Source organism: Rhopalosiphum padi, chromosome 3 (genome assembly GCF_020882245.1).
Source record: "Rhopalosiphum padi isolate XX-2018 chromosome 3, ASM2088224v1, whole genome shotgun sequence".
Classification (NCBI taxonomy): domain Eukaryota; kingdom Metazoa; phylum Arthropoda; class Insecta; order Hemiptera; family Aphididae; genus Rhopalosiphum; species Rhopalosiphum padi.
In genome coordinates, this window is record NC_083599.1 from 78,356,652 (window position 1) to 78,485,396 (window position 128,745).

The 128,745-nt window shown below is 29.5% G+C and overlaps 14 protein-coding genes, 1 long non-coding RNA gene and 3 pseudogenes across 15 annotated transcripts; 9 read left to right on the top strand and 9 right to left on the bottom strand.

Moving 5' to 3' along the window:
- Positions 1–5,816: 5,816 nt before the first annotated feature.
- Positions 5,817–9,243, top strand: LOC132925870 (zinc finger MYM-type protein 1-like). The gene is made up of 5 exons (XM_060990230.1): positions 5,817–5,961; positions 6,154–6,708; positions 6,829–7,970; positions 8,529–8,948; positions 9,010–9,243. The coding sequence occupies exons 1-5, from the start codon at positions 5,817–5,819 to the stop codon at positions 9,241–9,243; spliced, it is 2,496 nt and encodes an 831-aa protein (XP_060846213.1).
- Positions 9,244–10,473: 1,230 nt separating this feature from the next.
- On the bottom strand, positions 10,474–11,184 carry LOC132925871 (uncharacterized). The gene is made up of 2 exons (XM_060990232.1): positions 10,560–11,184; positions 10,474–10,496 (listed from the first exon to the last, which is right to left on the bottom strand). The coding sequence occupies exons 1-2, from the start codon at positions 11,182–11,184 to the stop codon at positions 10,474–10,476; spliced, it is 648 nt and encodes a 215-aa protein (XP_060846215.1).
- Positions 11,185–12,016: 832 nt separating this feature from the next.
- On the top strand, positions 12,017–13,477 carry LOC132925872 (uncharacterized; annotated as a pseudogene).
- Positions 13,478–15,857: 2,380 nt separating this feature from the next.
- Positions 15,858–16,976, bottom strand: LOC132925873 (metacaspase-2-like). The gene is made up of 2 exons (XM_060990233.1): positions 16,807–16,976; positions 15,858–16,728 (listed from the first exon to the last, which is right to left on the bottom strand). The coding sequence occupies exons 1-2, from the start codon at positions 16,974–16,976 to the stop codon at positions 15,858–15,860; spliced, it is 1,041 nt and encodes a 346-aa protein (XP_060846216.1).
- A 2,640-nt stretch (positions 16,977–19,616) lies between these two features.
- LOC132924021 (uncharacterized) lies at positions 19,617–20,207 on the bottom strand. Its single transcript, XM_060988076.1, has 2 exons — positions 19,885–20,207; positions 19,617–19,800 (listed from the first exon to the last, which is right to left on the bottom strand). Exons 1-2 carry the CDS (start codon positions 20,205–20,207, stop codon positions 19,617–19,619), a joined length of 507 nt encoding a protein of 168 aa, XP_060844059.1.
- A 5,629-nt stretch (positions 20,208–25,836) lies between these two features.
- LOC132925874 (zinc finger MYM-type protein 1-like) lies at positions 25,837–27,338 on the bottom strand. Its single transcript, XM_060990234.1, has 3 exons — positions 26,860–27,338; positions 26,324–26,506; positions 25,837–26,088 (listed from the first exon to the last, which is right to left on the bottom strand). Exons 1-3 carry the CDS (start codon positions 27,046–27,048, stop codon positions 25,837–25,839), a joined length of 624 nt encoding a protein of 207 aa, XP_060846217.1. The 5' UTR covers positions 27,049–27,338.
- A 408-nt stretch (positions 27,339–27,746) lies between these two features.
- LOC132925875 (piggyBac transposable element-derived protein 3-like) lies at positions 27,747–29,242 on the bottom strand. The gene is made up of 2 exons (XM_060990235.1): positions 28,105–29,242; positions 27,747–27,760 (listed from the first exon to the last, which is right to left on the bottom strand). Exons 1-2 carry the CDS (start codon positions 29,240–29,242, stop codon positions 27,747–27,749), a joined length of 1,152 nt encoding a protein of 383 aa, XP_060846218.1.
- Positions 29,243–35,840: 6,598 nt separating this feature from the next.
- On the bottom strand, positions 35,841–38,644 carry LOC132927277 (uncharacterized). Its single transcript, XM_060991779.1, has one exon. The coding sequence runs from the start codon at positions 38,012–38,014 to the stop codon at positions 36,236–36,238; it is 1,779 nt and encodes a 592-aa protein (XP_060847762.1). The 5' UTR covers positions 38,015–38,644; the 3' UTR covers positions 35,841–36,235.
- A 5,933-nt stretch (positions 38,645–44,577) lies between these two features.
- LOC132924097 (E3 SUMO-protein ligase ZBED1-like) lies at positions 44,578–45,015 on the top strand. The gene has a single exon (XM_060988199.1). It carries the CDS (start codon positions 44,578–44,580, stop codon positions 45,013–45,015), a length of 438 nt encoding a protein of 145 aa, XP_060844182.1.
- A 1,043-nt stretch (positions 45,016–46,058) lies between these two features.
- On the top strand, positions 46,059–47,921 carry LOC132925876 (zinc finger BED domain-containing protein 5-like). The gene has a single exon (XM_060990236.1). The coding sequence runs from the start codon at positions 46,059–46,061 to the stop codon at positions 47,919–47,921; it is 1,863 nt and encodes a 620-aa protein (XP_060846219.1).
- Positions 47,922–66,254: 18,333 nt separating this feature from the next.
- Positions 66,255–68,638, top strand: LOC132925877 (piggyBac transposable element-derived protein 3-like). Its single transcript, XM_060990237.1, has 4 exons — positions 66,255–66,351; positions 66,427–66,549; positions 66,632–68,076; positions 68,624–68,638. Exons 1-4 carry the CDS (start codon positions 66,255–66,257, stop codon positions 68,636–68,638), a joined length of 1,680 nt encoding a protein of 559 aa, XP_060846220.1.
- A 212-nt stretch (positions 68,639–68,850) lies between these two features.
- Positions 68,851–71,879, bottom strand: LOC132925879 (uncharacterized). The gene is made up of 3 exons (XM_060990238.1): positions 71,839–71,879; positions 69,827–69,896; positions 68,851–69,639 (listed from the first exon to the last, which is right to left on the bottom strand). The coding sequence occupies exons 1-3, from the start codon at positions 71,877–71,879 to the stop codon at positions 68,851–68,853; spliced, it is 900 nt and encodes a 299-aa protein (XP_060846221.1).
- Positions 71,880–77,536: 5,657 nt separating this feature from the next.
- LOC132926492 (uncharacterized) lies at positions 77,537–78,441 on the top strand. The gene is made up of 3 exons (XR_009661453.1): positions 77,537–77,742; positions 78,121–78,192; positions 78,291–78,441. It is a non-coding gene; the product is annotated as an uncharacterized LOC132926492 (long non-coding RNA).
- A 7,867-nt stretch (positions 78,442–86,308) lies between these two features.
- On the bottom strand, positions 86,309–86,873 carry LOC132925880 (uncharacterized; annotated as a pseudogene).
- A 6-nt stretch (positions 86,874–86,879) lies between these two features.
- LOC132925881 (uncharacterized) lies at positions 86,880–87,741 on the top strand (annotated as a pseudogene).
- Positions 87,742–89,671: 1,930 nt separating this feature from the next.
- On the top strand, positions 89,672–97,069 carry LOC132925882 (zinc finger MYM-type protein 1-like). The gene is made up of 6 exons (XM_060990240.1): positions 89,672–89,962; positions 90,717–90,929; positions 94,523–94,681; positions 94,736–96,174; positions 96,218–96,394; positions 96,559–97,069. Exons 1-6 carry the CDS (start codon positions 89,672–89,674, stop codon positions 97,067–97,069), a joined length of 2,790 nt encoding a protein of 929 aa, XP_060846223.1.
- Positions 97,070–97,090: 21 nt separating this feature from the next.
- LOC132925883 (uncharacterized) lies at positions 97,091–99,781 on the bottom strand. Its single transcript, XM_060990241.1, has one exon. The coding sequence runs from the start codon at positions 99,779–99,781 to the stop codon at positions 97,091–97,093; it is 2,691 nt and encodes an 896-aa protein (XP_060846224.1).
- A 6,252-nt stretch (positions 99,782–106,033) lies between these two features.
- LOC132925884 (uncharacterized) lies at positions 106,034–107,170 on the top strand. The gene has a single exon (XM_060990242.1). The coding sequence runs from the start codon at positions 106,034–106,036 to the stop codon at positions 107,168–107,170; it is 1,137 nt and encodes a 378-aa protein (XP_060846225.1).
- Positions 107,171–128,745: the final 21,575 nt, after the last annotated feature.

Sequence of the window (128,745 nt, forward strand, 5' to 3'; positions counted from 1 at the left end):
GGCCGAGTGAGTTCGTTAGGCCGTTTCAAGACTACTATAATTATAGATAAAGTGAGCGCATACGTCACAGTGAATGTTGTTCCGGATGATGTACAAGAAATTTCGCTTTTAGTTGGTCATCCTTTCACAGAACAGCCTCATGTCGTTATTGTAAGCGCGCCGAACGAATTACGCGTGGAAGAAGTCGCGCCTGTAGAAGCGTCGGAACACGCCGACAAAACGCCTATTTGGGCTAAGGAAGCACTTGTTATTCCTAAAAATCATGTTGGACATATCACTGTCGTCACAAGATTTCCGGATCGTGACTTATGTGTCGAAGGAGGGATACGTGCTACCAGGCAGATGGTGCCGCGTTGTTTGATTTCAACTGACGGAGAGGGACGCGCGGTAGTGCCGATGGTAAATTTATCCGACGAAGCTTTTACAATTAAAAAGGGTGATATAGTGACGAAAGGGGTACTGTTCAACGAAGTGGTATCAAAAAATAAAGGACATAATCGTGAAATAAACCAGGAACCCGTATTGGCCGAAGAAATTGTGAGCGACCTCGCGGCCGATCAAGTTGACGAAGTACTAACATTATTAAACGAGTATAAAGACTTGATAGCACGAAATTTGCGACAAGTAGGGTGTACTCATTTAACCGAAATGAAGTTAGTACTCAAGGACGAACGACCAGTGGTGTACAGATCCTATCGGATTTCATACAAAGAACGAGAGCAAGTACGCGATATCATAGACGAGCTAAAAGAAGCGGACATAGTCGAGGACAGTGAATCGCCGTACGCCAGCCCTATACTGCTGGTAAAGAAGAAGACCGGTGATGTCCGTATGTGTGTGGATTATCGTGAATTAAATAAGAAGACGGTGCCCGACAAATATCCGCTACCGAGGATTGATGATCAACTGGACAGACTGCACGGTAATACTTATTTTACTAGTTTAGACCTTTTTAGCGGTTATTATCAGGTACCGATTAACGACGTAAATATGCGCGCGCAAACTTCTTTTGTAACGCCCGACGGTCACTTCCAATTTAAACGAATGTCATTTGGTCCAACTAATTGTCCCGCAATTTTTTCGCGAATGATAACTGCCGCCTTGGGCAAACTATTATATATGGTCGCCCTGGCCTATTTAGACGACATTATCATTCCGAGTAAAAGTGTAGGGGATGGTCTCGAAAAATTAAAATTAGTATTACAATCATTGCGTGAAGATGGTTTAACAATAAAATTAGAAAAATGTAGATTTTTTATGCAAAAGCTCGAATATTTGGGTTTCGAAATTAGTAAAAATGGTATAGAACCGGGGCACCGAAAAATATTAGCAGTAGAAAATTTTCCCGTGCCAAATAATGTAAGAGCGGTACGTGGGTTTATAGGACTAGCGAGCTATTTTCGTAGATTTGTGAAAGGATTTGCCGTGATTGCCCGACCGTTAACCGACCTGTTGTGTAAAAATACACGTTTCGAGTGGACAAAAGAGCGAGATGAAGCGTTTAAACTGTTAAAAAAGGCACTTACGAGTCGACCTATTTTATCGATGTACGAACCGAATGCTTATACGGAGGTACACACCGACGCGAGTCAACATGGTGTTGCAGCAGTATTAATGCAACGACAAACTGAGGACGCAAAAATGCACCCTATTAGTTATTTTAGTCGAAAAACAACGAAAGACGAGGCGAAGTACCATTCATACGAATTAGAGGCTCTGGCGATAGTAAGTGCGTTGGAACGGTTTCGTGTATATTTGATAGGTATTTGTTTCGTAATTAAAACAGATTGTAACAGTTTAAAACTTTTAGCTGATAAGCGAGATTTAAATCCTAGGATAGGCAGGTGGTTTATGAAGTTATCGGAATACCAATATAAAATAGAACATTTGAAAGGTGATCGAAATTTAATTGCTGACGCCCTAAGTAGGAGCCCTGTAGAATCGGAACAATCAATAGAGGTGGCTAGTTTAAACGTATTCGGGATAAAAATAACAACCGACTGGGTGGCGGCATTACAAAAAGAAGACGAGGAGGTAGCGGGAACGATTGCAAAAGTGGAGGCTAATGACCCTACCGTGAAAGATAAATACGTGATAGAAAATAGTAGATTATACCGAATAACGGGGGGAAGGTGGAGATTGTATTTACCGATCGATCTCAGGTACGATGTTGTTAGTACTACTCATCGAGAGTTAGTACATCTCGGGATAGATAAGACATTATCTAAAATAAAAGAAAATTTTTATTTTCCCAAAATGAGAGAAGTTGTAACAAAGTATGTCAATAGATGCGTAAACTGTATGTTTTATAAAATACCAAAAAAAGGAGAATTGTACTGGCATCCTTTAGATAAAGGCAGTGAACCGTTTCAAGTGATACATCTCGATCACGTAGGACCTTTCGTTATGACAGAAAGAGATAATAAATATATCCTTACAATAGTAGACGGGTTTAGCAAGTATGTCGTATTGCGCGCCGTAAAAGATGTGACGGCTATTGAAACTGTGTACTATATGCGCGAGTTTGTGTGTACGTATGGCAGGCCTGAACGAATAATTACAGACAGAGGTACCGCGTTTACGGCAGCGATATTCGAAAAATTCTGTCACGAGCTAAATATAAATCACGTAAAGATATCGTCAAAAAGTCCGCGTAGTAATGGTCAGGCCGAAATAATGAACGGGATAGCTGTAAGATGTTTGGCAATGACGACCGAAAATCCCGATAACGCCGATTGGGACCTAAGGTCGATGGAAGTACAGTGGGGAATTAATAACAGTAAGCATAGAGTGACCGGTTACACGCCGTCCGACGTGGTATACCGTTTCAAAATCACTAGTCGCGTCGATAATCCGTTGGTGAGCGAGATATCGAAAATAAATAAAGATAAAGGTACAACAAACAGAGAAGTCGACCCAACCGAGGTACTACGAAAAAATAGAGAAAAAGAATTACGTAAGATAACACAAAGAGAAAAGAGACCTGAAAAGTTTCGGAAAGGAGACTTGGTGTTAATTAAGTGGGAGGCACCGGCATCGGGACAAAGTCGAAAACTAGAACCTAAATATAAGGGGCCGTACCAGATAGCGTGAGAGTTAAGGTATGACCGATACGTCGTCACGGACGTAGAAGGGGAACAGTTGGGACAAAGACCATTTAGCGGGATAATAGGATTTGACCGTTTGAAGCGAGTATGCAAATAATGTAAATCTATAAATATTATATAATTATTAAATGTCAAATTTGTAAAAAAAAAAAAAAATTGTATTTAGTGTAATAAGTCATATTTCACAAAAAAAAAGTATTATATTGTAAAAAAAAAAAAAAAAAAATAGGTTATTACTACTGTTATAGTGATTTATTATTATAATTAACTAATTGTTTTGAAAAAAAAAAAAAAAAATCTGTTTTATTGTATTATTTAAATGTACATGTATGTGTATATTGTGTATGTTTGACGGGACGCCAAAAGTTTGTCAGGAAGGCCGACTGTGGTAATTTGATATTTGTAATTAATATTGTGCCATATTATTATTATTATTATTAATTTTGTAGATTCGTCGCGTATACCTGGCCGCCGTCCGCCCGATTGGATAATGATGTGTTGATATGACCATCGATAAAGCACGGGTCCGGGCGATCGGCGTGGTATCGCGCGAATCTTATAATTAGTGTAGTCGCGGATACAGACCGTGCTGTATGTGTGATAGTGTCCACGGCTGATTAATTTATATTTCTGTTACCCGTGAGGAATAAAGTAATTAGTTTAAAAATATTAACAATCTTTTTATTACGCTCCGGTACATACGACGACGTATCTATCACAACCTCCTTCACTTTTTAGTCGTATACAACAGATCTATTTTTAAAATGTAAATCGGGTCATAGGAAGTAACTAAAAAAATCTTTCTCTTTTAGCTATTTTGTACCGATTTTAAAAACGGAAAAATCTTAAAATCTTAAATTGGTGACCTGTGCATGCGCGTGCTTGAGTGAGACTGTTTTTAGAATCGTAGACGATCTAATATCATGGTCATTAGCCATTCGATAAGGAACGGATATAGTAATGTTCTTGGAATAATAGTATTATTACGAAAATCGTCGCTTATTCAATTATTAATTTTGTATATTGGTGTTCATTCATCAATCTTCAGTCTTCATTTCTTCAATCGTTCTGTGTCATATTTTTTCAAAAATGAGTAAAGATTGGCATTATGGTCAAAAATCTCGCCGAAAATTATTTGTCCCGAAGAAAAAACCAAAACATAATTTAGCCAACTTAGCTCAAAAAAATGTGTAACCGTTTCAGACAACTACCAACAAGTAATATGCGATTTATTATTATATCTGTTTTCGATTTTTTATTTTCATTTATGATAATTTATTCATATTATAAGGATTTATTAAAAATATAAGTTATTCTTTTAGAACGTAGCAACTAGTACAGATATAACAACGCCAAAAAAAAATTATGTCGATACAAATATTGAAGTTCACCAAGTCTATAGTACACCAGGTCCATCTGGTTGTATTAGTGAAAAGTAAGTAACTGGTATTTAAATATTAAAATAGTAAGTATATTCGATTTTTGTACAAAACCTGTGTTAAAAATGTTTTAAATAACACAATATTTAAAAACTAATGTGATCTTCCGACAATTTTTATATGGATAGAACAATTTGTAACGAATCTTGTAAATATATATAAATTATATAATACAAATAGGATCAATTTTTTTTTTATAAGCAATTGAATTCAAATTTTGAAAAAAGTCGTCAAAATCACATTTTCTTACTATTTTATAGTGGGTACCTAACAAAGTAACAAAACTATAAAATGTGCAATATTTGTAACTAAGATTTAGTATACTGATATCGGAACAAATTTTTTTTATTATTATATTAACATTGTTTTTTTTTTATAGATATTTTAAATTTAAATGTAGACGAATTTACCATTGTACTAATAGTAAAATATATTAATAATTGTAATAAAAATATAAATTATCCTAGACCTACTGTACAGCACACCCATACCCACTTGCCCGTTATTTTTTCGTGCTTACATAAATTATATAAAAAAATGTATACATTTTCTATAATTCTACAAATTGTTTACACTAATTAAACGATAATATTTGTATAATTAGGACCTGTGAACTTAATGGCAGAAGACTTATAGATATACAGTTCTTCATTACGTCCATTCAAAATATTCGACATAAGGGTTTTGATTGTTCATTTCGCGATTTAAATTTAATAAATGAAACAAGAAAAGGTTTTATAAGTAAATTTATTTTTAAACAGTGGCGTAACTATGGGGTAGCGAGGGGTAGCGGTCGCGACCCCTAAAATTATTATGGGGTCGCAAGAGTATCATTTTGCTACCCCAAAAATATTTATATAATTTGATAAAAAAAAAATCGTCGTATTATAGATCGTAGCGTATCATGAAAAAAAAATTAGTTGTGAATTTTCATGTCACCGAGTAACTGATAAGTGATAAATGATAACAGTATAACTACAAAATATATCCCAGACAGTCGTGGTAGCACTGGTAGCACAGAACAATTGATAACATGAACATTTTTATGTTATCTCATTATCTGTATTCTATGATAATTCAAAAACATTACAATAACGACTAACGAGAAAATGGTTTATCCTTGTTAACATTTTAAATTGTTATTTGTTTTATCATTTTGAATTTTGATTTGTTATTATTATTTGTAGTACTGTTGTAGCGTGGACTGTGGTTTTACTTCAAAACTTTTTATCATTTTTATTGACTTGACAAATCTTAGTATTTCGTCAAAATGAGCTTATTAAAATGGCTTTCTGGCTCTAAAACAAAAGCCAACAGGGATCACAGTACTGAAAGTACAGGTAGTTCATACAATCCACGAACACGATTTAAATCGGAATTAACGCAATCATCACTACTACCAGATTCAGATCCAGGTAAATAGTTATAAAAATTGTCTTTTGTGTGATGTTATTTTTAAAATATAAACTGTGTTGTAGTTTTGATTAGATATAAACTATAAAATAATGTAAAAATTAAATTAACTTTATTAACTTACTAATTGAATAAAATGATAAAATGTTCTAGATTCTCAACAATAATTAATTTCAACACATTTTTTTTTTTAGAATGTGCTTCATATTCTGGATGTAGTGTCATACATGAAGACGATCCAGCATCAGACATTAAAGGAGCTTATGAAAAAGTACTACAAAATAAAGGACCATTTCAACCAAAGGATATCAAGTTTGAAGTGAACAAAAACCGATCATTTCTTATCTCTTGGTATGATTTATATCCATGGTTAGAGTACAGTCCTACTAGTCAGGCAGCTTACTGTTATTCATGTAGAGCGTTTCCAAGTCTAACTAACAAAGCATGTAGGGGTCAACATATTGAACCAGCATTTGTTAATGTTGGCTTTAAAAACTGGCCTAAAGCTATAAGAAGTTTTAATAAACATCAATCTAGTATTCCTCACAAAGAATCTACAGTAAAAATAGCTGGACTGAAATCAACTGTAATTGTTGGTGATGTGACCGTCCAAGTAAACAAACAATATAGTATAGAAGTTGAAAATAATAGATTATATTTTAATTGCCTGTTAGATAGCTTATTGTACTGTTGTCGACAAGGTATTGCCGTTAGGGGTCATCGGGAAGATGATAACTCTTTAAATAAAGGTAATTTCTTGGAACTTGTGGAATTAAGAGCTAAAGATAATACTATTATTAAACAATACTTTATTGAAAAAGAAAAAAATTTTAGATATGTAAATCCTTCATACTTAAATATGTTTATAGAGTACATGGGGAAAGATGTTTTACAATCAATAATTAGAGATATCCAGGATTCCAAATTTTTTAGTATTGTGGTTGATGAAACACAGGACTTGGCTAAGCATGAGCAAGTGGCCATATGTATTCGATATGTTTCAAAACTATTTATTACCCATGAAGTTTTCTTGGGCTTTTATCGCACCGATAAAACTGATGGTGAAACTTTAGTAAATCTTATAAAACAGTTTTTACAAACAAATAATTTAAGTATTCAAAACATCAGAGGACAGTATTACGATGGTGCTGCATCTATGCGAGGTTCATATACAGGTGTCCAAGCTAGAATCCGATCGGAAAATAAATTTGCTATTTATGTGCATTGTTATGCATATATTTTAAATTTATGTCTTGTAGACCTTTCGAAACAATCATCATTTGTAAGAAATACATTTGGAACTCTACAAACTTTATATTCATTTATGGGTGCATCATCAAAGAGAAATAGTGTTTTTGAAAAAATATTATCAACAAGTTCAATAAATGTGTCTCAAAAAACTAAATTAAAATCTTTAAGCGATACAAGGTGGAACTGTCGCATTGAAGCAATCAATTCAGTTATTAACACTTTGCCTGTTATTGTTCAAACACTACAAAATATTTCTGATAATGATGTGAATTATGGATCAGAAGCAAACAATTTGTTGAATTGCATACTTAATTTTGAATTTATATTTTGTTTGTTTTTATTAAAAACTGTGCTTGAACAAACAAACATACTCTCTAAATATTTACAGTCACCATCAATAAACTATGCACTTGTTAAGGAAATGTCAATCAAAACTTACGACTCATTGCAAGACTTACGTTCAGATGAAAGTTTCAATAAATGTTGGGAATCCTCGCAAGATTTGGTAAAAAATAATGGATTTCTACCACCAAAACTTCCTCGTAATAGAAAGATTTCCTATAAAAAACTTGGAGGTGGTCATGTTTTTCCAGAGTTTCATGATGAAAAGTCCTATTACCGGATCTCCATTTATTTTCCAGTTTTGGATATTGTCATGAAAGAAATCAAAGATAGATTCAACGAAAATGATCTTTCCATATTAAACTCACTGATGGAAACACTGACAAATGAAAGCCCTAGTCAATCTTCAATTCAAGAAGTGTGCAAATTCTATGGACCAAATGAAGATGACTTAACTGCTGAATTAAAAATATTTAACAAAATGTTTAAAGGCTATGAAAAGTAAATAACATTGAAAATAGAATATTATATTTGAAAAACAAAGATATTCAAAATGGTTTCCCAATTATAGTTGAATTGTTACAAATTTTTTTAACCATTCCCACTAGCAGCGTATCATGTGAAAGGTCATTTTCTTGTTTAAAAAAACTAAAAAACTACTTGAGAACTACTATCGGTCAAGAACGTCTTTCTAACATGGCTATATTATACATCGAAAGACAAAGAGAAGTAAACAACGAACAAATAATCAATCTTTTTAATAAGAACAAAAACCGAAAAATAGATTTAGAATAGTAATTATTTTTAGTAATTTTTGTATTGTAAGAGTTCCTATAATATTTATTTAAACTAGTCACTAAAACTGAAATGTGATATGATAATTACAATTTATAAATAAATTATAATGTAATTTTTTTTATTAGCCCACATAGCCCCCTATTTGTGCTAATGGAAAAAGGTTAAAAATGTATAAAAGTGTTCGCTACCCCAAAAATTTGCTGCTAGTTACGCCACTGTTTTTAAATGTAACAATTGTGGAATAAATGAAAATATTTATAACGAAGATCCAAAAACAAAAGACTTAAATATTAATATGGCAATGGTGACGGCGATGGTTAATGTTGGTCAAGGTTTTTCACAAATGGATGAAATTTGCGCTACCCTAAATATGCCGAATATGTGTAATCGTACATATCAAAATGTACATAATGATGTTTACCACCATATGTATGATTTGGCTTGGAATGAGATAGAAGCTGCTGGTAAAGAAGAGGCAAAGTTGGCTATCGAAATGGGAGAGGTAGATTTACAAGGCCGCCCTAAAATAGCTGTAATTACAGATGGGGTTTGGAGTAAAAGGTCTTATAAAAGAAACTACAACACGTCATCGGGAGTAGTAATTATAAATAAGATTTATAAAATTGTCGTAATTTTTAAATTAAAAAATATAATTTCAGGCTTGTATTGTTGGTCAAAGAACCAAAAAAATTTTATTTATAGGCATAAGAAACAAATACTGTTGTATTTGTCATAGATCATCAACATTAGGCATTGAAAGTAAAGACCATATTTGCTTTAAAAACTGGAATTCGCCTTCAACTGCAATGGAAGCAGACATTATAGTTGAAGGTTTTAAAAATAGCTTAGATATGCATAATTTAATATACAATCGAATGATTGGTATGTGCTAAGTTTAATATTATATTATATATTTAATATTGTATATACCTATTTTGTGTTTGATTAACATTGTACATATTATGTATAATAATATAGGAGATGGCGATAGCAATGTTATAAAACGTTTACGTTTGGCGCAACCCTATGGTCCTGATGTAATAATTAAAAAAATAGAATATTCCAACCATATTTTGAGGAACTATATTAATAAGCTTCACGAGCTTTCAAAAAAAAAAAAAAGCAGTAAAGGCGAAAGTGTGCCGGGTTGTATGCGCAATTTATTAGTTAGTCGAGTTGAACGACTTCGTGCTGCTGTTATAAAGGCGGTAAAATACAGAAAACAACAAAATAATATTTCATATGAGGATTCGGTTAAAATGCTGAAGAAAGATATTGTCAATAGCCCTAATCATGTATTCGGTGAACATGAGAATTGCAGTGATTATTTTTGCACGAGAAAAAATTTAGGTATAGTAATAATTATAATATTATGTTGAACATTCATAATTTAAAAATAATATATTCTCTTAAATAAAAATATACCTAATGAGTATATTAAATTATTTTATAAAAATTAAAATGTATCATGTATATAGGTATAAATATATCATATATTATATATATACAACTATATCAGCACAAAGTAAGTCTATAATAACTTAATGGATCCTATATAGTCAGAGAGGAAAAAAACAAAAATTTTAATAAAATATTTATCAATTTTATTTTACTACATATTTTGTTTTTATTTTAATGTACTTAAATATATATTACATATTACTTATTAGTGAATAAATAAAAAAAAGAGATTAAAAAATTAAAATTATATTATTATAAAAATGATTACATATTAATAAAAAATTATAAATTATGTATGTATATTATATGTTATTATATCCGTGATTGAGTCTTATAAGCAGCATTCGCTGTATATGGATACTTTTTATAATATATATATACTTATAAGTACATTTATAAATAATTTAAGGTATTAGTTATTACCAGGGCTCGGGACTTTATGTGCTTAAAATCTTAAAAATATGCGCATACATATGCACCAAAAAATATCAAAATATGCGCTTTAATATGCATTTATTTTTAATTAAAAAATACATTCTTATTCAAATTTAATTTAAAAAAAAAAACATATCTTGTATATATGACTAAAAATGTATATTTTATACATGCTATATTACTAAAATAAAATGTAAAAACTGTTGAATGGGAGGTCTTTGGATTTTTCAACACTCAGCATCTTCTATATCTAGCAATTATAATTTTTATGTATTAAAAAATAATCATTTTATAATTCTAATTATGTACTTACTTGCGTTACACTTGATTATCAAATGTTTTTTTATGTTCTCGACTTTGAAAGACCTTCTATTATTTGTAAGTAAAGTTTTATAGGCGGAAAATGATCTTTCTACGTTTACCGATGTGATGGGAGCATACTTAAAATATGTCAGATCATTAATATCTAAGTCTTCTGGTAAGTCTTTCATGTCAATTAATTCACCATTAAGAATGTTTTTAATTTTCTTTAGCATAGCAAGACCAACATTTTTCTTCAATACATTTTCCATCTTTGTACAGATATTTTTCCCAGTTGTCCCAGTAAGACATTTCATTGCAACACTTACATTGTCAATAATTTCAATTGAATCAGCTAAAGAAACACCTTCAGTTTGCAATTTTGTAATTGATGTAGTAAGAGAACTAAAATTTGATTTTATGTAGACTAAATCATTTTTAATGTGAGGTGTTGCCAAGTATTTTTTTGCATTTTTTATACTCAAAGCATCCTCTGAATCTAATTTATTTACAATATTGAAAATTATCTCAAAGTGTTCACAGTAATATATGGCTGCATTTATCCAGGTGCCCCATCGTGTTATTACTGGCTCTGGAGGTAAAGGTAAATCCGGTGCCTCAGTTTTAAAAAGAAGCATGCGAGATGGATTCTGTGCTGATGGCTTTTCGAAATTGAGTATTTTGTTTATATATGTCCCGTTTAATGAGTTCATGTAGAAAATCAAATTCTTTCATTGTCATGCGAAAATACATATGGAATCGTTTAGGATCTTTTTTTAATTCCTGTACAAGTCTATGAAATTCACCTAATGTTTCTCTTTTTCATTTATTTCATGTACCCAAGGTCTTGATGTCGTTGATTTATTTTCTTCATCGATAGCTACAAAAGCAGCTATAATCTCCAATTCTTCTTCACAATCTGAACATTTAGAGCTTTCACAATCCATTTTTTTAAAAACTACACTCGGGTAATATAAAATTTACGTTCACTGTACTTAGACGACGGACAACTGACGTCGTCATGTTATATGACAAAGCATAATATGACAGTAGTGTATTTCTAAACGTGACATCACGGTTTTCATGTATATACGTGACAGCACGTGACCTCACGTGACGTGACAATAGTCTGTTCGTAGCTTTATCGGTATTATTGCTGACAAAATCATGTAGATAAAATTGATTAATTTACTAAAAATATGATTTAAGAAAAAAATAATCAAAAATAATTTTAAAATATGTAATAAAAATCAATAAATATTAAAAATATGCATTTGTAGAAAAAAATTCCAAAATATACAAACATATGCACAATAAACTTTTAAACTTTAACTCCAAACACCACAACACAAATTTGTATCGGATCAGTTTTATTTTATTTACGACCCGAACAAATATGCAAATGCATAAAGTCCCGAGCCCTGGTTATTACTTTATTATTTTATAGGCGAAGAAAATTACGTTCCAGATATGAAACGAGTGGGCCTATGGGATGATATAGGTTCAATAAGAAGTTCTTTAACATACCATACAGAAAGCCTTATGTTTAATTTAAATAACAATGCAGCAGAAAGTTATAACTCTATATTGGCCAAATTTGTTGGAGGTAAAAGAGTTAATTTGTGTCTTCGGGGTTCATACGAATTACGATGTAATGCTGCAGTTACTGCTTATAACGTAGGAGCAAATCGTTTATCATTATTTCACAAGCAAGTTGTTAAAAAAAGTCCTGGTTTATTCACAAAAAGATCATGGTTATACGAGTATAACCATAAGTATTATTTATTTCCTAAACAGGTACATAAAAAAAAGTATGAAACTATCCGATTCAAGACGGAGACGCAAATTATTTGCCCCAGCAGCTCAACGGTTAAAACCAATAATACTAGCGGGTCCCGATGAGAATTATGGCGCAGTTGAACCTGACTTCGTTTCACATCCAGATTTTTCATTATCAGAATTAAATGATAAAAAAATACTCTATTTAAATACTCTGAAGCTTACAAAAGAAGAAATTATTGCTTTAAAGGAAAATACAAAGAGGCAACATGAGTGTGAAGATTGGCATAGAGAACGTAAAAAAAGGTTTGCCATTTATTATAAATTATAGATATTATAGACATATAGATACATATTACACAAAGGTTTCTTTGGAAAAATTAATACACTGTTTGCGTAAAGGCGATTTGTGTATTATATCCAAATTAATCAGTTATCTATAATTTTATAATTTTAAGTTGTTTTATAAACTGTTTTTTATTAGATTAACAGCATCCGTTTTTGGTAAAATCTGTAAGTTAAGAAAAACAACATCACGAGCCAAAACTATAGAAACATTATTATACGGAACGTTTCAAGGAAATCTATCAACAAAATATGGAGTTGAACACGAATAAGTGGCAAAAGAACAATTGGCAAATATTTTGAGTGTCAATATTGAGCCATCGGGATTATTTGTTGATAGCGAACAATTCTACTTGGCTGCCTCTCCAGATGGACTTATCGGAGATGATGGATTAGTGGAAATTAAATGTCCTTCTAGTGCAAAAAATGTATCTCCAGAAGAAGCCATAAATAACAAAATAATTAAATGGTGTGTTTTGAAAAATAATGAATTACAAATGACAATTATTATTATCAAATTCAAGGAGCATTACATATTTCACGAAGAGATTATTGTTATTTTTGTATTTGGACTCCAAAAGGTAAATAACATTTCTAGTTTATACAATTACAAACATCTTTTATTCATTAAATTAATAATTATTTTCTTAAATAATAGGTATTTTATTCGAAAAAATATTGAGAGATGATAATTTTTGGGCCAGTTCTATGGAGCCCCAATTATCATCATTCTATATGAATAATATGATTTTAGAACTAATTGATTCGAGATATGAGCGTGGATTGCCAATCAGGGATGGTTTGTAAGATAACTTTTTATATTATTTGTATAAAAAAATAATGTAATATAATAATGAATATGAAATAATAAAGTGATTGACGTATTATTTAGTATTGTGCATTTAAATACTTTTTTTCTGATGTGTTTTAATATTTAAATATATAATTAGTATCATATTATTCATATTGAAACATCATTATAGCCATTTATATGTGTACGGTGTACCGATCGAGTAAATTAAATACACAGAGATAAAATATGTAAATAATATATATATATCAACATTTATTTTGATTATTATCATCGTAGTTCTGAGAATACCCGCATATTACAGCTAATAGGTAGGCGCCGGTGGTACGACAATGCAGTAATTACACAAATAATAGATTACGCACACTAATGTTCATTAACTACTCACACAATGACACCGTTCAAAAATGCATGTAATAATAACTGCCTAAATATTACTCCTTAAAACATGTTATGATCCAACCCCCTTAAAGGAGATACGTGATATTGCTCTACCAGTAATTTAGATACGTGGTATTTCTGTTAAATATACGAGGTATTACTGTTTGTAAAATGATTAAATTTTAACCATACATTTTATAATAATTATTACTTAAACATAGGTAAGTAGTAGTGTGGATCATTATTATGCTCTTTTGATCAGTCTTTACCGAAAACATGATGTTATGAATATAAAAACAGGATTATTAAAAATAACAACACAAAAGTAAACTATTAAAATTTAAGAAATTAAAAAAACATTTTAGATTATAACAATAAAATATTATTAAATTAAGTAATGGAGATCTGTCTTATGATCAATATTATAACAAAAAAATATAATAAAAAGTAATTTTTTAAAATAATAAACAATTTTATGATGTTAGTCAAAATAAAACACAACATTTTAGATTATAACTATAAAATATTATTAGGTATATTAAGTAATGGAGATCAGTCTTATGATCAATATTATAACAAAAAAATATAAAATAAAACAACATTTTAGATTATAACAATAAAATATTAAATACAATGAATATGACTAGACTTTACCTTTTTTGGTTTTTAGTTCATTACAATGTAAAAGTGTATCTTAAAATGAATGAGTATCAATTGGTAAAACTTGTTTGAGTTTTTGTAGATCATTCCATTTAGATAATGATAAATTCAATGGTTTCTTGTACAATGGTTTATATTGAAATTGTTGATCTTCATCTATTCTTATGGTTTTCTTTCTAGGAAATACTTTTTTTTGGTATTGCACAGTATGGGTTATCAAATAAAAGTTTGAAATAAATGCATGATGTTGATGGGTCATATAATAGTTCACGAATGTCTTTAACTTCTGGTTCTCCCTTTCCAATACCAGGTCTTATAGAGGTGTAAGCATTTAAATGTTTAAAATCATAAAAATAACTGTGTGTCAATAGGATTGCTTCAAATGGTCTAGGATTATACATAATCAGAGGGCAAAAAAATATCTTTATTTTTAATGTTCCTTTCTATAAGAGAATGTGCACTATCACATTCCATTTGTGTATGTCCTTTAATTAAAATTTTTTGCTTAATAACAATATTTTGAGTCTTACAAAACTGAAGAAGAGCGTTTGAAAGAATAACATTTCTGTTCTGATACCCACATCCATCAGAGTAGATAATAATTGGTATTTGTTCAGTACATTTTGTTAATAAGTGCTTGATAATAATTGTAGCAAATACAGATGCCTCTAAATCTGCTTCGCCTTCATGCCACCAGTAATTACTGCATTCATTAGTTGCTAAGTAATATATTGTCAAGTTTTGAATTTTTAACTTCATAGAATAATATAATGCACTTGCTTGTACTGCAGGGCATAATTTGACCGCTTGCATGTCGATAGTTATAAAACAGTAACACTTATTTTCATCTGCATTTTTTTTGTCCTTTTGTTTCTCTTCCTTGCACTATTTTTAAGAGCAATATGCATGGCATATTCTTCTTCAGATACTTGGAAATTTTCGTATGCTGAACATAAATCACATTGGTCTTTACGTGGTTTAAATATTGACACTTTATTTTCTTTCATGTATTGAGTAAAAAAACATTTGCTTAATGGAATAAGCTGATCTTCAGAACATTTTTTTTATAACAAGTGAATACTTCTTGAAAGCTGTTAAAAGGCCCTTCAAGATACAATCTATTTGTTCTATCACGACAATAGTGAGATGGCATTTTTGCCAGGCTGTTCAACCAACTTTTAAATTGTTTTAAACGATCACAAAAAAATGCTCTCCTAGCCATACTCTGTGGTGATAATTTGATAATTTGACCTGAATTATCATATGATGTAATTTTGGATAACTTTGGAATACCATGGTTTGATTCATTTACCCAAGAATGTAGCATAAATTCATTCATTCCAAGAACATTTTCTTACATACTTGTAATGCAGGTAAATCTTTATATTTTAAATGATATGTGTATGTATTTAATCGTCTAGTACTATCATTACATCTGGTAGTATTACTTTTAGTTATCATTTTTGTTACCATATTACATGAAAATGTCTTTTTTGCTTCCCATGATGAATCCCAAAATGTAGAAAATATGTCCAACCTTTGATTTTCATTAAAAGATTGGCAAAAACGGTTTTTTGCTTTAATACAAAATTTAGATTTACAAATTGGCTGTATATTTCTTGTTGGTCGTTGTACATCTTGACTAACTACATTTCCTTTCCTCTGAAAGCCCGTGTATTCTTGGCCATTCATTCTACATCTTTGACTAATTTTTCTTTTCCATTTGTTTGGCTGAGGCTTAATACTACGCGTGTCATTAGCTTTAGATTGTACATTATTCACATTTATATTTTCTACATCTATTTGTTCATTTTCATTACTTATATCATTTGGTTTCAAAATATTCTCAGTTAATAATTCATAACATAAAGGTATATTATTTGCCAGTGGAATTTCTAACATATTATCATTATCCTCTTCAATATTTATATCAGAATTCACAGTATTCAATTCAAAATTTTCCTGTGGAATTTCTAACATTCTATTATAATCTTCAATATTTATATCAGAATTCACAGTATTCAATTCAAAATTTTCCAGTGGAATTTCTAACATTCTATTATAATCTTCAATATTTATATCAGAATTCACAGTATTCAATTCAAAATTTTCCAGTGGAATTTCTAACATTCTATTATAATCTTCAGTATTTATATCAGCATTCATAGTATTCATTTCATAATTTTCCAGTGGAATATCTAACATCCTATTATCATCTTCAATATTTATATTATCAGAATTCACTTAAAAATTATCTGTATAATGTTCCAATGGAAATGCTAACACCTCATTATTTATTTCTACAACTGAATTTATTTCTGGTTCATCGAAAACAATTGTAGCTGAAGATATAATATCTGCTAAATTATGAACATTATGTTCATTTTTCACATTATTGTTATTATTATTTATAACAGACAAGTCCATCATCATCTTTAATCTGCGTCTCGCCATTGTGCCTAAACATATTAATTTACTAATAATATAATATATTATAATAAATATAACAGTAGGTAAAGCTATTACAATACAATAAAACTAACTGTCTATAATATTATTAATACAAAATATTATATTAATTTAATAGTATTCATTATAACATACTAGGTAATATTATGTTATAATGTAATTTGCGCAATTTCACGTAAGTAGGATGCGACACAGAAAAAATGAATTATGTAAAATGAAAATATCACGTATCTAAGACGTTTATTTATAATTAATATATTATATCAAATATATCTATTACATACATAACAATAGCAATAATACTTAAATGTATTAATAATTAATCGATTTTAAACAAAATATTATAATTACCTGTTGTTAAATTGATGTAATGAAGACTTCAATCCGCAACTTTTTCAACCCATACGTTTGTGTTAAGTTACGTGATATTACATGTGATAAAGAGATACCTGATATTACTTTAATTGATTTTGGAGGGAAAATATCAGTCTTATCGTTACGGAGGTGATTAAAGAAAACAACCACAAAGAGATTACAAATATTTTGATACCAAAAAGTCATTATCGACAAAAATTGAGTTACGAGGTATTGTCATTAGTGTAACGATATACCTAATTATTTATCGAAGATTAACGAATATACGTTATACTTACACGATGATTAAAGGTAAATATTTTAAGAAAACAAAGTTGATGAAAAAGTTTAATAATAGGTCCATAATATAAGTAGTATGTATTTGTATGTTCACAGCTCTTTTGGGCAGGGAGATTTTAAAAGTTAAAGCGGAAATATCCTCCTTAACTCTTTCCGGCACGGTGGGATACCATGTCCCACCTAAAAATTTACATTTCCGTCACGGTGGTACAAAAAATAACCCACCTTTTATATTAATTGTTATCGATAGTTCAAAATTATTTTTCACCAATATGTATTATAAGTAGTTTTATTAGTATATTTTAAATGTTATTTTCTAAAATTAAAACAGAAATTAATTAATTTCATGTTATTTATATATTATTTGTACATAATATGTTAGAGACTATTGTATATTAGCATTCTGTGCAGACAAAACCATTTTACTGATAGCGGTTAGTTAGGAATAACGATTTACGTAAGAGTCCAAATTTTAACCCACCGTGCAGTAAGTGAGTAAATATTCGTATTCGTAATTTACTTTGTTATCAATAATGAGATATGATTGTCATGGTAGAAGGACAGTTAGTCTACATTGTGCGAACGACTCGGGTGGTCTATTGTTTGACACTGTGTCGCTGGTCATTTTTTTTATGAGTAATTAATGTGTTAATAAATATCTATCAAATTAAACTTATGAGTTACTTTTATTATAAAAATTCAGAAGTGGGATGAAACCGTGCCTTTTATGTTTGTGAATCTTGTGTCGAGTTTTGTTTTGGTGGTTTAATAGTGTGGTTTTTTTTTCTCTTTGAGACTTTATGTAACCGAACCTAACATATCGTTTTGCCGGTCAACTGTCGTTAGTGAGACAACTATCGTTAGTAAGATATACACTTTGTATACGGTTCAGCGAACACTCGTACCACAGCAAAGACATCGTTGTCACCGGTGGGCTGTTGTCACTGATTGTTGACAGTTGATATCGTACACTTATAACAATTTTACGAATGTAGTGTGCATAGTTAATTTTTATTTTTCTCTCTTCCTTTTGTGTATATTATTTATTTTGTTATCCTGGTGGATGCCCACCCGTACGTGAGTTGTCAAGATGGAACCGGAAAATAAAAATTCCGATTCCCCGAACTCTTTTGACATTAATGCACTCTTACGTGCGTTACTGGAGCAGAACCGGCTACGTGAGCAACAAATGGACGTAATTGTTAAAAAATTGTTGGGGGAAAAGAAAACCGAAGTATCAGTACCATCATTATCATCGTACCATATACATACCGTACCTATGTTCGATGGCGAGACTGGAGACACTGATCTAGCAGCGGAATGGTTAAATGCGCTGAAAACTGCGGCCATGTTGTTGAATAAATGGCCGGATATGAGCACGTTGGAGGCGGGTCGGTCACGTCTTGAGGGTGCAGCACGTAACTGGCACCTGAGCCATATGTTGGAACTGGATTCATTTGAAAAGTTTGGGACAGCCTTTGAAGCGACGTTCACAAGTCAAGAAAGTATCACGGAAACGTGGAAAAAAATGAGTGAACAACTACAGCAACCAGATGAAACTGTATTCGCGTAATTTCACGACGAAATTCGCATGTGTCGTCGACTGAAATTGTCAGCGTTGGAGACAAAAAAAATGTTATGTGTTGGGCTGTCTTCCCGTGAGACAGGGACGCCTGCAGCAATGTAGCTCAGGGGGGGCAAAAAATTGCAAGTACCTACCTAAATACTTATGGGAAGATTTATCGCTACATCTTTCATCTACTCATACTTTGTAATAGTATCGTTAATATTTTTTTAAAAATCAAAACTAATTTAAGTTAATATAAAATTACACTATTAGTTCTAATATTTACAAAAAACATAATAAAGTTTAAACAAAAAACAACTTTATTTGATTTGAATTTACATATTACATCATTACATGTTCCATGTTCCATATTACATCATAATATTTATACATAACATTACATTTTACTCAAAAAGCAATGATAATCTTCTTTTGTTAGAAGCAAATAAATTAATTGATTTATCAATTTGTTGATTAAAAAAATTTTCATCATCATACCTTTGGTGGTGTATATTAATTAACCCCAAGCTACTCAGTCTTTCATTTCCCATCCTATTTCTAACCCATGTCTTTAAACGGCGTAAAGTGCTGAAACATAATAAAAAAGTTATTGTTAAATATGAATTTACATACAGAATAAAATTTGTAAAAATATTTATTTAAAAACATTACCTAAACGATCTTTCTACTGAGCAGGAAGTTACAGGTAAAGTAATTGCAATTTGTATTGCTTGGCATACCGCTGGGTAATATGTGGCGTAATCGAGAATATCAATTAATTTCATGGTGGATTCGACTTCTTTCTTTTTCCATAGATCATACCATGACAGTGCTTGCTCTTTAAAATTGTCTAGAAGTGAACCATAAAGTGTACAAATAAATTCAACACTTTCTGCAAATTGTTGGTCGCTCATTAGTTTCATTTTTTTGGGGTGTAGGTTGTATAATGTAAATATTTTTAATTTTTCATCTGAAAATCTATCTTTGAGAGACATTATAACTGATTCCAAGTATGGTATAAATAAAGATTGTCTAAAATATACCTCCACATCGTTAGTTGGATAGTTTTCACGATGTACTTGTTTAACACTACGCCGTGGTAACTTTAACTTAAGATCTATTTTAGAAGCAACTAATTTTACTTCATTAAATATTGAATTAAATATATTCTCACAATTATTACGGTCTATTTCTAACATTGATAATAGGTCTTGAATATGTTTTGTAGCTTCTTGCAGGTCAACATCTATCCCTTGAAGAACTGTTGATACAGTTTCAAATTTTGCAGAATATTTTGCCATGATTGATAATATTACAACAAATGTTGGAGTAGTGATTGCAGTAAGCATTTCATAGCAACGCTGTCTAGTTTTGCTGTTAAAATTATTGGATTTTGATATTTCTTCCAAGCCTTCAACAATTGTAACATATTGGTCCTTAAATTTTCTGATACATTTATGTTTTTCAACAAACCTTGTTTCGCATAATTTTGGCAAATTATTTCCTACAATATTTCTACGAAGTGCACTATCTCTAACAAATGTAGTAACTTCTTTTATTTTCCCTACACAATTTCTAACTTCGGCAAGAGAATTCAAATCATTTATTACCAAATTCAAACGATGACTAGCGCAATGGAAAAAATTAGCCATGGGATACACATTATTAATTCTTTTTTGCACTCCAGATATATGGCCAGCCATCGTAGCACATCCGTCGTACCCCTGTCCAACACATTTATTCATATCAATATTTAGGTTAGTACATGCTTCTAATATTGTTTGAGTAATAAATGAGGCGTCAAACTCTTGTAAGGGGAAAAAACCTAAAAATTCTTCATGTAAATTTTTATTATACAGATACCTTACACAAATTGATAACTGCTCAGTACCATTGATGTCAGCCGTTTCATCAACAATTAATGAAAAACAAAATTAGTTAATTTGTAAATTGTAGGGCAATAACAGTCAACACTCAACAATACGTGGACTTGGAAAACACAATATTTCGTTAATCGTTTAATAATAATTTATAAAGAGTAATCGCACACTTCTACTCATGATAGCTTAACACATTACCCAGAATACCATAAATGTAATAATGTCTGTCAAAAGGTTTCTATTTCCGTCGACAACAGGCTGCTTTTATAATCGCGTATGCTTTCTAAGTATTTTCATTTTATTATTATGTTTTTCATACACGATTCATATATAATAGTATTCTATTATTAGTAATTTATTGCTATATATTATTCGGCAATAAATGAGATCGACTATTTATAATTACTTTGACTCGTTCGCGCTAACAGGCAATCTGTAGGAACTAGCCAAAAGTGACTTAGCGATTAATGATTATTAATAATCGTTTTGTTTTTTTTTTTCAATTAAATACCTCCTATATTATCATATATTATGACATGTTAGGTACAATGATTGTCGCATAGTCGCTAAATACCTAAATACCTAACACCAGCTTTATGTAAAAAAAACTTCCAATTTTGTAACTGACAAAAAATCTCAGGGGGGCAATGGCCCCCACTGGCCCCCCCTTCCGGGCGTCCCTGCCGTGAGATGTCAGTTGCATTGTTAAGCAACGGACTTACAGGTGAAGCGGAGATGTTGACAGATATTCGTATGTACTACGAAATTGAATCAAGTCGGAACGAACGGTTTATGACCGTAACTCAAAACAAAAGGAGTGATGTGACGGCTACAAAAAAAGGTTCGATATCTGAAAGTGCGCCAAGGTATGATGTCCTATGTACGTCCACTGAACCTCGGTGTTACAACTGCCAAAAGGTGGGACATACTCGCAAGTACTGCCAGACGAGTACCCCGGATGCTAGCTTAATCACTACACAAGTAAATAACAACCTTAAGTATTATGTTAAGAATGTACGAATAAATGATCACAAAGAGCCAATTATTGGGTTAATCGATACGGGAAGTGCATATACTATCATGCGAAGGTCTGTCGCGGAACATTTCAACTTGTGTGTACAACCCGCAAAGATTAAAATGTGGGTGTATGGTGTATAGGTGTATGGGTGTATATTATTATATATAAATTACTGATAATGTACGTATTTATATAATAATATTAATATATTAAATACATACAGTGGCGGATTTAGCGTCAGGCAAAGTAGGCAGTTGCCTAGGGCGGCAATTTTAGGCCAATATTTTATTGAAAATATACTCTAGGTTTCTTTTTGATTTTCTTATGTACGGTGATTACTTTGAAGGATGGAAAATGAAAATGTTTAATATTTGTATAACATAATATTCTTGTTAATATAATTTCTTCATTATTTTATAATACTAATACATAACAATAAACGTCCAAGTAAATAATCGAACGACTGCCGGAACGTATATTATCTATTATCTAATACTAACCATAGATTACATATATCGTTATTTTGTTTTTTTACTAAGTCGTAATGGGGCGTCAAAAAAAAATTTGTCTAGGGGCGGCAATTGTGTAAATCCGTCTCTGAATACATATTATTATAAATATTATTATTATTATTAATATTAGTAATAGGTATATATCTTTTTAACTTACCTTTCCCATAGGATTCTTTGTTGAAGGAGATACATCAGCCATGGTTCCTCGTGCCTATAATGTCGCGTGAAAATGAAACGAAATGAAAAAAAAAACAGCAAAAAAAAAAGCAAATGCGCGAAAAAAACCAAACGACGTGTTACCGCGTAATACCGTTAAAATGGTGTGACATTATACAACACTCTGTATACATGGTGCACCGTGCCGCCACCGCGACGCACCGTTGACGCGCGCTCTAGCATGCGCGAAAATCGACCAGTTTTCGTTCGCCGCCCGGTGCGCTCTTAAATGGAACAGAGTATAGTAGACTATGGAAAATTAAACGCTCAGACGATCCGAAAGGTGTTTCCAACACCAAATCTAGACGAACACCTGGAAAGTTTACATAAGGCAAAGCTGTTCACAACCTTGGACCTCGCGTCGGGTTATCTACAGGTCCCGCTGACTGAAGCGGCGAAAGAGAAAACTGCTTTCATAACCCTTGCGAATCTGGCCAGTTTGAACGCATGGTATTTGGGCTGATTAATGCACCATATGAATTCTCACGGCTTATGCAACGTGTCTTACATCCCCTTAAGAATAATGTAACGATGTGGTACCTAGATGACATACTTGTTCCAGCTGAGACTTTTGATGATATGATGAAACGATTACGTCAGGTATTTGAGGCATTGAGACTGCTAAACTGACATTAAAGTTAAGCAAGTGTTTCTTTGCTTTCACTGAAGTTGCGTACCTGGGTTTTATGTTGTCAGCGGACGGTGTACGACCTGGTGAACAAAAAATAATTGCTGTACAACAGTTTCCACAACCACAAAATAAACATGAGGTCAAAAGGTTTCTGGGACTATGTTGTTTCTTCCGAAGGTTTATTCCTCATTATGCCGAGATAGCTCTCCCTGTTAGTGAGCTACTAAAAGAGCAAACACCTTACGTATGGACCCAGGTACAAGAAGATGCGTTTCAAAATTTGAAGAAGATGTTAAGTGATAAACCAGTGTTACAATTGTTCAGCCTAGATGCACACACATAACTCCATTGTGATGCAAGCAGTATGAGACTTAGCGGGATGCTGCTACAAAAAGGGGAGGATAAGTTGCTACATCTTATACATGCAGTGTCTAAGAAAACTACTCCAGCTGAAAAGAATTATCATTCAAGTAAGCAGGAGTTGATGGCGGTGTTGTATATGCATGCCTGTGTGTATGTATATATGTATGTATGTATGTATGTATGTATGTACTGCGTATATATTTATGTATGTGTGTATGTATATATGTGCCGATGGGGCTTGCATATATATAACGCTCAAATGTGTTGTCTCAGGATAAAATAACTGTGTGACCGATTCGGTTCTCACGATGGTCTACGTGACCAAAAAGGCTAGGTCAGCACATACTGAAGGCCTCGGACGGACCGTTGCAACGCGCCCCGTCTGTTGGTAGTTAGTCGAGTCTGGTCTAAAGATTGAGTGACACCCGCGTTACTCAGCAGAGCATCTTATAATTGGTATAGCAGAACCTCGTATAGTTTTAATCAGATCCTCTCGTAATATTAGTATTTAATATTCATTTCTTTAGTGTGTAATTCATTTTAATATTCATTTCTTTAGTGTGTAATTCATTTAAATATTCATTTCTTTAGTGTTTAATTCATATCAATATTGATTTATTCAGTGTTAAGTTCATAAATCAGTAATTATAATATAATATATATACCTATAACCAACACCTGTGTTACTTCATTTGACACTAACAACTAAGATAAACCTCACACGACGGTACACCACACTTCAGCGGTAGTGTGGAATATGACCAAATTACGTCCATATTTGGTTGGCATCAAGTTCTTGGTGGTAACTGACTGCCAAGCAATTGTCCACTTGAACACACAGAAAACAGTACAACCACAGATAGTCAGGTGGGCTACACTGTTGAGTGAGTATGATTTTGAGATACAACACCGTGCGGGTATCAAAATGAGTCACGTTGATGCCCTAAGTAGAGGACCAACTGATGAGCCAGGTGATACAGAGGCTGAGGTACTTGATGGACATCTGGAGGTCCTCATTACACTTTCTGAGGAAGAACAGGTTATTGCTATGCAGCACACAGATGTCAAACTCCGGTCAATAATGAGGAACAGCCTTCAAATCCAGGACCTTTGAGGAATTTTGTGCACAACATGGGATACACCACACACTGAATTCGGTCCGCCACCCACAATCAAACGGGCAAGTAGAACGGGTTAATAGTACATAAGTACCTGTTATGCAAGCAAATATGAAATCGGATCGCACTTGGGACAAGTATATTATGAATTTTGAGTGTCAATTAAATAACACTTACAACAAAACATTAGGAGATACTCCATTCCATGTACTTTTTGGTTATCGGCCTAGCTTCAACGATGGCGTTTTGCGACATGCTGTTGTAACAGAGGAATGGGATGCAGTTGAACAATTACAAGATGAGGTGCGCAAACAGATTGCAAAGAAACATAAGAAGTGGAAGAGTAGGTACGATTCCAAGCACAGTTTACCTATACAATACAAAGTAGGAGAGATAGTGTTTATACGAAAGCCTCCTGAAGCAACTGGAGAGCCCACTAAGCTCCAAACAAAATATCGTGGACCACTGGTTGTGACAAAAGTATTACCAAATTATATATACGGTGTATCATCAACAAACAGTGAGGGAGGAAGGCGTTATGCGACAACAGTTCATGTGTCACATATAAAGGGCATAGGCGCAACTAGGGTTAAAATTATGGGGGGGCTACAGCCCTCCTAACAAACCTATGAACTTAAAATATCCCATGGGGTGCCATCCCCCCCTAGTCCATAAATACCATCATAAAAATGGTATACTCTACTCAACATTTTATAGCAACCACTAGTAATTAGTATCTTACTAGTTTCTTAAAAATGTAATATTAATTATTATTATAACTAAATTTGTTTACCTCTAATATGAGAGTAAGAAAAAAGAAAACAAGTCAACTTTTTATAGTAGGTAACATTTTAATAAATTAACGGTATTTTTCTATTGTTAGCATTCATTGTTCATCATGACCGCGGAAAGCTAGACCTTGTCTAGATAAATATAATACAATATCTATTAATATTTTCAAATATTCACGGTTTATAGAAATTTGTTCTCGGTTTGCAGTTTCTAAGCTAGTGTGAACAGAACCTGACTTTTTTGTTTGTTTAAGAGCAAACCATTTTGCTGAACATACCAAATGGTGATTAGAACTGCCATGAAGTTGTAATTTTGATTTTGATCCTTTCCCTTTAGAGCCACTAAGCTGTAAATAAAAATAATTAATGTCTATATTTACCTACTAATAACTGTTCACAAATGACTAGGCTATATACAAATATATAATACAGTATGAAAAAATGTACACTCTATTACACCACCTATGTAAAAATAAAAAGTTTAAAAGCATCAGATTTTTAGAAATATTCTCCTATGTAATCTTTTACACATTTCAAAATTAATACAATAATAAACTTAGTTAAAAACAGTTTAAAATTTACCTTTTTCCAATTGTTGAATCCTATTTTGACAAATGTATCCTCTGAAGTCTCATTACCAAATATACGGCACACATAACAATAAATTGCATTACTCTCGATACTGTACTCAATCCATGGAAAGTGATCATACCATGAAGCACTAAAACTTCTGTTTTGAGTTCCATGTTTGGTTTTTGGATACACCTAAACAAAATTTAAAATTTAAGTGTCAGGTAGCAACATAATTGAATAATAATGCATTTTATTACAAGTCTTAAGTTAACAAAGTACTTACCAAAATGGCAAAATACTATTATGATTTAAGCAAAAGGGAAGTAGGTTCATAGGTACTCATTTATTATAAAAAATATTTACATACCTACACCTAAAGGTTTTTGTTGCTATATACCTATTTTATATTAAAATAGTTAGGCTATTTATGATAAATGTTGTAGGTATTTATATATTAAGGCATTAATGACATGCAAAAATAACAAAAAAAAAATAGAAGTTAAATATACACAATTTTTAAAATTATTTAATAATGAATAACTTACCTGTAATATTGGTCGGTATGGCCCGGTGTGAATATCACCTAAATCATTAGGGCTATTCGGCTGTATTTTCTGTGCTATTACGGGCTCTTCAGCTTCTACTATGGAAGTTTCTTTGACCACTACGGGCACTACGCATTCATCATTTTTTTTTTTATTAATATTGAAAATATTAAAAACTTTATTGTTCATCTTAATATCGTATAGCAATAAATTCACAAAACTAATAAGAAATAAGTAATAACAATAACTGAAAAATACAGAGGCGTAACGTTTTATAATTGTAAATATTCTTCAATATTCCAACCTCAATTACAAGACAGATGACAGTACGACAAAGCTTATCAATGCAATCCTAAATATCACAAAATAATATAAAACCCACAGTCCCTGTCTAAAAATAGATATTTTTCACTCAATATATTTTATCAAACATAATCGTTATCTCTTATCTATTTTACTTGAAAACTTTTCGAGATTTAAAATATTCATTTCTTTTTTTCCAAGTGACAAAATACAATTTTACGTGTAATATTTAAAATTAATAAAGGATATTTTTGGGGGGGCTAAACCATAGCCAGGGGGGACTAAGCCCCCCCTAACCCCCCCCTAGTTGCGCCACTGATAAAGGGGTACCATTTACCTGAATCTGAGGAAGAAGGGGACTTGCAATCAGATGATGAGGAATCATTAAACCAAATCATAGAACAAACCCAAGAGACTGACAACGAAGTGGAACGAGAGACTGATAATGAACAGGAACCAGAGACTGACAAACGTTGTCTTATACATTTATATTTATAACAGGGTATACCTACTTTGGTATATATTCCTAATACCTATATATATATATATATAAACTTAAACTATTTTTCATTAGTAACTTTGTTTCATGTTTCAGTCTCTGATAATAACAAACGAATTACAAAATATGTAATAGTTACTCTGTTAAAGATATCACAATTTATTTTTATTATGATATTAAAATTAAAATAATTAAAATAAAAAAAACGTAACATAGGATATATACCTATTTATACATATAATATAAACTTAAAATAATAACTTTGGTTAATTTTTCAGTCTCTAATAAAAACAAATAACTATTTTGTACGTAATTCTTAGTATGATATGAAAATTAAAATGAAAACAAAATCTATATTTTATTGTGAAAGTTATAGAAACAGTCGTTTTTTGGCGTAAAGCATAAATGAATGTTACTCTTTCTGCATACTACATGAGTTTTACCTGTGCATTTGTTCTCTTTGCAACGGGTCGCCTCTTTCTTTCCATCATATTTTGGGTAGTGTGATGTCTGGTCTTGGCTGACAGCTAGCAAAGGTCTAAACTCCAAAGACTTGGCGCATTTGGGCGATATATCATATATGTCAACATTTGAAACACTAGGCGATACTGATGATGGTCGGCCGCGTTTTCTTGGTGGGGTAGGTCGGCCAACAAGAATAAGTTCTTCGGCAAGACTGCTTTTAAAATCCAATAAAGCTAGTTGTCTGTTTTTAGGAATCTTCAATGCATTTGAATCATTTATATATTCCAGCCAACAATTTGCCACCGCCATATCGAATGCATGAAAAATCATTCGAAGTGTCCACTTCTTTGATTTTATATGCATTCTGTAGTAGCTGACTAGTTGATCATGCTTGTCAATACCCCCCATTGATTTGTTATATAATTTTATTACTTCGGGTCTTTCTATATGCACAAATTCTTTATTTTTTTTATCCCACCGTTTGACGTATTCCGGTTCGCCTGATGTTATGAAGTTCGATCCCATATTTATTGGTTTATTGTCATACCATTTTAGCAAACTTATTCCTAATTTTGACGTGATTTCAAATGAGGTACCTCTTCCTAAATTTGAAATTTGTTTATCGGGCATCATAGGTGGTTTGAAAAATCGGTTCAATCTTACAGTACCGGCAGCATAAATTTTTTTTTGTAGTAACGCATAAAAAAGGTTATAATACGAAAAAAAGTTATCAAAATATAAATAGTGTCGATTTTCACTAATATTTTGAGTTAGGCAAACTACTATAGCTCCGTCCAAACCAAAATTTTTCTGGAGCTCTTCATTTATATTAGTTGACATGCCCTGATATAAAATCATGTTGTAAACGATTCCACTTTCTCCGCAAAGTAAAAATATTTTTATCCCCCAAGGATTTGGTTTTCCTTTCATGTATTGCTTTACTGAAAGTTTACCTTTAAATGGTACAATTTGTTCATCTACAATCAGGTTTCGTTCAACTGGTAATTGTTGAAAGCGAATATTTAAAGTGTCAAAAATAGAACGTACCTTAACAAATTTATCTTTATTGTTTCTAGGTATATCCAAATTGTTAATTAAATGAATATGTTGTCTCATGGAAAAAAAATCTGTTTTTAGTCATTGTGTCCGCAATAATGTTAACACGATATCTACGTGTCCAATACATTTCCTTTTTAGGATATTTCAAACAACCCATAATCATTTGTATAGCAATTAGTGATTTTATTTCTGTAGCACTTGTAGGTTTAAAATTATTACTGTTATTTTGCACTGCATATTTATTTTATTTATTTTTATTTTTATTTGAAATCAAAAAGATTACTGGGCCTCACTGAGAAAACTCGTGTGGAGGCCCAAACATACATTGGTATGAAAAGCAACATTTTCAAAAAACGTATTATTAAAATATTTCATGAAGTATTCAATTGGCGTTGGCATATCTATTGGAGGTTCGACAATAACTAAATCATTAAGTTCTAATATTGGTGCACTACAAGGTTTGTTTATCCACTCTATGTCTTTCTTTTGAACAAAATTAGGTCCTAATGTACCTGGTGTATGAATTGGCGCTGTAATTTCATGCGTTTCGTCAATATTTTCGTCTTCAACTTCATTTGTTTGTAGTTGAACTTCTTCTTCTTCACGAAGTGCCTCTAAAAACCCAAGCAAATCATCGTTTTCGAAATTATGTAAAAGAATTTCCAATTCATCGTCACGATCGTCGTTTTCATCCAGAACATCCAAATCACTGTTGTACCCATCATTTAATAAATCCAAAATTTGGTTTTCGTTTAAAGCCATCGTTAAAATGTTTAACTTTCCCCGGGTCACAAGTAGTCTGAGTTCATTATACGACCTCACCCTCGTTATTACATTCTTCAAAACCAGATTTCTTTTTTTTTTTACCTATTTAATACATTAATCAATAATAACCTTTTCTTATTTACAGATAAGCAGATTTCATAGTTTAATATATAATATGTAAATAACTCAAATTAATAATAGTTCTGAGAATTGCCAGTATTTTCGAAACGTGTTCGACTGTTTTTATTTAAAGTTCATTATACGACTACGACCTCGTCACTATATAATCTTTAAACCCAGGGTTTTTTTTTACCTATTTACTATATTTTGACATTTAACAATAATAACAGGTTCTTATTTGCAGATATACAGAATTCATTTTTTTTTTTTTAGTATATAATGTACAAATATTTCAAATTAATAATAGTTCTGAGAATTGACAGTATTTTCGAAACGTGTTGGTCAATGTTTTTATTTAAAGTTCATTATACGACTACGACCTCGTCACTATATAATCTTTAAACCTAGAGTTTTTTTACCTATTTAATATATTTAACAATAATAACCGGTTTTTTTTATAAAGTTTATTACACGACCACGACATCATTACTATAATCTTCAAACCCAGGATGTTTTTATCTATTTAATATATTTTGGCATTTAGCAATAATAACAGGTTCTTATTTACAGATATACAGATTTCATATTTTTTAGTATATAATGTGCAAATATCTCAAATTAATCATAGTTCTGAGAATTGACAGTATTTTTCGAAACGTGTTCGTTAATGTTTTTATTTAAAGTTCATTATACGACTACGACCTCGTCACTATCGTTATATGATATAATCTTTAAACCCAGTTTAAACTAAACCTAGTTTTTGATATGATCAAATAATGGATGTGCATAATCCATTTCTAAATCCATTTTTTTTATTGTTAAGTATAGATTAGAACTATTACTAGTAATAAAAAATGGTTAAAATGTTTAATTTATTTCATTAATAGACAATATTTAAATAAAATAGACAGATAGAAAAAAATTTAAAAAAATAAAAAAAACTTGTATTAGATCATTTTTAATATTCTTTTAATGGTTATAATATTATCGATATTTCTTTTATCCTTAATAATAATAATAAAAAAACCAAGTTCATATCACAGTTTAAGAACGAAAATATTGAATTTTATCATATTATTATCGTTTATTTTGTTTTAAATAAAATGTTACCTGACGTATAATATAGGCTACATTACTGTAGCGTTATTATGATAAAAGTTGGTATTATATTCAACTATTTATTTATTTTTTTAAAAAAAAATTTTAGATTCATTATAAATAATTTTATATAATAGAATAAAAACTGAAATAATAACAATAAGTACTTACATTTAAATTTCTGTAGATGTTTGAAAAAAAAATGTTGGTGTTCTGCGTACACTTGTGTTCACAATAAAACTGAATGTTTTTAAAAAAATGTTTCCTTATTATATAGTACTCAATTTTCCATCTCTTTAAAAATCTTATAATCAATTGTGTTAATAGGAAGTATACTATTTTTTTTATGATATTCATATTATGTTTACAGAGTCGGAGGTTATATTTTAATACGATATCCGCATTTCTGTAATTAAGAACCTGTTATTATTGCTAAATGCTAAAATATATTAAATAGGGAAAAATTGTCAGTTACATGACTATTATGTGTTACGGCCTGTGGGGTCGGTTTTGGATCTGGGGCACCAAATTTTGCGAAGACCCTGATTTTCTCCTTGAGAGCGCCCATGTCAGTTTGGAGCTCCCCGTTTAGGGCAAGCGCCTCCCTGAGATCATCTCGCCTTGCGGCCACTTGGCCGATCGCACACGCGCTTTCTACCGCGATCTTTCTGGCCGTTATCATCAGCTCATTCAGCTAAGTGTTAATCATATCGCTCCACTTGCGTCCGATTTTGGCCGTAGCTGTCATGTCATCAACAATTTTCCTCGTCGTGAGGACGGTGGTGTCTATGTCCGTAAAGAGGTTATTTAGATTCAAGGCCTCGGGACTAGATTCGGGCATTTTCCTTTTAACAACAAGTGGAGCGCCAGTTGGCGTATCGAAGGGCATATCCGAGTCACCTCCCCCTCTAAGCCCGAGGATCATTGGTTTTTCGTCAATTGTTTGTCTATGTAATGTCTTATTTTTCTTATTAGTCATATTTTTAGTCAATTTAGCATTTGTCAATTCATAGTCAATGTTATCGCCCCTGGGCACGTCAACCAGGCTGCACGGCTCTGGCCGGTGACGCAATACGAATGGGCCCCCCCAAACTCCGTAGGCCCGTGTCTCCGCAGAGGGTGAATTTACCGATAACGGCGTATCACTTGGGGTAATAATGTTTTGGTTCGTATGCATCATTGGTTTTTACCAGGTGTCCTTCCTCGCATTTTAGACCTACTGCCAGGTTTGAGCCCTGCTCCCTCCGGCTCGCGGCGGGCTCGACCGCGAGTTGCGCGCGATTATCTCCTGGTCGGGGACGGTCCAAATCGGTACCTGGCGCTTACGACCGGAGTTGCCAACCTCCGGAAGTCCTTCTCCACGCTGAACCGCAGTCAATTAAGCCCACGGTCAGCTGCCTGCCCGTCAACCAGTTAAGGTCACCGGGCAAGCGCCCCAGTTAAGGGTTGGCGCCGTATTCGCGAATGCGTCGACCCTCGGACCCTGAGGCCAGGTTACACCCACAGCTTCCACCAATCGAACGACACGGCAGGACGATTGGTTTCTTCCGTTGGCTGCTCCCAGCCCGAGGTATAGGCCGCCGCACGCAAAAGCACGACTTGGCGCCACGTACCAGCGCTCGCCGACGCCTGGGGCCCGTCACAACTGGTTTAAACGGACCAGAAGTGAAAGCCTCTTAGAGGACAGACCGTGAAGTCTGCCCGGGCGGAGTCGCCATGGCAAGGCGGACTTTCGTCGACCCCGAATAATATGAAACAGTCAACAGATAGATTACAACTTATGTCTGCAGAAGAAAGAGCAGGAAATAATAATTTTCATAACGAAAAACTTGGTATTCTTCGTTTATGTAAAAAAAGTCTGGAAAAAATTATTGATACTCCTAAAGGTATTGAATATTTATTACTATATGTAACAAACTTATCAAAATATGTTGTAAAAATATAAAAAGATTCCATAGTAAAAAAAAAAAATATATTTTATATCAAATGAGGTAAGAATAGGAAATAATATTTATCATGATGAATAATTTAATATTCTTAATATTTGTATTAGAGAAATGAAAACATAATTTATATTCCCTATAATGGTGCAGATTATTTGTTTTCATATGTTTCATGTTTACCAAAGACAATTATAAAAGGTTTAAGATTTATTAATGATTTTTTGAATTGCTCATTTTTACCTGAATTGCATTGGTCTGGTTATAATTATTTAGGACCAGGAACAAAATTAGAAAAAAATAAAAAACCTATAAACAAATTAGACGAAGCTTCAAGAGATCATGATTATTTTTATAAAGATCATAAAGATACTAAAACAAGACATGAAGCTGATAAAATTTTAGAACAAAAAGCAATGGAACGATTTAATGCTCCTAATAGTTCTATGAATGAAAAAATTCCAGCTCTTTTTACTACATATGCAATGAAAGGAAAAATACGTTTAGGAATGAATTTAGTATTTGAATAAAATTTTAATATTTTGTATAATAAAATGTATTTTAAATTAACTGAAAACCAGAAAAAAAAGTTGGCTGAAGCTTGTAAAAATAATACTAATGCAATAATTCAAATTGCTAGTAATAAAATATATAAAGGAGAAAATATTTTTTATTTAGATCAAAATCAAATAGATAAATTAAAAAACAGTAAGGAAAAAAAATCTGGAGTAAGGTTAGAGATAACACCAAAGCAGATTCAAAAAAAGAAGGGGATTTTTACCTTTAATTTTACCTTTTATAGAAGCTTCAGAAGTAGCCACTCCAGCTATAGTTGCATTGTATGATAGTTATAAAGATAGTAAATATAAGGAAAAAATGGAAAAAGAAAAAATTCGACACAACAAAGAAATTAAAAAAAATAAAGGTTCTAGATTGAAGAAAAATCAAAAAAAAAAAAAAAAAAAAAAATCGAAAGAATGAATAATTTTTATATAACAAATTTTAGAAAAAATATTAAAAAAATTTAAAGGAGTTTATACACTTTTTTGGAGTAAAGAAAAAAAAATATAAATATTGAACCGTTAAGTAATTTTGATATAAATCAATTTGGAAATAAAATAAAAAACTATAGAAGGTGTTTCATGAGAGATGAATTACCTATGAAATCATGGGTAAGTGAATGTGGAGTTCTTAATTTAAATGATTCTACTCAAAACGGTTCTCATTGGGTTGCATGGAAAAAAAAATTAACAATAAAAGAAAAAAAAAATATATTTTGATTCATTTGGAATAATTCAACCACCATAAGAAGTTGTAAGATATTTGGGTAAAGATAATCTTTATTGGAATAATAAATCATTTCAAAACTATAAAGATCCACCTATATGTGGACATTTGTGTTTAGAATTTATTGAAAATTATATAAAATGTATTTAAAAAAATAACATTAATATAAAAAGATTTTTAATAGAATAATTTCTATTAAAAAATTCTGTTTAAGAACTCGTGACCCGTTTAGTAAATTGTTTAGCCTCTTTCATTTTTGATTTTAATACAAGAGAATAAAGTCCTGATTCATTTATATATGTATATAATTTCTCCTTCATTCCCCTTTGATAACTGACTTCTTTTTAATATATTTAAATTTATTTTATCATCTTCATCTACATTTTTTCTTAATGCTTGATTTGTATCTTTATAACCTAATATAGTAGCTACATCTTTACCTTTGAACCAAGGATTGTTTTCCTGATCTATATATGATTTTATTTTATTAATGATATAAATGCTAGAATTTGAAAATAAACATTTTAAAAATGTTTTACAACAATATGGGATTCATAGGTATCACACACAAAACGAAGGAAAATCTTCTATAATTGAAAGGTTTTGTTTCGAATATGTAATAATGATTTTATATTTATAACGAAAATGATGAGTCATTAGCATTGGCGCTGTTTACAGTATAAAGTTATATTCGCGAGTTCGCGACTGACTGGAAAATACAAATTAAGAAAGGCACCGATAGACTCATCGCGGCGTGTATAATAATAAATATAAAAATAATAGATATGATACAAATGATACGCCACAAAGAACCGATAATGTGTTGCGATTAGAGCCTTAACATACCGGCCGCCTTGGAACGCTACGTTTCTAAATAAGTAATAATACAGTACGTATAAATGATATTATTATAGAAAATATGAATACAATATAATCTAAACGAATATATATGTTTTTAAATCGCTACTGTCACTGCAATACCACGTAAATAACATTTCACAAATTGTTCAGGAGAGACATAAAACTAATTAATTTGTGTGCAAGAAATAATTTTACAATTTTTTTTTTCTTATATTGATATTAGGAGCTTAGTATAGTTTAAAAACAATGAAAATTATATTTTGTAATATCATTTAATTTAATTAATAGTACTTACGTGGTTTTTCAGCAATATAATGAAGATACGAGGTATTGAAGGATTTAGATACGTGTTGTTTAAATACAAATGTTGTAGATACGTGTAATTTATATTTATTTAATTTTATATAATACCTTATTTAATAATATTATTATAATATTAATTAATACGTCTTTAAAATATATCAAAACTGTATTAAAGCAAGCACGTACTCAGGATCAATTTTTTTTTTGGAAGGGGGGTGAACCCCTAAAATCCCCCTGGATACCGGCTTGTATTATAGTATCAAATAATAACCAGCTATAAATACATTTTAAATTTTGAAATAAATGAACCTGTTTTATTTTACAAATCAATAAAAAACATAAACAATAAAATATATTAATTAAAATCAAAAACTTGAACTAGGTGTGTAGTATAAATAATAATAATATAAAATATACAACAGTTAACTAAAATAAAAATATCTTGTTAAAACATAATAATTATAAAAAAAAAAAACATAATATCTGATTTTTACCACATTATAAATTGTTATAATTCCTTATTTAATATTATCTTAATTAATACTGAACACCAATAAAACTGCATTATAGTATAAATAATAATATACAAAATATAACAATTCACTAAAATAAAATAATAAAAAATCTTGTTAAAACATAATAATAATAATTATAACAAAAAAAAAAAACATAATAACTAAATTTTATCACATTTTCTTTCTTTATAAGTCTTTAAGTGAGGTATATTGTCATAATAATCATGGACATCAGTTGGTAGAACAGTTTTTAATTTTTGGAGATCAATCCACTTGGACAGAGTAATAGGAATTCTGCTATTATACAAACAAGGTGTGTTGATGGACAGATCTATAGTTTTTTTTGTTCGATGGTACTGGGGTAATTCTGTATATTCATGTTCAAAATTTATTTTGTAATATATTTTTTTGGTTGTGGGATCATATTTAAGAGCTCTTATATTTCGAACTTCAGGGTCACCCTTTGATCGCCCAGGTCGGATAGACTTATAATAATTCAATTTTTTGTAGTCATAGAAATCTGAATAGTTAACAGAGTGGGATTCATAAGGTGATGGATTTTTCCTTGCTAGTTTTGTTAGTTTCATGTAGTCAGATGGCAAATAGATTTCTTTGTTTTTTATTGTACGTTCGATTGAACTATGTACACTGTCGCATGGCATTTGTGTATGTCCTTTGACAAGGAACTTTTGTTCTATAATAACATTATTTTCTATAGAAAATTTAAGTAACGCATTGGACAATACCGTGTTGCGGTTTTGATACCCACAACCGTCCGAGTATATAATAATGTCTTTTTTTTTATTTTGAGTCTCATCTATGCATTGTTGTTTAATATGATTCAATATAATTGATGTAAATACCGATGCTTCGAGTTCCCCTTGACTTTCATCCCACCAATAATTAGAACAAGGGTGGTTAGGTTCTAAATTATAAACTGTAAAATTGTGTACTTTAAGTTTCATGCTGTAATACAATGCACTAGCATTCAGTGCAGGGCATAGTTTCACAGCTTGTAAATCCATTGTCAATACTATTTTTTTGAAAGCAACTGCATCAAGCGTATCAACTTTAAGCTCTTCTCGGGCTTGATTTTTTTGAGCAATATGTAGCTCATAGTTTTCTTCATTTACTTGTTTGACTTTATAACTTGAGCAGGTATCGCATAAATCTTTTCTAGGTTGGTATATGGAAAATTTTTTTTGTGTCATAAATCTGGAGAAAAAACTTCTACTTAATGGTTTCATATTCTCTTCTTTACATTTCAATAAATATACATCATAAACTTCTTGTTTGCTATTAAACGGACCCTCAAGGTATAGTCTTTCAGACCTCTTTCGACAATAATGACTGGGCATTTTCGGTAAAGACCCAAACCAAGATATGAGATGATTATGTCGTACAGACACTGATACTCGTGGTATAGGTTCTTCAATTTCCTCTTCATTATCAAATTCCAAATTTAGATTGTTTTGTAAATTATTTTTCTTTATATTCTTTGTTGATTGAGGTAATCCATTAATTGAAGAGTTTATCCAATTCCTCACCATCCATTCATTCAAACAGAGCGTATTCAAAAACATTTTTTTACAGACTGGTAATGATATGTCTTCTTTTTTTAAGTGATAAGTGTAGGAATAATCTCTTCGACTTTTTTCATTTTCGGTCATTATACGTTTTGTTTCTGTCTTGGTAATCATATTTACACAAAAAGTTTTCTTTTCTGCCCAGGATGTACAATTATTCCAAAAATGGTTAAACAGCTCACTCCTCTCAGATTTAGAAAAATTGTCGCAGTATCTGTTTTTTGATTTATTGCAAAATGTTGAAGCACATGTTGGTTTCATTTTCCTTTCATCCTTATTTACATCTTGAGATACTTTCTTGCCTTGCCTCTGAAACCCTATGTATGCCTTTCCTAGCAATCTATTTTGTTGCATAACTTCCCTATTCCAATTTTTTTTTTGTGATATTATACCTCTTTTACGCACTCTTTTGTCAGTGATTGAATCTGAAGTTTCAATTTCAATTTCTTTTGAATAGTCATGATCATAATTAATAAATTCATCATTATCAGTTTCAAAATTAGTTATACAGTCAGTCTTGTCATAAATACTGTCATCAACTTGATTTTCAATGGTTGGTGAAGTATTATTAGGAACATTTAAATTATTTTCATTAGAAATATTACCTGGTACATCAATGGAAGTTACAACTTTTATATCCTCATAAGTTAATTCAATATTATCCTTTAAGCAATCTTCATAATTATTAAATTCATCATTATCAGTTTCAAAATTAGTTATACAGTCAGTCTTGTCATAAATACTGTCATCAACTTGATTTTCAGTGGTTGGTGAAGTATTATTAGGAACATTTAAATTATTTTCATTATAAATATTATCTGGTTCATTTATAGAAGTTACAACATTCTCATAAATGAATTCAATATCCTTTAAGGAATCTTTTGTTAAAACTTCATAATATTTTGTTTTTGAAATAGATGAATTGGCTATTAAATTAGTTTCATATTTTGGTTTCCTATTAGAGAAATTGGTAATATTTGTCTTACTTTTTTTTTTATAATATGTAATGTTGTTCATAGCGTCATCTTTATTATTAGCTTCATTAGCAAGATCCAATAGGTGTTTAATTCTTCTTTTTGATGTCATGATGTATAATGCTAAAAAAACATAAATAATAATAATCATACAGTGTACCTAATTATTATAACTATCATCATAAAACTGTAATTTTATTTGAGTAGATAATAATATAATTGAAACTAACTACTTTCATACAATGTTTTATTGAAATAAATTAACTATAACTTAATATTTATAATTACCTGTATAGTAAGACGTTCAATATTATAAGGTCTGAACCGTCTTAGACTAGCAGTCTAGCTCCACCAGCGTTTATGTTGAATAATATTATAATATTGTTCATTATGGTAGATACGTGTTATCAAAATCAAAATGTAATACGTGGTATCACAAAACCTTTAATTTGAGCGGGAAAAAACAATATAATGGACTCGTGGTACATAATAAAAGTGATAGAGAAAATTATAATCTATACAGTGATACCAATATGTCATTTTCAAAAAAAATGTTATTTACGTGGTATTGCAGTGACAGTATCGAAATGCTAAAAATAAACAATAAATAATATAAATGAATAATACAGTTTAAATAATTTAGTGTTAAACATATAGATAGAATATTTTACAAATAAATTAATTTTATAATATATTTTATTAATTATCGTCAAAGGGTAGTGGACATAATTTGCGTATACTTCTTTTACATTCCCAACTTTGACCTGCTACTGCGGCTACTCTGATTTCGCCATCACCTCCTTGATGTACTTCTTTAACTCTAGCCATCCGCCATTGAAGGGGGGTTAAGTTATCTTCGAATATCATCACTACGGTACCCACTTTGATTGACCTTCCTTTGTTCTACTTCCATTTCTTCGCCTCCTGAAGTTGATTCAATTATTGTTTTGACCAATGTGACCATATTTGCTGTCTCAAACGCGACATTTGTTGCCATCTACTTAAGCGGTTCGCAGGTGTACTATTATTTAAGTCAGGCTCAGGAATGGCGATAAGCGATTCACCGATTAAAAAATGTCCCGGTGTAAGATATGATAAATCTAACGGATCTGTCGAAAGCGGTGTTATTGGTCTAGAATTTAAACACGCTTCAATTCATATTAAAATTGTGTTTAATTCTTCATAAGTTAAGGACGCATTGCCTAACGTTCAATACATATGATATTTGATTGATTTAATAGCAGCCTCCCATAAGCCGCCGAAATTAGGGGAACGTGGTGGTATAAAATGCCATTTTATTCCGATATTGGCTGTGGCATTATTGAATATTGCTCGATTTTTCTCCGAATAAAATAAATCATAAATTTCACGTAAACGACGATTAGCGCCAACAAAATTCGTAGCATTATCGGAATAGATATCGGTGACAATTCCTCTTCGACTTATAAATCTACGCAATGCATTTAAGAATGACTGTTGTAAGATCGCCAACTAATTCAATGTGAATAGCCTTTGTTGCAAAACAAATAAAAACACATATGTAGCCTTTTACAAGTGGAGAATTACGCTGTAAACTAGTTTTAATCATTATGGGACCTGCGTAGTCTATACCACATTTTGAAAAAGGGCGACTCTGAGTTACGCGATCTTATGGCAAATCACCCATTATAGGATGAAATACGACGGGTTTTAATTTAAGACATGGTATGCATTTGTGTACAATGCTTCGAGCGATATGTCTGCCGTTTATAGGCCAATATGTTAAACGAACAGCGGCTAAAAGAGATTGAGGTCCGCCATGCATAATTATTAATTGTACGGTGTTCGTTTTCAAATATTAATTTGGTATATACTACGATGCGGTAATAATATCGGATTTCGTTGAAAAATATTTAATGCGATAGCATTTCTTAATCGACCGCCAACCCGTAGAATACCTGTTTCATCTATATATGGACGTAATTGACATAATTTACTTTTACGCGGTACCTATCGATGTTTTATTTGTTAAAGATTGTATTTCGTGCGACCAGCATTGTAATTGCACTATTTTAATTAAGACAATGCGAGCCTTCACATATTCCTCTGCTGTTATTACGCCAGTTAATTTTCTTTTGATAGCCGTATTTTTATCAAGTATGTGTAACTTCACATTATGAATAAATCGATAAATGATTGCAACGATTTTGATTAATTTCGATAACGAAGAAAATCGATTAATTATAAAATTGTCGTGATATGTTACTGACGGTAATGCCGTAATTGTTCGCTTTTGTTCAGGTATAGCTGTTGCAGCAAAATGCGCGCGGTCAAATATCGGCCACTCAATTGCTTGCGATTTCAGCCAGCTAGGACCACTCCACCATAAAATATCATCACATAATTGTTGCGGTGTGTATCCTCGCGATATTATATCAGCTGGATTAGATATAGTTGTTACATGTCCCCATTCTGATATATTTGTGAGGTCTTGAATTTCTCCGACACGATGAGCTACAAAGGTACTCCACTTAGTCAATGGTGATGATATCCAAGAAAGATCAATAGAAGAGTCCGTCCAATAATATTTTCTCTCGATGTCAATATTAAGTTTCGGAATAAATTTGTTTGCCAAACGAGCACATAATTCTAGCCTAGGCAATGATATTACCTTTAAAGGTGCTACTCTGGATTTAGCGCATAATAATTGAACATCGCATTCGCCCGTACTTGAAACTAGAGGTCTTAATGGAACACGTGTTTTTTTGCACCCGTGTATCCGTGACACGGATTCACGGATATATATTTCGAATAAACACGTATTGACACGTGAATTCCGTGATGACATTCACGTGAATTTACAAAATACGGGAATTCCGTGATTTATATTCACGTGATCCGTGATTCGTCTGATTTTTAAAGTTTTTATCGGTTTTAACAATAATGACTATAGTTAGATTAGATAGATATTACGTATAATCCCATCTTTTTCGATAGCCAGTACATAATACTGTTAGTAGGTACTCATTTATTTATAAACGTACCAAAACCCTACATTTTATAAGTTATCTCTCATTGTACCGCATAACGTTTATGCATGTCGCATGTGCTCTACATTTTCTATTTCTATTTCTTATTCAGTATTATACTATTATATCCTATTAAACCGTAATCGGAGTCTCATATATTTTTTAACTTGATTGAAAATTGAGACAAAAAAATAACTTCTTGTAATGGGCAATAAAAAATCAAGTTGGGTTTGGCAATATGCAAAAAAGAAAGGAAATATTGCATACTGTCTTTTGTGTGATGAGAATGAAAATAATGAGTTTGTTTGCAATGGAGGTACAACAGGATCCATTGGGCGACATCTGGTGGCGATTCATTCCATGAGTAATGGAGTAAAAGAAAAAAGGAGGTAAATTTACATTATTATTATACCTAACCAAATCTAGTACTGTGATTCATTGATTTTCGATTTCCGATTTATAATCGATATTGTCGTAAAAAAAAATTGTGTAGCTAAGAATTTAAAATGTAATACAAGGTAGTCCATAGTTTTGCTTACAATAATTGTAGAAAAAAATCTAATCAAACTAAACTGAACATTTTCACGATTTGTTTTTGAATTCCAACAAAATAAGGACATGAGAAATCGAGTGAATATCCAATATTGTAAAATTATGAAATTCAAACGATCGTTAAAGTATAACTTGACTTTTTTGTAGACATTTTTTTTTTGATGAAGGTAGAAAAACTGATAAAGAATCTTGTTTTACATTTTAAAATCTTAGATTTAAAAAGAAAATTTTTTATGAATTTCTAACTAATAATAATTTGCAAATTTTCGCGATTTTTACGTATTTTGTCAATATTTGAACTTTAAATGCTTATAAAAAAAAATAGCGACTAAGGATTTTTAATATTTTTCATCTGCAGTTGAAACAATACATTAGGAGCCTTCTATTACATTTTCAAGATTTTTTACGCAACAAATAAAATGTTATTGATATTTAAAAAAAAAACTTATAAAATTTAAAAACTTAAAATGTCCGGCATCAGTTCAAAAAAAGTCAAAACACTTTTAAAATGTAACCCTGTATAGACTATAGACAACGTTAATATAAACATTTGGTGAAAATTTCAAGTGTTTACATAGTAATTAATTTTTGAGTTACAGTAAAATTAAATTTTCGTTTTTGTCGAAAATCGCTTTTGCTTAAAAATTCCCGTTTTTCCGTTACTTTTTTAAGGTTTTTCCCACCGCTTTTGAAAAGTATTGGAAATTTTTCACTTTTGACCACCCAAAGTACCAACTAGATTCACTTTCCTTTCAGAAACGGTACTACTTTTGAAAATCGAAACATTATTACTGCTCCAAATGTTGTCGTTAAATACAAAAAAAAAAACTAAAAAACTAAAAAAACACATCATTGTAAAATCCATACATTCATCGCTCCGCTCAGAATCTAAAATAACAATTATAATCAAATATTTAATAATTGTAAGATATTCAATACCTATATCTAATAGGTATAAACTAAAATAATAGTGTAAATACTAATTAATATGATGGCTTTAAGAACAACTTATTAGAAACTTTGTATTAAACTTTGTATCTATTTAACAGACACATATCTGACTCAGAAAATGAGATGCTTGAGACTATAAATGACTTACAACCTATAACAGAAAATTTGAATAGCCAGTCTACAACCTCATTAAATGATTTTGACCAACCAAGTACTAGTTCTTCAAATATTAATTCTGATTCAACGTCAAATATCAATTTTATTTCAAATTCTCGAATTAGGCGAAAGCGCCAAAAACTTAATAAACAAAATACCACGTCAGATAAATTGCTTAGCCCTGAAAAAACTGAAGAAATTCATAAAGCACTTTCAAAAATGATAGCTATGAACCAGATGCCTCTTTCATTTTGTTCAAGTCCGGGTTTTAAATACTTCATGAACGTTGTTGATCCTAATTATAAACCCTGCTCTGCAGAAAGTGTAAAAAATCGTTTAAAATTATTAACAAGTGACATAAAACAATTAATCAAAAATGAATTAAATGAAGTAACAAGTGTGTCATGTACAACAGATTGCTGGACTTCAATATCTCAAGAGTCATATATGACAATTATCTGTCATACTATCGATCAACATTGGAAACCAAAATCATATACATTGACAACTCATTAAGTTAGTGAGCGACATACAGCCGTAAATTTAGCACACCATTTAAAAAAATCACTTATAGAGTGGGAAATCGAAAAAAAAATTAGTTCAATTGTAACAGATAATGCAGCAAATGTCATCAACGCTGTATCACAGTTAGAATTAAACGATAACATGGAAAAATCTGGATTAACGTGTGCAGCACATTCTTTGCAGTTGGCTGTTAATAAAACTCTTTTGGACGATGAAATTCAAAGTGTTTTAACAAAATCAAGCAAAATTGTGTGCCATTTTAAACATTCATCAATATCAATGAAGAGTTTGGAGAAAACACAGCAACAACTTAATTTACCAAAATTAACTCTTTTACAATATTGTAAAACGAGATGGAACTCTAGTTTTTTAATGCTAGAAAGACTGTATATTAATAGAGCACCTATCACAAATGTTCTCGCAGATCGTAATATAACAGCATCTAATATTGCCCAAAAATTAGAAATTACAGAGTCTGAATGGTTAATTATTGAAAAATTATTGGTACTTCTGAAACCATTGCAAGCTCTCACTACTTTATTTTGTGGAGAATTAGAATCTTCTGTTTCAATGGTACGACCTTTAATTCACAAAATTGTAACTTCCCATTATGAACATCGATGATGACAATATAACGGAACGATTTAAAAACAAAATTTCATATCAACTGACCACGCGTTTTGAATTGACATGGAATGAAATTGTTACTGCAAGACACGTTGCTTCTTTTCTAGATCCAAGATATAAAGATATGGATCATGAACCCGTAAGAGCTAGAGAGATAATCCGATCACATGTCTTGCAGCTCATTGAATCAGTTGCCCCAACTACTACAAATCTTAATGATACAGAAGAAAGCGATTTGAAAATGAGTAATGTGTTAGCATTTATTTACAAAGACCATGCTAATAGTACAAATGATGCATCTACACAGTTTACGGGATATCTTTCAGAACCTCAACTTCGATTTGACTTAAATCCCTTAGAGTGGTGGAGAACACGAGAAGAAAAATATCCAGCAATAGCAACTATTGCCAAAAAATATTTAGCAATCCCATCAACATCGGCAAGTTCAGAGAGGTGCTTCTCAACGGCAGGTAACATTGTGAATCCAAAAAGAAGTTGCCTTCTTCCTGAAAATGTGGATATGTTGGTATTCTTATACCAAAACAGAAAATTATATTTCTAGAAATTAGAATTATAGACTATAATTCTTGTTATGTTTAGTTTAAGTATTATTATTATTATTATTATTATTATTGGTTATATCCACCTGTGAATAAGGTTGATAATTTATATTAAACGTTTAATAAATTACGTTATTAAGGGGATTGCAAACGTCCGTTATTTCAATGAAAATATAACAATCTTTTGTCAATCATACCGATGAACCTAGTAATACGATTATACTTTTGAAAACTGATTTGAATTTTGTGTTATGTCTACTTGAGATCGATCAGTCCACTTTTTCAAATTTTATTCCCCAACTCCTATAAATTTGGCTTGAATATTTAAAAATATACAACATTTTAAATGATGATTATTTTGTATTGAGATTTAAAAACTTAAAATGTGGACTGATCGATCTCAAGTATATATATTAACTAATTCAAATCAGTTTTCAGAAGTTTAATCGCTTTTTTAGGTTCGTCACTAGGATTGACAAAAAGTACATACAAATTAGCATACATCATTTTCTAGTCAGCAGCGCGACGTCGCTCAGACGACTTGTACTGCGCATGCCGCGTGCGAAAGCGTTTCTCCACTACACCTCGTAACTAATTGGTTCTAGGAATCTACGGATAATGAACCCCTATGGCCATATACTATAATAATATATACTATTACAGAGGTTCCCAAACTGTGCGCCGCGGCGCCCTGGTGCGCCGCGGTGAATAGTCAAGGGAGCCGCGGCTGCGCCTCGCTGCCGACCATTTTCTAAAAATAAACAAGGATATTTTACGATAACGACACGGTCATTTTGATTATCTTCATTATTAAAAATGCTGCTTTCCTATAGTCAGTTATTATTACTATACTAACCAATTATTGTATTTGATAAAGATAAACGACTGTTCGTGTCTGGTTAAATTCGTTTTTGCGTTAGTATTGATTAACTATACACTCATATATCAGTCTCGGTGTGTTATTATTTGTTCAAGTTTCTTAAGAATATATATTTAGTGAGTTCTGTGATTTTTTTTAAGTTATAAATTTGTTCTGGGTTTAATTATGGATCGATTTTTATTAAACAATCGTAAACGTGCGAGTACTTTAGAAGACGAAGAAATTTTACCATCAACCAGTCGCGGTGAAACGGTAAAAAAGCGAAAATGTCGTAAGTATGACGATAGTTATTTGGATTTTGGTTTTACATCAACAGAAATTAATGGTGAAGAGAGACCACTATGTGTATTATGTATGAAAGTTTTGGCACCAGAATGCATGTTGCCGAGTAAATTGAAGCGCCATTTAGAAGCAAACCACAAGTATACGATTGGAAAACCTCGCGATTATTTTATTAGAAAGTTAAAAGAACTAAAACAGGAAAAAAGTACGTTTTTCAAGAATGCATCAATACCAACCAATGCTTTGATTGCATCTTATAAAGTTTCCTATAGAATTGCGAAATGTAAGAAGCCCCATACCATTGCAGAAGAGCTTATCTTACCAGCTGCTATAGATATGGTAAATATTATGGTTGGTGAATCTGCTGGGAAATTACTCTCAAAAGTGCCTTTATCCAATAATACGGTTAGCCGCAGAATTCACCATATGGCGGAGGACCTTAATGATCAATTGATAGAAAAAATCAAAGAAAAGGAATTCGGGTTGCAGCTGGACGAGGCTACGGATAATAATAAGGATGCTCATTTGATATGCTATGTTAGGTTTATAGATGGTGATGACATGGTAGAAGACCTACTCTTTTGTAAAAATATTACGGCAAGCGCTAAGGCCCAGGACTTATTTGATATTCTTAATAATTTTATGTCAGAAAATATGTTAGATTGGATAAAATGCGTCGGTGTTTGTACTGATGGCGCTCGTTCCATGTCTGGCAGTTATGGAGGATTACAGTCACTTATTAGAAGCAAAGCCCCTGATGCACTGTGGACCCATTGCATTATCCATAGAGAAGCACTTGCGGCAAAATATCTAAGTCCTGCGCTGAACCAAGTGTTAGAATGTGTAGTGAATGTAGTCAATTTTATAAAAACTCGTCCCCTGAAGGCAAGATTTTTCAAAAAATTATGTGATGATATGGGAGCTGAACACTCAAGTTTGTTGTATTACAGCAATGCACGATGGCTGTCTCGTGGTAATGTTTTATCACGTACGTTTGAACTACGGCAAGAAATTTACATATTTCTTAAAGAAGAAGGGCACAAATATGCCAATGATTTTTCTGACAAAAATTTTTTAATAAAATTGGCATACTTGTGTGACATTTTTGAAAAACTGAATGCATTGAACACCTCATTGCAGGGAAATAACACGCATATTTTGAAGTCGATGGATAAAATGACAGCTTTTATAAAAAAACTCAAACTATGGAGAAGACAAATGAATGAAGGCACGAGCAAAGATTCATTTTCCATATTGCAGCAGTTTCTGACCTCTAATACAGTTGAGATTTCTCAAGATATGAAATCCATTTTTGAAGATCACTTATCACAGCTAGTGGTATGGTTTGAGAAATATTTTAAAAATGAAGACATTGATAAATTTGCATGGATTCAAGATCCATTTAACTCCATTGTTCCATCAGAATTTAATTCTACTGAAGAAGAAAGTCTAATTGAGTTGTCTTGCGACAGTAGCTTGAAATCAAAATTTACCAATATGGAATTGACCAAATTTTGGATTTCAATAAAAAATGAATATCCACTTGTATGTGAAAAAGCTCTACGTGTTTTAATTCCGTTTTCTACTTCATATTTATGTGAAGCTGGGTTTTCGGCGGTCGCTGTGATCAAAAGCAAATATCGGTCAAAAATCAATGTGGAGAAGGAAATGAGAGTAGCAGTATCAAGTTTGATCCCAAGATTTGAAAAAATATGCAATGATGTCCAGGCTCATCCATCTCACTAATTCAATTATTTTCTACAAATAAACTAAGTCTAATTTATTTTACCTAATAAAATTAAAATTAAATATTTCAGTGTGTAATTATATAAAATAAATACTTCCATATTATCTATTGAAAATTAAACATGTTTCTTATTTTATCTATTTTATTTAAAAAAAAGTCGTAAATTTTATTAAGGGCGCCATGAGCAAACTTCAGTTCTAAAAGGGCGCCACGAGTATGAAAAGTTTGGGAACCTCTGTACTATTATATATAATTTGTCTACAACACCGGTTTATAATAGTCATTTCTATGAATAATATTATATTATGACGTCTAGTGTATACACGATAATTATATTGAATTTATAATATAAATTATATTATTGATAATAATTGTAAATACTAAAATATAATATTATATGTGTACAATTAGCAATTTTCTGCCGTATGCATTCAGTCATAAATTGTTCATTGAGCTTTACAGTGCTATTTTATGCATAATTTTTGCTTTCTTTTGTTAATCTGGTTCAGTTAATTTTTTTGCTTATCCAACAACATTTTTAAATACTTAGTGTGTGTTTTTTATTTTAAAAAATGCATAATAATGTTGATAAAATGAAGAAAAAAAAAACAAGATTATCTCGAATAAAAAAACATAAAGGACATGTTTTATCACTACAAAAATGGCAAAAAAATCGAATAAAAAACACGGTAAGTCAAATTATATAATTTTAAAAAGTGTTTAACTTCAAAAATTGACATTTACATAATTTTGAATTTATTAGGTATATATAATCCTAGTTTTGTAATTTTATTTCGTAGGAAAATTCTAGTTCTTTGTCATCTTCGAGTATACATCAAAACAACAATAACATACAGCATCAGAGAGTTATTGAATTGTTCGTAAATATATTTTATGATCTACAATTAACATTTTAAAATGCTATCATTATATTATACTTCCAAAAACTTAAATTAATTTTTGTATTGCAGACCTATTGTAAACAGTAATATTGAAAATACTACAAATACTACACAATTAGCTTATGGTTATAACACATCATCTTTAGCTTCTGAGTAATTATCAACTTTTTTTTTATCAATTTTTAATTTATTAATTATTAATAAATAATAAAAATAAAATAAGAGATATATATTTTACCGTTATTTATAGAGAATACACAATGGACGGCATTGATGGTAGACGAATAGTAGATATAAAATATATTTTTGAAACAATTTCTAACATAAAACATGAACCATTTGGATGTAATTTTTTGAACTTACGTTTCATAAAAGATCGACTCAGGCTTTTATAGTAAATTTATTTTTAAATGTAAAATGTGTAATAAACAAGAAGTTATATCATCTGAATGCCCAAATAACCCTCTACCAATAAATTTTGCGATGGTGACATCTACTATAAATACTGGTCAGGGGTTCTCAAGTTTAGAACAGTTTGCTGCAACATTAAATATGCCCTGTATATCTAATCCTACCTACCAAAAACTTCACGAAGAAGTAGGAAATCAGATAAAAGGTATTTCTTGGGAAGCCACCGAAGAAGCTGCCAAAGAAGAAGCACAATTAGCATACGATAACGGAGATATAAGTACTGATGGGATTCCTATGATAAGCGTTGTATGTGATGGAGCTTGGTCTAAAAGATCGTATAAATCTAACTATAATGCTTTATCTGGAGTAGTAAGTATCTACTTTATAATACTAGTGGAATATTTTATTTGAACTTCGATAATAAATAAAAAACTGTTTTTATACTTTTTAAATTATTTTTTCATTGTTTTATTTTATTTTATATATAAAAAAATGTATTGCGAATTAATTATTTATCAAATTATTTTAAATAGGCATGCGTAGTTGGTTATAGAACTAAAAAGGTTTTATTCATTGGGATTCGAAACAAATATTGTTCAATATGTCAAAAAGCAGAATCACAGAATAAACCAACCACTTCCCATTTATGCTATAAAAATTGGACAGGGACTTCTACAGCTATGGAGTCGGACATAATTGTAGAAGGATTCAGCCAGAGTATAAAAACGCACAACTTAATTTATAGAAATTTGATAGGAGACGGCGACAGCAGCGTTATTAAAAAATTAAGAATGATAAAACCATACGGAGCTGATCTTTTAGTAGAAAAAATTGAATGCACGAACCACATTTTGCGAAATTACTCGAATCGTCTTAGGGATTTTTCTACTAAAAGAAAAAGTTCATCTGGAAATATTGTACCCGGCTTTATCAGAACGAAACTAAAAGAAAACTTATTGAGATTACGGTAAGTAAATTATTTTGATACCTATTTGATATTTGAATATACATTTTAACTTTTTAACACGAAATATATATGTTTTACTAATTTGTAAAATAGACAATAATATTTATACCTATATATTGACATAATATTGTACTGTATAATATGTATTTTGCACAGTTTCGCTGTTTCAAAGGCGATAATGTATAGAAAACAAATGGATATACCACACGATGAAAAAGTCAAACTATTGAAGGCTGATATATTGAATGGACCTTTTCATGTATTTGGATCTCATGACAAATGCGACGGGTAATATAATTAATGTATATTTTTATTATATATTGCAACTTCAATTTGTATATCTAGATATTTTTGTACGGGTTGTAAATCTAACGAGATCAATTTAGTTACCGAATTACAAAATTGTGGTGTATTGAATGATTTGATATCAGCTGTAAATTTAGTGGCATATCATGCTAACAGTTTGATACATCATGTAAATAACAATTATGTCGAAAGTTACAATAGTATAGTTGCAAAATATGTCGGGGGTAAACGCATCAACTATTCGTTTAAAGGTAAATGTTTTATTTAATATACCTACATGTTATGTACCTAATAATTATAAGTTAGGTTTGAAATAACTATTTTGTATTATAAATTTGTTCTAAATATTATTCAGGTTCTTATAATGTTCGTTGTCATAATGCAGTTATAGCGTATAATTATGGACCTCAGCATTTTAGACGATTTCATAAAAAATTAACTAACTTTAGTCCTGGTAAATATACAAAAAAATATATCGCTAAAGAAACTAAATCAAAATGTCGAATTGCAAACAACGCGTTAGCTCAAACTAAGTAATACACCTGTTTATAATAGTATTTATTTACCTAATAAATTTATTTTGAATATTATTTATTTTTTAATTTATTTAAGACCAAAATCAAGAAAAAAAATTATTTATGGACCTGATGTCGATTATGGAGCAGTAAATGAAGAACTAGATTGTCATCCATTACCCATATCCCGTGAAGAGTTCGAAGAAAAAAAATTGAATTTATTAGCCAGTTTAAAATTAAGCAAACACGAGATTGAAAAATTACAATGTCGAACAGTTGAACAATCGAATTGTGAAGAATGGAAAAAGGAAAGAAATAAAAGATTGACTGCTTCAAATTTTGGTAAAATCTGCAAAATGCGCAAAACAACTCCTAAAGAAAACAGTATAATTTCAATTTTATATCAATCGGATTATTTTCATGGTACCTCTGCAACTGGGTAAATTTTAACTATTTTTTTTTTTAATTTTGAAAATATTTTTCGTAAATTAATTTAATAACTTGAATTTAGTTACGGAATACAATTTGAACCTATAGCCAGGCAAGAATTTGAGAAGCTTTATGTATGCACTGTGAAATTGGCAGGACTATTTGTTGACTTCGATCTACCATATTTAGCAGCTTCCCCAGATGGACTAGTTGGAGACGATTCAATTATAGAAATTAAATGTCCTTTTTCTATAAAAGATTTCACACCTAAGGAAGCATATAATGAAAAAAAATTAAAGTTTATGGAAATACAAACAAATAATTTAATTTTAAAAAAAACACATATATTACTACCAAGTCCAAGGCCAACTTCACATAACTAATAGACAATTCTGTTACTTTATTGTGTGGACACCAAAAGGTATAATAAATATATTATATATATTTTTTTCATATATTATATTATTTATAATGTACATTATTATATTATATAATATTATGTATTTGTACTATTATAGGGATATGTGTTGATAAAATAGAACGTGACGATGAGTTTTGGAAAAACAAAATGGAAGTTATTTTATCGGAGTTTTACCTAAATTACTTGTTACCAGAATTAATTAACCCTCAGTTAAATAAAGTTAAAATTTAATTGGAATTTATTTTTTATTAAATTTTTTAATTATAAATGTTTGGCAATATAATATAATATCTATGAATTATAAACAGATTTTTTATTATAAAAATATATATATTATATAGGTAGCGACATTGTGTTCATCAATGGGTATGTTATTCTTGCTAATAACCCATATAACAAAAATAATGTGTTCTCAGAATCTCCGCCCGCACCGTTCCCTACCTGTGAGACGGTGTCACTAACACTAATGATCATTTACTACGCACACACTTGTAAGCTTGCGCGCACGCTCTTATATTATTGCCTATACTAAACTCCTTAGAAACTGTACGTTTGCAATCCCTTTAATTATATTATTTAGTCTTCATTATTTCTGCAATTATAAATTTCTTTTATATAAACGTGTATTTCACGTGTAGGATTTATAAATACACGAAATTCACGTGTAGGATTTTTAAATACTCGAAATTCACGTGAATTACGTGAACTACGGATTACACGGTTTTCATCACGAAATTTTTAATTTCACGTGTACACGTGTAATCCGTGTACACGGGTAATAAGAGCTCTACTTGAAACTGATCTTATATAAATACATGCTCTGTAAGCTTTAATTGAGGCATCTGCAAAACCATGCACTTGGATACTAATAACGTCTTTGTATTTAATAACCTTACGAGGTATTTTTAATTGATTTACGTATTGCAAATTTGATTTAAAACTAATCCAATCATTTGCATATATTATTGGTAATGGTTCATCCCAATCTAAATGTAATACGCTTTATTAGTGATAACGTTTTATCAGGGAGTTTCTACATATGCCGGATCCAAACAGTATTGTCCCTATGCTAAATGCACGGAAACAATTTTTAGCTATTTATTTTTATTGAATGTACTTATATTTAACATGATTTTTTGGTATATTTAGATATATTATGATACAAATATTTGTAATAATACATTAAAATTTTAAATAAGGAGACAGAATTTAAATATATTTAAAAATTAATTTTGGCGCCAAAATCATTGTACAACAATAATTATGAAAATAATAATATTCATTTTTATTTTACTCTTTGTTCTTATTTGTCTGATTTATTGTTGATTATTTTTTAAATATGATAAATAAATAGTTGGGAGTTCAAAAATATATTCTATTTTTTAGCAATTATTTATTTTTTTTATTCACAATAATGTCTGCAAATAGTGCTATTAGTATGTTTGCGATATTTGATTATTTTAAATCAAATCCCAAACAACTAAAAAAGGGAGAACTTTCATTTAACGCTGGATACATTTATAAAATAGTTTACGACTCAGCCAAAGGATTGATACAAGGTGAAGTAAAAGTAAGTATGAAATCAATCCAGTATAATGTGAAAGTATGCAATATATTGTATTAATTATTATTAGGGCTCAGGACTTCTAGGAGTGCATGTTTTTAAATAATCATTAAAAACATAGCTAAGTAATACAGAAATATGTTTCATGGCAATACAAGTTTAAATTTAAAATTTATAGTTGCATATTTTACATACTTGACCATTTTTTATTTTATAATAGCATATTTGACAATTATTTATATGAATAAGTTTTTAATTCCCAACTTAAGAAAATATCTAATATTTCAATGTAATGCTCAAAGTAATTAATACTAGATTTTTAAAAAATATACAAATATATTCAACTTTTTGTTTTTTAAAAAACTTATAATGTTTGTATTAGATTTAAATAAGCTGAAAATATGAAAATAATTATCTCAGATAATTAATCAAATTTATCTATTTATGTATCGTATCTACAAATAGTATTATTATTTATTACAAATATTTCTTTTTTTTAAATGCATATTTTAATAGCATATCAAGTGAATCTTTAGGGCATAAATGCATGCATATTTTAAGGTTTTTTATGGCATGAAGTCCTTAGCCCTAATTATTATTATAGAACTTCTAAATTTTAATCATAGAAAACATCCTCGTATTGATATTTCTCAATGATGGAGTTATATGTGACAGTACGTGTACATGTCCTAGAGGATTGGTGATTTGTCATCATATGGCAGCTTTATGTTTGTTTGCTCATCATAATTGCAGTTCTACAGATAGTATTTGCTCTTGGAATGTGAGAAATAGTAATCTTGAAAATACTAAAACTATTAGTGATTTATATCCTGCTTGTTCATATAAAGCTACAATTTCTTTATCAAACAAAAACCAAAATAACTTTAAAAAAGCTTTAGAACAGTTATGGTAGAGTGGGAGAAATTTGGGTACGAAACCACGGAGCTCGATCATTTGGATGCGCGAAGGAATAGTACTCTCTCGTTGGTTCGAGTATATACCTGTATTTGTGTTAGTAGGTAATCAAACTGTAAGGATTTTTGTTATCAGGGGTCTCCTTAGTCCGAGGTGTTATTGCTAAATGGCTATTTCACACAATTTGTGTATCTATAAAAAATGTGTTTGTTAAACATTTGATCTAAATGAGAGTTAAAATCATACACTCTCATTTCTACACTATGTATTGTATTTATATATGATTAAATGTATAATTTTTTTTTAATTTTTTTTTTTTCATTATTGCTTCAAAACAAATTTCAGTTATAAAAATAAATAAATAAATAAAGACAGTTAAAAAATAATAAAATATTATGGTTGTATCTCTTTTGGTAAGTTATCAGTACCATGTATAATTCTACGTGCATCCAGCTTCTGAAAGCGTATGAGTTATTTCCGACTGACGTTTATGTCTATGTATAATCATAACTTACTGAAAGTTTTTCATTATTATTATTTTTCAATCTATTAAAAAGTAATTAATTAGTTATTTCATAATTAAACAATTAATATGTAATTTGGAATAGTTGAATACTTGGTATTTTATTTGACTGAAGATGAGAGAAATTGTTTCCATCTATTATACTTAAGACGTCTAATACAACAATGACAAATGCAATGATGATGTAAATTATCATGTCCACACTGGTATCGAGCATTAATTTCACAAATGTTTTCGTTCGTGGGCTATATATACACATTTTACATGTTCTGATCGGTCCACTGATTAAAAGCTAAATTAATTTAATTTGATAATAACTTACATTAAATATGTTGAATATATTATCTATTTGAATTTGAATAATACAAATGTATTATGTAATTTATTTAAAATAATATCTTAAGCTAACATAATTAATATTATAGGAATCATACCAATACAAAAACCAAGACTTCAAAAATTATAATGAAGCAAATTTAAAAAATTTCCAAAACATGTGTTTTCCGCTCTTTGAACCTCGGATTTCGTCAATATCGTTTTGTAAGTACACTTACTGCCAGGGTGGTCACTCACTCGCTAGGACATTAAAATCGAAAATATACCTCGACTTGTTGTGTAAAACCACCTCGGGTGAACCTTGGATTTCATCAGTTTTGTTTTGTAAGTAAGTACACATGGTAAAAAATATGGTCATAAAAATTCATTTTTTTTTAAAATTTAATACTATCAAGAAACCAAAAGAAGTATACAAATAAATATTTTATTACACATCTTATGATATCTACACCAGGGGTCGGGAACCTGTGGCTCTTTGGATAATTATCAATCGAGATCCGTAAAATATAAATTATATTATACCTGGGTTATTATAGTGATAAATAAAGTTTTTCTATATTTTCTAAATTTAGGACGTATTATTATGTTTTTATTGCCTACCATTTTCTCAATGAAATAATAATACTATCTTTATTCTAATATAAAAACTAATAAAGTAATAATTTATATACTACAATTAAAAAAAAAGGTTGTTCAAATCTGTGCGGCTCCCCCTGGATATCATATTATAATTTTTTGAAAGACTGGTTCTTTCCTACGAAAAAGGTTCCCGACCCCTGATCTACACTAATCAATGCAGACATATTACATATTTTCGATAAGATAAAATTCCAAAATCCAAGCTTTTGGTACCACAAGTATATTATATTGATCATTATGTTTTTCTCTACTTGCGAAAACATTCAATTTCCTTACTATGAAGAAGCCTATCAATTTGTTCGATCTAATAGGAATGGTCAAACATAGAAGATGGCTAGGTTTGATTATTAAACCACGGTTATTTGGTATATTGCCAAATGAAAAAAAATGTATAAGAGGACATCCGATGAAATTGGTTTAAGATCAATCTTCAATAGATAGATACAAATCGATTTGTATTAAAAAATATACCGGAGCTAACAAAAAAGGAAAAAAAATCATGCAAATGTAGGTAAATAAAAAATAAAAACTTAAAAACTAAAACTTAAAAATATTTACATTTGTAGCATATCACTCGGACATGAAACCTTTTTTTACCCTTCCCATCTTACATTATTGGAAATTTGTGGACATTGAATTGTTCATTCCCGGTGATGAAAGTACAATTGAGGCTTTCCCACCACGCCCTAACTGATTGGTCGTATTTTTGCCGGGAAGTAACTTATGACGTAATGGTGGTACAGAAAATGAAATTGGGCGGCTATGGACACACAGTCGAAATCGACGAATCCAAATTTGGACGTCGAAAACATCATCAACTGTTTTATGATCCCCGTTGAAAACCGAACTGCTGAAACCCTTCTAGATTGGATAAAAACTGGAACGACCATTATATCAGATTGTTAGAAAGTAATATATTTTTTTATACAACTTTTATTAACAACTATACCTATGATTAAAAGGCGGATTTAAATGCATTAAAAACAAACCAAATATGTGCTAAACAATCTTAAATATGCAATACAATTTTTAAATATGCATAAAAAACAAAAAAATTAATTTTTGAAACATTTAATTAATACAATATATTTTTAAATTTATCTAGGTACTAGGTATACTGATTTTCTTTCCCCAATTATTGATCTAAGGTCATATTTGGGAAAACCATTTATGCTTACAAGTATACATATTGATATTAATTTAAACTATAAAAATAAACATCAAAATATGCAATTAAAATTGTAAAATAAGCTCATAAAATAGAAAAATATCAGAATATGTAAAAATATGCACATTCAACCAGAATAAATATGCAAATGCATACAGATCCGCGCTGCTTTACCTATAATAAATTTTTTTATTTTTATATTTTAGGCTTACAATACCTTAAATAATGAAGGCTATCAGAACTTAACAGTGAATCATAGTCTCCATTTTAAGGACCCAAAGACAGGGATCCATTCCAACACTATAGAAAGTTCGTGGAGGCACTCAAAGTCATCGATGTCTAATTATTGCCGCAAAAAAGCTTTTTACGCAGGCCATTTGGCAATATTTATGTTTACCAAACACTGCCGTTCACATAAATTAGACCCAACAGCTGAATTCTTTAAGCATGCTGGTATCATTTACATTAACAATAACGAAGACGATATGATATTCAATGACGACGAAAACGATAATGATTACGATAACGATAAAGATGACGGTAACACAATGACAATGACGGTAACGATAATGAAGACGGAAATGACGACGAAGGATATCAAAATCTACAGTGTATCCAATAAAAGAAATAATTAACAAATACAAATTAATTTTCGGTTATCCTTATCATGCGCACTGCCACTAGACTAAGGGCCAGTTGTACCGTCTCCGATTAAACTCCGATTAGGCTTGATCACAGATAACAGATATTTTAACCGGGCTAATTAGGCCGATTAAACTGTGATTAACTTTAATCGGAGATAGTACAACTGGCCCTAGGTGAACGGGATTTGACGACTAATATATTACGCTATTTAACATAACACATTTACTTTCTTTAGCTATAAATTTAAAAATAAGTCCGTCCGCCAAAATCTGATTTCACCATCGTTTTCAATATACTTAACTTCATAGGTTCCAATGAAAAAAAATTGCATAAAAAAGGATGTCCGGTGCAGTAGAAATATACCATATTTTTTCATAGTAAAGAGAAAATGTATTGAATTTTTGATAGAGATGTGCTTTAGACATACACTAAGATATAATTTATCTAGTTCATGGTTTTTGAGAATATATAGGCAGTGTAGTAAAATGTTTTTAGTATTGGTAGAAATTATGAAATGTTTGTAAGTATTGAACATCCAAGATAAATTGGGGCATTGACACAAGACGAAATATATCAAATTACCCAAATAAATACTCTTGAAGATATAAATAGTGATCATGATTTATATTTTAATGCATTTATTTTTTTTCTCTTGTAGTATTAAATTATATTATTGGTTTTATGTTTTTAATTTTAGATTAATCTGCAGGTGAGCCAGTGGATGACACCCAGATTACATTTGTAAAGATTCTTCTATTGGAAATGATAAGAAATCAATGAATATGAAATAATGGAAAAAAAACTGTATCTGTTACTAAATAACTACATAAAAATAAGTTAAAATATTTAGTTAGACAATAATATGTGTTTATTAATTAATTCAAACGAAAACTGCTTTTTAATATTAGTTGTTAGAACTATAATAAATGTAATTTATTTTAAAATTATTTAGCAGGGTTGCTAGGAACCATTGCATGAAAATCTTGGACATAGCAGTAATTCTTTTACTTTGGTTTTTGAATGAAATTCACTGATGGTTATTTAACTAATTAAAATCATTGGAAAAATTATTTTAAAAAAACTTCCTTTAAATAAGTAATAACATATATAATTAACAGATTGTTATAATTATCACAATCATTTAATACTACCACCATGTTAATAATAATAATAATAATAATATATAATCTTTGAATTAGTTATCTTATTAATAGCAAAATTAATATGTTTATATAAAATTATAATTTTAATAATTCTTAACAAAGTTTATATGGTCTAGCAAACGGGCTACATCAAAGGATAATAAGGGGACAGAAACCTTAATTTCTATTGTAATTAGTGAGGAAATACAAAACAAAATGGTCGACAAAAAAACAGTTAAAAAGAAAGTCTGGCAAAAAGTTTATTCCAAAATAAAAGAAGCTGGATATGTAGTATCAGATGACATAATAGATGGTGGAAACAAATGCTTTCAGAAGTAGAGAAATTTGGAAAACTCCTATCAGAACCATAAAGCTAGATAAATGAAAACAGGTAATGGTTTTAAGAAAGGCGCCTGCCCATTATGAAATATTACACTGCTTTATGTAAAGTAAACATACAATTAATCCACCCTCAGTATTAGATACATTGTCAACTAATACTATTCCAATATCCAAATGTATTCTAAATACCAACATTGAAACAGTATCATCTGTTTCATCGCTAGTCCCAAAAATCCGTATTTATCAACTTTTCTGATATTGAGATGAAGAATCACAACTTTTGTCACCTTCAATACTTCCCAGTCCTAAAACGACTCTAAAGCCTAGCAATAAATCTAACCATAAAACCATAAACAAACAATATTCAGAATTTATAAAAGTTCTTAATGAACAAACCAATATCGTATTCAGGTGGCTGGAATTTTCGAAACAATTGCAAAAAGTTTGAGCAAAGAACCAATAAAAAAAACAAAAACGCGTTGTGGGCTCATCTGAATCTGATTAGTTGTACCTTGCACATTTATAATCCTTAAGATATACATATAATTAATTAATTTACCAAAGTAAAATTGTTAAGTAACAAAAATGTGACTGATTTCTGATTAATCAGTATTTTTCTTTATTATTACAAAAGAGTACCTATTAATTTATGTTTTTATTTTATTGATTGTTAACTATGATTATTAATATTATGTAAAGAGAGAATAAAGTTCTGGTTTGTTTGATTATAAATTGACAACATTGATTTGAAGTTCTAAAATGAAAAAAAATGTTTAGTGGTACATTTATGTATTGTCATATAATATAAAACCATAAATATTATTTATCCTTACGCTAAATGTTAGCATTAAGAGGACGTAATACCAGCATGTGTTGTCTTCGTCTTGCACACGTGTGACATGACAACTTTTCGTTTATCAGTTTCAATATTGTGCTGATAGTTTTGATATTAGAGTAAACTGACCTATTATTAAATTTAAAGGTAAAATTATTATCCAGAGCCCCACAGTATGATCATTTTAAAATGTACAGTTTATAAAAAATCCCAAAAAAAGTGGGAAAGTGGGTATCGCTCTGCTGTATAGTAGAGATGGGGATTAGATCACTATAATGCATGTGTTAAATTTGAATGCAATGACAGGTATCACGAAAAACGATTCTGAACGGAGATGATTTGTCAGTCTAGGATATATTACATTATTACCTATATTTAAATTGTACTATATCGTAATTTTACGCGATTTCATAAAAAATTAAATTTCATACTCTCATAAAATTATTTATATATTTACGCTAGAATTTTTTTTAGCTTAAAAAAAGTCATAGTATTTTAAAAACTCAATCGTAAATAGATAACGTTAAGATGGAAATTTCAAGTATTTACAATGGTTCGTATTTGTGTTACACAAAAATAAAAAATCGATTTTGTTGCAAACTGGTTATGCTTAAAAATTCCCGTTTTTCCGTTAATTTTTTAGGGTTTTTCCTGACGTTTTTGAAAACTACTGGATATTTTTTACTTTTGACCACCGAAGTACCAACTAGATGAATTTTCCATTTCAAAGAGGGATTGAAGCATTATTTATTATTTATTTATTTTTAAGTTTAACGGGACAAGCTCTTTACATAAGATATAATACATAATAATCTAAAAACAACCATACATATGCATAATAATTAATAAGTTTGAAAGGTTAATAATCACAAACATTTTCACATATATAAAATAAATATGTTTCAATTAGATAGTAGGTATAAAACAGTGCTTCTCAACGGGGGCGATATCGCCCCCTGGTGGGCGGTGAAGGAGTACTGATGGGTGGTGAGTTCGTTTTGGGCGGTGGGCTCGTTTTGGGTGATAGGGGGGCGGTGAACTTTTTTTCTGTTCAAAGCAACGCACCAAGATTTATCTTGGTAAATTTTTTCGTTTTTATAGATAACTAAAATAAACTCGTGATTATGAAATATAACGTTTGCTTATCTGTCATCGTTTTCGAACGAATCATTATCTTTATTACTCTTTACCTGCATTATGCTTTTTCTTATTGTACTTTCAGTATGCATTTAGATTTTACCCGTGCCTGTTGTGTTAGTTTTCGTTTCGTGTTTCGGTTTATATTCAAATTGTATATTATTCAACGATGTCAGAAGCAATAAATGAATGTATTCGAATCTATACTTGAGTTCCTTGAAGAGAAAGATGTAGATCTGAGAAGTAAATTGCTACAATTTAAGACCGATATCGCTTATATGACCGATTTATTCGCAAAATTCAATGACATCAATTTGCAACTTCAAGGCGACGAGCTCAATTTCATAACAACTAAATCTATTATTTCTGCTTTCCAAAAAAACTAACTTTATGGAAGCACAATTTTGGTCGCAACGAGTTTAGCCAGTTTCCAATCCTGTCAGATCTACACAAGAACAGTAAGATCTCGTTTGATGACACACAAATTTACTGTCAACACCTTCAATCTTTGGATAAAGATTTTTCACAACGTTTTGAAGATATTTTGTCCCTGGAAGTTCCTCAATGGGTCATAAACCCTTTTGTAAATATTGAATCAGCAAAACTACAGTATCAAGAATAATTGATCGAAATTTCCACTAACGAGATGTTAAAAGCAAGTTTTAAGAATGGTGAAAACCTCACAGAATTTTGGCTCCAGTCTACTATCAGTCAAATTTATCCTGGGCTGTGGACTGTCGTACAAAAATTAATAATTGCCTTCCCTTCCTCTTACCTCGTTGAGCGAGGATTTAGTGCGGTAACGAATCTAATAACTAAAAAGAGAAATCGACTCGACATCGTAAAAAGAGGAGACTTACGCCTTCATCTCACAAACTTTGAACCAAACGTAAAAAAATTGGCTTTGGATCACCAAGCACAACCATCTCACTGATCAATACATTTAAAAACATTTTATTTTCATTATATTCACATTTATATACATATATATATATATATATATTATATTTATTAATTATTCAATATTAAACTTTTCTTGTATATTATTTTTATTTTTATTTTAATGAAGTGAGGGCGGCCGTTATAAAAAGGTTGAGAAGCACTGGTATAAAGCTTTTGTTTTAAAAGATTCACGAGACATACAAAAGAAATCGACTTCATTACAAATTGAATTACATAATAATAGTGCTCAAGGAAAAAATAAATCTGTACATATTTTTTTCTATAAAAAGGTACATAAAAAATAAACAAGAATTTCTAATCGAATAACTATGAGTACAAATACCAATTTTACTTAATAAATCTGGACAATCAATATAATTATTTAGATCATCAATAAATAGGACGTCAGATAACTTACGCCTGACCTCACAAGGCTGAATATAAATAGAATTAGCTCCTATGAAAATGGTTCTCTAGAAATGGGTAAGTTTAAACGAAACGCTATAGACTTGAGGAATTTATACTGAACATTCTCAAACAATTTATCAGAACAATTTTGAGCCCAGATTATTGAACCGAATTCTGTATGTGACCTAACAAGAGAACAATAGAGCATCTTTAATGTAAATACATTTTTAAATTCCCTAGTATTTCGTAAAATAAAACCCAACATTTTAAAACATTTTTTATAACCATATTTGTATTAATAGAAAAAGATAAATTATTATTAAAGAGAACACCCAAATCTTTAACCGATTCAACTCTGTTAATATTAATATTATTAATTTGATAATTAAAAATTATAGGATATTTTTTTTTAGTGAAAGAAATAGCATTGCATTTATTAATGTTAATTGGTAATTTATTTTGTTCACGCCAAAAACTAAACTTATTTAAGTTTGCTTGAAGATTTAGTGCACCATCTTGGTTTTTAATAGTAGAATAAAATTTAGTGTCATCGGCAAACATTAACACATTGACTGAAGAATCAAGAACAAATGATAAGTCGTTTATAAACAAATTAAATAGTAATGGCCCTAAGTGCGAGCCCTGGGGTACTCCGGAACTTACAAAAATAACCTTAGATAAAGAATTAGACAACTTAACTAACTGACATCCATCTGTTAGGTAGGGAGTTAACCAATTAAGAATATTACCATGAAATCCAAATCTTTGAAGTTTAATTATTAGTAAATAATGGTTTACTTTATCGAAGGCTTTACTAAAATCTGTGTAAACTGAATCAATTTGTACGCCATTTTCAACGGAGTTAATGAGTAATTAAATCGGTATGGTAAGTCAACAAATTCATAAACACAGATTTTTTAAGCCGAAATCCATGTTGGTTAGGACAAATGTAATTAGATAATTTTTTTGTAATTAAAGACTCAAACACCTTGGGTATTAAAGATAATTTAGAAATTGGTCTATAGTTAATAACATTACATTTATCGTCACTTTTAAAAATAGGGACCACAAATGATTTTTTCCAAGCAGTTGGAAAAGAGCCAGATGACAAGGATAAGTTAAAAAGAATATGTAATGGTTCAGTAAGAACATTTTTGTAATCGATTAAATTTGGATTTATACTCCAAATCGTGATGAGACAAAAAAAAAAAATTAAAAAAATTCACATTGTAAAATCAATACATTTTTCACTTCGTTCAGAATCAATAAATCCACTTGTACAAAAAAAAAAAATGCCAAAACTATAATATTAGTACATTCATCGCGCAAAACTAATAAATATATAAATTTGCTTGTAATTAATACATTAATTAATACCACTAATTATGACTCATAACTTGAAACACTAGCTAGTGAAAACTATATAATATAGACTGTATTTAAGTATAAATATTCCTTAAGTAAAATTAAAATTGGTCATACCATCCACATAATTTTGTATAGTAATACCACAATGCCCATTCTGATGTCCAAGCTTGATGTTTAGTATTATTATATATTATAAATTATGGATTTATTATTATTTTTAAAAAAGTATATAGAAGTAATACTAATAAGGAAGTTATTTAATACCTAGCAATTTTAATAGTATTAAACTTGGTATTGTAACCTTGACAACATCATATCAGTTATTTATAAGTTTTATTTACTGAAATTTGTTTTTTATATAATATGTACTGCTTTTAAACTAGTGAATTATTACATTTATTTTAAAACATAATGAGAAGATATTTATTATAGAACGTCAAGTACCTAATAGAAGATGCAATTAAGTAAAAATATGGTTATGCCTATAACATATAGGAATAATATTTTATAATCTGGCCAATATAAAATTACTGATATCTAATTCAAAATTAAAAATTTTGAGTAAATTCTTCTTTATTTTTTAATGATATCTTCTGTAATTGGGTCTCATTTTCAAAATGTGTTTTAGGTACCTATTATTCTTATTTTTAATAGTATGACACTGGTCTAGGTGTCTATCACCCACTATTGTAAATCAATTCCTGACTACACAATCCACCTACGACAAACCTAACCTATCCTGTCGTTGGTCGGATGCTGATTTGTTTGTAAAAAATTTAAAATCGAACGGCGTTTTTTAATGTTAAGAACATAGGCGAAACTATGGGTCAGGCCAGTCAGGCCATGGCCTGACCTAATACTGACTAAAAAATTGTATATATTATATATTTTAATAATTATTTAGGCATTATAAATAATATATTTATACATGTAAACGTTTCATTTGTACGTTTTATATAATACTATAATATAATATTATACTCTTCATTTCAAAAGAGAACATACCGCTTTCGCGCATGCCGACTGACGGCCGTCAGCTGTCCCGAGGCCAATTCCTCCCACTTTCGTTGAAACGAGGCATAGATCGCGCACGACGGTCGCCGATCAAAGTTTGCCGACGAGTATACACCCAGTTCAAATAACTTATTTACAATTAATAATTAGTAGATGTCTTACCGTCGTGACGTGTACAGATCTATAGGAATTAGCGCGGAATATTTATAAATTTATTTTTATTGATATTACTATTATTTAGTATCAACTTAATGGTTGCATAATGTACAATACATTTTTATACATAAAAATCATATAAATAAAATAATAAAAAAAATATAATAATATAAATATATATAATATAAAATATATATATATATATATATATATATAATATAAATATTTTAAATATACAAAATCATACACAATATAACAAATAGGTTTTACAATAATAATTAACATAAAATCGAATGATAATTAAAATAATATTTACAATAATAATTTACATAAAATTGAATAGTTATTTTACAAATATTTACATTATTTTATCTTTCAATCTGATAAAATCGTCGTCTTCGGTGTCACTATTTCCGATGGTCATAATATTACGCTCTGTTGTTCAGCTGTCAATTCGTCTACTGTGTCATCTAAAGTCCAAAACTTATTTTCTTCCCTTATTGTGTGGCTTATGAAGTTCTTCCACATTTCAGCGTCCACTTTGGCAACTCCTTCAACCAAAAGATTTTTCACGTCAGGCAATTTAAATGTTTTGTTGTTGGACTTAACGTGACGTTTTACAACCGACTAAGCTAACTCAATGGGGTTGAGTTCACAGCGGTAAGGCGGTAACCTTAACCCTTTGAGACCCCATGCACATTACAATGTGCATGAATTTCCTATGTCGTTTTGAAATAACTGATAACAGATTTATTAACCAAATAACCGAATAATGGTCACCCATTATGTACTTGTACGAAATATATTGATTAAATTAATAAATTTACTTTCATAAGTCATGCAATTGTAAATTAATCTAAAAAAACTAGAGGTCGTTGATTATTTTGTCGTTTTTTTTTTTGGAAAATACTATGATTGTTCCTAGATAGCGCTAAAATAGTTGTACATGATGTTATTAACAATTACAAGTCCACGTATTTATCTAATAAATCAGTTGTTTCTTATCTTTATTTGTTTCTTCAGAAAAACGCGGTAAACTATGCACATTATAATGTACATTGGGATTAAACACACAGAGTGGAGCATAACGCTCACATACGCCGCGCGCCGTAATGGAATGATTACGCTTATCGAATATAATTATTAATTATCTGTATTGTTTTATACGTTTTTATTCGAAATTATTTCAATTTATAAATCATTATTTAAAATTTAAGTAGTTACTAGTTAAGTAAAGTATATTTACCATGGCCAGAGGTTTAAGACCTAACGAGTTAGTTGATCTCTTAAACTTTGGTCGAGATTCCGATCTTTCTTCGTTATCTAGTGACGAAGAAATAGTAGGCAATTTTCCTGAAAAGGAATTTGAATACCTTTTATCTAATAATTTTTCGGATTATGATTTTGATTTTGATTTAGAAGATACTGAAAATCAATTTGCTTCAGAAGACGAACAATTTGAACCGATTGAACAACAGATACTCATAAATAACGACATTTTAAATGAACAGCCTTTAAATTTAACGGCTTATAATAAAAAAAGTTAATAACATAACAAATATACCTCTCGTTGAATCTCATAGTGATGACAATTCAATAAAATGGGATAAATTTATTCCTATAGAAAAACGAAATATAATTTGGGGAAAAACACCGTTTTCTCCCCAAGTAATTAATTTAACACCGATAACTGAGCCAATTTATCCTACAACAATTCCTAATCCCATTGATTATTTTTCTAAATATTTTTGTGAAAATGATTTTGCTGATATGGCCCAATATACTAATCTTTATTCGGAACAAAAAAACTTAAATAATTTCAACAAAACTGATTCCGCTGAAATGAAAATAATGATTGCTATACATATGTTATTTGGTGTATTGAACTATACCCGGAGTCGTATGTATTGGGAAAACAAATATCGAATAAACATTATTGCAAACAATATTTCCCGGAATCGTTTTTTTCAGCTTCGAAATTGTTTCCATGTTATTGATAATGAATCTGTTTCAAATGATAACCGTGACAAATTTGTAAAAATTCGTCCACTTTATAATTCGTTTATCAAACGGTGTTCCGAGCTTCCAAAAGAAAAAAATTTATGTATTGATGAACAAATAATTCCATTTAAAGGTAATTTGTCTATACAACAGTACATAAAAGGAAAACCTACTCCGTGGGGTATAAAAATTTTTTTACTATGTGGACAAAGTGGTATTGTTTATAATTCACTATTATACCAAGGCTCAAATACTAATATCAACGATTTTATGCAGAAAAACTACGGTCTAGGCGGTGCGGTTGTGCTCAAATTAGTAGAAAACTTGAAACCTAATAGTCACAACTTATTTTTTGATAATTTTTTTTCGTCATATAATCTTTTTGGCTGTCTTTTAAAATATAAAATATTTGCGATTGGCACAATTCGATGCAATCGATTTTGTAACCCTCCATTTCCGAAAGATAAAGAACTTGCTAAGATGGGTCGTGGAACCAGCTTTGAAGTGTCTTCAAATCATAATATTACGTTGGTTAAATGGTTTGACAATAAAGCTGTCAATATTGGTTCCAATTTTATTGCGTCAGGAATTCCTATTCAAGTAAAAAGATTTGATCGGAAGGAAAAATGTTCGGTGATTATAGAATGTCCTGAAATTATAAACTTATATAATAAAAATATGGGAGGTGTCGATAAGCACGACCAGTTAGTTAGCTATTATCGTACTTTTATTAAGTCAAAAAAATGGACATTACGGATGATGTTTCACATATTTGATATGGCAGTGGTCAACTGTTGGCTCGAATATAAAAGAGACGCAGCTGAATTAAGTATTGAACCAAAAGATGTTATGGATTGGTTGCATTTCAAACGGCGCCTAGGAGAGAGCTTAATTAGCGTTGGTGTACCATTTTCTCCTTCAAGTAAAAAAAGAGGTCGCCCTTCTAACTCTCCCTCGATAATTAACCCACGAAAGAAGTTAGTTAAAAAAGTAGATGAAAAACCATTAGAAGAAGTTAAGAAAGATAGTTATGGCCATTTCCCAGAGTATGATGATCGAACTGAAGCAGTACGTTGTAAAGTTGAAGGATGTAAAGGCAGGACACACGTTTATTGTTTAAAATGTAAATGCCATCTTTGTTTCACGAAAAAAAACAACTGTTTTCTCAAATTTCACACATGAATAACTTGTTTACGTATTTGTATTAATTAATTTGCATATTTTGTTGATTCTTATGAGGTAAAAGTCATACCATTTATTTTGTGATACTAATTTGTTATGTCTAATGTAATAATTTTTATATTTTAATTATCAAGTTTTTTAATAGTTATTTTTTATGATAACATATTTTATTTATTTTAATTAGGTAAAAGTTATACCTGTGTTATATTTTATGATACTTTCTGTGGTCTTCCATAATTTATTATGTATTATTTCTTTTGTATCAGTACTTATGTTTATTTTAAATTTTTATTTTAAAACTGATAATTTTTATAGTTATTTGTTATGATTATCAAATTATACATATATTCTTATTAATTAATTTACTTGTTTTATTTATTTTAGTGAGGTAAAACTGTAAAAATCATGCCATATTATTTTGTGATAATTTTAGGAAATGTTTGATTAATCCCAATGTACATTATGATGTACATATGTGTTTATCTATGAATACTCAATGCACATTCTAATGTACATACAGTCATTACATTATATACCCAATGTACATTATAATGTACATAGTAATATTTTCGGTCCAGATGGTCAGAATCATCTGAAACTTGCTAAATATCTTTATTGAATGCCTATCATCATGTATAATGAGAAAAAAAAATTTTTTCTTCAGTTAAAATAATTCGGGTCTGAAAGGGTTAAGACTGTTTTATTTTGTTGCAAAACCATCTCGTCGATGACGTATTTGTTGTACATAGGTTTTATTATTCTGACAACTCTCAAAAGTTTTGGTATTATCATACTTTTGTCAACAACTTCTCCTTTACTTTCTAGCCATTCGATAATATCAGCCTTCCTCCAATTTGACGTCGGGAATCTTTCAAGTTTTACCGAGTGGTATGGCGCGTTGTCCATTACTATGACCGCATTATCTTTGAGCCTCGGTAAAACACCTTCTAACCAATCACGGAAACTATCGCCATTCATTTCATCGTGATAGTCGTTGGTGTTTTTCTTCGACTCAAAGCATAATAATGAATCAGGGACAAATCCATTTTTGGAGCCGATGTGACACACTATGAGTCGTTTTCCTTTTCCAGTGGGGTTAGCTGCTCCGGTAGAAAGACCCTGTGAAAATGCAGCTTGGCTCGATTCTACTGTAGTATCACACCATACCCTTATTGCTACATCTCCGGCGTTCACCCACGTTTCATCGATGTAGTATATCGGTCGGCCTTCCTCCCGATATCGTCTTATATCCCTGATATATCGTCTACGCCATTCCCGAATTTCGTCATTTTCAATTAACGCACTGTTACGTCTGTTACGCACTGTTGTAAATTTGAAACCACTAGATTTTAAAAGACGCCATAATGTTGTTAATGAAAAGTCCGGTAGAGTGTCATCTTCATTTACAACACTTAAAATTTTATTCAAATTTGGCAACTCGCGATCCACCTAAAACTAATGAATTTGTCTTCGTATAGCTTCTTTTTCAAAATCATCAACTTTATCAGTGATTTTTTTAAAAATTTTTGTTCTGTTAGGTGATGAAACTGTTTTGAAGTTGCGATACTCAGTCAGTTAGTGTATTGGAAATAGTTGTAATATCAATGCCTAATTCTTTGGAAATAAGTGATCTCGCCTGTCTTATTGAAATTTTGGGATCTGCCAACAATTTAGTTTTGTTGGAGTTGATGATCATTTGCTTTTGGCTAGAAGAAACAAACTGAAAAATTATAAAACTATGTATTACAAAAAAAAATTTATTAATATAATTATTTTACAATAATACTGTTAATAATAAATATTGGTAGGTATGGTTATTTATATATTTTGTAATTTTTATAATGTAATATTTGATTAAATTTATTGTATAAAATTAACAAAAACCAAAGTTGATTTAAAAATGAGTTTTTATAAATTTATAATAAACTACCTATTAACTCAATATATTTCTTTATTAAATTAATGTTTATGTGTATAATTAATTCTACTGTTGTTATTTCTTGATTTTACCTATACATTTTCTTAACTCAATAATATGATTTTAAAAGTAAAAGAATAATTATTATTTTAACATATTACTATATGTTAACAAATTAAAATTTAGTATTATTGAATTTACTTATTAATTTTCGTTCAGTGTTTAACAATAAAAGATTAAATATGATAAAAATTGTTTTTTTATTAATTGAGCCAACAAATTGTGATCCATCTGATTGAACGAAAAATAATGTACACCAATTTAAAAAAAAAATCAAATCGGGTGTATCACGAAGTTCTGACAAATTAAATACTCAAGATCTCTAATGTTCTAATCACTATTTTTTAAATGTTTAGTTTTCATACATTTAATAGACCTTTGTATTAAACGTGTCATATAAATTATTAAACTCGTATTTGTTAAAAAATTCCAAATAGCCAGTTTATAAACTTATTCAAAAAAATAGTTTTAACGTTTATAGGATTTAATTTGAGTAAACCATTTACGATTTATGAACGTTTAAATATCTCTTCAACTGATGGCTACTGGGTATTTAATCAAAACATTAAGTAAAACCAGTAGTCAAATCTGTAGTTAACGATAACCATATCTAAAAATTGATAATAATATATGTACAATTCAGACAGTGACGATAAGACAGAAAGTTCATAAATAATAAAGAAAAATATAGTTATCGTATTCGTTTTGACTACTGATTTTTGCTTAAAGATTTGATTAAATACCCAGTAACTACTGGAAAATGTTTACTTTTGACTACCTAAAGTACCAACTAGATTCACTTTCCTAAACAATTGAAGAAAATCCAAGTATTTTTACTGTCCTAATGGGTGATGACAAGGATATTATACTCAAAAAAATCGTCCGATTTTCGATGTTTTTTTAGTTAACATTTAAAAAGTACTAAATTAGATACGTATTTTTAATATATTTTCTAAGGTTAGGTTATTCGTATAAGTATCCCGAATACAAAATACAAGTATTTTTCACAAGACTATAGCACATGTATAACCTAACATTGCCATTGTATTATAATGGCCCTTTCAATAGACATGCGCGACGGGTATGCAGTATAGCAGCTGTTCACCACACACCTATTCAACAAATTGCCCTTGGGACCTGGGGCAATACATTTTTGTGTACGCGCCATAAAATGTCATATTTGCTTTCGTGTACATTTTTTTGTACATTTAGACATGAGGGTGTTGATTTTAAATAGGATTATAAATCGTATGGACTACCATGTTTGTATTTCTAGTGAACGTATATTATAACTTATATTTCTAATAATTTACTTTTTTGAGAATTTCAATTAGAAAATAATTGAACTGGTGAATATTCTTTTCTTTTTACAATTTGGAAACATACAAAAAAAAAGACATTATAAAAACTACAAAATGTCCGTGTACAATAGAATGAATGTATAGTTTTTACATGGTAGTAAACAAGTTAAGTTATTGCCATTTAATATTGAAACAAATAAATTATAAAAAAACGTACATTTGAGCGATTATTTTACATATTAGGAACTGCAATACATTTTTTTAAACTAGTCAATTAGACAAATGTCATCCGGTAAAAATTCTTTAAGAAATGCCCTGTTAGGAAGTACCACTTTAATGCTCTTATACATAAAACAAAAATATATTTACCTTTCCTTTTGGATTTGACTTTCTTGGTGAAGGGTGATCATCCTGTTGTTCAAGTTGGTCCAAGATGAACAAAAAACACGTAGGTGCAAAGTATAAAATGGTAAAAAAACTCGAGTCGTATGCGTGTCACGTGTTGTACGGTAGGAGCATGAGACAAGAGTCAACAAGTTATACGAATTACATTATAGTCGGCGCTATTTGGTGCCAGGTGTATAGTGTTCACTACAATCTGACGCCGGGAGGCGTATTTACGTTCTGTACATGAATCTAGCACTCAGTGCCAAATCAACGTATAGTCCGGAGTTGTAATTTCTGTTCCGTTTTATACACGAGTTTGGCACTTCGGCGTTTATCGTAATATACATTTTATAAAATATGTGCATTATAAAATATTACGTTAATATTAATATTATTTATTATTATTGTAGATAGAACTGAAACTAATAAATAAATAATAACCCGTTCAATATTTTTATTTATACTCATTTTAATTTATATTTGTTATTTAACACTTAATTGTTATAACTTGTCACAAATTTAAAATATTAATACAATTTTTAATATTAATAATTAAAATATTATAAAATAATATATAAACATTTTTATAAATCAGCTTAAATAAATAATAATTAAATAAGTGTTAGTAATTAAGTTTTAACTTGTCACAAATTTGTTACACACCTTTTATACATTTTATAACTATTGTGACCTGTAGGTATATACCTATCTTGTATGATATAGATAATGTAATAATAATTACGTTTGATAGTGCGATAGCAAAAATCGAACAAGTGGGAATTTTATACGTTTATATATTTTATAAACTGAATTTGTACTTATCTCAAATAAGTACCTATTATACCAATTTGTACGTATATTACTATTTACTATACAAGATTCAACAGTACATTTCCGTGTTCCGTCGTTTTACGTGTGGTTAATTTAGATATTTAAATACCAATACTAAACTGAGTTAATTTTTAATAAGAAATGACTACTATGATTTCAAATCTTTTCGATTTTGATTCATACTGTGAAATAATTAAGAGTAACGTCGAAGATTCAGAAAAATTTGAAATTGTTTTAAGGACCAAGTTTAACAAAATTGATGAATCGTACCATAAAACATGCGATGAATGGGTTAAATTATTTTCTATGTCATCAAAAACTAATTGGATTGTAAGAAATACATTTCCAAACATGAAATTGTTTGAATATCGCAAAGATTATGTTTGCCAACATTCTTCGTGGAATAAAGTACTTGGAACTAATATTGCTAGAAATCGCAATAAAGGTTGTAATAATGCATTAATTAAAATTCATGTCAAAAAAAATACAAAAGATACGCGAAAAAAGGATGTATTGATACGCAGAGGACTGAACGCAGAAATAAAAGTAAGTAATAGAAAATTATGTCAATAAAAATAGTTTAAAAAATAGTGTGTACTTACATATAGATATAGTATCTATACTTGAATACTCTAAAAAAAGCACTTTACCTTAAATAGTTAAATGGTGCATATTTTTGCATATTTAGTGATTATTTTTATATATTTGATTTATTTTTAAATGTCAGCAAATACAAGCAATTACAATTGCAGCAATATGTATGTTATACCTATTAAATTAACAAATTTAGTGATATTACGTGTTGCAGTGAAATATTACATAGATATAAAATAAATATAGGTAATATTGCACAGTGACAGTGACAGTGCGAAAGTAAACATGGTGTTAGTAAATTTGAAAGGCAATTATACATGCAAAGATTTCGAAAAGTTATGTATTCACCTAACGAAATTGAAGCTAAAGTAATGATGGATGAACTATGTAACGATAAATCAGCTCTTTTTTCAAAACATATGATGACTTATCGAAATAGAATGTTAGAATGGTGTATATGTTATAGAACTCAATTTCCAACTCATGGCCATAATACCAATAATATTGTAGAAGCATCTATAAGAGTTTTTAAAGACATAGTTCTCAAACGTTGTAAAGCTTTTAATTCGGCAGCTTTAGTCGACTTTATTTGCAAAATTTTAGAGGATTATCATAAAAGGCGTCTGATAAAATTTTCTTCATTTCGTGTTACAAAATTTGAAATTATTTTTCAAAATTTTTGTAATAAAGCTAAATTACTCGATGTAAATAAAAAAAATGATACAACTTATGAGATTAATTCATCATCTGGAAATAATTTTTATACAGTTATAAAAAACGATAAATTAAATTTTTTTTGTGATTGTGCAGCTGGTCAAGGTGGTCGCTTTTGCAAGCATATATGTGCAGTACATTTATTTGGAGACACTGTTAATAATCTTCCTAACTTGTCAGACAATGATCGAATTGAAATAGGGACTTTGGCTGTAGGAAATAATTTTGACCATACGTTTCTACATAAAATGGATATGGACACAATGGAGTTTGAGGTGGAGACTGAATGTTCAAAGTTTAATAATAAAGAAAGTAATAACTTAGATAATTTAAATTTTCACAGTAGTATGCAAAAATTTAATATGGAAATTGGAGTAGAAAATGATACTGTTATTAATATTGACAATGAAATGGATATTGAATTGGAATTACCAACTAAAAATATAAACAATATAAAACAAATAGCTAAAAATAATAACAACCCATTTGTTTTAAACAAAATAAAACTATTAAACAAAAAAATTGGTGGAATTACTACAGTTTCAGAATTATCTGAAGTTTCTGCTAGCGTATCACGTCGAGGCAAAGTAATAGGAATCCAACCAACATCGCGGTCAAGAAGAATAAGTCAGATAGCAACAGGTGCCAAACGAATTCAAGCAGGTCGACCATCAAATAGTGAAATGCCAGCTAATAAAAAACGTAACAAAAAAAGAAATTTAGGAGAAAATATAAAAAATAATACAACAAATGCAAAATCTCATTGACATAGCCACATAGGTACTCAGTACAGTGAACAAACAATATTTATATTTATAACAGTACATTTTAGTATATTTTAGTACATATTATTATTTATGCTAAAAATATTTTTTTATTATTATTATTTATTTAAGCTGATTTATAAAAATGTTTATATATTATTTTATAATATTTTAATTATTAATATTAAAAATTGTATTAATATTTTAAATTTGTGACAAGTTATAACAATTAAGTGTTAAATAACAAATATAAATTAAAACGAGTATAAATAAAAATATTGAACGGGTTATTATTTATTTATTAGTTTCAGTTCTATCTACAATAATAATAAATAATATTAATATTAACGTAATATTTTATAATGCACATATTTTATAAAATGTATATTACGATAAACGCCGAAGTGCCAAACTCGTGTATAAAACGGAACAGAAATTACAACTCCGGACTATACGTTGATTTGGCACTGAGTGCTAAATTCATGTACAGAACGTAAATACGCCGCCGGGAGCGCGCTCGTCGTGACCGGCGTTGCTTCGGTAGGACAACTGGTGGGGATGCGCGCCGCCGAACCAAAACCGGTCGTGCAAGCGGTATGTTCTCTTTTGAAATGGAGTATAGTATATAAGTACAAATGTACAATTGGTACAAAATATGAGGATTATTTTATCACTGGCACCTATTAATTATTATTTTAAGTGTACGAATATGTGGTTTTGATATGATTTCTTAAATTAAATTGTACACACTACAAAAGGAACATAATAATACAATTTATTTTTAACATTGATTATGGAAATAGGGAGTCGTATAGTCTATTGTATTTTTATGTACTCGAATAATCGGTTTTATCAGTTATTGTTTAATTTAGACATTTGACGTTTATTTTTATATTATAGCAAAAAAGTAATATATATATAGTTCATTTTACGTAACAAGTAACCAATTGGTAAATGTTTGTTATTCGTAGACAATTATTGTCTATAACGTACTTAATATTTTCATATTATTTCTTTTAGTATAAATTCTTATTTTTATCATTGTCTATTGACTGACGACTATTCACAAATCAAAATGTTCTTAGTTTCTTACATTACAAAATCATGGAGAGGTAATTATTAATTAGAATATTTTTTTTATAGATAGAGGATTAGTCATATATTTTAATTATTATTTAAAATATAATACCACATTAATTATTATTATTATTATTCACATTAGTATACATCACCAAATAATTTATTTATAATTAACCCCCGTTAGTCACATCGTTGTCTAAAAGACCGAGTATTTATAATTTTTAAAGTTACTTATTTCAAGTAATTTACATTATTTCGTGTACTTTAATACCTTCAATGTCCAAGTTAAGCTAACATTTAATGCAATTATCTATTGTTTGTTGAATTTATAGCCTTAAAGGTATTTTTAAAGTTACAAACCTGTCAAAAAGGCCTTGTGTGACTTAACTCGGAATTAATTTTGTTCAATATTATTTTCGTCAGTGATTATTTTTTTAGATACAAAAAAAACCATCATAATTGTTACTTCTTATCAATAATTATAGTCTATCAATTTTATCGCTTGTTTGTTCATATAATTTGAAAAATTCAATATTTTGGTAATTATTTTATATTTAACACGTGATATAGCCATACAGGACAAGCGGTTTGTGTAAATTGTCAAAATGTAAATGAAGACAATTCGGAATAATTTTAAAAATACCTATAGAAATATAATTTTTCATTAAAAAAATTCATATATATATATATATGTATTTTTTATGAGTGGATGAGTGGTTAGGTGTATAATAATTTAATTTGTACGCTGTATCACATATTTGAATGAAATTTGTTATGATATAAAATTAATATTTGTTTAGATATATTGTTTAATATACCGTAATGAATAAAAATAATATATTATTATAACTAATAGATTTATCTATTTTATACTTATTTATAACTTAAAATAAAAACTCATATTATCAATTATTATTTTTCTAAATAGATTTGTTATCCGAAAATTGAACAAAAATGTATCACCCCCGCCAATTCCATGTACTGATACTGACAAAACTAATTTAGCTACATCAAATTCGATTTCCTCCGAAGTACCTTTAACTATTGATCTAAATGACGCTGAAATTACTAAAACTGTTTTACCTAATGATCCTGCTTTACCACTTCCAAAAGAGCGTGTAGAGCGTAATGCAAAACTATCTGAAGGGCCTTGCCAAATCCGTCTTCTTTCATATCCAAAAACTCTTTTTGGGAATAGACTTCGTAGCTTTCAAAATACATGGTATGATAATTATGACTGGTTGGAATACAGTAAAAGTAAAAATTCGGTATTTTGTTTTTATTGTCAAGCATTTTCTTTAAATAATGTGGCAATTAAGGGTCATATTGATCAAACATTTATAAGTAAAGGATATTCAAATTGGAAAGATGCATGTAATGCTTTTAAATCCCATGCGAAATAAGTATGTCATACAAATTGTATTGAATCGTGGTCGATATTTGGACGGTTTTTATGTAAAGGGGCACAAGTCATATTTTGACATTTTTTTTTATACATTAATTTTATGTGAAATTTTATGCCCGATCGAATGGTAGCACTGTCGTGGTCGCACGATGATTTGTTATCACCGTATATTGAAATGCGATAAGGCACAAGTCTAAATTAACGATTTTTTTTTTTATGCAAAACGGCACAAGTTAAATTAATTAATATAATATTATAATTTTATTAGTTTATATTAGTTTTTATTAAACAACCAGCTTACACGATGTCTAAAAGGACATTAAATTTATTATCTCATGTTACAAGTAAGTATCTTTATATTATTATCTATATTTGTTCTGTTATACAAATAATTAATTCAGAAAAATAATGTGGTAATTTAAAGCTTCAGAAACTAATGTCACATATTCTGCTAAGAGAAAACTTAATTTTAATGGACTTCCACATAAAAAAATCCAGGTAATTGACATTTCAAATAATTATAATATTGTTTACAAAATATATAATCTCAACTTAAGATTTCATAAACATGTGGAGAGACTTGCTAAAAATAGAAATTTTAATGAAATATTTTTTTTATATTTCACTATATCAGTTATTATTTTTATAAAATTAAATAAATAGATTTTGTCTTAGCCTAGACTTATTATGTTATGGTTATTTATATTTAAACTATAATAGTGATATAACTCAAAAGCCCCTACACAAGTTTTCTCAGTGTGGCCCAGTATTCATTGTATGAAATTGGTATTTAAATCAAATTAAAATATAAACTAACTAACTTATAGTTGACTAGCTATTCATTTGAAAAGTGTAATAATTTATTGCATTTTACAGGAATGGGTGAATCTCTTACATAACAATAAAAAAAATAATGAGGTTGAAGTGCCTCAGGTATATAGTAAATTAGTAAGTACTTTATAAAAAAAGAAAAACAATTACGTTAAATCTATTGAATTTGGTATGAAGGTATTTAATTAATTTTATTGTAAATTTTGCTAAAATAGCCAGCTCAAGAATCAAAAGATAATACTATAAATTTGAATGGAAAAGTTTTTGAAATTATAACTGAAGATGAATATAATATTCATAATAATAATTCACTTAATGAGCCTGAAAAGCTATATGAGTATAAACAACATAAGGAGATACTTGAATTTGTGCCCAAGGTGATCAACTTATTTTATTATTATAATATTTTAGTAAATTTTAATAATTTATAAAATTGTAGATTTTATAGCAATAATGTTATAAACTATAAAGGATACATTTTTATAATTTCAGTAAATATATGTTTTTATATTTTGCTTTAAAATAGTAATTTTTGTCTATTCAAATAATTATATTGATTCAATATTATATAATAAATTAATTAAAAATGGAATAATAGGACTACAGACTGGTTACCTTCACTGTTAGATTGCACTGCAACCCGGCTGTAAATCTTATACTTACCTGCCGGACGGCCGTCATTTGGACTCGATGTATACAAAAACACTTCAGAACGATAGTAAATGCACTCAGGAATGCACTCATTCCACTTACAAAGCTCTAAGTCCAAATCCTGATTATACATAAAGTCCAAATAACAGCCGTCCGGCAGGTAAGTATAAGATTTACCGCTGGGTTGCATTGCAATCTGGCGGTAAAACAGACTTACGTATAGACTCGTAGGTCTCGAATAAAGGTCAATATCTCAGTCAATATTGGTTTTTCTACCCCCCTCCAAAGGACCGAAAAAATTCCGTTTTCAAATTTTTGCGGAAATGAATACCGTGGAAGTTTTCGGGCGGGGAAGTTTAGCGGGCGGGGGGTCGTAAATATTACCTAAATTCGCGAGATGTGTTAATTTTAGCCTCCCATAACCCATTGATTTTTTCGACGAATCCTATGGAACGGCACCCGGGGAGTGTTTTCGGTCCTTTGGAGGGGGATCGAAAAACCAATACTTCCGGAGATATTATTATTTTTTTTTTTTATATTTTTCAAAAATAAAAAACCGACGTTGTTTGGACTCGATGTATACAAAAACACTTCAGAACGATAGTAAATGCACTCAGGAATGCGCTCATACCACTCTGAGAGCTCTAAGTCCAAAGCCTGATTTTATACGATTTTCCAAGTACGAGTACCATCGCGTAACGAAAATAATGATATGTTTCAAAGGGGGGGGGGTATTGAGCACATCCCTGTTATTAGTGCGTCCGCTTTGAAAATTCACCAAAAAACCACTGCCTAAACACAACCCTTTCACAGCGCAGGTGTAACTCCCTCCCCCTGTACCACATCTAAAATTTGGAAAATACCTATTACTATAAAATATGTCAGCTGTGAATGCTAGGACATAAAGCAAATCATTAATGGATGTAATTTTAAACTGAAATAAGGAACTTACCCATTAAAATTGAATAGGTGTGAAAAAAATACAATTATAATGGTGTGAAAATGATTAAGGTCGATATCCAATTTAAATGATTTTTATTAATGATAATTTAATTTATTGTGATGTTTGTAGCAGACTCACCAAAATTGTAGGTATGGTAGCCGAGTACGAGTGTAATCTAACACTGACCCCAACACCCCTTTTTGCAAAATGTATGCATCCAAAATGCATTTCCCAAAAAGCCGACAATCTAACGAAGCCATGGATTCACATTTGAATGGATTTGAATATTCTTAGATTTCGGGGGGAGGGCCGAAGCCCCCTCAGCCAACCTCATAAATACGCCCCTGACTGGATATTTATTTTAGTTTCGAAAGACATAATATTTTTTATTTTTATAGTTATTGACAAAACAAACACGGAATACGAATATCAGAATATTGTACCGAATTAAAATTGTTTGTATATTCCATGTCCGTTTTGTAAGGACAAATTTATGTATGAAGTGGGTTTGATCTTGCATATAAATGATAAACATATTACTACTGAAAATAATATTCAAAAATATACGCCATTCAGAGGTAATCAATGCATTATATTATTATTATTATGCTGTCGAGGATTATATTATAATATTCATTTATTTATATAAAATACATTTTATTTGAAAAGGATTTAGTAATAACTGTAGCATCTGCAGTAACAGAATTAGGTTGTAAAATGCAACTAAGAGCATCTCATTAATGTACTACATTAAGAGTTATGGGGTAAGATCAATAGACCTTAAAATATTTAATAATTTTATTATTGAAAACTCTGGAGCAATTCAATTCATTGTAAATTCACAAACCAATGTAAGTAACAATTTTTACATTATAAAATATTTACAATTCCCTATATATGTACACTTAAAACTAAAAAAATAAACTACAATAATTATAAACAGGTGCTATCAAGATATACAGAGGTCAATAAAATAATAGAACATATAAAAAAACAACAAATTGAAGAAGATATTATACAGGGGAACATACTTAAAATAGCATCTAATTTTGTATCGCTAAATTTTAGCAAAAAATTAGGGCGAAAAAAATTAGGGGCTATAAAAAAAAAAACAATAGATATATTACAAAGTCAAGCAGTCAAAAATTATTCTCAATACATAATATATTCCAAACACATAGACCATATACAGACACAAAATAATAATAAATATAGTATGCCTCAAAAATATTTCAATAGAATACCAAAGATTCCGCCTCCTTCCGAATTCAATATAACCAATATCAATTTTATTACCACCATTCAATCTTTAGACTATTTCATTTCAAACACCATGATATACAATAACAAACAACAAATTATTGATGAGTAAGTATAATAGTGAACATAACTTATTAATATAACTAATAATAACTAATAACAGTTTCCAAATTTGTGACAAAAATCTTCTTAAAGCTGCATATAAACAAAAAAAAAATTTAATTAAATTACACCTCATTCTTGAATATATCAATAAATTTAAATATCTAAGTTATGGAATAATTGATATAAATAATAGAAAAATAATAAATTACTTAAAATTCATTAGTATCAATAATGTATTGTCAGTTACAGTTGTGTGTTCATCACAGCTAGTCGTGGTATTATTTCGCTCTCTTATCTGTGCAATCACCGGTCAATGTTCAATAGCGTTATAGTGTTTAATTATTTATACTTTTATCTGTATATTTTCCGGTTTTATGTTCTATAGTGTTACAGTGTGATTAAATAATGTTGTGCTTACTATGTAATGATGACATTTATCAAGGCGACGAGTTAAAATGTACTGTCTGTAAAGAATTTTTACATTTTTCTTGCGCCAGCCTCAGAGAAGCGTCCTTTCGAAAAATGGGGAAAGCAGCGAAGGATAACTGGTGTTGTGTTAACTGCAAATCTGCAACGGTTTGTAACACAGCTCTTTACAAGAATGTCAACTCTAGTGATGAGTCAAATGAACCTCTTACTTGCTTAACCAAATCGGTGAAATTTATGAGTGCTCAATTTGATAGTTTCTCTAAACAGTTAAGTGAGGTCCTTAACACAATTAAAGAGCTAAAAGAAGAGAATAAGTGTTTAATAATGGAAAACAGTAAAATAAATAACATCGTAAAAATATTGTCAAGGAAGGTCAATTTATTGGAGCAAAAGGCTGTGAGCAATAATGTGGAAATTATCGGAGTACCTGAATCGCCTAATGAAAGTTGTGTGGAAATTGTTAAGAACATTGCGGACAAGTTGGGAGTAAATTTATCAGTAAATAAAGCCTACCGTATGTATTCTAAGATTTTAAATAAACCCAAGAAAATTATTGCTGTATTAGACTCGGTCAATAATAAAAATAAAATAATGGAGAATATGAAAATTAAAAAATTAAATGCTAATAATTTCAATATCAATTGGGGAAACGGTAAAATCTTTATTAATCATGAACTTTCACCTTATAATAGGGATCTATTTTATAAAGTTAGAATATTTGCTAAAAATAATGATTTTAAATTTACGTGGTACAACGACTATAAAATATTTATAAAAAAAAATGAAAATTGTAAAGCAAATATTATATTTGATGAAACTGATCTGACAAAGCTTCAGTAAAATCATCATTCAAGTTGTAAAATAAATTTTTGATAAATAACATTCATATCATGAATGACTTTAATGTATTAAATAATTATTTAGATTATAAAACAAAATATTTTGATTCCTTTTCTGAATTTGTAAAAACGCATAAATATGTTAATGGTAAGTTTATAAGTGTCTTCTGTAATAATATTAGGAGCATTAATGCTCATTTTAATGAATTTTTTTCTTAACAGTGATACTAACTGCTGTAAATTAGATATAATAATATTAACTGAAACCTGGCATAATGTAGAATACTGTAATTTTAAGATTCCTGGGTATAGATTGTCTTTCTCGAGTATTAAAAGAAACCAAAATGATGGTATAATTGTATTTACCAGAACACAATTATGTATAGAATTAGTTGAATACAAACATACTGTGGCTAATCTTATGAAACTAAATTTTGTAATAAATAATACTCCATTTACCATTTTATGTGTATACAGGTCCCCCTCAAGTGACATCAATGAATTTTTGCCCATCTTAGATAACATTCTAAAAGACGAAATAAATAATAAAGGCTATCAAATTATAATTGGTGATATGAATATAAACATTGTGGGTCCGAATTTCACTAATAACGAATATCTTGATAAGATATCACAACATGGATACGAATCATTTATTAATGTGTTTACTAGAACACCGCTAGGTAGCAAACATTCTTGTTTAGACCATATTTTTGTCAAAAGTAATAATAGCATTAATGTTAACGGTAAAATTGAGGCTGGTGTGATTCAGACTAGTATTACGGACCACTTCTCAACAGTTATAGGTATTCAAATACATAACCAGAAACAACAAAAAAGTAATAACGTATATAAGAAAATAAATTACTGTGATCTGAACGATATATTAAAAAAATACAATTGGAATAAAGTGTATATTAATAACAATGTTAATGAATGCTACAATGTTTTTATTAATATGGTTGATAGTGCTATAAATATGACCTCAATAACTAAAACTGCCAATTCAAAAAACAAATGTCTAAAAGAATGGATGACACCTGGCTTGCTTTGCTCTCTACGTAATAAACAAAAACTATCCTTAAAAGTTCATAAACATCCAAGTAATCACAAACTACGTGCACATTACATACTTTATAAAAATAAATTTTCAAAAATTTTAAGATTAGCTAAAAACAATCATTACATAAATAAATTCAAAGAGGTTTCATATAGCCCAAAATTAACTTTTAAACTGATAAATGATGTAGCTAATACAAATTGCAAAATTAAAAATGATGAGAAAATACATTCAATATTTTTTGGTAATGAAAATATCAATTCATCTTTAAACCCAATTAGGGTTTCCAATATTTTTAATAAGTATTTTACAACCATTGGGAGTAACCTTGGAGGCTTGATAAATAAATCAAACTATCATTATGTTGAACCAAATACAACTGAATCTTTTGATACAATTTTTAATAAAAAAGTCAGTGTCGACGAAGTTTTATTAATTATCAACAATTTAAAAGATAAGACAGCAGCTGGACATGATGGCATATCAGTTAAAACACTAAAACTCATAGCACAAAATATCTCAGTTCCATTAACCCATATCTATAACTTAAGCATATCGGAAGGTACATTTCCAGATATATTTAAACTAGCCATTATAAAACCATTATATAAAAATGGTGATCGAACAAGTATTATCAACTATAGACCTATCTCAATGATCAGTAATTTCGCCAAAATACTTGAAAAGGTAATAAAAAGTAGGTTAATAAAATTTCTAGAAAAAAACAATATTCTGTCTAAAAACCAGTTCGGTTTCAGACCTAAATTAGGTACTGAAAATGCGTTATACAATGCGACATCATTTATTTATAATGCACTTGATAACAGTAAAAAAGCAACAGGAATTTTTCTGGACCTGGCTAAAGCTTTTGACACGGTGGATCATGCTGAACTTATCAATTTACTTCCTAATTTTGGTATAACAAAAACCAGTTTTAAATGGTTCAAGAGTTATCTAGACAAAAGAAAACAAAAAGTAAAAATCAATGGCATTTTAGGGGAAGAAATGTTAATTACTTGTGGAGTACCTCAAGGGAGTGTTTTGGGTCCTACGTTGTTTATATTATATATAAATAGTATATGTGATCTTGATATCAATGGACAAGTCGTAACGTATGCAGATGATACTTGTTTACTTTTTTCTGGTGATACTTGGGATAACGTTCGAACAAAAGCTACACTCGGTTTCAAAAAAGTATTAGGTTACTTGAATCAAAGAAAACTTACAATTAATTATAAAAAAACAAATTTTATTAATTTCTCTATTCATAAGGATGAAAATAATTTTGATCATTTAAAAATACACAATTGTGGAAATGAACCTTGTGGTGAGTTAAATTGTCAATGTATTTTCAGAGTGTCGTGCACTAGATATCTAGGATTAATAATCGATAATAACTTGAGATGGAATCTACACGTGAGTAATATTGTGTCACGACTACGAACAGTGTCTTTCAAATTTTATAAATTAAGAATTTTTTTACCAGTTCATACTTTAAGAATAATTTATCTTGCCTTATATCAAGCAATATTACAATACGGCCTGTTGGTCTGGGGAGGTACAGCCAAAAACGCACTACAACCACTAGTAATTCAACAAAGATTAATAATTAGGATCTGTCTGAGTAAAATAAGCCTAGAAGGATCAACAATAGAAAACTTTAAACTATTCAATGTTCTATCACTAGAAAAACTTTACAAAAAAATAGCTATATTTTTCATAATTAAAAATTATTATCAATGGGTGGACGTCGTTAACATTAATGAAAAAAGAGAAAATAGAGCATACAATGCTAAGATACCTTATACTAAAAAATCTTTTGGGAAAAAATTTATTAATTATCTTAGTCCCACATATTTCAACTCACTGCCAATTAATATTAAAATAAATATATACGATAACTCCAGGAATCTTAAAAAGTCGAATCTCAAAAAATTAATTTTCAACTGGTTAGAAACTCATTTAGACTAGTGTTTATCGTTTATGTATATTATAATTCATGTATTTGTTTATTTATTTATATTTTTATTAATTTTTGTATTAATCACTAGATTTTGTAACTCTCTACCATCATCACAAGCTTGCTTACAGGTGGTAGATAGATTCATTTTATTATTATATTATTGTAAATTTGCTCTTTTGAGCTATGTATAATTTATTATAATAAAAAAAAATCATAAAAAAAAAAAAAAAATAGTCTATAGATTATATTATCTGTTTCATATTATGATTTTAAAAAAAAAAAAAAAAAAAAAAAAATTGTCGTTGGACAAATTGTTTTGTCAATTTGTGGATGAATTGGATTCTTGGTGGCTGAACCATGTGATTGATGTATCATATGAACCCACAAGGTAAATATTTATTGACTATTCCAACATCACTAAAATAATTAAAATAAATAATGTAAAATATGAATTTAAAAATAAATAGAATTGATTCATCCACAAACACACATACCATCATAATTAATAATGATGAAGTTTTTTTTTTTTTATCTGTATAGCCCATTAGTTTAACTATAGTTTGTATGTATTGTCAAATTGTAAAAATGAATCATTTTTTAAGACTACCCTTTTAAATTAAAAAATTATTGAAAAATCGGGAATTTTCAAAATTTATAAATAAAAAATTAGTATAAATAAATTTTTAAAACTTCTAAAAATGTACTTACCTTGTTCCATAGTATCCATAATATATATCGAAAAAAATCAATAAATCTAAAACGTGTGCACTTAGTACCACGTGATACGATAAAATGAACGCAATAATAACTTTATACCTTCAATTGCATATATTGTATATGCTTATCTGCGATTTCAGTAAGGTTATAAATATCTATATTTATCATGAGCATCATTTTATCTCTAATAAATATATAGTCGATAATTATTTTATGTCCTAATTGTTACATGACATAATCTTAAATTTTCATTTAGGCAAGCTAGATTACGTTTCCGACCACTGTACGTCGTCGTCGCCGATAAATGTCATTTCCGTTTCATCATTGTCAGGGTTATAAAGAATCCCGGCGTTTTTTAAAAATTTTACGGTCGGGTCCAATTTATGTATACGACAATGTTTTATAAACATAAATTCTGCCAAATATCCAGCATAAATTTTTTTTTCCGGCAGTAATTGGACATGGCAGCTTTTGAGTGACGCCACGAGCTCTCAATAGTATTAGAATGGACCCCTATGTCTGGATCTTTAAAATGAAGGCTATGATTCACCGTCATATGAACATATCCGTCATTATTAGAGGTATTATGAGCTTAAAATGAAATAATTTATTGAATTTATGAAAGAATTGTATGCAAAATTATACTACCTTCCAACAATCCGAAATAATCGTCGTTCCTGGTTTTATACATTCTTTAATTATGGCAAATAGCGTGGCGGCGTTGTGGTTTTCGACCGGGACCATAAAACAACTACCAGTTTCTCTTTCGTACCCGCCGCTTACCCATTGACCCTCTACCCTATGTTCCCTGTGATATTTTCGTCGTCCAAACTTGGACTTGAATTAGATATATTTGTAACGAGGTTACAAAGAATAATTTTAAACGTTCAAACGAATAAATTAGATGTTTTTATAATTACACCAGATCAGTTTTTGTCGGAAATAAAACGAATAGAAAATATCCTACCGGAAAATTTACAATTTCCTATACAATTTAATGAAGATAATATACAAGAAATTTACAAAATATTACACATAGACCCCTTCACCCAATGAACGATAGATAAATATTTTCAATAAAAATTCTATAACGTATCATCGACATTTTCAAATTATATTATATTCTACCAATATGTATATGTTACAATCAATGAATTAAGACAATTTATACATATAACTGCAAATCCAATGTACTTAATAACAGACGATTTGGTGACAAAATATTTTATTTGGTCAAATATCACTGTGTAAAAGTTGCTAACACTTTTGTTTGTGGTTTTAATGAAATCATACACAATAGTGTTACTAATCCCACTTGTGTAACAGAAATATTAAAAAAATTTATAGCCAAACCTACAAAATGTGATACTTTATCACTGAATTTAAAAAAGAGTTATGGTACCCATCATTTTTAAAAAATAATTGGTACTTTTTATGTGAAAAGCCTACTATAATTACGATAATTTGTAATAAACGATCTTTTATTCGTAGGCTAACATTAAAAAGTTCTGGTAAATTATTCCTGAAAGCTGGTTGTCCTGCTCTAACGATTCGGAGCGTTATAATAACAGAACAAATATTAGAATCGACATTTGTAACACAGCCTTTAGAGTTAAGCTTTTTAAATGATTCGTGCTGTAATATTGCAGTTAATCGACTATATCCGAAACCCATTCATTTAGATGAAATTAAAAATTAAAAATTTGATAAAGAGTCTTTCGATAAAATCAACGCAAAATTAGATCTACAAGATAAATTATTAAATACACTTATATTAAAAAAAAAACCTATGAATTTGTATATACAAATAAATATTTGATTATGATAATAGCTGTTATATTATTATACTTAAGTATAAAATTTTGTATATATAAAAAAAAAAGATCAGCTTTAGAAAATATAAATTTAGGTTATTGTCCTAAGTCCACGGATCAAACATAATAATAAACTTTAATAATTTAAAATAAAATTATATTTCATGCAAATTTAAATTTATTGATTGAAAAATTTACTATGTAGGCAAGTATAGTTATATATATTTGTTAAGAATACATATTATATTCTATATATATTATATTTTTAAGCGTATATCTGTATATCTGTTAAGCCTGTTAAGGGGACTGGAGCGTGATTCATTATCGGTCGAAAACATAGCTCACGACTTCAATCACTACGCCCAATATAATGTTCTGGTATTAATTTTGAAAACAGATTTGAATTCGTCACTAAATTATCTATGCTTTGACAATTTCATTTTTCGGATTTTTTTTTTTTTTACTTAGAAATTTACTAACAAAAAGAGTAAAAATAGATCATATTCATAATTTTAATTTAAATACATTGATATAGAATATGAAAAATGTACGACAGTAAAAGCATAGTAAATTTAGAGGAGAATCTAAATCTACTTTCAAAATTGAATTCGGTACATCCCACTGAGCGTAGTGATTCAAGTCACTGGCAGTATATTTTGAAAAAAAAAATGTTTGTAATTTTATAAAGTAATATGTGGTTGACGCGTGCATGCGCGTAGGTAAAATGGAAGACGTACATATCCCGTCACTATGATGCCCATATACAACGTAATCGGTATTATTCAGGGAATCGTACACAACTAATTAGTGATTATAAGTATTGTAATACTATGAACAGAATATATATAAAGATATAAGTAATGGGTTTTATTTTAGGGATATTATATTCATTATGATTATTCAATAAAATTATATTATACATTATTTTTCTAATATAGTTTATAACTATTTACAAATATTAAAATAGTTAGTACGCGTATAGACGCGTAATGTAGTGCAGTCCCACAGACAACAAAAACGTGTTAGAAATACAATAAAATATTAAAATTTTAGTCGCGGGCTGTTTTCTGTCGATAATTAAACTAGTTATTTGTTATAAGTGTCATATTTTCATATTTTTGAGCTGTTTTTATTATTAATTGTGAATAAAATATTAAAAATGGCGAAAACCAGAAAGTACCCGAGCAGAATTAAAAAAAAGAAAAGGAAATCCATCATTATTGGAATCACGTAAATCATTGAGTTTATTTGTTATTTATTTATTTTAACTAAAAAATATATATGTAATATATTTTATTTATTTATTTATAATTTTAATTTAAATTTGATTTTTATCATTTTTTTAATTTTATCTAGAAAAATATGTTTACACAAATACGTAAAAGTGAAATTCCAACTGATTTTATTACTGAATTACAAAGTACTTTAAATGACGAATCTTCCGAATCTTTGTTTACAGAAAACTGTAACCAAACCCATTCAATTTTTATTTCTACACCAATAAACTCTTGCAAGTTAATTTCAAAGCAATTATTTAAACCAAGTGCATCAAAAGAGGATTATGATATTACGGAAGTAAATAATTCATTGAAGGATTTAGAGGGGAGAAGAATTGTCAATATCAAACATATTTTTGAATCTATTAAATCAATAAAGCATGAAGGATTTGACTGTACAATGTACATTCAGTGACCTAGAGTTAACTAATGAGATTAGGAAAGGATTTTTAAGTATTTTTTATTTACTTGCAAGGTATGCAATAAAAAAGAAAGTATTTATAGTGAAAATCCTACCGATAGTGTTATAAACATTAATATGGCTGTCATCAATATTGGTCAAGGGTACACCCAACTTGAGGAATTTGCAGCAGCTTTAATCATGCCGATGATGTCCAATAGAAAATATCAAGAACTGCATACAAGTGTGTTTAATTACACTCATATAATTGCATTGGAAGGAAAGATAGAAGCAGGTAAAGAAGAAAGAAGGCTAGCTATTAAAAGAGGTGATGTAGATCAACGTGGCCGTTCTAAAATAGACGTTATAGCCGATGGTGCTTGGAGTAAGAGATCATATAAAACCAATCATAATGCGTTATCTGGCGTTGTACGTAATATTGTTATATCAACATTTAAATACTACCTATATTATATAATTTTTATGTTCGAGATAAAATTATATATATATATATATATATGTATTATTATTTTAAATAGGCTTGTATTATTGGAGCAGTGACTAAAAAAGTACTCCTTTTTGGTGTAAGAAATAAATTTTGTTGTGTGTATTATTCGGCGAAAAAACGTGAAAAAGGAGCCTGCGCCTCATCATTGTTTTCAAAATTGGAATGGACCGTCTACAGCTATGGAAGCTGACATAATTGTCGATGGTGTTATATATTCGAAGTTAATTGGTAAAAGAAATATGCATAATATTATAATATATTTAGCAAAAAACTTGAATTTTTACATAAAACTAGTTTTTTTATTTTGTTGCAATTAAAAACCGAAAAATTTTAGGTACCTACTTGAAATATTCAGCAAATGATTATAGTAGCATTATCAACATTTTATACATGGTATAATTTTGATCATTTTGAGCAATTTATCATACTGAAAGTATTTTTTTTTAGCTGTTAAAAAATAATATAAGTTAGTCTACGCGGTTGATTGTTTTTGAGTTACATACAACAAAAAATTAAATCAATTTTGTCGAAAACTGGTTTTGCATAAAAATTATAGGTTTACCTTTTTTTCTCGACGCTAAACTGGGCATTTTCAATTTTGACCCACCCCCAATTTGTATTTCTATCAACTAAAAATACTTTAAATCTTAAACGTGGAGGTTTAAATTCGAAAAGACGGAGAAAGCAAAATCAAGAAAAGCATTCACTTCAGAACGAAACAGCCGACTGAAAACTGGTGGAGGTGAAGAAGAAAAAATTGTTGATTCACCAAACCCAGATGTAGAAGTATTATTAGGTAAACCCCATATAGTTGAATGGTGTTCTGAAAATCTTCACAGCACTTTTCCTAGACTATGTGAATCCAACAAAACCCGTTCTCCATTTTCGGTAATCTACCGCTTTAAATAAAAATCTAGCAAAAATAACTATTTTTTTAACTGTGAAAAATTAAATAATTTTTTTTTTGAAAATTTTTAATCTCACATTTTGTATCTACTTTATAATATCTTTTTAATGAGTTAAAGTTTTAAAAAGTTAAAAAAATAGGTTGGGACTGTTTACGCCGACGTTTTTGTGGATTCAAATCGTTATACCGCTTGGGTGTGATATCGGATCGGATTCTCTCATTAATATTTTATGTTAAAGCTACCTTAATTATCCACCTACTCATTACAACTGAATTACATTTTTATCATTTTCCTATTTAACACAAATTCTTAAAGTTTTAAAAATTCAGATTTTTTCATTTTAATTACCATACTTACTTAAATAAAAATCAAGAAAGTAAAAATAAAAAATATTATCATCTATAAATAATATAGTTTTGAAAGTCAATAATTAACATCTTTAATTATATATCGTATTATCGATTGGTTTCTTGGATAGATCAAAAACAACTATACTATAATAAACAGTACAATTTTCTTCCACCAAGGCAATACGATCCGTTGATCGTCGATGACGAACAATAGCATGCTGTTGTTATAAATTATGCTGTAAATTATTACATATTGTATTTCTAAATTAATGTAATTTTATATATTTTGTTTTATTCGACAGACGACAAAACAAATCACTATAGGACAGTGTTCCAACTTATAATTTTAATTTTCGTATAAAATATTATACAAACACATTTATATTATAAAAAATTATTATGTGTTATATTTCTTGTTTTTTAACAATATAATATATGAAAATGAAACAACAAAATTGTTATGTTTTCAAGAATGTTTGAGGTGGCTTGGTGGGCTTTTTTTTTTTTTTTTGGGGGGGGGGGGGGGGGGTAAACCCTCTCAAGCCCCACGATTTCCACCAATGCTGGGTAGCTGATTTATATCAGACAGAAGATACCTGGGTCCTCTAACTCGGAACTAGGACAATTGGTCTCCATCATAAATTTTAACTAGTCCCCGGCTTAAAAGTTAAATAGGTACAAAAATATTGTTTAGCATAACGTTCTTTAACCCATCAATAATGACTCTATGAGCAATTTCTTTACACAATTGCCATTTTAAGAACCTTGTTTTAAATATAATTCGATTTTGACAATATTATAGAAATGCTTCATTAAGTTATTTATGAAAATGAAAAAAATAATCCAGAAAAATACTAAAAGTTATAAATAAACTAACAAAGTTGTTGTCAGCGTATATTAAATAATATATTAATACCTAATATCAAATTTATATTATGTTAGCCTTGTGCTCACTGGTGAGCTGATCGCCTTACCATGTATTTATATTAAGTTAGTATCTGGTTACTTTATTATTATCATATTATATAATTAAACACTAAAAAATAATAATTACAATTTACAATTGTTTTTATTGAACTTTTTTGGAAAAAAAAATCATATATTCGCATATTTATAAGTTTATGGAATATTTAGAGAATATTTTAGGGATTTTTTAGAACATATTAGCATTTTAAGCTTTTAAGAACCTAAATATCCGCTCTTTAATTATAACTAATCAATTAATTATTACTGTATGATTACAATTCACTGTTTAGTTCATAAAAAAAAAATAAAATGTTTAATAGGGTTTGACTAATATGAGTAAATAAAAACAAATTTGACTTATATTTTAAAATTTATCTAAGGCCTGGGAAACATCTCGATCATTAGAATTCTTAATTTTTTCTTTTAAAGATTCAATTATTGCTTTAAAATTAAGTTTAACTGAAGTACAATTTTTGATTCTGCAATTCCAACGTGTATCACTTATTGCTGTGATAGATATTTTTTTTCAAACCAAGTTGCTTTTGAATTTCTTAAAATTTGAAGTTGTTTGTTGGCATAGAAAAATGAATATATATGGATTCAAGACAATTAAACACATATCGAGTTTCCGAAAAATGTACATAATATAATAGTTATGATAAGTTTAAAATAATGAAAAATATTTTTCTTTACCTTAACTATCTTGCACATGTCAATTATAATTAAATTGGCTCTATGTGTCATACACTGAGTATAGATGGCACACGAGTGTCTCAACTTTACTTTTTGTTGCACACCATTAAATTGGCCCGACATCACGCTAGCTTCATCGTATGACTGTGCGACTATTGGTATTTCAGCTATTTGACTTACATCCAAATAATTGAACATAATAGTATTTAAAGGATCAGCATCTTGTTTTTCTGATACATTTATAAAAGTTAAAAATCGTTCAACAACATCTAAATTTTTTGTGTATCGTATGCAAAAAGAAAACTGCTCTTCATTGAAAGATCTAGAAAATATATAAATCAGGGGCGTCATTTGTGGGGGGGGGGGTGCAGGGTGTACATTTGCACCAACATTTTTGAAAAACGCCTTCTTTGGCCTGCCAGCAATAAATATAAGCGCCGATATACCTAAGTGTTATAATATTCATAAATTATATATATTTTATATTTTTTCAGTATTTAAAAAAAAATAAATTACTATAGGTACTAATGTGTTTTATTTCCAAAAATAATCAGTAGTGTACTAGTGTGGTTAAATCACTTGTATCATAGACATAATATAAAATAATAATAATATAATATAAATAATATAATATGTCTGTGGATATATGCTGGTACAGATTTCTTATCACACTCCGGTATCTCCCTACACGTTATAATAAAAAAACAACATAATTTATAATTCCCATCAAAAGGGAAAAAATTGTCTAAAAATAGCAACCATAGAATATTATTTGTTTACATTTTTAACCTTGTCACAATGTTATTTATTATTATTTCCTTCCAGTTACCAGTTTACTACCAATGTAAGTACATCGAGTACGATTGATCGTAATATAATATATAATAAAAATAATAATAATATTTGCTTAATATTTAATAATATACAACCCGACAACCGCTAAATGTCAGTATTTTAGTCTGTTTAGTGGTTTCAGTTTTTATTAATATATTAGTGTTATATTTTTGTTTTTATAAATATTTATTCAACTAATAGATTATTATTAATTATTAAAAGTTTTTTTTTTAATTTTACGAGTGTATTAAGTATTTTCTATTATGAACGAAAAAAAAAGAAAAGGAGGTGCAGCTCGATTAAGAGAAAAAAATAAAAAGCTTTTATTAACAGCTGGTTCAAACTGTCATAGTTTATTAAGTATGTTTTCTACAATATCTGAAAAGCAGAAACCAGATAATTTTGTAAGTATGACTAAAATGCATTCATAAATTTAATGTGTTCATATGCCCGCAGTATGTGTGACAGTTTATGAACTGTGACTTAAAAGAACCTAATCTATACTAAAGTCTATCATATACTTATAACTATCAAGATACATTTTCCAGTGCCCTTAGTTATAGTTTATTTAATTTTCAAATTTCTCATTTAATATACCTATCTATTTTGTTTTTATACATACCTTAGCTTTATTTATAATTTTTGAATTAACACAGAATTATATGGTATTAATGTATTGTATAGTATTAAAGTAATAGGTACATTCTTGATTCTTTATAATATTATTTAGGAATCTGATAATTTCGCAGAATCTATGAAGAGTCCTGCCACACATATTAGTAATTATTTGAACAATGAAGAAGGCAAGTTTTTTGAAAAGGAAGAAATAAATGAGACTATTGTTAAATCAACAAAATGTGACACTGAATCTAAGGATTTTAAACCAAAGGTGAGTTTTTTATTTTTTTTATCACAACTTTACATTCAAACCATATATTTTCAGGTTTATGATTTATCAATTTCTAAGTATGATAGTCCAAAACAACCATTACTTGCAAGTTTTCCAAAAAATAAAAATAAAAGAGCGTTCAATTCAAAATTGTACAAACATTTCAATTGGATTGAATATTCAATTGTAAAAGACCAGGTGTATTGTTTTGTTTGTAGACATTTTACATCTACTAATGAACCACAATTTGAACGAACATTTTTAAATAAAGGATTCAACTGTTGGCAAAAACAAGCAGAATCATTTAAATACCATGCAAAGACTAATTATCATAAGCTAAACTTTGAAAAGTATACTATGTTTTTAAATTTAAAATGTAATAAAAGTTATTCTTCTGTTGCAAGTGGCATAATACATTCTCGAAAGAAAGAAGTTGAAGATAACCGTCAACATGTTTATTACTTATTGAAAACTACTTTATATTTAGCAAAACAAGGCATACCATTCCGAGGACATGATGAGAGTAAAGAATCATCAAACCGTGGAAATTATATTGAACTCTTAAATATGTTTTGTGATGATAATGTTAAATTAAAATTAGAATCCAGATATGGACATTATACATCTCCCGAGTATCAGAACGATTGTATTAAAATTATTGCTTCTATCACAAGGTCAAACATAATTCAACAAATTTCACCAATTGGTGCCTTTTCTATTCTTGTGGATGAAACTAAAGACACTAGTAAAAAAGAACAGCTGTCATTTGTAATCAGGTTTGTTGACAATGAGTTTAATGTTTTTGAAAAAGCTTTGGGTTGTTACCACATGGTTAAATGTAATGCTTCAGCTCTTAGTCAAGAAATCCAAAAAATTGTGATAGAAAATAATTTGGATATCAACAAGTGCATTGCTCAATGTTATGACGGAGCATCGGTTATGAGTGGAGTGTTCTCGGGAGTACAAAAACGAATAGCAGATGTAGTACCAAAAGCTATATTTGTGCATTGCTATGCTCACCGCCTGAACCTTTGTTTAATTCATTCAATTCAAAACAACAGTATTGTGGTTAATTTTTTTGATACAGTCCAGTCTTTGTATAAGTACTTAATGAATGGACATACTCGCTATGAAATTTTTATGAAAGTTCAAGAGGATAAAAACTTAAAAGCAATTCATTTAGAACAACTTGTGGAAACTAGATGGTCTTACTGGCATACTTCTTTACAAAAAATAAAAATGCGTATTACAGAAATATTAGATGTATTGAAAGTTTTAACTGTGCAAGATGATCAACCAGCAAAAGCTTTAGGCTTACTTAAAGAAGTATCAACATTTCGATTTGTGTTAGTATTGCATATTATGGAAAAACTTCTTGAAGCTATTCATTGTTTATCGTGTGAGTTACAAAACCCAAAAATCTTATTACCAAGCAGCTATGGATCTAGTCGATTTAACAAGAAAAGAATTAACAACCCTAAGATCAGATGCAAGTTATTCACTATTATATAACAAAGCTAAAACACATGCTTTAAGCCTTGGTATAACAGTGGAGGAGGAACAAGAAAGAAATACTCGTCTTAGAAGGAAACTGCAACCATCTAAGAAACTTGAAGAATATTATGTAATGAGTACTACTGGAAAATGTGAATCAATAAAATCTCTTAAAGTGAAAAATTTTAAATCTGAAGTTTTTTATTGCTGCATTGACAGGTAAGAATGTTATAAGACTACCATTTATTATATGAAAATTAGATTACCTACATTTAGAAATCAACCAGTAACCTTTCTTAAATGTAAATGCAAATTCTTAAAGTAGATATTTCAACTCTATGGTTTAGTTTTTGATGTAATAACATAAGTATTATTTTTTTCAGGTTTCTTCAACAGCTGAATGAAAGATTTTCAGAGAAAAGCAAAGATTTGTTTAAGCTGTTTGAAATTTTTGATGTAACCAGCAATAATTTTTTTAATCCTAACTGCCCTCATTTAATATTCTTTACAAACCATTATAGTTATTTTCAATTTAATGAGTCTAAAATGTTATCCGAATTTCCTTCTGCAAAATCCTTGATTCTTAAAAAAAATATAACCAATTTGAATTTAAGTGACATTATTTCCTGCTTAAAAGATTTTCCAGTTGCTTTTTCAGAAACATTAAAAATAATATCTTTAGTTCTAACTTTACCTATAAGTACAGCTTCTAATGAAAGATTTTTTTCTTCACTTAAGAGAGTCAAGTCTTATATTAGATCAACCATGGGAGATGAACGCTTAAGTGACTTATTGGTGGTTAGTGTGGAGAAAGAAGAGGCAAATAAAATTAATCTAAATGATGCTGTAGATTCATTTTCAAAATTAAAAATTCGAAGATATCCGCTAATGTAATATACTACCTATGTATTATAATTATTGCTTGTTTAGTTCGTATGCTTTAAGTTCATCTTGCGGGGACGCACGCCATAGGATGTGTTGATAACAACGATGTTCGGGAACTAATAAAATCTGTCGGTACATTTTATTAATGTCCGCGGTGAATGCGTAACGCGGTAGACGAAACCGCATTAGTACATCAATAACGTCCTGTTGTAATTTTGGACCCGCGAATAAACATTGGTTTAATGATGTACTAGAAAACGATTGGGCGGACGCGTCAAATACGACACGGATTTTATCTTGTGGGTCGGAAGACTTGAACACAGCATGGTGAGGGATAAAATATGAACCTGTAGACGAAGCTGGGGACATGTGTCCTAAAGACAAGTATTCAGCCATAAATTTACAATACGCCTCGCGAAGTCGGCTGTCTGATGTGAGCTTTCGCTCAAGGGACTCGAAACGTTTGACCGCGACAGCGCGCGAGCCAGAAAAGGTATTGTCCGCGACCGTTTGGCGGAACAACAAGGGTACGACAAAACGCCCGGATTCGTCACGTGAACATTTATCACGGAACATCTCTTCACATTTTCCGTCACAAGTAAAAGTCTCTGGAGCTGTTTCTGGTTCCTCAACCTGCCAGAACTTATCCATTAAGGATTCGATTGAAGAAACCAAAGAGATGTGATGTGAAGTGGAAACATAACTATTTGAAGAGGGGACGGGCCCGATTATTATCCAACCAAATATTGAACCGAATGCTACAGGATATGAGTCACCCACTGACACACGTTTACCGTTCAGAATACGCGCAAATATGTCTGCGCCGAGTAGTAAATCAACCTTACTTGGTATTGTGAACGAGGGATCTGCTAGGGCTAAATTTTTATACTTATCTGCTACCTGATTGGATATTGACTGGCTAGGCATATTAACGGTAATTGTGGGGAACACCCATGCGGTAAAATTTATAAATGGTTCGTTCGAAAATCGAGGTTGAATATCACAAGTTACCAATCCCTTAACGTTGGGTACCGACGCACCTGATAACCCAGATACAGGGGCGGTCCAACGGGTAACTTTCAAGCCCAATTGAGCGGAGCAATCTGCGGTGATCGCGCTTATTTGCGAAGCGGAGTCGACTAGAGTGCGTACAGTGTGCAACACACCACCACAGTCACGAATGTGGACTAAAACGGTCCCTAAAATAACCGATGACGATTGCTGACAGCCACTACCAAGAAGGGACGATTGAGACGGCGGTTCATCGCACGGTACCTGATTGTCAGATGTTGAACCGTTATTTCTATCGCGCGAGTGTAATAACGGATGATGTTTGTACGAGCACTTATCACATTGTACCGATGACTTGCACTCTGGGGCCCAATGACCAGCGCGCAAGCAACGAAAACATCGCCTGTTTTCACGGACCCACGTTTCGCGAGTGCCGGCGGACCACCCGGTAAATTTTTGGCATGACGAAATTGCATGAGACCGTTTACAAATAGGGCACGGCCCTTTTGATTTCGACGATACGGAACTAGACACTAACGAAGTTGGTTGTTGCCGTTTATAGTTACTAGGGGCAGATGTATAACCTTTCGAAGTGTGAGATGACTTTTGCAATGGCTGCTTTACTATTTTATGGACCGCATCATTCGGTATGCATTCTAGAACGTTAACACGTGATTTTACGAACGTCAAAAGTTCCCTAACCGTTGGAAAGCTATTTGACAATTGCGCTTCAAAAAGCTTAACCGTATACGACGGCAAGCAACGCGACGCGACCGAAAATAAAATAAAATCACCAAGATTCGGGAGGTTCATTGAATCTAGTACGGAGACCCCCTCATCAAAAACCAATAAAAATTTATTCAATTCTGTTAGATTTTCGTTCGACGATTTCGGTGCTGTTAATAATTTGTCTAACAATGAAGACGCAACTAAGCGCGGCTTGTCAAAGCGCGCTGTTAACGTGGCCCAAGCGAGTGAATAATTGTCGCCACTTACCGGTATGCCAGCGATTGCCTCTAACGCCCTATCTCGCAAGCAACCCGTTAAATAATAAAATTTGTCAATGTCCGCGATGGTAGAATGTTGATCAACCATGGACATGAAACGATCTCGGAACATAAGCCACTTAAAAATATCACCATTAAATGTGGGTAGTGGTATCTCCGGCAACCGGGCCGGTTTTACGTGAGATGTAGTACGCGTAATTGTATGTCCGCTGCGGACGCTACCTCCCGGGACATTTACACCAAATGCTGTAGAGCTACGCGCCGCCCCGCTCTTAACCGAACCTACCTGACTTTCCCTGTCGTCGTTTATATTTAAATTATGCACCGATACCGGCTCCGGAACAGATATTAGGGATTCTCTACGGACAGACACGTTAATTTGATCACTTTGAGTGTGACGATTGACCGTTGCACGGGAAATAGAAATCAAGTTGCGAAGATCCGCGACCTGACCAATGGAATACTCTGATTCTCTACCTAAATCTATTAAGCAATCAATCACTGTATTACTCTCAGCCGTAAATTCTGACCATATAACGTCGACTTCGTCGACAAGAAACGATAGCTGAGTGATCAAACTTAACTCAGTTTCACATTGCACCGCGAGCTCGTGCATTGCGTTAATACGCCTAATACATTCATCGCGTCTCATAGTCGCTCTTTTCAATACGCGGTTAATACGTGCTATCTCTTGTACGTCCATGGCGCAAAATTAATAACACAATAAAACTAATTAATTAAATATACGTAAAATAATATAAAATTGCGTATTTTGTGACGTATAAGTATAAACTAATAGAAACGCGTACCTAAATATATCTATATAATATATCAATATACCACGCAAAATAATAGCTGGAACACGTCACACCGATGTACGAACGTTGATATACAAAAAACAAATAAAATACCGTAAAAGAAACCACGCTCTGCTACCAGAAATGTACCACCAGGCTCCTACGTAAGGCGGTTAGCCTAGGATGGCAAGCTAATAAAAACCCAGATTATATAATAAGCTATCGTACATGGAGTGGGTGACCAATATTATAACAAATAAACTATTAATTTATGTGCACCGTCGTGCTATAAAAATATATTTTAACACTTGTCATATAAAATACACAGACACAATATTATAATAAAAATACGGGCGCCCAAATAAAATAAATAGAAAAATAATAGAATTGACAATCAATAATAAATAATAATAATGAACGTGATTGATATCACTGTTATCACGGATAGTATATAAACAAATTAACGATACCAATAATCTGCTAATCTCCGCCGACGACTGATACCCTCGCAGTGTGACCACCAGACTTGCTGCGTTTAATTACTGGATCCGATATCACTCTATTTTAGGTGACAGGCGCCAGGTCATTGACACACTAATTTGCGAGATATTTTTATTACGTACTTCACGTACTCGTAATGGAGCAAGGGACGAGACGAAAATTAATGACGACGTCCCGCACAACGACACAATAATAATACCTTAGACGATGCAGCGATCTTGCAATTAATAAATAAGTATTAATACGCGGTATCATGCATCAACGGCTCACACGGCCAAAATACGACTAAATGCGCCCACGCACAACGCACAACAGTGGCGATATCCCGCACGACAGGATATAAAAAAGAGGTATAATTAAAGAAACGGTCCGCAAATGTTTTTTAATAAAACTACGTCAACGATACCGCGAATGACACAAAAAATGGCACAAAATGGCCCACAATGAAAAAACGCCGCACACGCGACAAAGGCGACGTCTCGTACGACGGTCGCGGAAGAACAGTACGAACTGTGCGTAGGTGGATGTCCACGGTTGTCTTATAGGCAAGAGAGGAGGGGACGACTGTTGAACTTGCCGAGCTTAATCTATACAAAGGTCGTCGAACTTAGTCTCGGAATAACGCGATAGATAATAATAATATTATATCTTGAACAATATATTTAATTACAGTTTTACATTTATTTGAATAATAATGACTTTTGTAAGAGTTCACTTGATCGAGCATATGTATCGATTACTTCATTCATGTCGACCTTTTAACAGCTTAATAGCATTAAACTTTCAAGTCTTGTTTGTCCCATAGTTGATCGCAACCTTGTTTTTATTAATATGACCTAAAAAAAAAATTATTTACTATATTTTGTTAAAAACTTATATACAATAAGCACGGCATTTATAAACAAATTTTTATTGTTTATTAAAACATAATATTTAAAAATTGATATCATACTTTAGAAAATGAACGTTCTGCGGTTGCTGATGAAGGTGGAATAATAGCTAATGCTTTATAAGCTTTATATATATTTGGAAATGCTGAAACTAAATCATAGCTAAACAAAAGTTCAATGATTGTGGTAACCGATATTTTAGCTGCGGCATTATCTTTTTCACTTGTTTCATTATCAGAAATCTCCTCCTCAACTGAACTTGATATTTCTTTTTCAACATCCATATTATTTAAATTTGATGCATGTAGTTCTGAAGATAGTTTCATTCGATTCAGTAGTTGACTTATATTATTTTTTAGTTGCATATATTCAGTTCTTAATTGACTTTCATCTACACCAATCCATGGAGCTATATGTTCAAAACTGTCTAATGAAAGTTTTTGAGACTTACATAACAAGCGATCAGGGTTTAATAAAGCTAGATCTTTCATGATTTCTTTTGCTTGACTAAATCTTTCATTTATTGATGTGATAATTTGATCCAAAGCAGCATAATAAGTAATAATTTTGTAATTATGGCAAACTTAATATTAAATTTCATCTACTGTATTTTCACCTGTCATTTTCTTTTTTGTACTTTTTCTTACTTCTTTAAAATCACAGTTGACAACTTTATTTACTTTTCCATGTTCTTTGGTAGTTTTTAAAAAATCATCAAAAGAATCATCAGATCGCAACTTTCTTGATATTTTGCGTACTCTTATAAAAAATAGTAACGCTTGTACATCTCCACAAAATTCGAGTCACATGTATCGACTACAATTAATTGAGAAGATGTGCAAAACACCATACATAAATGGCTTTAGGATTTTGTTGTTGTATGAGCGTTCTCAGACCAGAGTAAATCCCTTGCATTGCCGCAGCACCATTATATGCCTGAGCACAGAGATTTTTTTTCCAATCAATACAGTATTTACTTGTTATTCTACAAAACAAGTCAAACAGCCCATGCCCAGTACCATCATTTGCTATTTTTAACGCCAATATTCGTTATTCAATTTTACCATTTTCATTAACAAACCGAACAACAAATGAAAACTGTTCTTGATTAGATACATCAGTTTTTGTATCAATAATCACAGAAAAAAAGACCAGCTTTTTTCATATTTTTTAATATTGTTGAACGAACTATTTCACTCATAATACATAAAAGTTGATCTTGAAATTCATGAGACATAAATGTTATTCTATTTTTTTTCATTTTATTTACCTTTTCAAGATGGACTGTAAGAGGTGTATTATGATGAACAATAACCTTTAACATTTCAATAAAATTACACCGGATCAAAGATTACTGACATTCAGAATGACCTCGTAATGGTATATTTTGTCGGGCAGCGAAATGTAAAACTTCTACAATAGTACGAACTACTTCTCGATTATCAGCAACTTGTCTGTTGGCATACTGAGTAAGTTGTACATCTACATTAACCCGATTACTTTTAATAAAAAGGCCTCGACTGATTTCTGATTGTAAATGTTCTGGTGAATGTTCATGAACTGCAATTTTTCTAGACAAATTACACCAATCATCAAAACCTTGTGATGCTAAATTAGATTTTTTTGCTTTTGGGAGCCCAAACAGTTTACATGATATACAATACACTCGATCTTCAGATAGAGAATATGACAACCAAAATCTTCGGGGCGGGTTATTGGGTATTATTTTACTGTTGTTATAAAAAGACTCGTTAAATGATCGATTCATACCGTTCCAATCTCTTTTTTTTGGGAACATTCCTAAAGGTAACTCAAGTGGTGATGGCTGACAAGGTCCAAGATTAACATAGTAATGTAAAAGTTCATGCGATATAGAATCCCAGATATAGAAAGCCATTTCTGTCAATTAAAAATACCATGTTAGTTTATATTTCTGTGTCATATTTAATGTTAAGTTAACTACCTTCTACTTAATATTTAATACTATCATAGCGGTATTGATGAAATAGGGAACCAAGGCTAATATATTAGTGAAGGCCTAAATTTTTAAAATTAAAATTTATTTAATAAATTAATAAATAAAATAAAATTGGAATAAAATAATAAAATATACATATATCTATATTATATTTTAATCTTTTAACAAACTAAACAATCTATTATGTAAGTATGAATTTTTTTATAAAATAAATAATTTAATGTTTATTATCATTTTTGTTCATTTTTTAGGAAATTTATTTTATTTTATTTCAAATTCCAATTGCATTTAATAGTACTAAATTTTAATTCAAATATCTATAACAATATTGGATGAACAAATACAAATTGCTGTTTTGGTTAGCCAAAGTATAATACAGTGAAACTTCTAATTAACGGTCACCAAAGGGACCATAAATAATGACCGCTATTTAGAGGTAGCTGTCCTAGAAGTGACCATTAACGGAAGTTTTACTGTACATCTCACCTGATAACTTAATAAGTATGTATACAATTTTTTTTGTATAGAATCAATTCTATAAATAATTTAATGTTGTTTTTTTTTTAGTTGCATTCTGATAAAAAAATAACAGTGCAACATCAAGAGTCAAGACCAACTACTTCTAAATTTGTAAAAATTGTTGATGATCACATTAATAGTTAATTGTATGTTTAAATAATTAGGTTAAGTTATTGGTACATAACATAAGTAGGGCGGCGCTTTCCATTACCGCACAAACATGACCCAATACCGCACACAAAAATAGTACGATACCGCACAGATTTATAAAACGGTATAGCCTAATTCCGCATACAACAAATGGTACGATACCACATAAATTTATTAAATATACAAAATTTTACATAGAATTAAATAGTTAAAAATAATTTTTAGTCATAATTTGTAGTAGTATTAGTAATAATAGTAACACAAATGTAATAATTTAAACATAAATGTTATTGTAGATACCTATATTGGTTTAAAATGTAAACCAATTTGTACACTGTGAATACAATCTTTTACAGATAAAGTTTATGTCGTTATAGATAATTGTCGATAAGTGACGATAATCGTCCAAAATATAAATGTGCGGCAATGGGATATCCAGTATTTTAAAATCTGTGTGCGGTTTTGTCCCATGCATATTTATAACGGGCGACGCCCAAGTAGGGCTATGGAGTTTTTATTAACCTAAATTGGCAAATTAAAATTTTTTTTTATATCTGAGTGTCATTTTCATGCAATATATTAAAAGATTTTTATATCATAAAATATTAATTAAAAATTAACATCATTTCAAAAATAAGTGTAAAAATCAATAATTTTTTAAAACATCCATAGCCCTAAAAATATGTTGTACTCTATGTATAGAGTAGATAATGTAAAGTATGTTCAATGTTCATTTAATTTGTATTAATTTATCTAGGGTAGTGGACATGTTAAGTGTTAATATTTTTTATTAGGTATGACCTTACCCAAATCCTGCAAAAATGTGCACTACGGAAATTTGTTCATGTTCTAGTAAAATTAATAATAACTAATGTGTTTATTGCCTTTGATAATTTAGTATTGAATTAATGTCCATTATTTGGTCTATTCACATACAAGATAGTTTTAATATAAAATGCAAATCATACATTATACGAAAAATATATACTAGTATAACTTATAATTATAAATGGAAAATCGGGTAGGCACAATGTACAACGAGCTCTAGGCCTATAACCTTGTATCAGATTAACAACACGGGACTCATTTTCTTGATGCACAAACCATTGTAATATCAGTCAAGTTATAAATATACACATACAACTTGTGTAGCAAGCCGCCTAGCCGCTGTTGTAGATAAATACAACAATACGTACCGATTAAGTTATAAATAAAAATATGCGATAGCCGACGATAACGTAGATAAAGATTTCATTTGTACCTTCATATTTGATGCAGTAGACGTGTACACTCTTCAACCACGCTAGTATATTTTGGTATAATATTTTGATCGTGATATTTATCCAGGTTAGTTTAATGTATTATTATTTATTGTATTATATGTATATTATTATTAAGTAAAGACTTGAAAATATAATCTAAGACTTTCCAGAACTTCCTCTTTCCAATGATAAAAATTTTTACTGCAAATACGCGAAAAAAGTTAGAAATTCACACAAGACAAATTAAATTTTGACGATTTTTCGTCGATATTAGTTATTTAATTGTTATTTTTAAAATAATAATCCTACCAGATTGAAACATACACTGAATACTTAAATGTGTATTTTGTAAATATTCTAAGTAATTTCGAATCGATTTAATGAAATTTGTGTCTCGTATTTTATTTAATTTGTACATTATCAAATTCTATTAAGTTTCTGTCGTCGTCGGATTGAGATGTAGTTTATTGTGAAAACGTTACACTTTAACGTAATTATATTTATATTATATTATTAAAATATTTAATTATTATTAATTATTATATATTATAAATTATAATCGTCAATTAATTATTATATAATTAATAAAAAAATATAAATATCTTTTACACTATTATAGTCATAAATTCTTCGTTAACCAAAATTATGAACGATCGTCATACAAAACCTCGTATATATACTTCTGGTGCACAAAAAAGAAAATTGAAGGTAGAACGTGATAAACAGATTGAAGAAGTTATTTCCCAAATTCCAAAACTGACCAACTATTTTTCTTCTTCGAGGCAGTTAACAAATGTTTTAAATAATGATATTACTAATGAAAATGTTGAAATTTTAACCTCCAAAGAAAATGAAACTATGTGTGAAAATGTAGTAATTCAACAGTCTAGCTCAACAGCGGAGAATAATTCATCTATAGAAAAAAAAAAATCAAATGATGATTCTGAACATCTTGAATTAAATGCCAAAAATACCAATATTATAGAAAATGAACCCATCGTAGAACCCGAAATTTCAAACTCTTTTATTGGTTTTAAAAATGATGTTGGTATTTGGCCTCAAAATTCTACTAATGAAATGATAAAATACTGGATAAAACAAGGTTCTACAAACTTGCAAAACTGCGATGAAAAGTTATTAGAAACAAAATCTTTCCTACAAAATCGGGTTGATCGCTCTGCAAATAATACTAGAAAATGTTCTATACATTTTTTCAAACGGATAACTAAAAATAGAGAAGGTATTAATCGTAATTGGCTATGTTTCTCTCCAATTACTGGTAAATTGTATTGTTATATTTGCAAACTATTAGGGACAAAAAATGGAAAGTTATCTAGTGATGGATTTTGTGATTGGAAGCATGCAGCTGAAAAGTTATCCCAACATGAAACATCAAAACATCATCTTGAAGCAATTATTGCAATAAATCATCGAGCGAGAGAAAATGATTGTCTAGATCAACAACTTCAAAAACAGATAGCAGAAATATCTTCCTATTGGCGCCAAGTTCTAAAGCGAGTAATTAGCACGATCAAATTTATTTCAGAACGTGGCTTAGCATTTAGAGGAGATGACGAAATAATTGGTTCACCAAGAAATGGAAATTATCTTGGAATTCTTGAATTAGTGGCGGAGTTTGATCCATTTCTGTCAGCTCATATAAAAGATCATGCGAATAAAAAAAGTGGTCACACAAATTACCTTTCATCAACTATTTGTGAAGAATTAATTGATCTTATGGCTAAAGAAGTATTAGGCGAAATAATTACAAGAATTAAAAAATCAAAATATTATTCGGTATCTGTAGATTCTACTCCCGATGAAGCACATATAGATCAATTGACTATAGTAGTACGCTATATGGAAAAAATGAATCCAGTAGAAAGATTTTTAACATTTGTACCAAATTGTGGCCACACTGGCATTGAAATCATTTGGCAAATGAAATGGCAAATACTCTCATTACATTTTTGGACCATCATGAAATTGAATTGATTGACTGCCGTGGTCAATCATATGACAATGCGGCAAACATGAGTGGAAAATATCAAGGTATGCAAGCCTTAATTAAAAATAAAAATGAATTCGCAGAATTTGTTCCTTGTTGTGGTCATTCGTTAAATTTAGTTGGGAAAACAGCAGCCAACTCGTGTATTGCAGCTATTCGTTTCTTTGATTTCATACAAAATCTTTACGTGTTTTTTACTGCAACTCCCATACGTTATTCACTTTTAACAAAAAAATTAGCTTGCATAGATAAAAATAAACGTGTTTACGTTTTAAAGAATTTGAATGAAACCCGATGGTCTGTCGTGCAGATGCAACAAAAGCTGTTGTATTTGGTTATGATTATATAAAAGAAGCTTTAGTAGAAATTTCAAAAGATTTTGATCAAAAAGAAATTGTTAAAATCGAATCCAAAAAACTTTATGAATCAATGTGTCAACTTGATGTGGCATTTTATGCAATTTTTTGGAATGATATTTTAGAGAGGTTTGATTTAACAAGCCATCTTTTACAAGACCCGAAAATAGTTCTTCAAACTGCTGTAAATGCCCTTAATTCTCTTTTATCATTTGTTCGAGAAATACAAAATAAATATGAAGAATACGAAGAAAAAGCAAAAGAAATGTCAGGATCAAAAGATTATGCGCAAATTCATAATCGGAAAAAAAATGTAAGACTAGGTTCATTAAATAGTAATCAAACAGCAACAACCAAGTTATCACCAAAAGAAAAATTTAGAATAGAAAGCTTTATTTCAGTAGTTGATCAATTGATAGTATCATTAACCGAAAGAATAGGTGCTTATGAAACAATTTGTCAACGTTTTGGTTTTTTAAATAAAATTGAAAAATTAGAAACTTCTGAGCTACAATCTGCTGCAAATTATCTTGTTAGCATTTATCCTAATGATTTAGAATCTTCACTCGGTAACGAACTTATACAGTTCGGTTCATTTGTAAAAATATATATAGAAACACGTAAAGATAATGAGCAATGGGAAATGTTTTTATACAGAATTATTGAGGAAAATAATTTACAATGTACATTTCCTAATATAGAAGTAGTACTGCGTATATATTTGGTTTTGATGGTGTCCAACTGTAGTGGAGAACGATCATATTTATGACAGTATCAACGATTAAACATTTTTATTGAAGTTGTGGTTTTATCTATTTTTAAAATATTATATTATCGCGTTTTATATTTAAAAACATTCCACTGAGAAGAGGCCCTCATTTTGTGGGGCCCGGGGCCCGGGGCCCCCTGGGCCCTCTCCTAAATCCGGCCCTGAGTAGGGCTATGGAGTTTTTATTAACCTAAATTGGCAAATTAAAATTTTTTTTTACATCTGAGTGTTATTTTCATGCAATATATTAAAAGATTTTTATATCATAAAATATTAATTAAAAATTAACATCATTTCAAAAATAAGTGTAAAAATCAATATTTTTTTAAAACATTCATAGCCCTAAAAATATGTTGTACTCTATGTATAGAGTAGATAATGTAAAGTATGTTCAATGTTAATATTTTTTATTAGGTATGACCTTACCCAAAATCCTGCAAAAATTTGCACTACGGAAATTTGTTCATGTTCTAGTAAAATTATTAATAACTAATGTGTTTATTGCCTTTGATAATTTAGTATTGAATTAATGTCCATTATTTGGTATAAGTTCAATAAACTTGAATAAAAACTACCTATCAATTATTTATGACTTATTTCAACGTCTTGAACATATTAATCCTACTGGTTAGTGGCTACTAAAAAACTAAATCATCTTAGAATATAGTGAATATACCTTATAATTTATAAAAGCTTCCAATATTGGTAAGGAAAGTAAGGATTAGTTAAGTTCAAAATTTAATTAAAACAGACAAACACATACACAATACTTGTAAGTAGTCAATTAAAGTTTATTAATAATTTATTTTAATAAATGTTCAAACTGATGACCATCTACTTCCAAACAAATTGCCAGTCGTTTAAGTAATTCATTTGTAGTAGTTTTCACTAAAACATAATTTGAGATATTAGAACAAGCATCTTTAATTTTTTGTTTAAGATCATTTACATTAGCAGGCATTTCTTTGTAAACTACACTTTGAAGATAACCCCAAAGAAAATAATATGGCGAAGTCAGATCGGAACTACGAGGTGGCCAACATATTTTTGGACTGTACGTTCCCATCCAATTTGTACCAAAAGTGCAATTTAAATACTCTATGACAATATTTTTATTATGAGCTGGAGCACCGTCCTGCTGCCAAACTAAAGTTTTGCGTCTTGATAAAGATATGTCCTCCAAATACATACAAATACATATGTATTTATTTAATATAATTTATATTTCTATATTAGATTGATGAGTTATAACTAGTAAATTACAAAATAAATATTTTTTAAAAAACAATATGGTGTATCTTAATTACTATAGTAAATGATTATATTAAACAGATAACATTTTTTTTCATTTTAAAACAAAGTAAATCAACAATTTCTATGTATTTAGAAAAATAATTCATAAATGTGAAGATATAAATGTATATGGTTGCCATATTATGTACTTGGATTCAGGGTATAGAGCTAAGACTAAAGTAGTTAAAGGTCTATTCACACATTTCTTCTTTTTTTTTAATTCTACATTTTTACAATGCCCCTTCCATTAAAGGTTTTCTTTTCATTAAACATAAAAATAATTTTCGTAGTGCACATTTTTGCAGGATTTGGGTAAGGTCATACCTAATAAAAACGGCGATTTGTAAACTGCGCCCAAGATACAGGTAAACCACGGATATAGATACTATGGTTGCACGACAGCCTATATTGGATCACGGCGTTGAGCAGCGCAGAATGTTCTTATCAAATCTGACAAAAAGTCGCGTACTACTAGTGCCCTCTACAGTCATTATTATAGAAATCTTGTACCATGTTACCACAGACTACATTTAGTTTGTGATGTTACCATAACTAATAACAATAATAGAGGCTATAGAGAGCGCTAGTATGACGCGACTTTCTATTCATTCTTGATAGGAACATTCTGAGCCGTCATATCCGTGCTCGTTGTGCAACCATAGTATCTATATCCGTGAGGTAAACACAAAATCACCCATGTAAACTGCGCCCGAGTTTTTATCAAGTGTAAAAAGGTGACATATAAACTGCGCCCGGGTAAAATTACAGGTAAAATATTTAATTCGTCACAAATTTATAATATGAATAATAAAAAATGAGATATAATTAAAAAAATTAAAATAATTTTAAATATTACAAATAATAGGTAACGCCATATTGTTATAACATATTAGGAATTAAAAATATATATAGTTTTAAAAAAATAAAATAATTATTAATATTACAAATAATTACGTCATATTTTATAACATATTAGTTGGAATTAAAAATGAAATATAATTTAAAAAATTAAAATACTTATAAATATTACAAACAATAACATATGGTGGATTCATATTTATCAATTGAAATTTGATTACTATTATATTTATTGATTAATTTTTCTAAATTTTCACGTTTTTTTTTGGTTTTAGAGTTTTGGAATTTAAACGGTTCATTTATCCTCTTCATGCACGACTTTTTAGATTTTCAAAAAAAAAATCTCCTATATAGAATTTGGGCCATAAATAATGAGAAAAATAGTTAAAAAAATCTAGGACCAACCCTTATGTCGTGAAGATAGATTACAACCCCGTTATCATATGATACCTCTGTGCATATTTGGAACAACTTTTTTTTTAAATGCATTTTTATAATTAATACATTTTAAATTTTGACAAATTAAAATTATTAAGTACACATTAACTATATACTTAAGTTAAATATATTGGGTAGGAGGGGGACATTCCCCCTAGAATATCTAGGATATCTACAACTTGAATAACTATAAAGATGTTTGTATATTTAATGTAATCCAAACATAAAATAATAACAATTTGTATGAAATAAAAACAATATTTTCACAGCTTTTGAACATACCCTGTATAAAATAAAAATTAAATCTTTCACAGCTTGTGATTATAAATAGATTAAGAATAATAGTAATACAATTAATATATGCATAAAATAAAAAATATGTTACTAACAAAATAAAAATAAATGAAAAACTTCTTTCATACTCTGTATAAAATTAAAATAATAACTTGTAATATTTCTTATGAAGATAATATAATAATAAAAATAGTAAACAATAACTAAATTGCACAAAATAAACATAACAATACTAAATGTTACCCAACAAATATCAAAACAAAGTAAAAAAAAAAATATTATAGGTCATTCTTTATTTTCTATGGAAGTCTTCCATGCACTCTGGACAAACTGGAGTATCACATTTTTTACAAATATATCTAGTTCTTGATTTGCAATATAAATTATGACACTTAGAAGCTTGAGCTTTTGTCGTTTTACCAGGATAATGTTCCTTACCATCATATCTTATTTCTGAAACTACAATGGAAACATTTTTTTTTTTTTTTTTTGGTGGATCAGATTGTAAGGAAGGCCTGCCTCTTTTTGGTGTATCACATTTTCCTATTTGGAGCATGGTCCAAACAATTGATGCTTTAAACTGAAGAAGTGGTATATTTTGACAATTTTCTTTGTATATTATCCATGAGTTAATTATACTAATATTCAAAAAATGAAAAAAAATCCTCAAGTACCATTTTTTGTTCTTGAATCCATGAGGGTAATGAGCAATCATTCTATCCATGAGGTCCACACCCCCCATGAATTTATTGTACTCCTGTATAGCAAATGGACGAGTGACTTCAATTTTTTTCTTTTCCTTCCTATCATAACGTGAAGTTATATCTTCAGGACTAGCCCCAGCATATGTCGATATAGTATGTACTAGTTTAGTATCTTTCCATCGTACAACAGTCAGATTGTCATCAGATGTGGCTATTGAACAGTTACCTCTTTCTAACAATTTATCTTTGACTAGGTAATTTTCAATTCCAGTTACTCTATTCAATCTTAAAGTACCAAGGACATGTATGTTTAGAGACTTTAATTTTCTTAATAGTGGAACAGTAGTAAACAAGTTATCCATAAAAAGTTTATGGTTTTCACCATGTATTGAATGACACAATTTCAAAACTGTATCACCTATTGGACCAAAAAGTGATTTTTTGTCTTTCGAGGCACCTTGATATAGCTCAAAACAATGTACATATCCATTGGTTCCGGCTTGAACCCAAATTTTAAATCCCCATTTTTTAGGCTTTGATTTTAAGTATTGTTTTAATGAACTCCTACCCTTAAAAGGAACCATCATTTCATCAATGGCTATATTTTGACTAGTTGATATAGCTGAATGAAAAGAATTGTGTAAAATGTCTAAAACAGGTCTAATTTTCCAAAATTTATCAGTTACTACTTGAGGTTTTTCATAATTGTCTACAAAATGAATAAACCTTTTAATTTCGGCAAACCGGTTACAAGTCATAGCATCAGCAATAAGGTTCATTCTCAACCCCTCTTGAGAAGACCAATACATTCTTACATTTGGGTATTTTATATATGTCATTGCTATGTTGATTGCAAAAAACACTTTCAATTCTTTTATAGATAAGTTGAAATTTTCTTTTCCATTTTGAACAGCATATTTTATTGTTTCAGTTCTTATTTTTTCAAAAAGAGATTCAGTGAATAATTGTATAAAAACAGAATAAGGAGTAGTTTCTTTTACATTTATATTAATTAATTTATTGCCAGTAAAAGTAGGTATGGAGTTTGTATGATTATTATCCCTACCAGGAAACCATTTTGTCTGTTTTGTATTTTTTTTCTTGACAGGTAAACAATTATGTTTATTATTGTTAATTTTTAGTAAAGTAGATTTTTTAAACTTAGTTTTACTTTTAGAATCGGTTGATGGAGTTTTTATTTTTTTATTTGTTAGTGACTGAGTGGCTATAGGATTTAGAATTTGGTTAGATGTTTGTGTGGGTGAGACTAAATTGTTTTGAGTAGCAACATCAGATTTTGGTATAGTTTGTTTGCTAACATTACTATCTGTTTGTGTTTGGAGTATTATGTTATTAAAAAAACTATCAAAATCATGTACATCATTTTCGTCGATTATTACAAAGCCATCAGGCTCATTAGATGGATTATTATTTTCAAACCTTATATCATTGTCCATATCCCCTAAGAAGTTAATATATTGAGGCAATAAATTTAATTTTTCAATATTATCTTCCTGGTCATCATTTATGTTTTTATTATTCTCAGCATCACTATCATCGTCTTCACTATCACAAAAGCTGACTTCTGAGTCACTTGGTATTTCAAAGTCCAAGAATAACTCAATTTCATCGTCTTTCAACTTCTCCATTTATTATTACTAAAATAAAAACAAATGTAATATTACCTAGGTAATAGTTTTTGTTAGTATAGTTGTAGGTACCAATTATGCACAGTTGTATCAAATGATACCGAGTATATTACCTAACAATAATAGATGTTAACGATCAAAATTGACTCTTACATGTACTTTTACGTGTACCTTATACAAAAACAAACCTAAAAAATATTTTTTGATGTAGCTAAAATATTTTAACGATGAGATATAACAACAGTTTTGTCGGTATATTTTGCGTATTATCAATACAGGAGGTTATCACACATGTGACTAAAAATTCTCATATAGTATGAACATAGGAACGAATATTATGAGACGGTTGTTATCAAGTGTATCATATGATATCTTTATGCACAAATGGATCAAAAATATTTAACAGCTGCTTTATAAGCGGTTTAAATTAGTTGCGGTATCATATGATACCTACATGCACGAAGAGGACTATTTAATTTAATATATACTTCTAATTGAATTTCTTTTAATTTTTCTATAAAAATGAAAATATTTGGATGAGTTGTATAAAAGCTGGAATTAAAGTGAGAATGAAAAGACTCGCATGCATTTGTGGTTAAAGTTGGCTCTGCTGATGCTTGAGCCCATACTTCAGGTGGATACTGAGCTTCTTCACTTATATATATGTCTACCAAATAATCCGCAAATCGTGTCACTCTTTCGTCATCAGGCTTTGATTTCATTAAATAATTTACAAAATACTCAGATACACTTCCTGGACTTAGAAATGGTAAACCGTAACATTGAACTAACCATCTTCTAATATCACTATTTTTATCTTTATAGTCATTACTTAAACCATTTTGTTGGATACTTCTATTCCAAGACTGTGCTAAATGAAAGCGACATCCGTGTATCTTTATCTGAGGCCAAACTGTTTTACATGCAAAATGAATAGCTTTTTCGAAATCTATTACAATATCAGATGGTGATATAATAATATTATTTTGGAAACTATATTCAAAAATAGATTTTAAACAATTAGTATATGATATTGTACTTTTATCGGAGAGTAAACATATGGCGAGTGGTATGTAATAGCCGTTGATAAAACCATGTATTGTGAACATTTGTGTGAAGTATTTAGGGCATTATGAAAATGTACCATCCATGTACAACCATTTTGATAGTGCAAGAGCTTTTAAATTAGAAATGCAACTGAAAACAATATATTTCAATTCCTTGTTGTTTATTAATAAAAATAATTCATCTCTATTTGTTTGAACACCGCGTTCGTCAAGAATTAATTGAATTTCTTCGATTGATTTCGGGAATGGAGGCAATATCTTTCTTCTAGCATTATATATATTTCTTTTAATATTACGTACAACACTCACCTGTAAATGTTCCGTTGCTATATTTTTAATACCATTACAAAATATTTTACTTGGTTTGGTGCATATATCTTCAGTCGCCTTGCGTTTTACGACACCAGTCACGAATTGCTTTTGAAGGTTTTGATCACTCATTGATTCGTGGTTATGGTTTAAACTTTGTTCAGTGATTCTGTCGTCATCCCCTACTGTTTTTAAAAATGCTCTGCAAGTTTTGACCGTACATCGCCACTTAACCTCACCCGAACTTAGAGGCCGATTAATTTTACGAAATTTAAAATTAGAAATAATTTTTAAGCATTTTTCGCGCTGCGACATGAATTGTTCAGCCATCGTGACTTTACTGATTAAAATGAATACGATAGGTACAGTAACTAGCAGAACTATACCGGAAGTAGTGATAACCATCAGTTGTCAGTTTTAGTATTACTGCAATATAGATATTCGATAACGTGTTGGTATTTCTTGACGAAAATAAAATTTCTATAATATACTTGTAAAAGTACACAATCGTCAAACATAAAGCCTTAATAAGTCAAAATTTAATAAGTTTATAAGTCGGGCGCAGTTTACACTATACCTTTTTAACATAGATAAAAATTCGGGCGCAGTTTACACTATACCTTTTTAACGTAGATAAAATTTCGGGCGCAGTTTACAAAAAAAAAGATCATTTGGGCGCAGTTTACGTATGCCCAATAAAAAATATTAACACTTAACATGTCCACTACCCTAGATAAATTAATACAAATTAAATGAACATTGAACATACTTTACATTATCTACTCTATACATAGAGTACAACATATTTTTAGGGCTATGGATGTTTTAAAAAATTATTGATTTTTACACTTATTTTTGAAATGATGTTAATTTTTAATTAATATTTTATGATATAAAAATCTTTTAATATATTAAAAATTTACGGAAAGTCTTAGATTATATTTTCAAGTCTTTACTTAATAATAATATACATATAATACAATAAATAATAATACATTAAACTAACCTGGATAAATATCACGATCAAAATATTATACCAAAATATACTAGCGTGGTTGAAGAGTGTACACGTCTACTGCATCAAATATGAAGGTACAAATGAAATCTTTATCTACGTTATCGTCGGCTATCGCATATTTTTATTTATAACTTAATCGGTACGTATTGTTGTATTTATCTACAACAGCGGCTAGGCGGCTTGCTACACAAGTTGTATGTGTATATTTATAACTTGTTTTTTTTTTATCAATATTTAAAACCATACCAAATTACGAATATTATTCAATCGGGATTATCCTATGCTATACATGTCCATAATAATCGATTTTAAATTTATATTTGTAAACTCGCAACTTATTTTTATGAATTTATAATATACAAGTATATTAAGAGGCCGTTCTGGTAAAAGTGAAACGTATACAACGCTCAAGAGATGGCGTTGAATTTCATATCGCCGCGGCGGCGGTCACCCGTAACCACGCCCACTTTTACCAAAGAGAGGCTACGCGCAATAGTCTCAGGAGCGGCACATTATTATTTCTCGGACCGCCGTCTAGAACGTTTCGCCTCAATGCTATTTTTTATTAATATCACTTGTGTAATTTGAAATTTGAATTTGATAAGGGCGCGCTCGCTTGTGCGTTCATAAACTAATTTTACGATATTATTTTTCGTATTATTGATTGAAGTTTCTGTTCCCTAAATATGTATGGAAATACTTAAACTAAACTATAAAAGCTATTTTACAACATATAGTTATTATTTAAAAAACTATCAGTAACAATTTAATAATACTAATAATTTATAAATTATTGCCATCGATTAATATAACGTTATGAATAAAATATAATTACAATTTAATTTATAGTTATAAATATAATAAATGTACATACAAATTAATCAAATCAATATATTAATCACTACATTCATTCATATAAATAAATACATACATTATTAATTTTGATGGTTTTAAACCATTTCATGCTACAAATTCGGATAATTATTGTTTTTTTTTTTATGACACTGAAAGTTTATTATTTCCAACGCATCAAACTCTTGATTTTTAATGTACAAGTACCTATAGCTGTGTTTATGAGACCGAAGTATTAAATTATATGGGTAGGTAATGCTAGAAAAAAGTCTTGCCAAAAAGTTTGATACATAAATGTGTCCACAAGTATAGTTAATATAACTATTGCAACGAAGAATATCCCCATCATTAGCCCCAACACGCCGTAAATCAACCCCATAATTTAAAAAATTTGTCTTCCACCATTTTTCCAAAAATGTTTTTGTCTATCAAATATTTAAATTGAATACCTTGGTATTCTCTGATACTAAACCTAAGAAAATACATTTTATTTATAAATATATGACCCGGAAATTCATGTATTAAAAATTAGTTAAAAAAGCATGCACTAATACATACTTAAAATTGTCAAAACATGTAGATAATATGTCTTTAATAAATATAGATATCGAATCGAATTAAAAAAGAAAATACCTTTTAAATAATACGATTTTACTTTCAATTTATGTTTATTTAAAATACAATATAATAATATAAACATTTGACAATTTTATACTTTTTACCTCGTACATTTAAAAAAAAAACTAAACATATTATAGTTGAATAAAAAATGTATAAAATAATATAAATGAATGTACTATATGTATTCAAAAATTTATCTCAAATATTAGATACCAATAGACGAAATTGGTGTGTATTTAAAATATATCAAATCCTATTTAAAAAAAATATTTATTTTTTCATTATCTATCGAAATTTGGTAACAAAAATTTATTGTAATTGCTGAAAAATAGATTACCTATTATATACACTAAACGATAAAATTATTGAAAAATATGCAAAAAATTCAAAATAAAATGTCGTATTACGATTATGTTTGTCGTTTTATTTATTTACAGTTATACATCTAAGTAGGTATGTACGTGTAAGCAAGTAAACATGAATCACTGTTAGGTATACTAATTTAATTTTGTCACACTTATTTTCTCATTAAATTTTTATTTTATTATGTTTACGTACGTATATGAATGTTTTTATTATTTTTATTTTTGTGTCTGTCATCACGTTTTAGAGTAGTAATAGTGCTTTGATTTTTGACTTCAGTCCCTCTTTGAAAAGGAAATTGAATCTAGTTGGTACTTTGTGGTCAAAAGTAAAATATGCTGTGTAGTAGTTTTCAAAAGCGTCAGGAAAAACCTTGAAAAAGTAACGGAAAAACGGGAATTTTTTTCTTGAAATATCAATAAAACAAATTCGGCTTTCAAAAAATCTTTAAAATTTAATATAAGGTTTATTATAAATTATTCTTATGGTAGTAAAAAAAAAAAAAACAAAAATCGTTAGTCACATTTTTTTGCTTATAAGCATTAAAAGTTCAAATGTTTACAAAATATAACAAAATTGCGAACATTTGCAAGGCATTTTGAAGTTGAAAATTCATAAAATTTTTGTAATAATTTATATCTAAGGTTAAAAAAACACAACAAAAGGTTATCCATAACTTTTTCTTCAAATAACTATAAAAAAAATTCCAGCATCAATATAGAAAAATTTTTATGAGCATATGAAATTAATTTGTTTACGAAATCAAGTAAAATATTGTACATCACAATTATTTAAATATAAGTTATCATATAATATATCCTATACTAATTATCCTATAGAGTATAGACTGACAAATCATCTCCGTACGTAAAATGAATATATTAAAAACAAAAACCGATATCAAAAAAAAAAATCAGAGTTCTTGAATGAGGACAATTTTAGCAATTCGTATCCAAAACAATATTTTTTATAAAACACGAACATTTTTTTTAATAATTAAATAAGGTATATATAATTTAATTCGTTTTTATTTTAATTCAATCCTCAAGGCACAATTCCAAGGTATAATCACAGAATAGATTAAAGAATTTTCTGTGGTATAATCAAACCTGTTGTAGAACCTTTTTCTTAGGTGCTGATCAGCCCTTATCTTTGTGTACAATAACAAATGACAAATAGACGAAAAAAAGTCTATCTTTACTAGTGATAACCCTGATATTGTCTTGATATGCAAATAAAAAAAAAAAGTGTGTAGTAGCAAAATTTACAAAAAAATAGTGACTGGTGCTAATAATTAACTATCGTGCGTTCATCATGGGAAACAATTAGGTAAACTTTAAATATTTTTAGGATTATTTAGTATTTAAGTCGATTAAATGCATAAACACAATTAAAGGGACTAAAATGAAGCTTAAACTTCAAATGCATTTATAAAAAATTGCGCTTATGTATTTTATATTTTTATACACATAAAAAATTAAGTTATTTAGGATCTTGTATTAAATGTTTAAAAATGTTGAACCATTTATGGAAGAAAAAAATTAAATAGATGAATATTTGTCACGCCTATATAAGTAGTTCAAAAAGAGTTAAAGAATTTTGAAAATTGTATTTTATAATAAAAATAATAATATAAACATTTGGTGAAAATTTCAAGTATACATATATAGGTACCTACTGTTATTTTATTTATTTACGAGTATTATTTATTTTAAAAAATGAGTATTACAAAATATCAAAATTGTTTGTGAAGACATTTTTATAAATTTCTTATTATATAGTTTATATATTTTTGAGATTTTAATGAATTTTATCAAAATACTAACTTAAAACACTAGTAAAAAAATTCTGAAAATACATTTTTCGATATTTCGTAATTGAGAAATAAATAACTTATAAAGAGCATTGTTTTAAATTGTTTAAGCATTTTTACTTTGCGAATAAATTAAATAAAATAAATTCACTTTCCGGGGCCTCAAAAAAGCTGAAAACGGCCCTGTGTAGAGCTTAACTTCAAATACATATTAAAAAAAAAAAATTGTGTCTAAGTATTTTTTTATAATAAATTGTATGATTATTAATATTTTGTAAAAAGTAATTCAATTTTAATTTAATCAATTTATATTGATTGCACAGTTAAATATGCGAAATTAACTTGTTTATATTTTCTATGAAGTTTAATTTGTATATTGTATTTGGTTTTCGAAGAATTTATAGTTTGTACCTAACTAAATTTTCATATGTGATACCTATTATTACTCTAAAAAAAAATTACCAAAAGCCAATATAATAAGTCAATGTGAATTACAATATGACATTGTGTTTCTTTTTATAAGTCCAGTGACTTCAGATTGGTATGGAGTTTTTGGAAGGAGATAGGTAATATCTAAATACACATTTTTTGGTAATTTTCAAAATTTTAGATCCTTAACATATTTTGGAAAATATAAAAACAAAAAAAGCGAAAATTAAAAAATTAAAAATAAATAAAACCGTTTCTAATATTTAAAAAAAAATATATATTATAACAATAATTAGTAATTACTACTATATATTATCATATTATGATATACATATAATATTCTGATAAATTATAACTACATAGCTTTATTATTTTAATATTTTATACGATTTGACGATTTATTTTGTACTCGAGTGCTTCTCATTCTCGTATCAAATGTACTTATAGTATATTATATTGGTTGTAAATATAATTATTTAATTAATAATTTAAAAAAAAAAATGTATATTGGTGTCAACTAGTTTTGTCATATTTTGAATTGGCTTAAATTTGTTTATTTGTTATTATTAAATTTAATAAATAAATAATCTGTAATAGACGTACCTACTAATTAAAAATAATTACAGTATTTGACTGATTTATGTAAATAATTAATATAATTAGGGATTTAAATCGCTTATTATTTAGACTATTATAAGTTATCGAGTTATATCGTAAGTACATTAATTACATTTGTCACTTTATTCAACAGGCTATTATTTATTCATATGTAACCGTGAAGATTGTAGGTACCTAAGGTGTTTTTTTGTTATATCGATTTAAATTTCATATTTTTTTTTTCATATGTGGTTCAGCGTAAATAAAATTAACTAAATCATCAAATTCTCTTCAAGATTAAATAAATAATTATTCAAATCGTACTTTTATTAAACAAATTATAATAATTTTATGATAACGTGAGATCTTTAATACGGCGTGCAGAATAATAAATAATAATACACGAAATATAAAATTCGATATCGGTTAAAATATTATTCGGTCACCAACATAATTGTTATCGTATTGACAATATTTATTTATAAACTGCGATATGAAAACCAGTTTAAACCTAAGGTGCGGTACGGCTGCAGTCGCGCGCGGGGTGGTGGCATGAACACTGTTCTCGAACGCTGCCGCTATACTTAGCAGAGCAGCACATGACGACTGTAAATTTATGATTTTTTAACCAAAAACATGTTTTCGTACTTCCCATTTTCCATTTTTGATATCTTTTTTTTTCTATTTTATATGATTTTTTAAAAATTTTGAAAATTTTGAAAATTTCAAATGCAAATATCTCCGGTTTGAAAAAAAAATTCAAAAATCTGGAACGAGATCATCTAGAGGAACTTCTCAAGTTTATTTTGGTGTATAAATCATGTTTCTACGACTACTGAGAGCTGAGGAAAATGGGAAGTACGAAAGCATGTTTTTACGGTCGATTTTTCGCTACCAGAACGGCCTCTTAATAATAAGATTTATTTATATATTTATGACAGTATCAACGATTAAACATTTTTATTGAAGTTGTGGTTTTATCTATTTTTAAAATATTATATTATCGCGTTTTATATTTAAAAACATTCCACTGAGAAGAGGCCCTCATTTTGTGGGGCCCGGGGCCCGGGGCCCCCTGGGCCCTCTCCTAAATCCGGCCCTGAGTAGGGCTATGGAGTTTTTATTAACCTAAATTGGCAAATTAAAATTTTTTTTTACATCTGAGTGTTATTTTCATGCAATATATTAAAAGATTTTTATATCATAAAATATTAATTAAAAATTAACATCATTTCAAAAATAAGTGTAAAAATCAATATTTTTTTAAAACATTCATAGCCCTAAAAATATGTTGTACTCTATGTATAGAGTAGATAATGTAAAGTATGTTCAATGTTAATATTTTTTATTAGGTATGACCTTACCCAAAATCCTGCAAAAATTTGCACTACGGAAATTTGTTCATGTTCTAGTAAAATTATTAATAACTAATGTGTTTATTGCCTTTGATAATTTAGTATTGAATTAATGTCCATTATTTGGTATAAGTTCAATAAACTTGAATAAAAACTACCTATCAATTATTTATGACTTATTTCAACGTCTTGAACATATTAATCCTACTGGTTAGTGGCTACTAAAAAACTAAATACTAATTAATAAATGTAAAAAAGTTAATGAAAAATTTAAAAAGAGTGAACATTTATAAAGTTGTTTTATTATATGAAACAAAGAAAATAAGTAACATACTTACATATTATAATGTTTTGTACTACTATAGCATAGAAAAGTACTATAGTACCAATACCACGGATACCACTAACAATATTAACTAAATTAATTTGTATACCATGGAACAATATTATATCTTAGTTCATGTTTCAAAATTAAACCTATGAAGTTAATATTATCACAGAACTATGTAACCATGGTTGAAATACATACATCTTAGAATATAGTGAATTTACCTTATAATTTATAAAAGCTTCCAATATTGGTAAGGAAAGTAAGGATTAGTTAAGTTCAAAATTTAATTAAAACAGACAAACACATACACAATACTTGTAAGTAGTCAATTAAAGTTTATTAATAATTTATTTTAATAAATGTTCAAACTGATGACCATCTACTTCCAAACAAATTGCCAGTCGTTTAAGTAATTCATTTGTAGTAGTTTTCACTAAAACATAATTTGAGATATTAGAACAAGCATCTTTAATTTTTTGTTTAAGATCATTTACATTAGCAGGCATTTCTTTGTAAACTACACTTTGAAGATAACCCCAAAGAAAATAATATGGCGAAGTCAGATCGGGACTACGAGGTGGCCAACATATTTTTGGACTGTACGTTCCCATCCAATTTGTACCAAAAGTGCAATTTAAATACTCTATGACAATATTTTTATTATGAGCTGGAGCACCGTCCTGCTGCCAAACTAAAGTTTTGCGTCTTGATAAAGATATGTCCTCCAAATACATACAAATACATATGTATTTATTTAATATAATTTATATTTCTATATTAGATTGATGAGTTATAACTAGTAAATTACAAAATAAATATTTTTTAAAAAACAATATGGTGTATCTTAATTACTATAGTAAATGATTATATTAAACAGATAACATTTTTTTTCATTTTAAAACAAAGTAATTCAACAATTTCTATGTATTTAGAAAAATAATTCATAAATGTGAAGATATAAATGTATATGGTTGCCATATTATGTACTTGGATTCAGGGTATAGAGCTAAGACTAAAGTAGTTAAAGGTCTATTCACACATTTCTTCTTTTTTTTTAATTCTACATTTTTACAATGCCCCTTCCATTAAAGGTTTTCTTTTCATTAAACATAAAAATAATTACAAATCAATCTATGTATACTAAAAAAAAAAATAGAATAGGTAAATTATTTTGATTACACAAATTAAGTGACATGACAAATAACCTACATCAGACTGATATTACAATGGTTTGTGCATCAAGAAAATGAGTCCCGTGTTGTTAATCTGATACAAGGTTATAGGCCTAGAGCTCGTTGTACATTGTGCCTACCCGATTTTCCATTTATAATTATAAGTTATACTAGTATATATTTTTCGTATAATGTATGATTTGCATTTTATATTAAAACTATCTTGTATGTGAATAGACCAAATAATGGACATTAATTCAATACTAAATTATCAAAGGCAATAAACATATTAGTTATTATTAATTTTACTAGAACATGAACAAATTTCCGTAGTGCACATTTTTGCAGGATTTGGGTAAGGTCATACCTAATAAAAAATATTAACACTTAACATGTCCACTACCCTAGATAAATTAATACAAATTAAATGAACATTGAACATACTTTACATTATCTACTCTATACATAGAGTACAACATATTTTTAGGGCTATGGATGTTTTAAAAAATTATTGATTTTTACACTTATTTTTGAAATGATGTTAATTTTTAATTAATATTTTATGATATAAAAATCTTTTAATATATTGCATGAAAATGACACTCAGATATAAAAAAAAATTTTAATTTGCCAATTTAGGTTAATAAAAACTCCATAGCCCTACTTGGGCGTCGCCCGTTATAAATATGCATGGGACAAAACCGCACACAGATTTTAAAATACTGGATATCCCATTGCCGCACATTTATATTTTGGACGATTATCGTCACTTATCGACAATTATCTATAACGACATAAACTTTATCTGTAAAAGATTGTATTCACAGTGTACAAATTGGTTTACATTTTAAACCAATATAGGTATCTACAATAACATTTATGTTTAAATTATTACATTTGTGTTACTATTATTACTAATACTACTACAAATTATGACTAAAAATTATTTTTAACTATTTAATTCTATGTAAAATTTTGTATATTTAATAAATTTATGTGGTATCGTACCATTTGTTGTATGCGGAATTAGGCTATACCTTTTTATAAATCTTTGCGGTATCGTACTATTTTTGTGTGCGGTATTGGGTCATGTTTGTGCGGTAATGGAAAGCGCCGCCCTACTTATGTTATGTACCAATAACTTAACCTAATTATTTAAACATACAATTAACTATTAATGTGATCATCAACAATTTTTACAAATTTAGAAGTAGTTGGTCTTGACGCAAGATGGGAACCTTGAGGAACACCAGATAATACAGTGAAAGGAATCGATTTAAAGTTTTTACACTTGACTATTTGTTTCCTATCAGAAATATAAGAGTAAATCCAAGAAAGAAAGGGGTCATTAATACCAATACCTAGAGATAAGAATTGAGTGATCGACTTTATCAATTGCTTTAGAGAAATCTGTAAAAATAACATCAACTTGAAAACCATGAGAGAATGTATCAAGTATAAATTTCTGAAAAATTAACTATTTAGTGGCTGTTGATCTATCTTTAATAAAACCATGTTGATCTAAACTTATTAAAGGTAAGAGGAGTGATGTAATTTTTTTTGAAATTATTGACTCAAAAATCTTAGGTATATTTGAAATTAATGAGATAGGCCTATAATTTATTATATTAGTAACATTATTGCCTTTGAAGATGTGTAATAAAATTTAATTTCCAGGCGGATGGAAAACAACCCGTTGATAAGTTATATAGATATAATAAAGGGACAGTTAATACAAATTTACAATTTAAAAAGAAAATACTCGGAATCATATCAATGCCAGGATTTGTTTTTGAAGTCATCGTATCTAACTCCTGGAGAACATCAGTAAGATTTAAAACACACGAAAATAAATTAAGGTCGGAGTAATTGGTGATAGAATCAGAATATGTGTGATTGATTAACGGTGGTGTAATTGAGTAGACATAAACACTAGAAAAATACTTAGAAAAACAGTCAACTATTTCATCACCTCTATTAATAGACTGATTTAAATAAGACATTGAAGTAGGAAAAGACTGAGAGGAGCGTTTAGTAAATAAATTTAATAAATCGCCAAAAATTTTTGGGGCAAGATAATAAAGAATTTTCAGTTACTGAAATGTATTTATTATAATCAACTTTAGACTGAGCCCTACACTTAGATCTAAATTCAGAAAATATATTATAATTTAATTATTTAATTATAATTAGATGTTTTATATAATTTATGTGCTATTTTTTTTTTAAACTAAGTCCCTCAGTACAGAACTAAACCAGGTCGGATATTTAGAAGCGAAAAGTTTTTTTTAGACAATTTTCATCAATTATTGTAAAAATAATTCTATAAAAAGTATCAATTGCATTGTTTATGCACAACTTATCAAAAACTTGAGACCAATCAATTATGAACGTATAACATTATAATTACAGTTAAAAAAATCATATACAATCAGGGCGACCAGGGCGCGCCAGCACGGAAGGGGCGCCAAACTGAAAATTATTTTTATTTAATTTAACTTTTAAAAGGCATTAACAATCTATACAATTTGAAATATTCATTTTCATTATCTAATGTCATTTTAGTTGAAGATCAGAAGATGCATCTGCAATTATCTCATTTTAGTCATATTTGTAGAATATAAGAATGTAACAATGCATGTGCATCGATACCGCTGGTTTTGATGTAAAAACTAAAAATAATGCATCAATTCATGGAACTATGGAAGCATACCACCGCATATTTATGTGTGAATAAAATATATAGATGGTCGTAATAATTATTTATATATTATAATATTTACCCATTTATAAATAAATTCATATAACTAGACGTCTAGACGATAACGATTCGTTAAAAAAACCGCGATGATAAAACCCATTCGGACCTTACGGCGAAAATACCGCAGTGTAGAGTAAACCAAAAGACACAATTGTCTGACACACACTAGTACACTACACGTCTACACACACAAAACACAATTATTTATTGTTTTCGATAAGCTCTCGCTTCGTATAGTCTGCTGTCAAATATTATAAACTAACAAGTAACTGCCAACAGCCAACAGGTAATTAATATTTATATATTTTGTTTAGTACATTTTTACATAATATTTTGGTTTCTTTTTAAAATAAATTCCGTTCTCTGGTTGTTTTAATAAATAAGTAGTTAGTGAAACACAGTATTCCTAGGGGAAAGTGGGGGAATACCGCGCACTTAAGCTAATATAATTAGTATGGACATAAATAAGCAGATATTAAAATGAAATTTTTTTCTCTTGATACATAAACATAGTAGCTATTCAATTAATATAATTTATTTGGTTTACTATTGTTATTTTTTATTATATGAATTGTTTTCCCAAACGTTAAAATGCTAGGTATTACCCGACTAGTGGGGTAATGCCACACACGCTTGGGGAAATTTCGCGCAATGATTTTAACATGAAACAATATGGTAACTATTAATAAAATAAGAAATTGAAACAATGAAAAAATGAGTAAATAAATTAACTAGTTGTTATAAAATCTTTCAAAAGTATTTATTTTAAAATACTGAAGTTAACAATGTAGTCTTAATTATTAGGTATATTGGTATATTAAAATAAAGCCTAAATCAAGTATTAAATACTTTAACAATATAAAATAAAAGACAACTTTTAAATTTAAGAATATATAAAAAAAAAACATAAAACCGTTGAATAATGTATAACCTTATAACAAATTAACACAAAATGTATTCCTTTTTTAAAATCTTAAAAGTATAATAAAATTTTAAAAAAAAATAGGTAAATTAGAATAATTTATAGTTATTAAAAAACATAAACATAACTTTTAAATTAAAAAATGTAGAACTTAATTAAAAACATAGTCTTTTAGTTTTAGATAGGAACTTATTGACAAAAATCACAAATATACGAAGCAGGTCTATCAGCTGATGTGCCCAAAGTCCACATTCTCTACAGCGATACCATACTTCATTGAGACCAAGTTCTCCACAAACTACACATTTTTGTTGGGAATAATTTTCATCTGTTTCTTCATCACTTAGAATGGTGTTGAAGTTAAGCTGACGTTTACCATCACGTTTAATTTTATTTGATTTTACAGCCGTTGATTGTTTTTTATTCTTTTTTGAGTTAAGTTGTGCTTTTTCTTTAATTACCTTTACTTTATTTTGTTTAGAATTTTCTTTTTTTCTTACTAACTTTTCTTGTTTTATTTTTTTGCCATTTCCTGTTTTTCTTTTGCTTGGTCCAATTCTAATTTCATAGGTGTGTCTGTCAACACGATGGATTTACGTTTGCGTGATGTACATTTAGTTGATGTGGTATTTACTTTTGGTATTGGACATAATTGTTCAATACTTGTATGATAAATACCAGTTGATGTTGATGGGAGATAATTTATTTGAACTATTCCTTGTGTATCATGTAAACTTGTTGATTTATCCTGTACACTTGGAAAATTAAAGTCTTCTTCAATTGACTATAATTCACGTTCCAAAGAAAAGTTTTCTTGGTCGTTCTCATTACCTTGCTGAGTGCAGCGTTGAGTTTCAGAAATAACAAGTTCGTTTTCTAAATATTCAAAAGTAAACTCTTTTTCTACCTCACGTAACTCTTGCGCAGGTGCAAAGTCATCGGCTGTGAATTTATCAGTGTTCAATGGGAAAATACCGGCGCTATTAAATCCCGATATCCCTTTGTCCATTGTTGCAACTTTAGTATAACTTTTATTAAAAATTAAAGCCAAATCATACATTGTTATTTTTTCACGTGGGTGGGCTTTTAAAAATAAGTCACATTCACGATTAAAGGTAGTTTTCAGAGGTCCAAAAAAAGTTAAATCAAGTGGTTGCAATTTATGTGAAGTATGTGGCGGTAAAGTCACAATACAAATGCCATTTGATCTGCAAAAGTTATAAATTTCAATAGAAATATGACTGGTATGATTATCAAATATTAACATAACTGGATCCAGCGTTGTTGGTTTGACAACTTTAGCAGTGTTCCATCCATTTAAAAAATAGTTCAGTTGTAATCCATCCATTCTTTGAACATTCGTATAATGAGCCAGCTGGACCACCTCTACCTAACAATTGACTAACTCTAGCCCTTGGGTATATAAACATAGGTGGAATAAATGAACCTGCAGCATTCATACAACAAACAACTGTAACATTTTTGCCACGTTCTCAGCTTATCATTGACCCGACTTGCTTTTGGCCTTTTGGACCCAAAATCCTTGATGGTTTTTGAACAGTTGTAATTCCTGTTTCGTCAACATTAAAAA

What these genes read in the sequence shown, in the direction of transcription:
- LOC132924021 (XM_060988076.1), bottom strand. Translation starts at nt 20,207, where the DNA reads ATGTCTCTCAAAGATAGATTTTCAGATGAAAAATTAAAAATATTTACA. An exon ending in TCAGTAGAAAGATCGTTTAG is followed by an intron (nt 19,801 to 19,884) that starts GTAATGTTTTTA and finishes ATTATGTTTCAG; the next exon opens with CACTTTACGCCGTTTAAAGA.
- LOC132925884 (XM_060990242.1), top strand. Translation starts at nt 106,034, where the DNA reads ATGTGTGAAAATGTAGTAATTCAACAGTCTAGCTCAACAGCGGAGAAT.
- LOC132925870 (XM_060990230.1), top strand. Translation starts at nt 5,817, where the DNA reads ATGAGCTTATTAAAATGGCTTTCTGGCTCTAAAACAAAAGCCAACAGG. An exon ending in TGATAACTCTTTAAATAAAG is followed by an intron (nt 6,709 to 6,828) that starts GTAATTTCTTGG and finishes ATATGTTTATAG; the next exon opens with AGTACATGGGGAAAGATGTT. An exon ending in ACAACACGTCATCGGGAGTA is followed by an intron (nt 8,949 to 9,009) that starts GTAATTATAAAT and finishes ATATAATTTCAG; the next exon opens with GCTTGTATTGTTGGTCAAAG.
- LOC132925871 (XM_060990232.1), bottom strand. Translation starts at nt 11,184, where the DNA reads ATGCTTCTTTTTAAAACTGAGGCACCGGATTTACCTTTACCTCCAGAG. An exon ending in GATAATCAAGTGTAACGCAA is followed by an intron (nt 10,497 to 10,559) that starts GTAAGTACATAA and finishes TATAATTGCTAG; the next exon opens with ATATAGAAGATGCTGAGTGT.
- LOC132925876 (XM_060990236.1), top strand. Translation starts at nt 46,059, where the DNA reads ATGGATCGATTTTTATTAAACAATCGTAAACGTGCGAGTACTTTAGAA.
- LOC132925875 (XM_060990235.1), bottom strand. Translation starts at nt 29,242, where the DNA reads ATGAGACAACATATTCATTTAATTAACAATTTGGATATACCTAGAAAC.
- LOC132925879 (XM_060990238.1), bottom strand. Translation starts at nt 71,879, where the DNA reads ATGATCACCCTTCACCAAGAAAGTCAAATCCAAAAGGAAAG. An exon ending in AGTCAAATCCAAAAGGAAAG is followed by an intron (nt 69,897 to 71,838) that starts GTAAATATATTT and finishes TGTTTCTTCTAG; the next exon opens with CCAAAAGCAAATGATCATCA. An exon ending in CCAAAATTTCAATAAGACAG is followed by an intron (nt 69,640 to 69,826) that starts GCGAGATCACTT and finishes CATTAGTTTTAG; the next exon opens with GTGGATCGCGAGTTGCCAAA.
- LOC132925883 (XM_060990241.1), bottom strand. Translation starts at nt 99,781, where the DNA reads ATGGACGTACAAGAGATAGCACGTATTAACCGCGTATTGAAAAGAGCG.
- LOC132924097 (XM_060988199.1), top strand. Translation starts at nt 44,578, where the DNA reads ATGGATCATGAACCCGTAAGAGCTAGAGAGATAATCCGATCACATGTC.
- LOC132925882 (XM_060990240.1), top strand. Translation starts at nt 89,672, where the DNA reads ATGGCTGTCATCAATATTGGTCAAGGGTACACCCAACTTGAGGAATTT. An exon ending in ATAATGCGTTATCTGGCGTT is followed by an intron (nt 89,963 to 90,716) that starts GTACGTAATATT and finishes AAATTCGAAAAG; the next exon opens with ACGGAGAAAGCAAAATCAAG. An exon ending in AAACCCGTTCTCCATTTTCG is followed by an intron (nt 90,930 to 94,522) that starts GTAATCTACCGC and finishes AATATTATTTAG; the next exon opens with GAATCTGATAATTTCGCAGA.
- LOC132925874 (XM_060990234.1), bottom strand. Translation starts at nt 27,048, where the DNA reads ATGAACAATAAAGTTTTTAATATTTTCAATATTAATAAAAAAAAAAAT. An exon ending in CATACCGACCAATATTACAG is followed by an intron (nt 26,507 to 26,859) that starts GTAAGTTATTCA and finishes AATTTTGTTTAG; the next exon opens with GTGTATCCAAAAACCAAACA. An exon ending in GATTCAACAATTGGAAAAAG is followed by an intron (nt 26,089 to 26,323) that starts GTAAATTTTAAA and finishes TTTTATTTACAG; the next exon opens with CTTAGTGGCTCTAAAGGGAA.
- LOC132925873 (XM_060990233.1), bottom strand. Translation starts at nt 16,976, where the DNA reads ATGGCGAGACGCAGATTAAAGATGATGATGGACTTGTCTGTTATAAAT. An exon ending in GTAGAAATAAATAATGAGGT is followed by an intron (nt 16,729 to 16,806) that starts GTTAGCATTTCC and finishes AGATGATAATAG; the next exon opens with GATGTTAGATATTCCACTGG.
- LOC132927277 (XM_060991779.1), bottom strand. Translation starts at nt 38,014, where the DNA reads ATGCAACAAAATAGATTGCTAGGAAAGGCATACATAGGGTTTCAGAGG.
- LOC132925877 (XM_060990237.1), top strand. Translation starts at nt 66,255, where the DNA reads ATGGCCAGAGGTTTAAGACCTAACGAGTTAGTTGATCTCTTAAACTTT. An exon ending in TAGTGACGAAGAAATAGTAG is followed by an intron (nt 66,352 to 66,426) that starts GCAATTTTCCTG and finishes ATTTTGATTTAG; the next exon opens with AAGATACTGAAAATCAATTT. An exon ending in AACGGCTTATAATAAAAAAA is followed by an intron (nt 66,550 to 66,631) that starts GTTAATAACATA and finishes TTATTCCTATAG; the next exon opens with AAAAACGAAATATAATTTGG.